General features: G+C 27.3%; 21 protein-coding genes across 21 annotated transcripts; 14 read left to right on the forward strand and 7 right to left on the reverse strand.

Moving 5' to 3' along the window:
- Nucleotides 1–3,521: 3,521 nt before the first annotated feature.
- Nucleotides 3,522–11,046, forward strand: OCT59_018929 (uncharacterized protein; the record flags this gene model as incomplete). The annotated part of the gene is made up of 14 exons (XM_066135695.1): nucleotides 3,522–4,292; nucleotides 4,382–5,068; nucleotides 5,137–5,248; nucleotides 5,319–5,944; nucleotides 6,041–6,201; nucleotides 6,270–6,469; nucleotides 6,537–7,000; nucleotides 7,073–7,381; nucleotides 7,449–7,637; nucleotides 7,709–7,908; nucleotides 7,984–10,500; nucleotides 10,570–10,802; nucleotides 10,857–10,934; nucleotides 11,015–11,046. The coding sequence occupies 14 exons, from the start codon at nucleotides 3,522–3,524 to the stop codon at nucleotides 11,044–11,046; spliced, it is 6,579 nt and encodes a 2,192-aa protein (XP_066004960.1).
- A 663-nt stretch (nucleotides 11,047–11,709) lies between these two features.
- OCT59_018930 (uncharacterized protein) lies at nucleotides 11,710–14,889 on the reverse strand (the record flags this gene model as incomplete). Its single annotated transcript, XM_066135696.1, has 5 exons — nucleotides 11,710–12,022; nucleotides 12,099–12,390; nucleotides 12,455–12,564; nucleotides 12,651–12,751; nucleotides 12,819–14,889. 5 exons carry the CDS (start codon nucleotides 14,887–14,889, stop codon nucleotides 11,834–11,836), a joined length of 2,763 nt encoding a protein of 920 aa, XP_066004961.1. The 3' UTR covers nucleotides 11,710–11,833.
- Nucleotides 14,890–17,612: 2,723 nt separating this feature from the next.
- OCT59_018931 (uncharacterized protein) lies at nucleotides 17,613–21,787 on the reverse strand (the record flags this gene model as incomplete). Its single annotated transcript, XM_025308564.2, has 5 exons — nucleotides 17,613–18,464; nucleotides 18,556–18,968; nucleotides 19,065–19,965; nucleotides 20,044–21,213; nucleotides 21,305–21,787. 5 exons carry the CDS (start codon nucleotides 21,785–21,787, stop codon nucleotides 17,613–17,615), a joined length of 3,819 nt encoding a protein of 1,272 aa, XP_025175979.2.
- Nucleotides 21,788–22,366: 579 nt separating this feature from the next.
- Nucleotides 22,367–24,349, forward strand: OCT59_018932 (uncharacterized protein; the record flags this gene model as incomplete). Its single annotated transcript, XM_025318474.2, has 5 exons — nucleotides 22,367–22,588; nucleotides 22,725–22,969; nucleotides 23,044–23,503; nucleotides 23,588–23,848; nucleotides 23,932–24,349. The coding sequence occupies 5 exons, from the start codon at nucleotides 22,367–22,369 to the stop codon at nucleotides 24,142–24,144; spliced, it is 1,401 nt and encodes a 466-aa protein (XP_025175980.1). The 3' UTR covers nucleotides 24,145–24,349.
- A 2,110-nt stretch (nucleotides 24,350–26,459) lies between these two features.
- OCT59_018933 (uncharacterized protein) lies at nucleotides 26,460–29,631 on the forward strand. The gene is made up of 10 exons (XM_066135697.1): nucleotides 26,460–26,934; nucleotides 27,029–27,105; nucleotides 27,178–27,228; nucleotides 27,317–27,449; nucleotides 27,527–27,675; nucleotides 27,763–28,355; nucleotides 28,427–28,458; nucleotides 28,546–28,658; nucleotides 28,727–28,790; nucleotides 28,860–29,631. Exons 1-10 carry the CDS (start codon nucleotides 26,533–26,535, stop codon nucleotides 29,106–29,108), a joined length of 1,863 nt encoding a protein of 620 aa, XP_066004962.1. The 5' UTR covers nucleotides 26,460–26,532; the 3' UTR covers nucleotides 29,109–29,631.
- Nucleotides 29,632–32,469: 2,838 nt separating this feature from the next.
- Nucleotides 32,470–33,509, forward strand: OCT59_018934 (uncharacterized protein; the record flags this gene model as incomplete). The annotated part of the gene is made up of 3 exons (XM_025326457.2): nucleotides 32,470–32,560; nucleotides 32,693–33,276; nucleotides 33,349–33,509. The coding sequence occupies exons 2-3, from the start codon at nucleotides 33,171–33,173 to the stop codon at nucleotides 33,507–33,509; spliced, it is 267 nt and encodes an 88-aa protein (XP_025175981.1). The 5' UTR covers nucleotides 32,470–32,560; nucleotides 32,693–33,170.
- Nucleotides 33,510–35,690: 2,181 nt separating this feature from the next.
- On the forward strand, nucleotides 35,691–38,747 carry OCT59_018935 (uncharacterized protein; the record flags this gene model as incomplete). Its single annotated transcript, XM_066135698.1, has 10 exons — nucleotides 35,691–36,101; nucleotides 36,196–36,272; nucleotides 36,346–36,396; nucleotides 36,484–36,616; nucleotides 36,695–36,843; nucleotides 36,931–37,523; nucleotides 37,595–37,626; nucleotides 37,717–37,829; nucleotides 37,897–37,960; nucleotides 38,030–38,747. The coding sequence occupies 10 exons, from the start codon at nucleotides 35,691–35,693 to the stop codon at nucleotides 38,282–38,284; spliced, it is 1,878 nt and encodes a 625-aa protein (XP_066004963.1). The 3' UTR covers nucleotides 38,285–38,747.
- Nucleotides 38,748–40,356: 1,609 nt separating this feature from the next.
- On the forward strand, nucleotides 40,357–42,220 carry OCT59_018936 (uncharacterized protein; the record flags this gene model as incomplete). Its single annotated transcript, XM_066135699.1, has 5 exons — nucleotides 40,357–40,381; nucleotides 40,465–40,496; nucleotides 40,653–40,687; nucleotides 41,102–41,178; nucleotides 41,256–42,220. The coding sequence occupies 5 exons, from the start codon at nucleotides 40,357–40,359 to the stop codon at nucleotides 41,384–41,386; spliced, it is 300 nt and encodes a 99-aa protein (XP_066004964.1). The 3' UTR covers nucleotides 41,387–42,220.
- A 388-nt stretch (nucleotides 42,221–42,608) lies between these two features.
- OCT59_018937 (uncharacterized protein) lies at nucleotides 42,609–47,264 on the reverse strand (the record flags this gene model as incomplete). The annotated part of the gene is made up of 3 exons (XM_025318477.2): nucleotides 42,609–46,549; nucleotides 46,631–46,858; nucleotides 47,000–47,264. 3 exons carry the CDS (start codon nucleotides 47,262–47,264, stop codon nucleotides 42,609–42,611), a joined length of 4,434 nt encoding a protein of 1,477 aa, XP_025175984.2.
- A 4,909-nt stretch (nucleotides 47,265–52,173) lies between these two features.
- On the reverse strand, nucleotides 52,174–52,458 carry OCT59_018938 (uncharacterized protein; the record flags this gene model as incomplete). The annotated part of the gene is made up of 1 exon (XM_066135700.1): nucleotides 52,174–52,458. One exon carries the CDS (start codon nucleotides 52,456–52,458, stop codon nucleotides 52,174–52,176), a length of 285 nt encoding a protein of 94 aa, XP_066004965.1.
- Nucleotides 52,459–52,582: 124 nt separating this feature from the next.
- OCT59_018939 (uncharacterized protein) lies at nucleotides 52,583–53,782 on the forward strand (the record flags this gene model as incomplete). Its single annotated transcript, XM_066135701.1, has 6 exons — nucleotides 52,583–52,613; nucleotides 52,784–52,907; nucleotides 52,990–53,016; nucleotides 53,277–53,402; nucleotides 53,487–53,670; nucleotides 53,744–53,782. The coding sequence occupies 6 exons, from the start codon at nucleotides 52,583–52,585 to the stop codon at nucleotides 53,780–53,782; spliced, it is 531 nt and encodes a 176-aa protein (XP_066004966.1).
- Nucleotides 53,783–54,233: 451 nt separating this feature from the next.
- On the reverse strand, nucleotides 54,234–56,604 carry OCT59_018940 (uncharacterized protein). The gene has a single exon (XM_066135702.1). It carries the CDS (start codon nucleotides 54,954–54,956, stop codon nucleotides 54,699–54,701), a length of 258 nt encoding a protein of 85 aa, XP_066004967.1. The 5' UTR covers nucleotides 54,957–56,604; the 3' UTR covers nucleotides 54,234–54,698.
- A 776-nt stretch (nucleotides 56,605–57,380) lies between these two features.
- OCT59_018941 (uncharacterized protein) lies at nucleotides 57,381–57,797 on the forward strand (the record flags this gene model as incomplete). Its single annotated transcript, XM_066135703.1, has 2 exons — nucleotides 57,381–57,440; nucleotides 57,573–57,797. The coding sequence occupies 2 exons, from the start codon at nucleotides 57,381–57,383 to the stop codon at nucleotides 57,795–57,797; spliced, it is 285 nt and encodes a 94-aa protein (XP_066004968.1).
- A 1,893-nt stretch (nucleotides 57,798–59,690) lies between these two features.
- Nucleotides 59,691–61,299, forward strand: OCT59_018942 (uncharacterized protein; the record flags this gene model as incomplete). Its single annotated transcript, XM_066135704.1, has 6 exons — nucleotides 59,691–59,710; nucleotides 59,893–60,038; nucleotides 60,224–60,498; nucleotides 60,576–60,720; nucleotides 60,778–60,916; nucleotides 60,972–61,299. The coding sequence occupies 6 exons, from the start codon at nucleotides 59,691–59,693 to the stop codon at nucleotides 61,297–61,299; spliced, it is 1,053 nt and encodes a 350-aa protein (XP_066004969.1).
- Nucleotides 61,300–63,201: 1,902 nt separating this feature from the next.
- OCT59_018943 (uncharacterized protein) lies at nucleotides 63,202–66,582 on the forward strand (the record flags this gene model as incomplete). The annotated part of the gene is made up of 7 exons (XM_025318480.2): nucleotides 63,202–63,605; nucleotides 63,688–64,360; nucleotides 64,438–64,965; nucleotides 65,036–65,110; nucleotides 65,191–65,664; nucleotides 65,734–65,976; nucleotides 66,049–66,582. The coding sequence occupies 7 exons, from the start codon at nucleotides 63,202–63,204 to the stop codon at nucleotides 66,580–66,582; spliced, it is 2,931 nt and encodes a 976-aa protein (XP_025175989.1).
- A 3,681-nt stretch (nucleotides 66,583–70,263) lies between these two features.
- On the forward strand, nucleotides 70,264–75,647 carry OCT59_018944 (uncharacterized protein; the record flags this gene model as incomplete). Its single annotated transcript, XM_066135705.1, has 5 exons — nucleotides 70,264–70,983; nucleotides 71,212–71,391; nucleotides 71,470–72,128; nucleotides 72,209–75,527; nucleotides 75,609–75,647. 5 exons carry the CDS (start codon nucleotides 70,264–70,266, stop codon nucleotides 75,645–75,647), a joined length of 4,917 nt encoding a protein of 1,638 aa, XP_066004970.1.
- A 359-nt stretch (nucleotides 75,648–76,006) lies between these two features.
- On the forward strand, nucleotides 76,007–77,656 carry OCT59_018945 (uncharacterized protein; the record flags this gene model as incomplete). The annotated part of the gene is made up of 1 exon (XM_025332178.2): nucleotides 76,007–77,656. The coding sequence occupies exon 1, from the start codon at nucleotides 76,040–76,042 to the stop codon at nucleotides 77,654–77,656; it is 1,617 nt and encodes a 538-aa protein (XP_025175992.1). The 5' UTR covers nucleotides 76,007–76,039.
- Nucleotides 77,657–83,326: 5,670 nt separating this feature from the next.
- On the forward strand, nucleotides 83,327–84,406 carry OCT59_018946 (uncharacterized protein; the record flags this gene model as incomplete). The annotated part of the gene is made up of 3 exons (XM_066135706.1): nucleotides 83,327–83,331; nucleotides 83,466–83,881; nucleotides 84,066–84,406. 3 exons carry the CDS (start codon nucleotides 83,327–83,329, stop codon nucleotides 84,404–84,406), a joined length of 762 nt encoding a protein of 253 aa, XP_066004971.1.
- Nucleotides 84,407–87,269: 2,863 nt separating this feature from the next.
- OCT59_018947 (uncharacterized protein) lies at nucleotides 87,270–89,114 on the reverse strand (the record flags this gene model as incomplete). Its single annotated transcript, XM_066135707.1, has 4 exons — nucleotides 88,445–89,114; nucleotides 87,485–88,352; nucleotides 87,360–87,398; nucleotides 87,270–87,283 (listed from the first exon to the last, which is right to left on the reverse strand). Exons 1-4 carry the CDS (start codon nucleotides 88,961–88,963, stop codon nucleotides 87,270–87,272), a joined length of 1,440 nt encoding a protein of 479 aa, XP_066004972.1. The 5' UTR covers nucleotides 88,964–89,114.
- Nucleotides 89,115–94,359: 5,245 nt separating this feature from the next.
- OCT59_018948 (uncharacterized protein) lies at nucleotides 94,360–95,955 on the forward strand (the record flags this gene model as incomplete). The annotated part of the gene is made up of 1 exon (XM_025332179.2): nucleotides 94,360–95,955. One exon carries the CDS (start codon nucleotides 94,360–94,362, stop codon nucleotides 95,953–95,955), a length of 1,596 nt encoding a protein of 531 aa, XP_025175994.2.
- Nucleotides 95,956–97,296: 1,341 nt separating this feature from the next.
- OCT59_018949 (uncharacterized protein) lies at nucleotides 97,297–102,337 on the reverse strand (the record flags this gene model as incomplete). The annotated part of the gene is made up of 12 exons (XM_025329216.2): nucleotides 97,297–97,328; nucleotides 97,409–97,456; nucleotides 97,543–98,407; nucleotides 98,508–98,881; nucleotides 98,963–99,062; nucleotides 99,132–99,523; nucleotides 99,601–100,486; nucleotides 100,558–100,742; nucleotides 100,819–100,917; nucleotides 100,995–101,320; nucleotides 101,726–101,826; nucleotides 101,927–102,337. The coding sequence occupies 12 exons, from the start codon at nucleotides 102,335–102,337 to the stop codon at nucleotides 97,297–97,299; spliced, it is 3,819 nt and encodes a 1,272-aa protein (XP_025175995.2).
- Between the last annotated feature and the right edge of the window lie 360 nt (nucleotides 102,338–102,697).

Here is a 102,697-nt window from a genome sequence, read left to right on the forward strand (position 1 = left end):
TGTTAGAACGTGAAATGAAACTAAGAAATAATAATTATATTGAAATGTAGTATATAAAATGTATATTTTATAACTATTAAAATATAATAATAAACTTTATTAAAAATAATATTAACTTCGCATAATGTACTATTTCATCTATCGTTACCTAATGAATCACATCTTTTTCAAACGTAATTCATCGTCTTTCTTACTTATTTTTTATTTCCGATGAATATGGTTTCGTCCATGAAAACTGTCAATGTGTTGATATTTAATATAATAAATCATTGACTTTTCCAGTTGGTTGTCCTCCCAGAACATGATCTCGGATCAGGACTTAGGTTCCGCGGCCCACTCTCTCAGTCCTCACCATCTTCTACTCCTGTCTCTTTTTCTTGAATGTCATCTTTGACGCAGCATCTCCAATTGCTATCCGCTGAAAAGGAATGGATGCATAGAGCTTCGATTCAAGGTCCCGTTGGGACTTCTTATTTCTCGGATTTTCTGTGACGTCGAACGGTTCCTTTAAATATAGATTTATGTAAGGGCATTTTCCGGGTAGTTGAGCTTAGGTTTTCTCTATAGGGGTTTAGGGATATGCGGGAAATTTCATATGATCTATTAAAAATTAAGTTTGTTTTTTTGCTTAGCTTTTTTGTTATACTGTACTGTATATTAGGGATTTTCGTGCGACTAATTTATTTTATTAATTCTTTTTGAAGTTATGTGAATTAATAAAATATAAAGTATTACTGTTAAAAGCAAAATTACAATTTATAAAATTTTTATAATATCAAATATTTGTTAAACTTTTATATTTTATGGATAACAGATATTGTACGGTGTTAGTTAACGTCACTTCGCGACGTTAACCTGGTAAACCTGCTCGATATTTTACACAAACATATCAATATTTTACGATAATGAAAATATCGGTCGCGATAAATTTAGAAATTTTAAATGGCTACGTCAGCTTTAGTATTATTATTTTGGCCTAGAATTATGATACTTTGTAATTTCAACAAAAGTTTTTGTGACAACTCATTATTATATTATTAAATTTATGTATATTTTCTTGTATATTGTCGTGCATAAAATGTTTAAATGTTAAAAATATACTTTATTTATTTTATAATAAAACGTCTATATACATACTAATATAAAAAAAAAATATTGTTAAATTATGTAATTATGTAATTTGTTAATAAAATTTAACATTCAAAAACAAAATCTTACCGTCAGGAAGTTCCAATTCATCTTATTCTTCTGAATGAACGAAGATTTGGATTGTTATACATCTCACCTTTGATCATACAAATATTAATTTTTTTCTAAAAATTGCAAAAGGATAAATTATAAATAATAAATTCATGCGTTACTTGACTTTAAAAAAAAAATATATTGTAAGGAAATAGTTTATGTTATTTGTACAAAGTTAGCTTGGAAATTATTCCCAAAATATATGATATAACAAAAAAAACCGCATACATGTATGCCGCTGATTTTTTTTTTTTTTTTTTGAATGTTAGCAGGTGATACTTCATAGTATATCTCAATGTATAATTACATTTGAAATCAATAGAAAATTGTTTCATCTAATGCATATATTTATTTACCTTATACATAAATTTTAATTACATAAATTCTAATTACTATGTATATTCATCTTTATCAAATTTAAAATCTCAGACTTCAAAGATGTAGAAAAGGAAAGTAAATCAAAAAATTAGAACGGATCATCCGAACGAATGAAAATTCCATCCGACTAGATTTAATTGTTTCATTAACGTACAAGCGGTTATATTGTAAGATCCATGATATGAATAATTTATTGTTTTATTTCAAGTTTCACGCATAAACTAAATATCATTTCTATTACAATTTTAATAAAGAATTTGTACGTTTTGACACAGCGTTGTAGTGCCCTTGTTATATAAATGTATTATCACCATAATACGTGAGTTGTGATCTGTTCGCTCTAATCCATCACGGTTAAAGATTGGATCCGAACCAGTTATGTTATAAATCTGTTAATTAACCAGTTAAATTAACTTAAATCATATTTTCCTATAGTAATTTTTCTTTAGTATGGGAATTTTAATTGGTCAGTACATGTAACTTATTTTATGTATTTGTGTATTGTCAGCTTGACGAAACTTTCTTTCCTTTAGTTTTACGCAATTTTCCTAAAAAATGACAACAAAAATAAGTAGGAAAAACTGAACGTGAATTAGGATGTATTATAAAAATAGCAAACCAATAAAAAATAAATTGTACTTTGCGGCGGATTTTGAAATTTAACTGGAAAAATTGGTTAGGTAATGGGAAAATTGGTTAGACGCAAGATTTGGGGTACAAAAAAATTTTTAGAGCTCATCACTAATAAATTTGAGAAATTTGGTGACTAAAAACACTGTCAAATATTTATTTAATTTGACATGAGGACAAATTTTGGGGTATTTCATAAATCTGCCATGATGAACTATTCAATTAAACTAAAATCACTAGATGCCCAAATTCAAAGGAACTAGCTAATAAATAAAAGATTGATTTAGGTATAAGAATTGGACAATTTACTTATATAAATAATATTCATGAAAATATGTATTTATGCGAAGGTGAATTTATTCTACAACATGAATATGAAAGGCGGAATATTCGAATTATTAATTTTTTTTTACATACGAAGTTAAATTTTAGAAATGAAAGAATTATAATATCGTGCTTAGTACTGGTTTAGTGCTATAGAAAAAAACGATAATCTAATTCGGACTGTCCCCGATCAAAAAAACGAACTAGCCCGACGGACCGTCATGCGAGTTAATGCAAGTCACGAGTCATTATTTTCACTAAATACCGCCTCGATTAAAAACTCGATCGACCCCGCCTTACGGAGCACTATTTACCTAACACTTTCTTAATTTAAAAACGTCTCTAGGTTATAATAGCATGACTTTATATATACAATCCTGACATTCACAATCCTGGCAAATCATAATCCTGAAGATTCCTGATACTGAAACTCATTATTCTTTTTTTTTATTTATTTTTTTTTAGACGCAATAATTTTACATTACTTTATTCATATATGATGAAAATTTTAAATGAAAATGGCAATTAGCATATGTTTGTCATAATAATAATATCAATTAATCCTTTTTGTTTTTAGGATTCAATTTTTTATTATAATTACTTTTTTTTTTTTGAAGATGTGACTTAAGATTCTTTATGAATGTTATTATACGAATCATACGATTTGCATCTTGCGCCGGAAAAACTTAAAATTACTGATCTTTTCTTTTTTAGTAACTCCAGTACCTATTTCAGGTTTTTGTTATCCAGAACATGTGAAATATGTATTGGAGAACATTACTTTTCCCACAAGAAACTCTATTTTCTCGGTTTAGAGAAAATAGAAAGCGGTTATCGTAAATTATTGGTTTTTTTTTCTTTCCTAAACCATTATAAGCCATACTAAGCATTAAAAGAAAACTTATTACATCAAATTGTTATTTATTTATTTACAATAACTGGTTCTGATGGTTATTCTGGATGATGACGACACAAATAATTATGAACAGAAATGGGAGAAACAGTGTCTCTATGCGTCAGATTCGGACTTGGATGAGTTTCTTGTCAAACTATCAGTTTCTTTTAATATTTATATACCGAAACTTCAAACCTTTACTTCCTACCTCTGTGATAAATATTTACAGGTCGCTCCAAACATCAAGAATATCTTACTTGCTAGATTCATCTCACGTTTAATTACCGATGTAATCCAGGAAAACCTGCAAAAATCCGATACTTTTGGCTTTAGTGAACTCCTTCATAATTCCATTGAGCTTCTCTGGTGGGCTGGGGGTAAAGAAAATAAAAAAACAAACCCATACTTTAGAATAATTATAAGCATCTTCAGTACAATTATGAAAGTTAATATCCTAGAGGTTTTGATATCGGAAATATATGGTTTTCGTTGTCTTAAGCGTATATTATTCGACTTTAATCTGATTAATCAGATTGAGCAGTTAGAGTTGTTACTCAAGGCGGTAGACACAGTTGCTGCTCTTGCGGAAAAATGTCCTGAGCATATAAATGACTTATCATTGTCGGAGGGATACAAGGCTTGCACTGCGCTATTGGAAACTCTAAGAAATTGCAGGGCTGACAGTAAAAACAACTTGATTCCATTATTATCCATTAGAGATCAACAGCATCTCGCATTATTAAGGATGAAGATGCCTCAAAAGCTATCAGATTTACCTCACTTTTTAACAGCTCTTGAACAACGGAAAATAGAGTCATTCCGGGTAATAATTGTTTATTTGTTTTAATTAAATTAGCCCTTTTTATCACACAAATTCTTTACAAATTGCAAAACTTATTTAACTTTACTTAGGATTTAATAAGAGGCTTTCCGTGTATAGGTTGTCACAAACAAGCACTTAATCATACTTTTCCTAATAAATTCTTTACGGAATATGAATCAGCGCCATCAGAGTGCTTTCGTCTTCCATTTGAATTCAATGAAGACGATAAGCTTGGACCATGGGATATCTTGCTGAGCGAGGACACAATCAAAGACCTGCAACAATTGGAATCAACACCTGAAATAATTAGGATAATTATGAAGAAACTTGGTCATATATCATCTGGAGAATGGGACAAACATGAATTGAGATGTATAGCAGTGCAAACTAGTGATAAAGTGCATGTACATAGTACTATTCCTGTTTATGAGGTAGTACTTCCCAATGATGATCTGAAAATTCTTTGGCAGGTTGATTATGGATTCACTATTCGTAGCAATTCACTTACACAACTTGTTAAGATTTGGGCTGTCACTGATAATCAGGAACAACTTAACAAAATATTGAAAAATCTTTCAATAGTTCATCAAGTATATACTCCGAATCAGAGATATTGGTGTACGAAAAAAAACATTGAAGATAATAAAATTTTACCAATAAGTCTTGAAGTAGATGCAGAAACTTTTAAAGATAGAATGTATAGTTTAAGAACAGATGATGAGTTGTTAATGATTCATGAGATGATTGTTACAAATAAGTTTGTTCCATTATCAACGGTAAAGTATATACGGACGACATATAAATATTTAATTAGAATGTATTTTAATAGATGATATTCTTGTAGAATTTGTATAAGTCACTCGTCTTGGGTGGTCTTAATTTTACTTTCCAGGTATCCAAGAATGAGTATGAAATTATTAACTGTCCTACGTCAGCGATTGTTGTTGGTCGATCAGGTAAGTAGAAAATAACACTTACTCTTTAATATATTTTGCAATATTTACCATAATATTCTATAACATTTAGGGACTGGCAAGACTACATGCATTGTGTATAGACAGCTCGCTTCATACCTAAACAGCCAACTCTACAAAACCCCATCTTTATATGATAATAACAGAAATTTTTATAAAAGGCAAATCTTTATTACAGTAAGCCCAACTTTTCGTTATCGGGTGAAGAAACATTTTTACACATTGCGAGACTCCGCTATGCTTTCTAGGAAAGAGATAACTAAGAGGAAATTTCGCGAATATAGAAAAAAGATAGAGGAAGAAGGCGCTTCCGCTCCAATAATGCACGAAGAGAAAGACGAGGAGAAAGAATTAAATAGTATTCCAGACACATTCAATCATCTGCAGCTGACAGAGGACAAATTTCCTTTGTTTATTACTTTCGATAAGTTTGTTAAAATGCTTCAGGGAACTTATGGCATTAATAATCAGGACCTGATCATAAAAAAGAAGTTGAATTCGAATAATAATGATTCATATATTAAAAAAAATAACCGAAAACCCTCTTTCATCAATATGGAAGACAAGAATTTTGTAAATTACAAGGCCTTTCAGAAAAGGTATTGGCCTTCACTTAGTGATTATTGTAATCAAAAATTTGAATGCGAGTTGGTTTACTCTGAATTTTCTATCATTAAGGTACGAAATCAATAGTTTATATATATATTTTTATTATACTGTAATTCTTATCTAAATAAATAATTTCACTTTATTTTTTGTTAAAAAAAAATTAAGGGTACAAATCCTGAAGTAGATTTCTTATCAAGAGAGGATTACAGAGACGTCAGTACCAAAAAGTATCCAGTATTTCTCTATAATCGGGAACAGATTTATGATTTATTTGAACATTATGAAAAGATGAAGGCGCGAAATAATGAATATGATTCGATGGATCGGTAAGATCAAATTGCGTAATTCTTCAGTTTTTAAGAAATTTTTTAATATTATTTGAACCTTTTTGCAGAACGTTAGCAATCCTTCGTTATGCCGAAAAAAAAGCATTGGGTAGCCTACATATTCATGAAGTATATATTGATGAATGTCAAGACAATCACATTGTGGACTTAGCACTTATCCTAAAAGTTTTTGATCGTGCTAGTAGCATTTTTTTAGCCGGAGATATAGCTCAATGTATTGCTAAAGGGTCTTCTTTCCGATTTCAAGGTATTCATTTGAAATTTTTTTTTTATTTTCTTGATAATTTATAGGTTTTTTTTTTTTGAAAATATAGATTTAAAAGACTTGATGTATAAATGGGAACATACTCGGGTACCAACCAAAAATCATAACGTTATAAAACCGAAACAATTTCATCTGGATATTAATTATCGATCTCACGATGGAATTCTTCAACTTGCTGCTTCAGTAGTTGATCTAATTCATCACTTTTTCCCTAATTCTATTGATAAACTGCCACGTGAACGTGCTGAAATCGGTGGTCCGCTGCCTATTATCTTTGATGGATTTCAAAAGGAATATTTTAAAATCTTCTCCACGACTGATAAAGATCAAAATTCATTTATTGAATTTGGTGCTTATCAGGTGATTATTGTACGTGATGATGATGCCAAATCACGTTTGAAGAAATTAATCGGTAGAGGTGCAATGGTGATGACCGTGTATGATGCAAAGGGTATGGAATTTAACGATGTGCTTCTATATAATTTCTTTACTGATTCACCTGCGCTTCGAAAGGTATTATTATATCACATACTAATTATCTTAAGCCGTGTGAAATCATTTTTTAATTATTATTTTTTATTTTAGTGGCGAGTAATTCTTTCTATTTGTAAGGACAATTCTGAGGGTGTTCCGACCTTTTCGCCCGAGAAACATTACATTCTTTCTTCAGAGCTCAAACATCTATATGTCGCAGTAACCAGAGCTAAGCAGCATCTCTGGATATGTGATGAAAATACTGAGTGTAGTATGCCAATTCGAAAGTATTGGGGCGGGCTAGTCAAGGAAGGTCAAAGTATGAATGAAATTATTCTTTCTACTTTGGCCAAGAAAAGTGATTCGCGTGAATGGAATAAACAAGGAATAGAATTTTTCGAAAATCGACAATATGAACAGGTAAAAATAAAATTGAGATATTGAGTACCTTAGTTAACTAATAAATAAATTGAATTGTTACTTTTAGGCTATTTTTTGCTTTGAAAAGAGTGGAAATGAAGAGAGCCGTAAACTAGCCAATGCATATTACCTTCGAGAGATTGCTAAGGATTCTATAAGTGATTCAAATGATGATGATATAAAATCTAAATTTACTAGTGCTGCTATGGCCTTTAATGAGTGTTCTCGTCCAACCCAGGCGGCGTTATGCTATCGGGTAATATATTTGTTTATAATAACATTTTTATTGACTTTAAGCTGATATTTAAATTTGCAAAAAATTTCTAGGACGTTAGTATGTATAAAGAAGCTGGTGATGTTTATGCCAAACATGGTATGTTCGAATTTGCTGCGCGCAATTATGTTAAGGCTAACAACATGTGGTACGAAGCGGGTGAATGTTTTGAAAAGGCAAAAAAGTATGATGATGCCGCTATTGCCTTTAAGGATGGTCGCTTTTATGAAATTGCAGCCGATTTTATATTGAAGTGAGCCCAATTTCATTTCACTATTGAATGAATTTATAAATAATGATGCAATCTAACATTAATTATTGTAAATAGGTACAAACAAGAAATTAAAAACAAGACATTTCGCCATGTTGCTCGTCAAATTAAAGACCATTATCATTCTAGGGCCATTTCATATGGTGAATATGATGAGGCTGTTGATATGTATAAAAGATTAATTGATGATAATAATGAAGACGATATTAGCGAAACATTAGAATTGATCTTATATATATGCAGAATTGATTTACTGAAAGAAACAATGACATATATTACGAGTTCCAGTACTCTTCGAAAATATTTTTCCAAGGCGAATGAGTTTATCATGGAATTTGAATCACGATTGATAAGTAAATCTAAGAAATGGAATAATTTAATAGCGGAGTTTAATCTATATTCAGCTTACTTAGTTAAGGATTTCAATAAGATTAACGATTATATACAATTTTTCAAGAGTCGTAAAGAACTTGCTATCGAGTTTCATGCAGTAAACATATGGTTGCAGATCCTTACACAATTATCTGATATTCAGGACAAACACCATCATGAACGACTGAAAAATCTGCAATGGATGTGTGAATTGGTCTTTTCTTTTATAAAGACTATCAATAACAAAAAGAACAATCAAACCAAAAAGAATTTTGAAGAAATTTTCTGTATAAAAGAGATTAACCCACAAATACGGCAAATTCCGTTTGGCAATCCACTTCTACATATTGTTAATGAAATGAATCAAAGCAAGATAGCGGACAGAGAAGAAACCATGAACGATCAGCATTTTTATGATGCGAGTAAAGTACACCAAAGAATTTTAAAATGTCTTATCCCACACATTTTTGAGCATGTCCAAAATGCCGACCAAAAGGGTAGAGTTATTCCAGATATAAGTTATCAAATTTGTTGTTGTGAAGGTTCGGGTTGCCGGCGACATCATGTGAAATCAACACCATCAATTCTGTATCAACGTTTGACATTAGTCTGTCTCCAATACACTGTAATGATAGAGTTTAACGTAAATGTATTAAAAGATCATCGCTTTCTTAGTGACAAACAAATTAAAAAAATTCGTAACTTACAAGAGTGGTGGGCTGAAAGATTAGTTAAAATTCATATTCGCTATCAATCACCACAGATAAGTTGTCCGGAGATCACTTACATGGTATTTGCTAAATTGCCCGAACATATAAGTAAAATATTTATTGATTATGTTCGCAATACATGGTTAATTGATTCTAAGAATATTAATAACTTTGAAGTTATATTGAAATGTATGGTTATTTTTCAGCAACTACAAGACAGATATAGTATTAATAAGCTCAATTTGGAGATGATAAGAACAAAAATTATTTCACATTCTAACGATTTACCTATTGGTTTTGAGTATTACAAGGGGTATAACAAAGCAATACCAGTTGGAAATCGACTTTCATCATTCTTTTTCCATCTTTATTTCAATAATGTGATCGGTGCTATTTCGAATATAAAAGTATTTATCCAATATGCTATTGATAACGCTCAGCTGATTAATCTTGTTACATCCGATGCTTTCAACGATCTTCTATTTCTTATAGAATTTACTACATCTCTAGTTTTTACAATTAAACCTGGTTATTGTGATTTTTGTATTCCTCGAGCATATCTGATTAATTATTTTGAGGCGTTCACTGCAGAACCGCTTATTTCAAATAATCAACATAATTATGAAAGAGAGAATTATCTAGACGTGATCAAGAATTCGTTTGATCAAGCCCAACAACTTCTTAATCTACTAATTCGTGAAGAACAGATTTATTTACCAATTATTCTTCGACTAGTACGTCTTTTGGTACTCATTGGTCTAAATGAACCAAATTTTGCAACAAAAGTCATTATTTTCTTCAAATACTTGAATCGCAGAGTTATTTCTACAAAAATAAAAAAATATTTAGAAAAGAAATCTATGGAACAACTTACAAATATTCTATATAATGATCTTAAGGAAACAGGTTTTGATTCTCTAGTTATCGTTCACTATTATGTGGGACATACGAAAGTATTGTCGAAATTTTCTAATTTAGAAGAAAATGGTATTAAGAAGCTTAGATATAAATCTATTAAAGAATTTCATTCTGCTCTCCAGCAAATTAAATCATCAGTAAATAATCAGGAAAAAGTTACAACTGTGAATAATGTGAATAATCTTCAAGTTTGGTATAATAAGATTAGTGATCTTAAATCTCAAAAAGCAATCATAAAAATACAAGACTGGTTTCGCAGAATTAGATTATTTAAAGCTGCCAAAAAAATCCAAGTCTGGATTCGACGAGTTCATAAACGAGTTAAATCACGTCAACCTAATTATGACCCAGTTCCGAATAAGATTTACAATGATGTGATGGTTTTCAGTAAAGTTATTGCAAAAGAAATAAATAAAGAATCAGTGTCTAAGTATAATATTTTATTGAGAGGCCAGACAGTAGATGTGGTTGTGGAGCTGATTAGTTTATATAAGCGTGTAAAAACATTTATTACTAATTGCTCTCAAGATACAAACAAAAGTAGCCACCGTTTAAAATTAGAAGATGAACTAAGGTTTGTTAACATTTAGAACTTTATAATGACTTTTTCCTTATCTAATTTCAATGAAAATTTTAAATTTAGGAATTACCATTATGGGAAAGTTATACAGGCGTTGAGATCATTATCAATAACTGAAAACTCAGCAAAACATAAAGAAGTAGATATTGAATGGTTGAAAAATGAATTGCAGCAAGCAAAGGATATCATCAATCAGATCCAGAAATGGGTAGGAAAATACAAGGCTGAAGTTAATCCTTCTTACAAGAGTAATACTTCCCATCAAGTGGCAAGCACATCTGGCTCTGCATCAGTCAGTAAGTCAGAACGTGAAGATGATTGGATAGTCCTTTGAGAGATATCAATTTCAGAGCTTAACTGGAGCGAAAAGAAATTGAATGTGATTAGTTTAACCAAACGTCATAATATTTATCCTTTTATAATTTATGGTTCGTTTTAATTACTCTGTTTTTCTTTAATGAGATTGTTTTCGTTTTCCAGGTACTTATAATAATTTTTATTATTCAAGTTTTTTGGTCATTAGGAAAAAAATTAAGTTAATCGAGACGTACAATTTCTTTCAAAAATCGATAACTTTAGTTAGTAAATTTATCTGTTGTATCAAAATTTGTTTTTTAGTAACGTAAATGTAAAATAGAAACGAAGAAAATTTTATTTTCTTTAATTAAATATTAAATTATTAAGTGAAATTTTGATCATTGTTAATTATTCTTTGAATTGACTGGAGAATTTCGATAATATTTAAAACTTGTATTATTTTTGACCGATTACTATTCGTTCGTGTTTACATTGTATCTGATGTTAAAACTTGGTAACTTACAATTGAAAATGTATTAAATGTATTTTAACAAAAAAAAAACTCGGTCTGTTAATTTAAAATTATTCCGTCATCAATAATTTAATATATTATTAGAATATTCAGTATTGCAAAAGTTTTAACAAGTTATTTACGAAAAGAAATGGTAACCAATAATAAATATCGATGGTTAATTAAAAACTTTGCTGGAAGTCAATTAACAGGGTAACTAGCGAATTTTTATTTCTTATTAATTCTTGTATGCGCAAAAAATTATTATAATAACCGGATCATTATAAACCATACAATTTCAAAGGGACAAGCGAAAATAGGACAAGTAATTGACAAAGAAATATTTGATTTAATTATAAAATTTAAAGCATTTGTTTTTGATATTCAATGAAGTTGATTTGAAAATTTTAATTCTAAATTTATTCGCGTTTAGCATATCTCACGTGACTAATAATAATACTATATTTCCAGGAATTATTATTTTCTCTATTCAATACGTTAAGATATTAACGTAACATTTTATTTTGTATCTTTTATCAACTCATCATCACGTTCAATAATGGATAGAGGTTGTAATCTTCTCTTCCGAACATATATTATAGCTTGATATAAGCGTCCTACGATATTAATTATAAGATTTATTGATGATGATGTTAAACTTAAAATTGGAATAATATCATATGTTATAACGGAAATCCTATAACAAATCTTGAAATATAAAGTGAAAATTAGCATGCAATTATAAAAAAAAAAAAAAATTCATAAATCTTTAAATTTATAATACCTGAATAATTAATTGAGGAATATCTTCAATAAAAAGGTTTGAAAAAGCACCCCAAAATATTTTTTTTCTAACAGAATCAGAAAGTGGAGCTTGAAAAACTTTAAACCCAGCTATATTTGACTCCAAAATACCTAATATTTCAACATCAACTCCTGCCAATATTGTAAATATGCTTGCAAATTTACTATTTTCCATAAACCAGTGAGAAAATTCTGATTTCTTATTTTCTTTTATTATTATTAAAAATGCAAATATTGTATTGAATACTATAGGAATTGTAAAGAATATTATACTATAAAAAAATCTTTATTAATAATTAGTTCATTTAAACCTTTATAATAATGTATGTATCATACCTTGGAATATATAATTCACGCACATCATCAGCATTATTTGTTAGAAAAAGAATATCCGCAATAAAATCAAAAATAAATAAGGCGAATTTAAAGATAGCAATATTTTGACCCTATATATTACATATATATATTTAAAAAATAAATATGTTAAAGATGTAAAAAAATTAAAAAATTATATTCAAAAATTTAACAATACCTTTTTTTCTCTTATACTAGCAAGAATGAAAAGGACGATTAATGCTATCAAGATTAAAAGTATGCCTAATAATTTGAATTTATATTCTTGCCAATAATCCGCTAATTTTATAATACGATTTTTAGTATTATTATAATATTACAAGTTAAAAAAATTGATTATACTTACGAGCAGGGTTAAAACCATAATTAGAGTCTAAATAAGCAAGTTGATAATTTCCAATAGGAGTTTGATTATTATTTGACATCATATAACTGATATCCTTTATTACAGTATCAACATCTTTTTCATATTCATTCTTGGTTTCTTCAATTTTTATAGAAATCAAAAATTTCTTTTGTTTCGATTTATTCGAATTGGGATCAATTTGATAATTTTTATATTTACTAAGACGATTTCGTAATATTTGAACTGCATCAGCTAATTCATCCAATAACTCATCAAAAAACTTATTTTGTTTATCATCTGATAAACCTTCACAATATTCTGTTCCTTTTTCAGTTAATCGAAATAAACCAGTTGTTGAACTAGTGAATGTATATGTCATTTTTTTATCTTCAATTGTAAAACTCCAAACATTTTCTTTTACACCTAATAAAGGTTCCCTATAATTTCTATCTTTAACAAAATTATTCTCAATTTTGACAAAATAAATTCCTCCTGATTTACTAAAAGTACTATTAAGTATATCTATAATGACTCTTGTATCATCATTATCTAATTTACATTGTGTTGCAAAAGTTTTTTGTCGTAAAATAATCTTTTGTCCTATCTTTTGATATATTAATATTTTACCATCTACATCCGATGATAATGTTACTGGTTTATAAAAATCAATTGAAATATTTGTAATATCCGAATTTATTGAGGAATGAATTTCGGGGTATGTTGATTTTATATTTGTGTTAAAATAACCATTACCTCTTTCTGTTTGTTTAGGTAAATCTATTACATGTAATCTCCAAGTATTATTATATTCTATTTGAGCGATCAAAAGAGTATTATTTGGTAATACTGTATATGCATAGTTTGAATTTATCTTTACAGGTTGTTCTAATCCCGAAGGACAAGTTATATTGCCGCTTTCAGGATAAACACAAAAATACATTCCATCAATTACCCCATCACGTTTCGTTATTAAATAACCACCAAACAATAAACTCTCAAATATCCAAGTTGAAGTTAAACCAGTATTATTAGGAGGCATGAGGTTTGTAACATTAAATGAAACAATTGATCCGGATGATAAAAATCTAATCTTGTTATGTGTAATATTAGAAGTAGTAATACGAGTTACTTCACGTCCTGATACGGAACAAGTATGGCCAACTCCATCATATTCAATATTACAAGATATTGGTACAGGTTCTATATCTGCTAAATTTGATTGATACAATATAAAATTTGCTGAACCTTTTTGATTATAACTTATAAATGTAGCGTATAATTGACCTCTTGACAAATCATTTGTTATCACTTTATATACAAAAGAGTAACCTTCATCAACTGTTGGAATCAACGTATAAGTTTCATCACTTATACCAGTGGTTAATTTAATTGTTCCATGAGTTAACTTATTAAATTTTCCATCAAATTCAATTTTATATTGTTGCCATGTAACATTTGTACTTTCGGGATCAGGACCATTATAACATACTATAAATCCTTTCTCTTTATTAATATTAAATACTAATTTCTTAAGTGTTGTTTGAAGTTTATTATACTCCTTACGAATGCCCCAAAATCCCATAGATGTTCTGTCATATAATTTTCCATCAAAATCAATTATCATTCCCCATCCTTCATATGTGCTAACATCATTAAAATTTGTCGTATTAAAATAACGGATTAAAATTTGATTCGGTCTTATTAAATCATATTCTAAAAGATCGTCAAAACCAGTATTATAAATAGCACAATAATTGAACTTTTCAACACCTTCTAAATCAATATCTTTTTCGATAACTGTTCCATTAGGATAAATAAATCTTAAAGAAAATATTTCATGATTACAATGTTTAATTGATGTAGATTTATCCACATTAGTTTTAACTATTCTTGCTACTACCGTACCATCATCATATGAACTTATACGTAACACATGAGGTATTTCTTTTGGCCCAAAATTCTTTTCTTCATAAGAAAATGTTTTCACTTCTTCTAATGCATGTAAAGGATATATATAAAAGATAATTATTACGAACAATGTAATGTAAAGATTCTGTAAATTTGATCGCATTTTATATATACATACATACTAATTCCCCCAAAAAAGAAATTTCTCATTATATATATATAGGTGAGCCATTCGGCTTACGGATAGATAGGTATAATAAAAACTTGACACTGACCGGATCGACTAAATTAAAAAATACTCAACTTTAACAGTTATTTAATTAAAGCCTCAAAATACCCACAGCCAGGATCAACAGCCGGGGCTTAATTTTCCGTTATGTTAGTACTAAATCGGTAATCCGATAAAATTATACATAAAAACACTTTTTCGAGATCATGTGTTGTGACGTGCTTAATTGATTAAAATCACGTGGAGGATTTTATTTTCCAATTACACATGCCGGTTACATGTGATTCCTGTTACATGTGATTTCTGACAATCACCTTTCAGTAGAAATGTAGAATTAAACCGATTTATTGAACTTTAGAAAGTTATAGAACTTTATTATTCTTTAATAAAATTTCAAGGAATTATAGTTTCGAATCAATATTCTGTGATTTGCAATATTTTAACCTTACGTTCTTTATGTTTCTAATACAGTTATTCTCAATACATTGTATTTTTATTAAGATCTCTTGACGATTTTTTTAGCACTATAATGTCTTTATTCATTTTCTCTAATGAATTAAAATTTGAACGAATATTTTTTTAATCATAAATGTCGTTTTGGCTCATTAAATGACTCTTCTTTTAAAAATGTGAGTTTATAAAAAAAGGTATAGTGAAGGGAGGAAAAAAAAAAAATATTTGATTTGGATAATCGATAATCTAACGTCAAAATGAACCATTTTTCTGTGGCGATGTTAAGGGTCGTTATCAAATTTACTTATAGAAACGGAAAATGGCTAAGCAAATCAAGCAGACGGATATTTGAATATCATGTATAACAAACCCGTGTGTTACGACTGTTACGTGTGTAAATTTTTTCGTATTAGTAATTATGTTTAACCTTCAACATCTTAACAATTATAATTCCAACATTACGCTATTGGTTACAAGCATTAAATTTATTCTACATTTTAAATCAATAATTAATATTTAATAATTAGAGTATAAACAAAAAAAATCATTGTCCTACATAAAAAGAATTATACAAGACCAATAGTGTACTAGTACTTCAAAATTATTTATTGTCTTTAATTTGATAAATTCAGAAAATAAAATATTATAAACATATTCATAATTCATTAACTCGAAGTATAATAAAATTTGAACTTGCATGATCATATCCGTTGATCTATATAATCGGCCTAAATTAAGGCTTTATAAAATTTAGTACTCCTTTTCCACGTGATCATTTTGTGCTGACCGATAAAAAAAATGCGTTGTTTTCATATAAATATTAATAATAAGTAAAAATTTATTTTTATTTTCCAAGTATATTAACACACAGTGAAGTAGGCTAAACTTGGTACTATTTTTTAAAGGATTTTAAATAATAACAAATTGTTGGCTTTTAAAGTTAGACAAATTTTATTATTCAAAAACCTGAGAGATGAGGAGATTTTATAATTTATGTGACCTCAATTTCTCAGAATTACCTTCAGTTGTATTATTTCATCTGATCTGATTTTAATTATTTACTGTCGCTTGATCAGTTGATCTTATATAATATGTGAAATATAATTTCAAATACTCTGCAATCTAACTATTAAGAAAAATTAATATTTCATGCTGCCTGAAATAGAAACCTAATAGATAAGGAAAGAATATCCTCCGAAAATTCGAGAAGCAACCTTATTAGTAATTTTTTATAAACGTAATTTTTATTATTAATCGTACATAAATATTGAAGCTTGCGCCACAGAGCAATTAAAGCGATTAAAAATAGCAACGAATGATGATTTTTAGTTTACATAATTAATAAAAACATAAACGCCTATTTTTGATTTTGGAAAGTCTTTTACCTAAATCTGGTTAATTAAAAAATTGATACTTACTACTTTTAGCTTAGAAAATTTGATTGCCGCAGCCAATCGGAATAAATGATTACTAATTACTATTTTTGTTAGTGCTTTAATAACAGAAAAGTAATAATCAACTAACCACAGCTGAACATATGACGTCAACTAACTAGGGGATGGCGTACCATTTTTATTAAATATTAATGAATAAGCAACAACATAATAAAAATCAATAAATTTTACGATTATATTATATTATCCCTATTATCAGTTATGAACTAAATCTGATGCAGCAAGGTACGAAAGTCGAGTAAATACTGTATATTAGTAATATTCATATACTTATTAATTATAGCCAATTATTTATTGGGGCGCAGTCATCGATTTCGCTATATTTCTTTTTAGATTCTTTTCATACAAAAAATTAATGCCGTATACGGCAACTAAATTCTTCAAAAATATTGAAATAATAATAATTTTTTATTTAAAAAATAGTTACATATTCTATAAAATAACTAAATCAATATGAATGCAATAGCTATAAATAAAATGTCCTATAGAATATACACATATTTAATTGAATAAACTAGTATACCATAGTTTAATTAATTTGCCACACGGCCGGTCGTGTCATATCCTCATTTTACCACTTATACTAGGAACAAAGAAACGAACTTTATCGATTTTCTTAACTTGTTCGTAAACATCTGAATTAAATACAAAAATTTAGTAATATCTTATCTGCTATTACTATTAGTCTATTACCTTTTGTAATCTAAGTTAGCTAATGTAGAGTCATGGAGATCTATTAAAATTTAGTAATTATATCAACCTATATAAGCCTTCACTATTAAGATATGAAGTAATAATAGGTGAATTAATAGGTTTTGGTAAATTGTCAAACGAAAGTGCTCTACTAACATATTTAGTATCTTTTTCATATGAGATTGAAACATTTGGTATTTTTTTATCAGCTTCTTTAAAGATAGCTCTAATTTTTTCTTCATTATCACCCATTATGTTTTGATTAGTGGAAATATACCAAAATTTTAATATCTCATTTAACTCAATAACTGTTGGTCTTTGGATTGAATTAGCATTCATACATCTATAAGCTAGTTTCTTATAAATTTCTGGAGTATCTTTGCCAAATTCTGGTCTAGTTCCGTTACATATATCTAATGCTAAGCTAAGGTCATGTTCTCTACTATGGAATGGCGGTTTTCCAGATGATAATTCAGTCATAATTATACCAAAACTGTAAATATCAGAAGAAAATGTATATGGCTCTCTATTCAAAACTTCTGGTGCAATATATGGTAAAACTCCATATAATTTATCCTGAGATTCTTGTTTGCCTGCTGGCCCAGATAATCCAAAATCTGAAATATAAGAAGCCTCACCATTTTGTAAGATATTTCCACTGTGAAGGTCCATATGAAGATATCCCAGTTCATGTAAGTTCTTAAGGTCTATCGTTACGAAATATAACAATTTTATTTTATCTTTCCATAAAAGATTGCTAAAATTTTTTGAAAGAATATTACTCAAACTTCCCTTATTCGCAAATTCTATAATCATCATAAATTCTTTAGTTTTTGGATCCATAGTCATTCCATAAAATTTTAATGTTGAATCATATGATTTAGCATTTAATTTCCAGTGCGTTTTAAGCTATTGTTTAAATAAAATTCAAAAATTTTTACTGTGTAAAATAATTTTCTTAAGAAAAAAAAAATACTAGTAAAATGTTATATAAATATACCTCATTTAAAAATTTAGCTGATATATCTTGTGATTCATTTAATTTCTTCAAAACAACTTTTTTAGGTACAAAATTTAATTTTATCCAATTTTCATCGTTTTGTTTTTCATATTTTGATTTACCATCTATCCATGTTGCGGAATATACTTGAGCAAATCCACCTTCACCAATCAGTTCTTTATTCGCAAATCTATCAAAAGGTACCCATTCAATAAATGTAGAATTAGATTCCGACCCTGCTTTATAAATTGTATTACTAATGAATTCATCAACTTCTAAACTTCCACTGGTCCATCCATTTATCATACAATAAGGATCACATGTTTTACACCATGATTCTTCAATAAATGGTTTATTGCAACGAGAACAATTATTGGAAATTTTTTTATAATCAATCAGTTCTCTTGGTAAATCTTTATAATTTTACAATAATTAAAATGACAAATTAGTAATTATTTAATACATATAATTAATTATTTAAATTATTTACTAAAATTAAGTTACTATACCTTTAAGATATGAAGCAATGATAGATGAATTAACGGGTTTTGGCATATTACTAAATGTAAATTTCCTACTAGTACATATAGCACCAGAATTCTTACTGTATAAAGATGAAATATTTGGTATTTCTTTATCAGCTTCTTCAAACATAAGTTTAGTTATTTTCCTTTTATAACCAACAATTTCGTAATTATGCCAATCATTTAAAATACTGTATAATTCGTTAGCTGTTGGTCTGTGATCTAAATTAACACTCATACATCTATAGGCTAGTTTCTTGTATATTTCAGGAGTTCCTTTCCCGAATTCTGGCCTAAGTCCTTTGCATATATCTAATGCTAAATCTGAATCATGTTTTCTATCATAAAAAGGTGGTTTCCCAGATGATAATTCGACCATAATTATTCCAAAACTATAAATATCAGATAATGATGTGTATGATTCTCCATTTAAAACTTCTGGTGCAATATAAGGTAAAACTCCATATATTATATTATCTTTTTGTTCACATGCCAATCCAGTTAATCCAAAATCTAAAATATAATATGCATTATCCAGTAATCTCTGCTGTAATCTCTTTACATTATAATAAACCTTTTTACGGAAAGTTCCTGAGTTATATGAATCTCGTAATGTATATCCATTGTGAATCTGTAATATATTTCCACTATGAAGATTTTTATGAAAATATTTCCGTTCATGTAAGTTTTTAAGGTCTATTGCTAAATTATATAACAATTTGATTTTATCATTCCAAAAAATATTGTTAAAATTACTTGAAAGAATATTTCTTAAGTTTCCATTATTTGCAAATTCCGTAATCAACAAAAACTCTTCAGTTTTTGGATTCTTACTCATTCCATAAAAGTTTAAACCCGATTTATTTAACTCGTAATATTTTTTAAGCTATTTTATATACAAAAAAAAACTTTAGTAATCATTATTAAAATATATTTTAGCAAATAAATAAAATTTTAACAATACCTCATTTAAATATTTGATTGATATATTCTGTGAGCTATTCAATTTTTTCAAAACGACTCTCGTATGTCCAGAACCTGATTTCCTCCAATTTCCATCAAGCTTATAATAATGTGACCTGCCATCTATCCACGTTGCAGAATACACTTCAGTATACTCGCCTTTACCAATTAGTTCTATATCTATAAATCTATCAAATGGTATCCATTCGAGAAATTTATTTTGAGATTTTTGACTCGCATTATACATTGTATCTTTTATAAACTTATCGACATTCGGATCTCCACTATTCCATCCTTCCATTATATTGTATGGGTCACATTCTTCACACCAAAATTCCTCGATAAATGATTTCCCGCAATAAGAACAACTTTTATGATAAAAATAATATGAATTAATAGGTTCCGACAGTTCGCTAAATGTAAATATTCTGCTAGTATATACAGCATCAGGATTCTTTTCAATTGAGATGTCTCGAATTTCTATATCGGCATTTTCGAATGCAGTTTTAATTTTTTCTTCTTTATAACCATATGTTTTACCATCAATAGAATTTTTCCAAAACTCTAACATCTTATTTAATTGAATAGCGGTTGGTCTTTGATTTGAATTAGCATTCATACATCTACTAGCTAATTTTTTATATATTTCTGGAGTATCTTCTCCGAATTCTGGCCTAAGTCCTTTACATATGTCTAATCCTAAACCTGCATTATGTTCCTTATCATAAAAAGGTGGTTTCCCAGACGATAGTTCAGTCATAATTATCCCAAAACTATAAACGTCAGAAGATAATGTATGTGGTTTTCCATTTAAAACTTCTGGCGCAATATATGGTAATACTCCATAAATTTTATTATTTGAATTTTGTTCGCTCGCCGACCCGTATATTCCATAGTCTGCAATGTAATATCTTTTACAAGAGCTGTTATAAAAAACATTTCCGCTATGGAAATTTTTATGGATATATCCCATTTCATGAGAATTTTTAAGATATGTTGATAAATTACACAACAAATTAATTTTTTCTTTCCAAAACATATTGTTAAAATTATTCGAAAGAATATCTCTCAAATTTCCTCGTTCTGCAAATCTTAAAATTGTCATAAATTCATTAGTTATTGGATCCTTAGTTATTCCATAAAATTTTAATAAATCGTAATCCATTTTAAGCTATTAATTACAATAGAAATTTTGAACAAAATTAATATAATTAATATTAAAATATCTTATAATTAAAATAAAAAAAAATATGAAACTATACCCCGTTTAAATAATCGGTTGAAATGTTCTGTGATCCATTTAATCGTTTCAAAGCAACTTTTATAGGTTTAGAGTCCAACTTTTTCCAATCACAATATTTTTCATAATTTAATCTACCATCATTCCACATTGCGGAATAAACTTTAGCAAATCCACCTTCACCTATTTTTTTTATATTTGTGAATCTACCGAACGGTACCCATTCGAGACATTTAAATTGACAATAAATACGATGTCTTGCCTTTTCAATCTCATTATACATTGTATCTTTTATAAATTTATCGATATCCGAATTTTCACTACTCCATCCCTCCATTATGTTATATAGCCCACAATTTTTACAACATAATTCTTCTGCTGTAAATGGATTATTGCAATAAGAACAATTTTTATTATTGACGCTTCCTAAATTGGAGGTGCTTAATTCGTTAAATTCAGACTTCATTTTCTGAGTTTCATTTTCTTGGTCATTATTTGAATTCATATTTCTATTTAGTTCTGATAAAAATTCACGCGGCAAGCTGTTACACGATAACACGAATATTCGACACCAAAATTTAAGGTTTTATCGTTGTGTCGATCATGGCCACATGACCAGATGCGATAAGTGTATCACTAAACAAAAATAATAGATAACAAGATAAGAAATATTAAATGAAAATAATTTGTAACGCCTATAACTATAATTAGTTAATCTTTCATTCAAACGATATCTAAATACAGCATTTCATTACTTTATAAGCAAAAGCTCTATGACAAAAAGACGCCATCAAGCATAAATAACCCTTTTCATTATTAGGGTTCTGCACCTACTGCGCCTAGACTCATTATACGCATAATATCTAGACATATTTAGTTTGATTAATTTCTGATTCGTTACCTGTCATTGAAACATTCCAATTTTTACTAATTTTTCTTCTAGAAAACCGAAAACTCCGGAAATATGAAGAATATATATATCACGTGACATTACGTTCTCCTTATATAAATAATATAAATATACACACTATTCCTTATTTTTATTTCTCAGTTTTTTTCCAAAAAAAAAAAATTATTTTTTTTAATGTCCGTAAAATCACAGATGGCAACATATCTTCAAGGACGAAGACAAGTCGAACCTAATGATGGAGATAATAGTCGAAGGGAATATGGAAATAATGTTACACTACCCGCTACGGGTATTACTGACGATGCAAGTGAAAGAACTCCTTTGATTTCCCATCCTGTTACTATTGTAGAAGATTTTGGAAAATCTACTGTCAAACAAACTGTTTTTAATTCTGTGGTATGCCAAATTTTTCCAAAAATATTATTATATAAAAATATATATATTTTTGATAATATTGAACTGATGTGGAAAAAGCACGGGAATATTTATGATCACGGTAAAACTTATTCTCTTACTTTTTTTCGTTCATCAGAATGCATTGATGGGAATTGCTATCTTGTCACTTCCGTTTGCGTTCAAATATGCAGGATGGCTTTTTGGAGTTTCAATATTTTTATTTTGCTTAATTCAAACGAATTATACAGCAAAACTTATTAAAAAGTGTCTGGATACCGATTCTGGGTGTCTTACCTACGCAGATCTTGCATATTTGGCTTTCGGCAAAAAAGGAAGATTGATCATGGGAGGCCTTTTCTTGTTGGATTTGTTTAACGCAACGTGAGTAATGTTATGTAATCTTTGATATATTATTCTTGTGAATTTATAATAAAGACATTTATATTTTTAAATAGTGTCGCTTTAATGATTCTTACTGGAGATTCACTCCAAACTCTATTTCCAAATGTCGATCTTGTGCGATTGAAACTCATTGCGTTTTTTATAATAACACCTACCACGTGGATGCCTATCCATTTTTTGTCACACGTCTCAATATTCGGAATAGCTGCTACAATATCATTGGCAGTTGTTATTCTGATTGATGGTTTTACTAAATTTGACCCTCCAGGAAGTCTTCTTAATCCAATGGAAACACATTTTCTTCCACCAAATTGGATGGTCTTGCCTTTAGCTTTTGGTCTTATCAATGCTGGGTTCACAGGCCACGCCGTTTTTCCTTCACTCTATCGTGATATGGCAAAACCTGAATCATATAATTCTATGGTCAACTACAGTTATTTAATTGCAAGCACTATTTACATTACTGTTGCAGCGAGCGGTTATCTTATGTTTGGATCGGGAACAATGGAAGAGGTAAGCAAATTTCTTACTAAAGCTTATTAAAGGTTGGTTTATTTTATTTTTATTCTTATTTTAAACAATTATAAATTATTATAGATCACAATAAATATAATGTCGACTCGTGGATTTAACGTTCTTTTAAATTCTATTGTAATTTGGATGATTGTTATAAATCCATTATCTAAATATCCTCTCATGTTAACGCCCATCAACATTAGTATTGAAGTCGTATTTTTCAAGATGGTTTCGATTGGATCAAAATTTTCAAGAAATGTTTATACTATAATTTCCAGGACATTTGTGAGTTTCTTAATTTTATATACTTCAATAATATTTCCAGAGTTTGATCGTGCGATGGTAAGTCTTGATTTTTTATTAAAAAAATTTTCGTTTGCATTTTTATAATTTATAAATTCTGATTTTTTTTATACAAATTTCAGTCACTACTTGGAGCATTCTTTTCTTTTCTAATATCAGCAATATTCCCAATATTATGTTATCTAAAATTATTTGGGCATCAATTATCAAATAAGACACTTGCATTAAATATAATGTTTTTAGTGATAAGTACAATAATGGCAATAATTGGAACTATTTGGACATTTTTCCCTCGCGAATGGCTGGATGATAAAGTTGAGTCCCACATGATTTAGAATATTAATTTTTATTTGAACATTTTTCTTGAGCAAATGGCTGGGCAAGTTTTTATATCTACTTATGTGAAAAAAAATTCCAAAAAATCATGACTGGGCAAGTTTTTTATATGTAAAAAATTTTCAAAAAATGTATATAATTATAGAATTTGAAAATTTTTGATCAAAAAGCTAAATAAAGCAAGGACATTAATTTGAGTTACCACTTGTGATTGATCGTATTATAAAAAATCATTACTTGGAATTACCGAATTAGTAGGGTTCAGAATGGTTTCTCTATAAAATTGTCACTGTCATACCTAGCAAACGTTGCATTTTTTTTTTCAAATTGCGCAATAATCATCTGATATAGAATCACATTTTGTATTTGGATCATGTGATATTAATGTTAGTCAAATTATTTGTTAAGGTAATTCTGGCCAGGCACGACATTTGATCATTAAACGTCATTGTGCTTAAGAATTTTTCTTGATTATTATAGACTAAACAACTTTAGAATCCAATTCCATAAATTAAAATATTTTGAAATTTTTTTTAGCTGTACGAAGGGACTTTAATAAGTTATTAAGACGTAAAATCTTATTGTTATTACGAACTTAATGTTAAGAGTTGCATTTAAGAAGATGAAATAATCTTAATAACAAACGCTTAGAGTTGCAGAATGCAGAAGGAAAACTTGACTTATCATAGAAATATCCCAACCGAATTATTCTTTTGGAACACGAAATAGGTCAAGGTATTAACTGCATCGCCGTACGCGATTTTCTTTCGAGCCAGAAAAACATAATTCCAGCTGAAATTATAGGATAAGATCATCTATCTAAAATAAAATTTTTGATCAAAACCTGTTCGACGTTTCATTTGTTTATTTATCAAACAAGTCAACTAATATTATCTTGTGAAAGTGCATATATATTATATACATATATATCGAGAATTAAACAGGTTTAACAGAGATCGATCGATCAAAAATTACAATCATGTGATTAATTAAATATTATTATTTACTTAAAAGATTAAAAAAAAAAATCTAAAATACGATCGAGCTGCTGAACTAACAAGAGTGGCTGTGTCAATGTGTCATGTCCGTGTGTGTATATATTTATATAATATATATTTATATACATATTAAAGTAATCATTTATAAAATATTATTTTGTCACGGAATTTTACTTTTTAATGATTTTTCCGTCTCAGGAATAGTCTTTTTTTGTTAACAATGATCTTGATTTGAATGCTTGATTTGAATGAAAGCCTCTTCTTTGGTAAGATAAAAAATCACGTGAAATTTCGATTTCTAAAATCAGGAAACATGTGGCTTAATCGATCTGTGGCTTTGATATTTGTGGCTTAGTCAACCCTTCAAATGGCTAAGTTTAAAAAATCTTTGGGTGGGAAATTCCATTTTTGAATAATTTTTTATTTATTCACAATTCACACCGATATTTAAAAATATCTTTCATACGATAAAGATATAAATAAATATTTAAATTAGACTATTTACTAATTACAGACGAGATTCTTTTTTGATCCCGAGTGGCTTAAATCATAAGGCTTTGCGGAAAGTAAGATTTTTGTTTTATAAAGTTATGGCTTTGCGAATTTTTTTCATAACTGAAAAAAAAAAGGAAACCCGAAACCCTGAAAAAGTGATTACCGTGATTGCCGTTAATTCGATCTTTTTTAAGGCTTTTTTTTTTTGAATGAGCGATTGTTAATTCGATGACTTCCTTATTTAAGATTAATTTGATTAATTTGAATCAAAATATTTTTTTTTTTTGGCTCAGGTCAAAATGTGATCGGAAAAAAAACTAAAAAAAAAAATCGGATTGCAAAGATCGACTTATGCAAAAAAAATTTCCTTTTTATTATATAATTTGGCATGGCTTAGTATTATACAATTCATTTAAAAAAAAATGATTGTCATAATATAAAATAATATAAAATAAGATATATTTTAAAATTACGAGAATTAAAATATGTTTTAAAAATAAAGCACGGGGCGCATTTAAAAGAAAGATCGGATTTGTTATAATAAAAAAAAAGGATAGCGTTTGATTAATTGTTTTCAAATTTGACAAATTTAATTTAAAATAATAAAAATTGCGCTGTTTTTGCTTTGATCGGCTTGATTATCAAAAAAAAAAAAATTTCTTTGCCACCAAAATTTCACAATATATATATAAAGTAATTACGGAAAATAAATAGTAATCGGGAATGAATTAATTTGAACACGGCGCGAACTCATTTTAAAAAAAAATTCAATCTGAATAAAAAGAAATTATAAATAGCATTTATCAAATTGTTTTTTTTTTGCATTTCAATTTTGTCCAATTCTCAGAATTGTTTCAAAAAAAAAAAAAAAAGATTTTTTTTTTAATAACAAAAATGAGAATAACTTCGATTTTTTACGCAATAGTATTATTCTCATTATACTCAACAATAATAAATGCAGCACCCGCAGCACCCACACTTGAAAAGCGTCAAGAAGCTGCACAAGATCCAGACTTTAATACTAATATTTTCACATCCTTCAAACCACTAGAAGTTACCGCATCACCTATAACAAGAGAATATACTCTAACATTAGCTAAAACAGAATTAGCTCCAGATGGGTTCTCGAGACAAGTTTGGACTTCAAATGGTCAATATCCCGGTCCCATGATACGTGCTAATAAAGGAGATCAAATAGTTATTCGTGTACAAAATAATTTGGGTGATTTTACTACGATTCATTGGCATGGTATATTTCAAAGAGGCACTACATTTTACGATGGTGTTGCTGGACAGGTGAGCTCGAGTTTTAGTTATAACTCCATAAAAGTATTTTGTCAAATATAATCATTTTGTTCGTTAATAATAAATAATTGATACATGACATAAGACACAATGTCTTATTGCAACTGGTACAACGTTCACTTATAATTTCACAGCAGGTGAACAATATGGGACTTATTGGTGGTAAGCACATAATTTACAATATTTTTTTCTTTTAGTCGTATTATGATTTTTCTTTACGAGTTTCTATTATAGGCACTCCCATTTCAGATCCCAATATGTGGACGGGCTTAGAGGTGCATTAATGTATGTTATAGTGTCTACGTCATTGTGTATGTGTAATTGTGTATACGCACGTAATTGTATAGTTAAATATTTTAAACATTTTTAATAGTATTCATGATCCGAAAGACCCTTACTTAAATGACTACGATGAAGAGTTTGTAATGACTTTATCGGATTGGCACCATGAAGAATCGGAGTCATTGGTAAAAAAGAGAATGACGCCAGGTTATGATGGATTCAATGTAAATTAATTTATTTTTTCCTAAAGAAAAAAAATTGCTCTTATATTTTATTGAAATGCTCTTTATATATGTAATAGCCTGTCCCCGACTCGGGGCTTATTAGTGGTCGTGGAAGATGCGATTGTTCTAAAGCACCTCAAGGTTCCAAATGTGTACCAGATAACCCATTGGCTGTTTATGTTATTGAAAAAGGAAAACGCTATCGTTTCCGTGTCATCAACACAAGGTAAATTCTAACGTATTCAATTAAAATTTTATCTCATAGTTTATCATATTAAAAAGTGATTTAAAATATTTCTTTAAAAATAATTAGCGCGGAAGCACCTTTTACTTTCTCGATTGATCAACATCCACTAAGAATCATTGAAGTAGAGGGTGAAAATGTCAAGCCCATAACTATGAACAAGATAAATATAGCTGTTGGTCAACGCTATTCTGTAATAGTTAATGCCGATAAAGAAGTCGATAATTTCTGGATTCGAGCTACAATCGTCAAACAATGCATACATGTTACACCAGAAACCATTAATGTAAATTCATCATTAAATTATAAAGTAACTGGTATATTAAGATATAACGGAGCTCCTGAAACCTACCCAACTACACAAGAATGGGATGAAAAAATTCTTAATTGTAGAGATGTAGATCACAATCTATTAAAATTAAATCCACCCAGATCTCCACCAGTTACTCCAACAGATAATTTCACCCTTCGAATTACATTTGATAATATTGATGGTGTTGGTCACGCTCTGGTAAATGGTTCGCCCTTCAAACCGGAAGTAAATGATCCAACCGCAAATAAACTTATGTATGGTGGGGATGAAACACCTAGTATGTTAGATCCGGATCAAAATGCTTTTGTTTATGATACTCAAAACGGTTCTGTTGAAATTAATTTAATAAGTAAGTTTGATTTTTTTTTTCACGAAACTGTTTCTTTTTTTTAATATTTACTAAAATAATTGATGTTTTAGACGAAAATATGGCGACACATCCTTTCCATTTGGTAACGTATATCATTACTATTATCAATCACTCATCACCAATATTATGATATCATACTAAATTTTTTTTTTTCTTTTCTTGGTATAAGCACGGACATAATTTCTACATCATGGCTCATGGTCCTGGCAAAGTACCTGATCCATCAATATTTAATTTGGTAGACCCTGCTGTACGTGATACTATAACGGTTGCTGGTGATTCGTAAGTATCTTAAAAAATGAAAAGGTATAATACTTATAATTCACATAATTTATTTTTCTATTATTTAGATGGGCTGTAATTAGATATAATATTGATAATCCTGGTGTATGGGCTTTCCATTGTCATATTGAGGTAAATTTATAAATATACTTTTTTAAAAAACTTTAAATTCATGCTGAAAGGTATTTTCCTCAAATACAGTGGCACGTTGAAATGGGAATGGTAGGACAACTCATAGAAAGGCCCAGTGAATTAAAAGGCGACCCGATACCGCCACAAGTAAGGAGTATATGTCCCCCAGATGATGATGATGATGACGATAAAAATGATAATAATAATACCGCTAAGAAAAGATCATTAAAAGCATATAAAAATTATTACAAACGCTCTAATGTTCCTAACCATTCCCATCATGTCAAATATCAATTTATACGTGGAAGTGCTTATTAGAGGGTGACGTAAAGGATTTGGATTGAATTTGAAGAAGAGAATAGAGAAGAGGTTTATTTTGCGGAAATTTTATTATAATGTAATATTTTTTATTTCGTTCGGGAATTTAAATTTTTGTTTTATTTATTATTTATTATATTATTTATTTATTTTTGTAAAAACTTTCGTTTGTATATAGAAGAGATGATTTTTTTTTTGTAAAATAAGGAGGGAAAACAAACAAGGGGAAAGAGTTTATCATTATTTATTTTTCTTATTAGACACATACGATACGCGCTATTTTTTTTTATAGAGTCGAATCGATGAATTTTTTTCTTTCGATTTTAATATATATATACATATATTTTTTAACATTTGTTTCGATAAATGTTTTTTTTAATGAAAACTCGATCAAAAAAGAAAGGGTTTGTCCTTTCATATGACGGAATAAAAATTCTTTCCTTTTAAATTAAAATTCATAAAATCAATAGGATGAGTTTTATTGCAAGAGTTACTAGTCGTTTTCAATAAATAATGATCTATCTAATAATGCACATAAAGGAAATTACATAATAAGAAACGAATTATTAAAATTATCAAAATTATCATAAAAAAAATTTATTTAATGGAAATAATATAAATATTTTTAGGTATAAATAATCACTTAAATTATCTAAATATCACATAAGATAAATAAAATTATTCTGGTTTATCGGTCAAAATTTTGTATGTGGCTAAGCATTCTTAAATGTAACCTCGATAATAATTATTTATATGATAAGGTTGATAAGGTCGCTTCGACGCTTCCTTGCGGATTCTCTGCTAGCGGATCGTTTCCAATAATGTTTCTAAAATTAAGTTATTAAATATTCACATAATTATTAATTACAAAGTTCCTTGCTAATTATATTATTATTTTTCATTACGGAATCTACATGTACGTTTCTCGCTACTTTGTAGACTGACGCTAAGTCGCTACTAACTACAGCAAGAATAAAAATTATATAGACTGCGAAAGGTAAACGGCAAACTGATTGGATAATTTGAAAATGAGAAGATATGAGTGCAGCTATAGAAACCCAGGCTAGGTTTGGTCCGAGTTGTCTTTGGTGTCGTCTCCAGTAAAAAGAGACGCGTTAGGATTCTGCGCGATCTCCGGGATGGTTGTCACGAAGAAATGATAACCCGCGATCGCAACCACGGAAATTTTAGCAAAGCTGCAGAAGTTGCTGTAGTTAAGTTTTTAGTACTTCGCAAATGTTCATTCGTAGATTAGTTTTTCCTACTCAGGTTATTTTATTTTACTACAATCGCTACGGTGCGAAGTGTTGAACTGCTGGTAGGCTTGGACTAGTCTTAGACTTCGGATTGGTCTGGTGTCGTACCTGTTGGTTGATTTGCGGGTTTATGGCTGGTGTGGTGCATACCGCTCACTTCTGAGTTCTTACCCTTACTACTGTCATGGAATCAACTTGGAAGGTATATCATTTCTTTTTTTGTTATTATTTATTTTTTATTTTGAAATGATTTATTAGTATATATTTTATTTTTCCCAACAGCTTTATAGATTTGTAGAGATATAACTGAAATACGAATTTTGTATATTATTAAAAAAAAAAAGGTTATTTCAACATAATTACATAACAACAAATTTTATAAAATCGTGAGAAATATTCTAAAAAATTTTCCTTGCCCTTTTTTATAACACTGCAAGAGTTTTAAGATGAAAAAATTTTTTCTCAGAGATAAATAAACATTATAATGTACAGTATGTACAAAATATGATTTATCAAAATTTAATCATATAATAGGTTTACAACAAATGATTTATTAAATTATCAAAAAATCTCAATTCAAAATTCATAATTCAAAACCGTAACTATTTCTGGAGGTATAATGTTGAGGCCTTTGGTTCTTATGATGTGAAGTGCATTTTTTTTCTTGATGCCTATTCGTCCGTTTTGTTAACGAACAAAGAATTCTGAAAAAATAATTTCTACCAATATGTTTTTTGTAATAAGTTCGTAAACAGTTCGATAACGATGTCTTTATTTAAGATACTAATAATGTACAAAAACTGCTTATATATATATAATAACGAAAACTAAATTGCTTAAATAGATGAAAGATGATAAAATTTTACAATAAGAACTTGATATAATTTGACATTTGACAAGATGTAGTTTCAAAACAGCGATAATAATAAATTGCTCATTAATAATAAATAATGTTATAAAATATAATATTATTAAATGTTTAAATCAATTTTTTTAAAATTGCTAAATTTGGTTGGCATTACGGCAATTCGACATTATTGTGGTATAATTCATTTCGACATAATAATTACGCCGGAAAAGAGCCAAAGACTAAGTTCAGTTAATTCCGGCTGGAATTAGGGTGGTATAATTTATCGAATGAATAAATATGACTGGTTTATGATCAAACTTCGTTAGCGAAAATTATAATAAAGTAGGTATGTAGTGATAAAGTTGGTTTTGATTTGTTATGTGCCAAAATTGGTATATCCCGAATATCTAGTTATGACTGTACATTATGAAAATACATGAAATAAAAAATATGTGAAATAATAATGAATGAATCAAAACCCGATTTTATATTAAAAATTGGATATATTCATATTAAAATGATTTGATCAATTTAATGATGCTAGATATATCTTAATTGGTCATAGAAAGTAGTTAGAGACACAAAGATGGCCCAAATTTGATTAGGTTGTATCAAATAATATTATATTATATTGTAATTTTTAATAATATTGTAAATAAAGTCAAATTTGATAATTATATTTACTACTTTAGCCTTAATGTTTAAATAATTCTAATCATATTACCTAATATCATTTGTAAAAAAAATAAATTTTTAAAAAATCACAAATAATTAATTTAATTTGCAAAATTACTTTTATTGTATGATGATTACATTACCTAATGTCACTAACTATACAATCATTTTTTAGAATTTCATTCAATTTCTTACTAGTAAAAGTATATATAATTATATATCTCTTAAACTGTAGGGGCTAAAATTAATTTTAAAAATTTTTGAATTTTTACAATATCTTAAGATCTAGTGATCATAGAAAGATGAAATTATATTTGTTAGATTCCTCTTATTAAGGCGCATTTAATGGTAATAAAATTATAACTCTAAAGTTGATAAATAAAAAGTTATATTAATTCATAAATTTTTAGATTTTATAAGTTATCCTGTCACATAATATTTGTTGAAGGACAATTTTATTTCTATCAGATTCTTCTCATTAAGATGCATTAAATGGTGGTAATTTTATATTTCTAAGATTAATGGATAAAAAGATACTATTTGTTATAATTTGTCGATCATTTACTTTTAAAAAATCATCAATCAAATTGAACTTTTTTTTCGATTTTTACTTAGAAAATACTATAGAATTTATTATAAAAATATTGGTTTATGTAACAAAATATTTTAAGGTATTTAAAAGTGGCTTTAATTAAAAAATAAAATTGCAGGCAAATTTGGCTGCAAAACAGTTTAAGGGATAGTATATATATATATATATGTTAGATGTGAAATTAAATAACAATTTTACTTTTAATTTACAGTTATATATAAAGTGAACAACGTTGCTATTTGTTGCTGACTTAGCTAAGCATCTTCATGAACGTTGAGGTGCGGCAACATTGATTAGGAAGGAGAAAGTGAAAGGGAAAGGGAAAAGAGTGAGGGAAAAGGAAGGAAAAGCGAGAAAGGGAAAAGGGAGAAGAATAAGGGAAAGGGAGAACCGAAAGGGGGAAGGGAAAGAGTGAGCCCTATAAGAAATTTTCTGAGAAAATTCTAATAAATGATCATTTTTCTAGTTCTCATTCCAAAAAAATTCCATAGGAGAGGGAATAGGGGAAAGAGAAGAAAAAGCAAGAAAGGAAAAAGGGAAAGGAAAGGGAAAAAGAAAGGGAAAGAGAGAAAGCGAGAGAAGAGCGAGGGAATACACAAAAATACATACACCACCCACTCAAATACAACCCACAAACCGAAGAGAAGACCTATCAGGCGAAGATATTTTCGGTTTATTAGTTTTATCTAATGAGTGAGTTACTTATCGAAGAATTATTCAATCATGTTCAAAATTGTTTAGTCGAAAACAAAAAGACCCAAAGAAAAAGAGAAGAGAAGAGAAGACAGAGAGAAGGTGAGTTATTTGAGTTATTTATTGAAGAATTACTCAACCATTTCAAGATTATTTAATCGAGAAACAAAAAAGAAGACCTAAAGGAAAGAGACGACTTATCAAGTGAAGATATTCTTGGTTTATTAGTTTCATTTGATGAGTTGCTTATCGAAGAAAAATTCAACCATACTCAAGATTATTTAATCAAAAACAAAAGACGACCTAAAGAAAATAGAAGAGAACCTAAAAACTAAAGGTATTTTATATTATTTATGTAATCCTAAGTGTCACTCATGATAGCTTTCATATCATATAGATAGCCGGAAATGTTAAATTTAATTTATTTCCAGCCCATGAAATAAATAATATCATGACAATTGACAAACCCTACATTAAGATTATGTGTTACCTGTCATAAATAATTATCATATATTAAAACAAATTATCCGAGAAAATTTTTGTACCGAATTGAACGATCATATCCTGAAAATGCACTAAATTTTTGACAGTCATACCTATGAACAGAAAAATTGGACGTATTTTAGCATTCAGTTTTATAGATAACCAATTTGGAAGAAAAAACTCGCAAATAATTTATATAATGTTAGTTATTATGGATGAAGCTAACGTTTTTAATTTTTTTTCATCAGAAATGGAAGTCATTTTCCATTTTTGATCTAAAATTTTTCTCTTTTCGTAATGGTCTTTTTTTGAAAAATTCAAAACCATTTTCAAAATGAAAATGGAAATCACTTTCCATTTATAATCTGAATTTTTTTTCTCTTTTTCGTAAATCAAAGCTGTTGGTTTTCATCAAAAATTCGGTTCTTTTTTTTTTATCTAACAACACAGTTACTAATTGTGATAGATAATTCTCATTTTGAAAAAAAGAATAAAAGAAAATTTCAATTGAAAATATGATTATTCCTAAAAAAAATTTTTATCTCATTTTAACTCAGTAAAAGTTTTAACTAGTCTAAAAATGAAGACTAATGATAATATAGCTCCCTTTTATCCCCCTGTAAAAAAAGTCGATCCGTTTTTTATATTCCGTCTTTTTTCCGTAAAAGGCTCGTATTTCCGGAATTAATAACCTTATATCACGGAATTTATCGAGTCATTTACATTTTCCGTGAATGGATCCGTGAAAGGCTCATTTTTACGGAGTTTTTAGGATAAAATTTTTTATAGGGTCCGGTATCACGTGATATCAAATATTCGATTTTAATGCCTCTTGAGCAATTTTTAATTTTATAGATTTATATTACTCAGCTAAGTCATCATATCTGATTCAGATTTGCCATCAATTGTTTTTTAACAAAAAAACACATTACTCATGAAAAAAGTGTTTACTAATAAGATTACATTATCAATTTGATATACGATTTGAATTACTCATACTACGAAAACCACTTTTTCTTGTGATCCTTTGATAGTGAATTTTGTAAAAGAAGATTAGGTAAAAACAATCAAAATATGAAATTATTGAAAAATATACCAAATAAAATAAATATTTAAATTAGTCTTATTCTTTTTTGACCCCGAGTGGCTTAAATCATAAGGCTTTGCGGAAAATAAGATTTTTGTTTTAAAAAGTTATGGCTTTGTGAATTTTTTTATAACCATATGGGCGCATTTTTGGAACCCTTCTATATAGGACAATTGGTTAGACTTAATAATTTAATATATTATTGACACACCTCTTACCTGAATCAATTGGTTAGATTTATTATAACCAAATCAACATATGTCTCAAATTAGCATGATTAATTATATAAGAAAAGTATCAATTATACAGTTTTAAGATATTATTAATATAAACTGATAATTTAGACCATATACTAATTTTAAAAAAAATGTCAATTTGATCTACAACAGACTAATAAGCCTATTCCAAAAATGCGCCCATATGCTGAGAAAAAAAGGAAACCCGAAAACCTGAAAAGTGATAATCGTTTTTTTTTTTTTGAATGAGCGATTATCGATTTAATTTGATTAATTTGAATCAAAATATTTTTTTTTTTGCTCAGATCAAAATATGATCGGCAAAAAAAAAATCGGATTGCAGAGATCGACTTATGCAAAAAAAGCTTAAATTTCCGTGGCTAATTACGGAAAAAGGCATGGCTTAGTATTATACAATTCATTCATTTTATTTTAAATATCATAATATAAAATAATATAGTTTGATTAATTGCTTTCAAATTTGACAATTAATTCAATATAAATAATAGAAATTGCGCTGTTTTTGTAAAAAAAAAAAAAAATTTTTTTGCTACTAAAACTTCACAATATATATATCTGATATAGTAAAAAAAAATTCAATCTGAATAAAAAGGAATTATTATAAATAGCATTGCAAATTGTTCTTTTTTTGCATCTCAATTTTCAAAATTGTTACAAAAAAATATATATATTTTTTTTTTTATAACAAAATGAGAATAACTTCGATTTTTTACGTAATAGTATTACTCTCATTATACTCAACAATAATAAATGCAGCACCTGCAACATCCGCGGTACCCACACTTGAAAAGCGTCAAGAAACTGAACAAGATCCAGACTTTAATACTAATATTTTCAAATCCTTCAAACCACTAGATATCACTGCATCACCTATAACAAGAGAATATACTCTAACATTAGCTAAAACAGAATTAGCTCCAGATGGGTTCTCGAGACAAGTTTGGACTTCAAATGGTCAATATCCCGGACCTATGATACGTGCTAATAAAGGAGATCAAATAGTTATTCATATACAAAATAATTTGGGTGATTTTACTACGATTCATTGGCATGGTATATTTCAAAGAGGCACTACATTTTACGATGGTGTTGCTGGACAGGTGAGCTCGAGTTTTAGTTATAACTCCATAAAAGAATTTTGTCAAATATAATCATTTTGTTCGTTAATAATAAATAATTGATACATGACATAAGACACAATGTCTTATTGCAACTGGTACAACGTTCACTTATAATTTCACAGGAGGTGAACAATATGGGACTTATTGGTGGTAAGCATATAATTTTACAATATTTTTTTCTTTTAGTCGTATTATGGTTTTTCTTTACGAGTTTCTATTATAGGCACTCCCATTTCAGATCCCAATATGTGGACGGGCTTAGAGGTGCATTAATGTATGTTATAGTATATACGTCATTGTGTATGTGTAATTGTGTATACGCACGTAATTGTATAGTTAAACATTTTAAACATTTTAATAGTATTCATGATCCGAAAGACCCTTACTTAAATGACTACGATGAAGAGTTCGTAATGACTTTATCGGATTGGCACCATGAAGAATCGGAGTCATTGGTAAAAAAGAGAATGGCGAAAGGTTATGATGGATACAATGTAAATTAATTTATTTTTTCCTAAAGAAAAAAAAATTGCTCTTATATTTTATTGAAATGCTCTTTATATATGTAATAGCCTATCCCTGACTCAGGGCTTATTAGTGGTCGTGGAAGATACGATTGTTCTAAAGCACCTCAAGGTTCCAAATGTGTACCAGATAACCCATTGGCTGTTTATGTTATTGAAAAAGGAAAACGCTATCGTTTCCGTGTCATCAACACAAGGTAAATTCTAACGTATTCAATTAAAATTTTATCTCATAGTTTATCATATTAAAAAGTGATTTAAAATATTTCTTTAAAAATAATTAGCGCGGAAGCACCTTTTACTTTCTCGATTGATCAACATCCACTAAGAATCATTGAAGTAGAGGGTGAAAATGTCAAGCCCATAACTATGAACAAGATAAATATAGCTGTTGGTCAACGCTATTCTGTAATAGTTAATGCCGATAAAGAAGTTAATAATTTCTGGATTCGAGCTACAATCGTCAAACAATGCATACATGTTACACCAGAAACCATTAATGTAAATTCATCATTAAATTATAAAGTAACTGGTATATTAAGATATAACGGAGCTCCTGAAACCTACCCAACTACACAAGAATGGGATGAAAAAATTCTTAATTGTAGAGATGTAGATCACAATCTATTAAAATTAAATCCACCCAGATCTCCACCAGTTACTCCAACAGATAATTTCACTCTTAAAATTACATTTGATCATATTAATGATGTTGTTCACGCTCTGGTAAATGGTTCGCCCTTCAACCCGGAAATATATGATCCAACCGCAAATAAACTTATGTATGGTGGGGATGAAACACCTAGCATGTTAGATAAGGATCAAAATGCTTTTGTTTATGATACTCAAAACGGTTCTGTTGAAATTTCTTTAATCAGTAAGTTGATTTTTTTTTTCACGAAACTGTTTCTTTTTTTTTAATATTTACTAAAATAATTGATTTTGTAGACGATAATATAGCGACACATCCTTTCCATTTGGTAACGTATATCATTACTATTATCAATCACTCATCACCAATATTATGATATTATACTAAATTTTTCTTTTCTTTTCTTGGTATAAATAAGCACGGACATAATTTCTACATCATGGCTCATGGTCCTGGTAAAGTACCTGATCCATCAATATTTAATTTGGTAGACCCTGCTGTACGTGATACTATAACGGTTGCTGGTAAATCGTAAGTATCTTAAAAAATGAAAAGGTATAATACTTATAATTCACATAATTCATTTTCTATTATTTAGATGGGCTGTAATTAGATATAATATTGATAATCCTGGTGTATGGGCTTTCCATTGTCATATTGAGGTAAATTTATAAATATACTTTTTTAAAAAACTTTAAATTCATGCTGAAAGGTATTTTCCTCAAATACAGTGGCACGTTGAAATGGGAATGGTAGGACAACTCATAGAAAGGTTCAGTGAATTAAAAGGCGACCCGATACCGCCACAAGTAAGGAGTATATGTACCCTAGATGATGATGATGATGATGATGATGATAAAAAAGATAATAATAATACCGCTAAGAAAAGATCATTAAAAGCATATAAAAATTATTACAAACGCTCTGATGTTCCTAACCATTCCCGTCATGTCAAATATCAATTTATACGTGGAAGTGCTTATTAGAGGTGACGTAAAGGATTTGGATTGAATTTGAAGAATAGAATAGAGAAGAGGTTTATTTTGCGGAAATTTTATTATAATGTAATATTTTTATTTCGTTCGGGAATTTAAATTTTTGTTTTATTTATTATTTATTATTTATTATATTATTTATTTATTTATTTTTGTAAAAACTTTCGTTTGTATATAGAAGAGATGATTTTTTTTTTGTAAAATAAGGAGGGAAAACAAACAAGGGGAAAGAGTTTATCATTATTTATTTTTCTTATTAGACACATACGATACGCGCTATTTTTTTTTATAGAGTCGAATCGATGAGTTCTTTTCTTTCGAATTTAATATATATATATTTATTTATATCAACATTTGTTCCGATAAATTTTTTTTTTATTAAAACTCGATCAAAAAAGAAAGGTTTGTCCTTTCATCTGATAGAATAAACATTCTTTCCTTTAAATTAAAATTCATAAAATCAATAGGATGAGTTTTATTACAAGAGTTATTAGTCGTTCGCAATAAATACTGTATGATCTATAAAGGAAATTACGTAATAAGAATCGAATTATTAAAATTATCATAAATTTTATTGAACGGTAGTCAAAATTTTGTGTCGATAATAATTATTTACATGATAAGGTCGCTTCGACGCTTCCTTGCGGATTCTCTGCAAATGAACGTTTCCAATAATGTTTTTAAAATTAAATTATTAAAAAATTTACGTAATTATTAATTACAAATTCCTTGCTAATTATATTATTATTTTGTTCATTATAGAATCTACGTTTCTCGCTACCCTATAGAGTATAGACAGACGCTAACTACAGCAAGAATAAAAATTATACAGATAGACTGCGAAAGACAAACTGCAAACTGATGGGATAATTTGAAAACGAGAGATATGTGTACAGCTATAGAAAACTCTCAGTTCCAAGTTGTCTTGGTGTCGCCTCCAGTAAAAAGAGACGCCAGTTATCATTTTTGGCTTGTTTGATAACTTTTTTTCGCTAAATCGGCAAGGACGAAAAAATTAGTTTTATATACTAAGGTTTAAAATCTCCTTGCAAACCTAAAGTAAGTTTTTATAGCAGTTAAAGATGCATCTAGAATAGGATTTTAAAACTTTATTTAGAGAAAGTTTTAATTTTTTTTTGTTTGAAATACTATTCCCTAAAGGCGACCATATTTTAGTATAAAGTTGTCGAAATAAACAACACTAAATACAGTACATATAGGACTGTAATCTGTTGTAATGTATTGCTGTGTGCTTTTTCAAATAAGAGTATATATATATCACATGTCGATATTTCAATCCTATTAAATGATGCTACCAAAAAATATTCATATACTAAATAGTACTCATGTGAAATATTAATATGCCATCAGCAACCAATTATGGCTATATATGTTCACGATTGATTTATCTACAAAAATATCCTAATCACAATCTATATAATAAATTGCGTCTACACGTTTTTTGCCTTAAACTTTTGAAGTTATAGCTATAACTTTTACCATGCTCATTCCAAAATCTACTCTTCGCCCAATTGCTCCTAAACCACAAACGCCTGTACAGAACCTGATGTTATAGCTGTAGTAACATTTACCCGTCAATAAGTAACGGCACCTACTACTGATACTTCAACAACTGTAATCACTACAAAAATTTCTAAAAAGAATAATGGCCAGTTCTGTTGAAGAAGAAACAGGAGGGATGATACAAATATCGGACTATTGTTAAGTTATCTTGAAGATAATTTTGATATTTACAAAAAAAATAAGTCAAATTTTGCCAAAACAGCTGCTACTAACGTCTTGTGACTACGTATAATGAAATTAAAAGAAAAGGAGAACCAAACAGGAAGAGAGGCGCAAGTAATTATTTGGGACCCGTGAAAATCACAATCTAGTAGATGGATTTCAGTGTTACATAATTATGTAACAATTGTTCTTATATATATATCATACACGGCGCGGCCGGCGCGCCCAAAAAATCATGAGAAAATGTCCAAATTACAAGACTGCCTTATTTTGTAAGCAATGTTGCGTGGGAGTTGGTTGATTTTCTTCAATGGAGTATGGTATACGCCAAAGATTTTGGAAGTAAAGGATAAAGAGCACCGTGCTTATAGGTCACATTTAGAAGCAATTAATAATAATCCTAATCTACTGGAAAACCGCGACAGAGTTAGCAAAACGGGCATTAAATTATTTTAAGGTTTGTATTATTTTAATAACGGAAACTTCACGAAGGCTAAAAATACTAGGATATGTCTGAAAGCTCAACGGATACGTCTGGCGGGCTGCACTTCGATATGTTATGTTGGATACGTCTAACAATATCAGGGTTCTTTCTCCCTATTAATTCATTTAGAAGGAAGCGAATTCGGATAAAGCCACCAGCCTTTGGTAAAGGTAGGATTTCAGACTTCAAATCAAGATGACACGATTTTACTGCTTGAAGTGTAAGAAGGAAACTGAGACTACGAAGTCCAAGATATGACCGAGACAGGACGCTACCGGTTGCATGGTGAGAACGCGGTTTGCGGCAAACATAAGAATACTTTTACCGGAAAGAACTGGGTGATTAAAAAGAAGAGTAAGAAGGAGAGACACAATAGTTCGTCTTTCTAAACATGCTGTAGATCTTAATACCAACAAGATTCTTAATCGAGTGTCTGATTTACATGACGATGTCAGCCAAACAATCTTAAAGATAAATTACGATTTGGTAACACACTCAAGTTTCATTATATCTTGTATTCATATTATCCTTCTCTCCAACTTGGAATAATAATAAGTATTGGTAATCTTGGGAGAAAGTAAGCGAGCTCGTTTTTATGAAGAAAAGTCGCAAGAATCACCACCAAAAAAAAGAAGAAAATATCAGGAAAAAAAAGGTCGGTATATAACTTAAATTTTTGACCATAAACATACATCTTTTACAGAAGGTAACTAAGTTAATTTGAAAATTAAGAAACACAGGGAAGGAGAAAGGGAAGAAGGATAAGGAAAGTAAAGGGACGAAGGGAAGGGAAAGAGGAAGAAAGGGAAAGGGGAAGGGAGGGGAAGGAAAAAGGGAAGGAAGGGAAAGGGAGATCCTCTTGACCTGATGATGATGGTCCATGATAATTCCTCCGAACAGCATGATGTTGAGGATAACGAACGAGATGAAGAAGGGGTCCCAGCTCCTGAGGAAACTATCGATTCTGTACTTACAATAGTAATAAAAAAAATGTGATCTTGCCATCTGAGGAAAATGTTGGTGACATTATTGCAAGAAACGTATCCGCGAATGCAAAGCCAATTCAAAAGAAAAAGAAAATATCAGCAATTGAAAAAACCACGGATCATCACGAACAATTGATTTATCAAATTGGTTCTCTGCTGATGACAAGAAATCCATAATTAAAATCACAGTGCTATACAAGTTCCTCGCATGACAGATGATGAAAGTTCATTTGTAGCTACGGTAGAGAATGTATGTCGAATTAACTTGTTCTGTATGTACATACATATTGACTCATTATTCTTGTACAGATAGTATTTGAAGGAAAAAGCAAATGAGGCGTACAAGTTTTGTATTAAGACACATTTAAATTCTAAGGAGAACAGCTACTTGTACAAACTTAGCAAAATATATTGTGATTTATGAGTATTTTGTTATACCACATATTTTTTCTACCTTTTATTCTTACTTTTCATGATTAACTCTGTGTTCAGTATTTATAAATGCAAAGATAAGAATGATATTTTGGATTGTAGACACACAGAAATCGATGTGATTCTGAAGGTCTGTTCGTATATCATCGAAGGATTGAACAAAAATCTCGTAATATAAGATGATAAAATTTTTATAATATAAACATTTTTTTATTTAATTTTTTTGTTGTTTATTAGAATAATGAAAGAATTTTCTTTAAATAAAATACAAAAATAAATATAAATATAATTGAAAAAATAATAATACAATGAAGTTATAATAAATAAAATCTGAATGAAATATAAGAAATATAAACCCCAACCAAATAAGAAGTAAATTAAAATACATTTTTTAAATAATACAACAAAATTAAAATATTTTAAAATCATCTAGATTTTAAAATAAGATTTTTTTCTTTACAAATAAATTTTAAATAAAAGTTTTTATGATGTGACGAAAAAAAACCATAAGAAAATTGATGGATGTTGGTGTGTTTGGTAATGACGATGTAAAAGCTTAAGTAAAAGGTTGTTGATAAAATTAATCTTAAGAATTTTGAGTTTAATCACAACTCTCCCGAATATTTTTATATAATAATAACTTTTTTTAAAAAAAATCAATTATTTTTTAATTTCCAATTCTAAATTTCTTTGAAATTTTGGCTATCCCTTTTCCTTTTTTATCGGTTTCATCAGAAGGTACATAACCGGGAGGGAAATAAGGTTGTTGATGAATAGGAGTTGAACTACTAGAATTATTTGTATTAGGATATTTTAAATATAATTGTTGAGCAGGAACGTCCAAGGGTATTGACATGGGAATTTGAGAAGGCAAATTATTATATAAATTAGGTAATGGTTGCTGTTGATTAAAGAATTCGGGAGATATATTATTATAATATAAATTGGGTAATGGTTGTTGATCATTAATATACTCAATTGAACGAGGTTGTTCGAAACTTCCTCTTGTAGCGGCTACATAACCAGGATTAGGAGAAGGAGGAGTTGGATTATATGAAGGTGGGAATGGTCCATAAGTACCGGGAGGATTATATGATGAAACTTGATTTTGTTCTGGTTGAGAATATGGAACAGAATAACCTTCAATAATTTCAGACTCGGTAGGACTACGAGTACCAACAGTATTATTATCCCTCTCATGTTGCTGCATTCTTACAGCAGATTTAGTACTAACAGTAACATTCTCATATTTGACAACAGTTTCTTCAATTTCAGTAGTCGTATTATTTGCATTTGGAACTTGTATTTTTCTCGATGTCTCTATTTTATTTGTAGTTGTTTGAGTATACACTGGTCCTCCATTGATGTTATTCATTGGAGCCTGTTGTGGCGGTGGCATTTGTCTATTAACTGCAACTTCCATACCATTATTATTATAAGATTGTTGTGGATACTGTTGTGGATATTGTTGAGGATATTGTTGAGGATACTGTTGAGGATACTGTTGAGGTAACTGTTGGGGATACTGTCGAGGAGATTGTTGAGAATACTGTTGAGGTAGCTGTTGAGGATATTGTTGAGGAGAATATGGTTGAGGTGGTGATTGTGAATATTGATTTTGAGGGGGATATTGCTGTGGAGGAGGTTGTGAATATTGTTGTGGTGGATATTTCTGTGGATAACCCATTTGTTGTTGCTGATATTGTTGAGGATATTTAGGTTGTTGTGAAGGCAATTGTGAATTTTGTACTGGTGGGGTACGAACTCCCATAGGATTTTGACGTGGTGACAATGGAGTTTGACGACCAGGAATTTGAGCGTTCATTGGTATAGGACTTTGTGGCCTTCCATTTGGTAATTTTGCATTCATTCTAACAGGACTTAGTGGTCTTCCTGGTAATTGAGCGTTATTTACAATTGGACTTTGACGAGGGCTATGAACTCCCATTGGAACTTGTCTTCCATCAGAAAATTGTGGTCTTGGCGTTTGACGACCTGGTAATTGTCCATTTGTCATGATTGGACTTTGACGAGGTGAAGGTCCACCACGAACACCATTTGGCTGTCGACCCATTTGTGGATTTACGGAAAATGGTACTTCTCTGCCACGTGAACCATTGTATGGACTCTGTCTTCCAAGATTTGGAGATCTACTTTGCTGCATTGGTGATTGACGTGGATATTGAGGTTGATTATAATATTCATCTTCACGATCATAATAATTGTCTTGACGTTGTTCATTTTCATAATTTTGATTCTCATAATAATCATTCTCCGCTTGACGTGGTCGAAGTTGTTGAGAATTCTGTGGACGAAGTTGTTGTTGAGAATTTTGTTTTTGTAATGGAGATCTGAATTGTTGAGAATTCTCTTTTTGAACTTGAGGGAAATTTTCTTGTTGACGGTTCGATCGATCAACTTCTTCATTATAATCTTGTTGAGCATCAGATAATCGTTCATCATCATGATATTGATCATATACATCATCATTTTGATAATATTGATCAGGCTCAGATTCTTTATCTACTTCTTCAGCTTGTCTTTGTAATTCACGTTCTTTCCTCTCACGTTCTTTTTGTTCCATGACAAGTTTTTGTTGATCTTGTTGATATCTTTGTATTTGATAAAGTTTAGTTTCTTCCTCCTCTTGTTGTTGTTGAAGATATCTATCACGAAATTCTTGACCTCTATCAGCTGGTTGATCAAGTAATTTTTCAATTTGTTCAGTAGGAGTTGCAGCACGTTGTATATAAGGTGCTTGTTGTTGTTGTTTACTTAAACCACTAGTATTTGAACGATTTGAATGATTAAATGGTTGCCTTGTATAACTATTATTTGAATGAACAGATCTTTGAGAAGGAGGAGCCAATATACTTGAAGCGGAAGATTTACTTGAACTACCTTTCTTAGAATTTTTAACCCAAGGTAAATTAATACTTAAATTACTTAAAGCACTAATTTTACTAATGCGAGAAGAATTATGATTAGTTGAAGAAATATTATTTATATTATTTAAATTTTGTTCCCAATCTAACATATATTGACTTCTTTCTTCAATCATAATCCATTCACATTCATGTATTAAACCACGACGAGGTTCAATAAAAATCCATTCACCCCATTGTTCATCTTCACCACCAATATTTGCTTCTATCCAAACATAAGGAAATAATGCGTCAATGGTTTCAACCGTTAAATAATCTGATAAATCAACTGTTTGTTCTATTATATGCCAATCTTCCCAATCTTCATAAGCATGACCATGCATATAAGCACCATTTTCTGAATCATAAGAATGTGGACGACGTTTTATACATAAGAAAGAAATAGTTTTAGTTTTCTTTGATGAATTATTACTTCGACCTCTAACCTCTTGAGATTCTTCACGTAAAGTGTTACCTAAAGTTGTTGAATCATTATAATTTGTTGATTCGTTATAATTTGTTGAATCATTATTAAAATTATAATAATTATTATTACCACTTCCAATAAAACCATTACCAACATTATCACCATCAGATGAAGGATTAAGAGTTGATGAAAGACTAAATACATTTGAACTACTATCAACTGATTCACGAAGTCCTTTATTTCCTAATCTTGTTTGATCATCATAACTACTTTTATCATCAGGATATTCACTACTACTACTAGTAGAATCATTCATAAAATTATCAGGTGTTAAATTGAGTGAACCACCAATTAATGAATCATCAACAAATTCCATTTTTGGTAAAGGTAGTAAAGTAGTTAATTTTTCATTTTTTTGTAAACTACCATTTTTTTTCTTTCCGCTCTTCTTTCTTCCAACACTAATAGGATTAGGATTTACATCTCTATCATCATAAGCAAAGAATAATTTTAATGCTTCTTCAGACATGATACCAAAACCTTTATTTTGTAATTCATCCCATTTAGCTTCAACAGTTCTAGGATCATCTAAAAGAACTATATTTGGAGAAGATTTAAAACTTGCTTTACGTTTTAATGTTTGTAAAGTTTCAAATAATTCAGGAAACATATCTGATAAAGAATTTCTATTGTTAAGAGTTTTGGTGGATTTTCTAAGAAGACTTGATTTTCTACTATTTGAATTAGAATCATTTGAATTATTATTATTATTACTATTATTATTATTATAATTAATTCTTGATCTAATGACTTCATCTAAATCAGCGATAGTTATATCAGGTAAAATATGTTCACTTATAATAATATCCTTACCATTACCACTAACACTACTATTCATTAAACATTTTTTTCTACAATCAACATAATCCCTTAATAATAAATGTAATCTTTCAGGTAATTGAGTTGAACAAGCTCTTTCTCTTAAATAAGCTAAAAATAAATGAATTAAAGCGTTCGAAAATTTTAACCATTCTTGATAAGCAGATTGAAAATTTTCATGAGTTTTCGTTTGTGATTCATTAAAAACTTGAAGAGCCATTGATTTTAAAATACGAGTTGGATGCATTTGATTAATATGAGATTGTTCCATAGTCATGGCGAATAAATCGAATAATTCTATTAATATTCCTTTATTTTGTCTGTCAAGTTTTGAAAGGAATAAATTAAAAGAACCTTTTCTTGGATCATATTGCCATTCTATAAAAAAAATTTTTTTTTTTTTTAGTAAAGTTTTTCTTCGAGAAAAAAAAATTATTTATAATTAATTATTTAATTTACCTTGTTCATATCTAACAAATTGTTCATAATAATCATAAGGAATAATTATAGTGGTACAATTTCTTAATGCCCATCGTATACCAGCTACGATATTATGTATATCTTGAAATTTTAATTCATCTTCAAATTCCGCTCGATTATCTCTTAATAAACAATTGATAAGGTACCGGACCTCATTTGCGCCATCACGAATTCTTACAGGCTTAAATATTTCAGGTTCCGTCAAACCTATTATGGTAATTAAATGTAAAGTATTACAATTAATATTACACAACATATTAAACAACAACCCCTGATCATCCCATAAATTTCTACAATCACACGTGATATCTATGCCACGGTCCGAAAAAAAAAACCAAAAAAACATACCTCTTACTACGACTTCACCAGCGCATAAGTGAATGATTAAGTAAGCTTCACCTAAAGTTACCATCTGTTCAATATCTCTTTTTTGTTTCTTTTTAGTGCTCATTTTCCTTCTCATGGCCCTCATACTACCACCATTCCCTCTCTTTAATGAATTACTACCATTGCTTATTGTTCTTCTTAATCCATTATTCTTTTGTAAATATTGTAAATTTGGATTAGCTGTATAATTTGGTTGTGTTGTTGACATTGGTTTTCCTCGAAACATTTTTGATTTTTTTTTTAGTTTTCGAGAATATATATAAAAAAAAATTCTATAATCCTTTTATGATTAAAATTATGTACACTCTAATAGATGAATGTAAAACGGAAATTCTATTAAAAAAAAAAAAAAGAAAAATCTTTTTTTTTATTTTAACACAATAAAAAAAAACTTATATTTAGAAAAAAGAAAAATATTTTTTCTGGATTCTATCCAAAAAAAACTTATATAATGTATATATATAAATTGAAGGAGAAGGGGGAGGGAAGAGAAGTTGAAGTGGGGGGAAAAAAAGATTCTTTTTATATTTAATGTATATATATATATATTTATATAAATATATATATTATATAATAATGTAATGAATAATATAATAGAATAATATATATATATATATATATTATTTGAAGAAAATAGGAATTTTAAAAATTTTAAATTTTTTTTTTTCAAAAAAAAAAAATACGTGAAAAAAAAATTGATGTGTAAAAAAAATTTGATGTGTGTATATGGAAATTAAAAAAAATTTTTTTTTTAATTTTATTTTTATTTTTTATTATTTTTTTATAAAAATATATTCAAAAAAAAGAAAAAAAAAGAAAAAAGAAATTCCAAATTATCTTTTTTATTTTTTTCCTTTTTTTTTTTTTAGAAGAAAAAAAAAAAAAAAATTTTAAAATCGAAAACGATCTTTGAATATATTTAAAGTTTTTTTTTTCTTTTTTAATAATAGGGACAAGTTAATAAAATATGGTTAAAGTTATATATATATATATATATATACATATATATATATACATACATTATATATATATACTTACATACATACTTACATTTATATATATTAATATATATATTATATATATAATATATAAAGTAATAATAATATAATAATAATAATAATAATTAAAAATCGGTCAATACAACTTTTTTCTATTTTTATTGATTTTTAACAAAATCGAAACGTTTTTGTACAATTTTTCACAAAAAAAAAAATTATATTATAGTAATATATTGATATTGTCGGTAGAATAATGATTTAAATGTAGTAAATTATATAATTTATAATAAACCACTAATAGGAAAAAGCAAAAAAAAAAAAAAATCTATATTTTTATGTCTTACAAAAAAAAAAAAATTTATGCAAGATGTAAAATAAATTTCTTTGTTTATTTATTTTATTTTATTTATTTATTTCGTTTTAAGAAAAAAGAAAATTTTTTTTTTGAACGCAAAGAGTAAATTAATTCTATCGGAGCAGAAAAGTGCAAAGAAAAAATTTATTTATTTTATTTATTTATTTATACACAAACACAAAAAAAAAATACGGATGAAAGATTCAAAAAAAATAAGATTTATATTTTTTATTGACGAAAAAAAAAATATGCACTGCATACGGCACATTCTAGTTGGTGATACGGTTTTAAATATTGCATAATAATTGTTTTTATAAAAAAGAATATTTATGATTATATTTTACGCAATTGGTAAATGAAATATTATAAAAATTGTTTTAAGTTATTCTTGGTATGAATGAATGAAAAGAAAGGACTTATAAAATGTTGTGCTTTGTGCGGTTCGACGGATGGTGAAACAATTTGGCAAAAAAGAAGAAAATTAAATTCGAAACTTAAAAAAAAAAAAAATAAATATAAATTCAATTCTATGAAACTAATGACGTGAAAGGGATCATCAACATACTATTATTATTTTGCTGCTTTGCCATTAAATATGTAAATGTTATTTAGCGATCGTTTAAATATGGGAATTGACATTTAAATTTACATGGCAACAATTGACTTAATGTATTAATTCAAGTTAGTATTCGGCTATCGTTTTAATATTATTTGGGTTTAGTTGTACAATAGAGTAATTGTTTTTTTTTTGTTGGCTTAGAAAATTTTTTTTTTTGGGGGTCAGCCGGTTTAACAGTTTATCACTTATTATTCATCCAAACATCTATAACTTATTCCGATTCACTGAACAATATGCAAATGTATTGGAACGATCACTGCATTAATCATCATCCACTCATCGTCACTCCTTTATCACTTTATAAACACTTATTAATATGCATTTTGGTGTGAGTGTGTGACAAATAGAACTTCTTTAAATTCTATTTACATATTAATTCATTCATTATTGAAGTATAACAGAGATAATAATTTTGACACAAGATAAAGACAATCAAGGAGAAAGGGGGTCCGGAAGAAGGTTATCTAACTCAGCCTTCTTTTCTTTTTTTTTCTCTTTTTTTCAATTTTACGAAATAATCTTGGGAGGAAACAAGATTACCATTAATATGTTTATTGCTGTAAAATGATGTACACGTTACATTGTATTCTGAACTTTATAAATATAAATTAAAATAATTTTTATAGTAAATCAATGATAAAACTTAAAATCAAATGCAGGAACATAAAAGAAAAAAAAAACTCAGACAATCCAAATATACAATCCATTAAAATTAACGTATTAAATGTCATATAAAACCTTAAAAATCCGCAATTATTGAAAATTTAAAAAAAAAAATATAACGGGATAATAAAGAGAATAAAGACCATCTGTAATCTCTGTAATCTTTCCATTATTTTATAAATTATGGTAAAGAAAAGCCAAAAGGAGTGAGAAAATGATGATATCTTGCATTTTGTGTGCATTACATGCACATATTAATTTATTAGAAAAAAAAATAAAAAATATTTTTTTTTTTTTCTCCGATAAGAATGATTTTTTTAGATCATAAAGTTAGTTTATAACGCATTATTATCATTCGCTCAACATCCCATGTGGGATTTTGTAGATCTAGAGGAGAACGTGCCAACTAAATATTGTTTACTTAATATCTCATAGTCCGGATTAAGATAATATAAATATTATAAGATCGGTATTAAACGATAAAAAAATTTTAGCCAAAATTCCAAAGTATTTTCTTGTTGTATATACAAAGTTAATCATGATTGGTTCTTAATATGAATAATAATATGAATGATGATCCTTGATTGGTTCTTTAACATTGTTTTGTTTCAGACTCGATGAAATACTTGCTTTTATTAGTCTTTTATGGAATTTATCCTAATTTTTTTTTATTTTAACTTTATTATTTTGTTTTATTTGATTTTATTTTTATTAGGTTAAATTTTTTTTTTGATTATATTAATATATATCATCCCTTTTTAAGAAGTTTTGCAATTTAAAGTGTGAACGAATCAAAACATATCAATCTACGATCTTTAATCTAATACATGAGATTTTGATTATGAGTATTGTAAAAATTAATTACGAAATTATTAAGTAAAATGTATAAAGTAAAACAATTTTGATTGCAAAGTGTTCTTACATAATTAAAAATTAATTTTAATTAAAATTCGGTAGATCACTTTAATTCTTTATTCAACTATCTATTTATTATACAACATTTTCGTTTTTGTATCGACATGATTACAAAACCTTTTTTTTTTACCTTCATCTTTAATTTTCCGTTCAATTAAACTTTAAAAAAAAAAATTAGAGTTTTGTTAGAGGTACAGCTTCAATGTATTATTTTAAACGAAAATAAAAGTACAGCATCAAATCAAAGAATGATCGTCAAGCAGTCTCGTGATAACGGTGATACATAGTATCTGTCATAATTATGGAAATTTGGCGGCAAAATTTGATAAAAATTCCAACTACGCCTCGAATAATCCGGATATATCCGGTCAACACATATTTCGTAAAAAAAATCAGCCTATGCAATAATATGTAATATATTATTGTACTGTACATGTACATTCATTTTTACTTTCTTTGTATTCTACTAAGTTAATTAAAAAATAAAATTAAGTAATTATTTTTTCATAATGATAATAAGGATTTAATATTATTAATAATACTTTTATTAATAGAATTAAATAGATCAAAAGAGAAAAAGTTAACATATCGTATGATGTCATGTTGATCTTTCATATTTCATGTTATTACATATTCTGCCATGTGATTTTTTTATGACTAATATCCCTCCAATATGGTATATCCACCGAAGCGCCATTTCGCTAAAATGTTATTTTACCGAATTTTCATTTCTCTAAACGGCCATTTTACCGAATGACCATTTTACCGAAGGATAGGTATTTCTCCGAAGAAGGGACATTCATTTTCAGATCTATGATCATCTGTTTTTTGTGTTACTCTTTTTTTATAAATTATTTGCACATTACAAGTCACGTTTGTTTATTTTATTTAATTTAGAGGAAAATTAATTTTTATTAAACAATTTCATCGTACTCATCAATTTCTTTGTATTGATTAAGGAGTTAATCACTATCATTTTCCGCGAAATGTCCTTCGAGACGAAATGAACGATTCGGGGAGAAGGATTCGGCGAAATGTTTATTCAAAAAAACGCCATTTGACGAAATATTCCTTCGGTGAAACGTACCGTAACCTTCCAAATCATATCATCCGTTTCAAGATCACTCATAATTTTTAGTAAATTTTTTTTTACCAGAATTAATTATAATTTCTAATAAACATTTTTAGAATTTGGAGTGTAAGTAGTATAAGATCACAATTTTAATTTTTCCGCCCAGAATTATTCATAATTTTTTAGTAAATTTTATTTTTTACCAGAATTAATGATAATTTCTAATAAACATTTTTAGTTAAAAACCTAATTTGGAGTGTAAGCAGTACAAGATCACCAGAATTATTGATAAATTCTATTAAACATTTTTAGTTAAAACCTAATTTAGAATGTAAGTAGTACAAGATTACATTTTTATTTTTACCGATCGATGCCTTCTCGAGTTCTCGTAATATATATTGTTTATATTGCCAGATGTGAAATTCCCTTAAAGCAATAGACTTCTCTTTTTGCACATTTATTTGAAATGGTATCTCTAGTAATTCTCTTTTCAAGTGATTTTCTACTGTATTTTCAGGGATGAATACTACAGCGCAATATATTAATATATTTGGTAATTATTCCGCTATGGTCATAAATCGTAATACTTCGCAATTTCGCATGCATTAGAATACATTCATTCTTAGAAAAGATATCTGGATACTCTTCAAACATTTTCCTAAACGGACCACGAATACGAGAGCACCACATCTTTGGTGTTTCATCATCATGTTGGATTCCTAATAAGGAATATGCTCTTGACACTTTTTCATGGTATTCATCACGATCGGGTGCATAAAGCTTATATAGCTTTACCATCTTTGCAAGTGTTTATCAATGAATTTATAATGATTTTAGCAATTTATAGTTAATTAAACAATTTATAGCTATTTCAGTGATTCATTATCATGATATTTTAGGATTCAAATTGATACGCATATCAATGCGTATCACACTGCATGAATCACGAGATGGTTAGCCAATCAAATAATTTCATCATAAAATCAGTATATAGAAATCTACATTCAGTATTTCAGTACTAGCTAAGCCACCGTTATTATTCGATAAATTCGATACTAAATTGATCAAATTAATTAACTTCGCAATGATCTATCATATCACTCGATATTTCTTAATAAAACAGACGTTTTCTTTCTCACTGCCTCTCTTCTTTCTTTTCTTTCACCCTATTTTCTCACCATTCCTGTAACAGCTCAAACTCCATTCTTTACATGTGAAAGTTATTGGTTCCGAAATGTCCGTGAAAGGTATTATTTTTCACGTTTGTTTTCTCTGATTTTTTTTTTAGATATATTAGATATATTGATATTTTATGTGAAAACCCAACAGACCAGGCAAACTCCAGAAGCTCATAAGGTATTTATGTGATGTCTACTGTAAGAACAATGGAAAGTGAAATAATAACTAACGACCATATCAGATTCTTGCACGAATTATATTTGAAGTTTGAATTGAAATAAGTTGGAATAACTTTAATAACTTTTTTCTGCTAAAGCATACCAACCTAAAAAAATAATTCGCAAAAATTTGTTTCTAGTTATAGTATGAAAAAAGAGAAACATTTAATATTTTATATAATACAATAGCAATAACGAACGTTTATTTTTATATAATAGTTTAGTACTTAGAAGAGGCGGAGAGGTTGTCGAGGTCTACTTTCCAGATGGTGAACTTAAGAACCTTAAAGTTCACAAGATGATATATTTATATTATGATGCTGAAATTATCAACTATGATCGAAAGTAAGTTCATTCTAATTTAATACGTTGCATATAATATTTATTATTCCTACTAATTTTTTACATTAATATTACGGGGGAATAAAGAGCGAATTCGTCGCAAACTAGCAACTTAATTGAAGCGCACAATCCACATTGGTTTCTAGAATCAAACGTAATATTTATGGGAATCGGAAGACTTGATGTTGGTGTTTGGTTCAATGGCCATCATTTGAAAAACGGTCCAAGCCCATTAAGAATTTTTGCATATCTCCTGATCTTATGGATCGAGGTTGTTATTTTATTTTTTGCTTGAAAAAAAAAACACATAACGGTTTGGGTTTAACATACTTGAATTTCTGCAGGTATTTTACAATAGGGATCCAGACCGTAAAAAAGCATAGAAAAAATCGATTCAGTTTAACAAGACTTGATGGCATTCTTATTATCAAATTTGTCGGAATCGCTCTACCAGATGCAAGGGGCAGTTTCGGTTCTTGAGAAATTAATACCCGAGTTACAACGAATGATGATGGGTAGCTTCAACCCTTCGGTTACCCAATTATCTAATTGGTTCCGTTCGATTCATAAGCACAAAAGAAATCGATTATGAAAGAGAGAATTGGGAACATTAGATAAAGACGATAGTAGATTACATATAAATTCGCGTTTAGCCGAAAGATTTTGGAAAATGATATAAAATTAAATTTGGTCGGAACTTTCTTCACAATGAAATGACGCATAATTAATTAATAATATAAGTAAAAATGGGTTTGCGTTAATCCATTAGCAAAAAGAAAATAATTGTATATCTATTGCAGAATAGCAAAAAATCAATAAAATATTATGTTTTTTATATGATTATTCATATTTTTATTATTTCGATGCACATTACACCACCCACATTCATGCATAAATATGTTAAAAACGTGTGGGCAAACGAATTTTTTATTATACTAAAAAATTTCAGAATACGAATACACGTGTTCAGAGCCGGAACTGTATCACGTGACTATTCCTCAAAATTTTTTATGATTATGACCTCACTTCTAAAAAACTATATGCAGTAAAAAGACTTGATACGAAGAATCTTATTTTCCTCTATCGCGTTAAGATGGCATGAAATTTTCTGGCTGCATCTGTTCTCTTGCGCACCATACTCTTGTTTACATTTTTCGGAAGTTTTCTTTATTCAACTTCGTATGCGCTGTTTGTGGTGAATGGCTTTGCAAAAGTATAAAGAGTCGCTCTATCGCTCTGATAGAGCCTTCCCAAATCGAAAATAAAAATGAACTAAATCTCTATTAGCTTGATCCCCACTTATTCCGCATTATCAATGTCATAATAAAATTTATGGAATTGATTCGAAACTTCTCTCATGTCAGAATCTTCGGAAGGTGCATCAATTGATATTCCACTCGGTGGGCGGATAGACAGCTCACGAATTATGGTTTGAGTGGTAGATTTACGCGAACCACCTTGCCTCTTTCTTTTCTTGGACGCTTCATTAGAGGTAGGTGAAATGTAATATCCTTCTTTTTCAAGATCATCAATTGACGGGCATTTGGGGCACAACATATGTTTTTTATCGATGCAATCGAAATGAGCCCTATGTTTGCATGGTAGGAAACTAGGAATACAAGTGACGTTCGCACCGTTGCACCAACCCTCAATAAAGGTTTCGTAGAGACTATTTCAAAGCACTTTGGCGCACGTTTCTTCCATCAAGTCACCATCATCATTAAAATCTTGAGGAGGCAACTATCATCGTCCACGCCACATGAGTAATATCTCTTATCAGTTTCTTTCGCACAAGTCCGATGGGCAATATCACCACAAACGTTCAGGATGAGCGATCTAGGTGGATCTTCTGTTAAAAAGGGAAGATCACGTTCTCCACATGGCCCATAACCTGTGATAGTTTCGTTTGATTTAATCGACGAAAAATCTGGCTCTTCATGAAGGATATCTTCTGGAAGGTGTCCCAATATATTTAATGCAAGTGTTTTTAGGATCTGTTGCGCCTTGGTTGTACTTCGCAAATATCAGTGCTTTAAGTAGAGGTGATTTGATTATGATATCCTCCATATTGATATCATCAACAGTAATCGGGTTTTCGACTTCCGTATTAGCTGAGCTCTCTTAACGATAGATAAAAAAATCACACAAGGGACTGAAAAGCTCTACCCGTGGCCACAATCCCATAGAGGTAGTCAAACTCATCTTCGAATGCCACGGATGCTTTCCTTTTTCTCGTGTTTGTATGGGGTATGAAAAATTTTTATATGATGCACGAAAGTTAAAGCGAGGGTATGATGCAAGCATAAGAGGATTAATGAATCAATTTGGAATTATGACCGAAATTGAAGTAACAAGTGGGTATATCATGATTACTATTACGAAAGCTGATAAAAAGAAACCTCGCGATGTAACAAAATCTGTGATGGAACTTTAATTCCGATTAAACGATATTATAGAAAATTATTTGAGGATCTAGTGTTATTTTACCTGAGGTTCGTAGTAGAATGGAGTCTAAAGCTTATGCTTGATATTATGTATCATATCATCATTCGGAATTAGATGATGGTTCTGAAAATATGATATCATTCCCTGTGCGAGCTTTCGAGTTGCATTATGTTCTGCATGAATCCCGCCACCAAATCCTTTTGTTTTCCCTCGGTTATGGCTACCAATTCTTCATTGACGACGTCTATTACTTTTATGATTACGTAATGACTCGGCCTGATGCTTCTTCGCCTACAACTTCGAACTGGGGGTCCATGGTAATTCTTTTCTTAGTGATTCTTTTGGCGATGTAGATGGCCACGTATAATATTGGGGAAATATACTCGCAGCTGCCTGTTGCCGAACCTATAATTCCCATATTTATCTCTGTTATACATTGCTTCAGCTCCTCGTTTTCATAATCAATTTCCATAGGCTCTGGTTCAAAGGGTGGAATTTTTTTTATATCATTGCTATCTATTCTGTACCTCACTCAACTCTTCTTAGTATTGTACGACGAGAATGACCTCAAAATTTTATCTCTACACTCCTTAGCGAACTTTACAAGTCTCTTAGCTGGTCCCAATTTCATTCCATGACGTTCAAGCTCTTCCTGGATCAAGTCAAAGTAACCTCTTCATTTTCTAAGATTTTGATAGCCGGTTCGTTAAGTCCTAAGTCCTCCCGACCCTTCAAAGCTCGATAAGTTTGGACGTGTCATATTTTTTAATTTTGTCCACCAGCGAGACAGTCTCATTTCCAGTAACAGAGGTAGAGGTGAAAGCTGCAGTATAAGGTGTCTCGGACGTTACGGGATAAAAAAATGTTTTTATGTCGCACAGGTATTGCATCAAAGCACGTGACTCGCTTCACAACTGTCAGCATATAGAATTTTATATGATCTAATATTAAAATGTAACGATACCCATACTTTAACGTGATAGAATAACCGATAATCAATATTACTCGTAAAGAAAAATTAAAATGGCGTAATAATCAAACGCGAAATTATATGAATATATAGTTTTTTTTTTGAAATATCGTTTAAAAAAACGGATCGGCTATTTTAATATCCCAAAACTATAGGAAATTTCGTCACATACTTAAAATATGGTGGATTGCAAAAGAAAAAAGACATGGTTTTGATAAAATTTAATAGCTTTTTTTATTAGAAGTCTAAAAAAAAAACATGCACAGGAGAATAAGAGTAATACGGAAACCAGTGGTGTAGGGTCAACCTCACGTGTGGTGTATTACATAAAATTTCATGTGTATGATTTGTAAGGACCGATGTGTATTGCTATTTGCTAGTAACTTTGTATGGTATGAAATAATAATGTGATAATCATGACATCACAAAATAATAAAAAAAATCTTTTTCTTTTTTTCTTTACGCGTTACGCATTTCACGTTAAAACCTTTAAACATCTCAATAGTATTGTAATAAAATCAAGCTCTTTCATACTTTTTTATATAAACTTTTATTATAACTTAAAAATGTCATCTATAGATATTAATGAAGTGGATATTATATATGAAGAAGATTTAACTATGGAGGTCCAACAAGTGAAAATGGAGTTGCAATAATCTATTACTTTTAATTTAAATAACCAACTTATTTACATAAAATTATTTACATCTTTAGCAAATGTGCAAGTCAAAAAATCTTTGAAATCAGTTCCTATCAAGCGTAAACAAAATGCACAGTCGAGTAGTAGTAAGAAACGGTCCAAGAAAGCTATTGTGATTAATTCTTATACTGAAGATCATGATGATAATGATGATAAAATAGATAAGGAAAATAAATCATTCTCCAAACTTAATGAACTCGAATATCAAGAGCGAGTTCTTGCTCTTAAAGAACGCAAAATTGCTTTAAGAGAACGGGAAGCTGATATTCGTATCATGGAGTAATAAATAAATATTTCGCGACTCCATTAGTTATAAATATTATTATATATTTTTACTGACAAAAATTTTAGTTAGTTTAATTAGTTTCGTTCAAACATAATACTATTATTTTTATTTACTTATCAAAATAAATGATATTAGCAACATTTTGAAATGTTATAAACGCCATGAAATTGTTTTTTTTAAATAAATAACTGAAGGAGCGAAGGTTTTTTAAAAAAAAGCTTAAAAAAGCAGTTGTGTATAAAATATTATACACCACATACTTTAAACGCTAATATATATATATAATATTAACAAAGATAAGCTGTGGTGTATTTTATACACGGGTCATTTTTTCGTCATACACCACACAAGTGGTTGATCCTACACCACTGGTTTTCGTCTTACCTGGAGAATAATGCTGATTTACCACCACCAAAGTGACAAAAAAGGGTAGAATCATTACAAGAACTTGTACATGTTAGCTCTGACCTCAAGGGAAAATCAGTATATTTTTCCCCAGCATTGGACAAATATTACGAAGGAGTAATTATGTATGATGCAAAAGTAAAGAAAGCCTATGTGTATTGTGCTAAAGGTGATCGCAAATTTGATACATTTTCCAAATGGATAAGTTATCTGCAAGATCGAGGATACTTAAAGGACATAGATCAGCTGTTGTAACTATATTTTTGCAAGCAAATCCCAGTTATCCCACCACTCCATCAATTGCATCTATTTATCTACTTCAAAATATAAGCCATATTGGAAAGTAACGTCATTTGTAAACGCTGAAGATATTCTTTTATCAATTCAAGAAAAAGTTTTGCCAGGAGGAGAGTTTTCTGGAACTGCAATACAAAAAATTAGCGAAGGGCTTGAATTTCATTTTTTCAAAGAAGGACAACTAAGAAAAAAAACTACTACACTTGATTACATTTTGCACATTATTTTGTTAAATTATTTAAGTATATCAATTCTGGCCGAAGTTATAATCCGGTGAAAATCACCACCGGTGAGCTCAAGTACTCAACATTTTTAGTTAAAAACTATATAATGTTATAAATTCGACATGATATGAAAATCTGGTATAACTCGGGAAAATTTCGTGAATTGTATAATACTTGTATTATGGATAACGCAAGTCACACAAAATATCTTCGTTATATTAAATAAAAATTTGTTATGAACAAAAATTCGTTATAATAAGAGTTATTATATATATATATTATATACACTGGTTATAGGCTTACTTCTTTAAACGGTATACAGCATTTTCTAGTAATCTTCGGTATAACAAGAATTTTTTTATATGATAAAATTGGTACAATACTGAAGGTTCGCTAAGAAATTCGTAAAGCGAGTGGACTGTAGTAACGCGGTATAATGGCGTAATACAATAAACAATGGATCAGTTCCATCATATTCTTCTTATATTTATAATAAGATGAATAATTACAAATACTAAATACTAATTTCTATCATTTTAAAGGGACTCAGGTAAAATCCACCATTTAGTATAGATCATGATCATTTTACCTATATATATATAAAAAACCCCTTGTAGTAATAGAAAATTACCTGTTACATGTAACGAAACAATAAAACAATAGAACAATTTAATTTATTACTAAATTTAATTGGTTAGTTGCGTTATTGCGTAATTGATCAACGATCGTCGCACAGATTGATCTGACATTTTAAGGGGCACAAGATAACGATAAAGAGTGTAAAAATCCATCATTTAGTATAAAAATGTCACAATTATCTCAAAATGATTATCAAGATCATGATTATTTTAATATATATATATAACCTCTTTGTAATAATAGAAGAATTACATGTAACGAAACAATAAAACAAGTAGAACAATTAAGTTTATTACTGAATTTAAATAATTGCAATATTTATACGATGATTTGGTGTGATAGTTAGTTGCGTAATTGATCAACGCAGATTGATCTCTCTATAAATCTCGGTTTTTTTTTTCAGTTTTCGCAAATCTTTTCTTATCATTTTTTTCTTAACTTTTCTTACTTATCATCTTTTCTTACTTATCCGAACTGAAAAAATGTTTCACTAGTGCGATTTAAACTCTCAGCACACTATTTGACAGTCTTGGTTTCACTGAAAAGGAAAAAAATGATTTAAGAAAATATTTTATTGGAAATAAAAAACGTCAAAATGATGTGCAGACTCTCCTTCTTGGCTGCACAACAAATGAAGAGAAGCTTGCATTTGTTAAATCACTAATCACTCCCGGTATGTTCTCACAGACATTATATATAGGTATAAGAATAATGTGGCTTAGATTCTCGTCTCTCCGTCATGTTCGCCAATAATACCGAATACTTACTTATTCTTGTGCTTTTCTTTTCTGCTTCTTATCGTTATTGTCAAACCCTTTCCTTTATTAAACTACTTGTTAAATTAAATAATATATGCAGATTTGAAGAGTACATTAGAGAGTAATTTTGATCTAATAAGATCTGAATTGAGATGCATTAGATCTGAATTGGGAAACATTTATGAAGTATCTGCACGTTTAGAAGTAGCAAAATTCAGCGATTCCCATTACGCTTCCAATTTTGAAATTTTTGGTTTAAATGGTTTTATATGGCTTTCCTTGCTACGAAAAAAATTCTTGAATGAAAAACCAAGGTACGACTCTCCAATATATATTCAAGCATATCGTGCTGAAAAACTTTCAAAATATATAAATGTAAGTGAATATAAATTATTATGAGATGGGTTTTTGCACATGGTTCTTATTTACCATAATTTTTTGCACTTCTTGAGCAGAATAAAGATATGAAAAATAAACTTGAAGAATCAATAGCTGTTATTCGTTCATTACCCCAAGATAAAAATTTTATTAAAATTCTCAATACCCTCGCTGACAGAGCGGAAAAAGATCTCAATGCCTGGGAAGCTCATGAAAAGAGTAAGTTTATTTAGACTAAAGTTTGATAGTAAATCAAACCTTAATTTTGTCAATTAGATTCTGCCAGTATGTCAGAAAACCATCTATATCTCGCAAATACAAAATTCTTGGGTGTTATGCTGATAACCTCATATATCTTGGATCCAAAAATAGCTATAGAGAACAATCATGTATTTATATTCACACATTTGAGAGTGTAATTTGAAATTATTATAATATACTGACTCTTGTCTGTTAAAATAATTTTTTAGGCTCCATTTAACAAGTTATCTTGATATGAAAAATGTTTCAATCGAGATAGGTGAGATAAAATTAATGACCAAGAACATATCTCATGGTTATCGACAGCTATTGATTAGACTGGCATCACTTAGATTCGTTATCAAAGCGTTGAACAGTAAAGGTGATGAAGTAGCAAATTATAAGTGCGATTTAGTCGGAGTGTTATACGTCCCGAAAGTCCCTACTATTAACATTCCGAGCAGCTGGGAACACGGAATTACATTTCCCAAAGGTACCAACCATACCATAAGAATTGTTGTAGTAGCGGTCAAAAATATTGCATCACTTTTGACTTAAATTTACGACATAAATTACAAATGCTAATATAATAAATTTATATTCATTTTAAAGCAAAGTTATTGTAAAAACATAGATTTTTGACTTTTTATTGAGAATATGATTAAATAAACGCCAGAATTCGATTCCTTAAGCGATATAGAGCACGTACTCCAAAAATTGTAACAATTGAATCACTTGTTGTAGCGTTTTAATTTTTTAACAGCCGATTTCTCCACCACTAGCCATTCGATTGTTACAATTTTTGGAATACAAGCTCTATGTCGTTTATTTTGTCGAACAGATAAAATTACTTCAGAATTCAAAATAAAGGACAATTTAAATCAACTTTCAGACAAAGCAAAAGATATTATTGAGAATAGATCAAACTTCTTCTTTATTGGAATCCAATCCTCACATATGTATTTCTCTACAAAGGTATCCATTGATTTCTTTACCAAAGGAATTGACTTTTGTATTCGATCTACTTTTCTTGTTTGTATAAGTTGAAAATCCATGTTTTTACAAATTTAGCAATTTATACAAGATTTTACTATGAATTGGGCAAATAAATAATTCTAAAATATTCTTGGAGATTCAAGCTTTAAACAAATATAAATTTATTATATTGTCATTTGTAAGTTATGTTGTAAATTTAAGTCAAAAGTGATGCAATACTTTTGACCGCCACTGTAGTTATTATTTATTTGTTTTCTATTAAGCTATTTATCAACTATTGTATTCCATGCTATAGACACCGGGGGGACAACTCAGGATTACACATATTTATGATCACAAGAAGTAACATAAAATTGGTTATACAAAAAGAATCCATATTAAATTTCGCAAAATTTTTAGTTTCTCAATACAATAAGTAGTACAAGATCACATTTTTAATTTACTGGCCAAAATTAATCATAATTTCTGGGTAAATTTTCTACCAGAATTAATGATAATTTCTAATCAACTTTTTCAATTTGAAATGTAAGTAGTACAAAATCACATTTTTAATTTTACTGGCCAAAATTGATTATAATTTTCAGTAAATTTTTTTTACCAGAATTAATGATAATTTTTAATTAACTTTTTTAGTTAAAAACCTAATTTGGAATGTAAGTAGTACAAAATTACATTTTTAATTTTACTGGCCAAAATTAATTATAATTTTCAGTAAATTTTTTTTACCAGAATTAATGATAATTTTTAATAAAAATTTTTAGTTAAAAACCTAATTTGTAGTACAAGATCATATTTTTAATTTTACTGGCCAAAGTAAGTTAATTAATGATAATTTTCAATAAACATTTTTGGTTAAAACCTATAATTTTAGAAATTTGGAATATAAGTAGTACAAGATTACGTTTTAATTTTTCCGGCCAAAATTGATCATAATTTTTAGTAAATTTATGAGCATTTCGCGTAATGCTATATGATATGATTGATGAAACGTTGAAACGTTGTAGATTGACTTTTTAGTATTTATGAAAAATTTATACTGTACAGCAGCATTTCGTGCATAAATTTATCAAAATTTGAATAAATAAATATAAATATTTTTCTTTTTAACATATAAATGTAACATTTAGTTTCCATATATGAAATACGTAATAGTATATCATATTTATAGAAGATTTGCCCCTGTGATCGTTGTTCCATTTTAACTAAAAAAATTAAGAAGTTCGTACAACACATGCGTGACACGGATGACATATCTTGATCAACCGAAAATCACAAAAAGGGGATAATTAATAAAAAGGTATGCGTTCATTACGTTCATTTACATCACTCTTTAATCATGAAAGTTGCGCGCTAAATGTTCGAAAATATTTAAATTTCTAATCCTTTGTATTTTATTTGATATTTTTGTGTTATTATTAAATTTTTTAAAGAATTCGGAATATCACAAAAAATAAATAAAATAAAATGGAATCTTCTACTTCTTCAACCACACTCAACCTATCAAGCTCTTCTTCACAAACTTTACGTTCACCACATAAAAACTCACTTTCATCCGAATTATTTATTAACGCAGAAATATCAAATAAATTACATTTACATTCCACAACTCGAAGAATATTTATAGGTCCAAAACCAATAAATTGGTCGTATAAAAAAAAGTCATTCTTTTTTCCAAAAAGTATTTACGCTGAACCTCTTAAAATTGTTAAAAAAAAACCTGCTCAAAGTGATAGGAATTGCTTACCTTCATCGAATGTAATTATTAGTAAACGTGAAAAGCGAGTAACTTTTATTGCTTCAAGAGATTCTATTGGACCCACAAATTTGTCTTCTTTAGATTATTATGAAATCATTTCGAAAAGTCGAAGGTAATTAATTTTACAAAATTCATATCATAATTTTTTTTTTTTTGAAGAAATATTTAACATAAAATATGCATACGTTTTTTAGAAGCTCCGTTGAAATAGTAACTGATTCGAAATTTTTAGTTTCCGAACCACAGGATTTAGAATCTGGTCCTAGCGGTGAAAATAAAACTTCTGAGATATATTATACTCCGACTGAAAATTTGAATACAAACCCAATTTCACCACCAAATACAAAACACGTTCAAACTTATTTTCCATCACCACTTAAACTCGAAGGAAATGAACCTGGGACGTCACGTGTTCCATTTTCAGATGTGAATAATGACGTAAATTCAAAAGCTTCTGAGAGATTTTATACGCCAACTGATAATAATGTAACCACGTCTGAAGAATTTTATACTCCAACTGATATTGTAACCACGAATCCGACTACAGAATCTCGTAACGTTTTTGATGAACAAATTGATCAGGAAAGTGATAATATAAATCATGAAACTATTCCGTCAACTGATGAGAATTCAGAAATAAATAATGGTGATAAGCCAAAATATGTCAGATTTTCTGAATCGACTGCTACAACAAAACCATCAAGTACAGTTATAAAACAAGGTCCAATGTTGGTAAGAATTAATTTTGAAGAAGAATCTAAAGAACATTTAGTTGATTATTTAAGTAATCACTTTACTGAATCATCCAATTGGAAAGAATTAATGGTGAAATTAAAACCGGGTGGAATTGAATTATGTGGAAGCAAGGTAAAGAAATTAATTTCGTAAGATCCACCTTTTCAAGAGAAAATATATTAATTAAATACAAATACATTGTTTTTTAGAATAAAATAATTGAAAGTATTAGGTTCACTTCCACAACAAAATTATCGCTGTTTTCATCATCAGATTATACCATATCAATATCACAGCCAACTAAAGATTATATAAAAAATTTTATTCTAAATCCAAAAACAATTTCATTAAGCATTCAATGGTATCAAGCAATATACAAATTATTTCCCGAATCTGTAAATAAACCAATACCTTGTACACTTGATGTCATTATACCAGATTTAGATGTGAAATTACGAATTCCTCTTTGCGATAATAATAATGAGGAAGGGAGTGGATGTAATCATGAAGATAATGAAGGATCTACATTGTTGAATATTAGCGCAGAGAAAGTAATGAATGTTGTTTTAAATGAATTAAGTGAAATTACTGAATGGGATGATGTATTAAGTAAATGGGTAAAATCTAATCATTTGAGGTTATGTTGGAAGAGATATGGGAAATTAGAATGGATTGATTTAAAGGAGAATGGAGACGTTTGGAACGATATATTAAATTGTCCTCAATTTATTGAACAGGTACGAAATATGTATTATTGGCTTAACATTTTTACATTCATATAATAATGATTTGATTATTATTTTATAGACTCATCAGTTACAACTAAGGCCAATTGAACATTATCCTACAACCATTAAGTTACGTGATGGAACAAAATTAACTGTAAGAAAATAACTTTGTTTTTATTCTTTCTTTTTTGTGATATTTTTTTTTTTTAATTTTAAAAAAATTAATAAATTAAGGAACCACCACCGATCGAAGGATATCTAATTAAAATAACGAACAATAAAAGTCAAAATAAAAAATCAAAAAAGTTATACTTTACTTCACAGAATAATTATTTATTCTTCCTAAATCCACTAAAAGCAAGTCCACCTCCACCCCCAAACGTATCCACTGTTACAACTGATGGAGATGGAATTCAGTTTTGTGATAATACTCAACAACATCCGTTAATTTATGCAGTTTCTCCTTATATCCAAGATAAAATTGTTGGTGATAATGATACTTTTATGAAGTCTGATATGAAAAGAAAAGTTAAACAAATTTTACATGCCAATGGATTTATTGATTTAACTGAAATTGCTGAAATCAAATGTTTAAAAAATGATGGAAAAACCGAAGAAGACTTGGAAGAAAATTTAAACGAAGAAGTGGAGGGAGAAGGATGCCTCTTTAAACTATTTCTGAAAAATGGTGGAATTGTTTCTTTGAAGGTAGTAATGATTATAATTGTGATAATAATGCAAAATTTTTGTTATTAATTGTTTTTTTAATAACCTTAGGCATATTCAAAGCAAACACGAAAAGAATGGGTTAATCATTTAAATGATCTCGCTAACTATTGGAAAGATAGATTAAAACAAGATGTGAGAATAAAAGTTGATAATATTAAAATAAATCAATCAATTTATCTAGAAAACAAGAATAATGATGAACTACATAATCATAATTGGGAAAATTTTAAATCTTACGCTGATCCATTTATATGGAATTGGTGTATATTAGATGGTTGTCGTGGAATAACTGTAAGCGTTAAATGATTTGTGTTCTTTTTTTTTAAAAAATAAATTGTATTAATTAAAATTTTATCTATTTAGAAATCCGGATTGTTATATCATAAAAGACATAAGCGGCAACCGTTTCAAATTTATCATCACGTTCTAACACGTGGACACTTTGTTTATTTTAATCAACACATGCGTTCCACATTGACAGGATGCGTATTAAGCAGAAGTTATTACAAGCGTAAAGGTTGTATTAATTTAAGAGATTGTTACGTTTATTCAGGTAGTAGTATAACAGAACATGAATATTATAAATCAAACTTACCACAGGAACAAAGTATAGCTAAATCATATAGTCAAGGTCCGTTGGCGAAACTTTACGGTGATGGTATGATATCTTATGATGATTATAAAGAAACTAGTTTCGTTATTTGGAAAGGTAGAAGAAAATATTATTTTAATAATGATGGGATGAAAATTAGTATGGAAAAAATAATTAAATATGATATCCCGGGAGATTTTTGGATTTTTAGGGCTAAGAATAGAATTGAACGTGAAGAATGGGTTTGGGCACTTAATGTTGAAATTGAACGTCTTTATGAGGAAGAAAATGATGAGATTAAATGAGCATCATTATATATTTATTTTTATTTATTAACTTAATTTAATTAATAATTATTATCTTATTAATTATTAAAAATTTGTTTAATTTCACACTATTCTTACTACTGTCTTTACTATTATTATATTCTGTAATCTCTAAACGTTATAATGATAATTAAATTTTGATTTGTATATTAATTGAGTTCAAATTTTATCATCGTGACTAATAAGATCAAATAATGTTTCCAAGTCCGCCCTTCAAAAGATCACTTTAATCAACAAATAACATTTGTATTTTCTTTTATGAAATTGTTAAAAAATTGTTTCGAGAATTTGCTCGTTTAAAAATTGGTACCTATTCGAAAATCATAAATAACAAGTTTTTTCGATCCATCATCCGAAAAACAACTTTTTTCATGAATTTATTCTCTAATATAATCGCTATTATAAAATTATACAGTAACGAATCGATTATCGAATTCATTATCTGGAATGTTATATCCCAAACTTAACATTCGATAATTAACCTATTTTAGTTTGGAACATGGTTAGGTTTGTGTTTTTCAATTCTTGGAGATAGGAAGCATTTTATCACGTATATTTTATCTAATAATCTTTAAATCATAAATATGCAATTTAGTTATTAGGAGCATATTAAGAAAAAAGCTAAATAAATTTCTTTGCTTTTTTATCTATTAAAATAACCTACCTGTAACTACATCTTCTATAGATTTAAAAGTTGGAACTATAAAATAATTCTGCAAGGATTTTTCATCATTCTTACAAATCAATAATATAGTCTAATTCTTTTTTGACATTTCTCAAAGTATGGCAATATTTTAAATAATTTCATATAATTACCTTTCAACACTGATTAAGGGCTAAGGGGAGGTCCTTTAATATTTATCTGTTTTAAATAAACAAATAAATTTTTCTATTCAAAATTTCCATACTAGTATTTCTTGGCTATTCTTTGAATAACTTTTTAACAATTCTACACTAATCAATTATGAGATGAAGTGTGTTATTAACACTACAGTAATTTAGTTACATGTATAATACTGTTATTTACTTTATAATTAATGAAAATTATTATAATCAATGTAAAGTTATTTTTTTTTTTGCCCTTTATTAGTATTATAAAAATTTATATAATATAAAGTCGTTGAAACGTGGCCGGAGCGTTGCATAAACCGACTGCATTACAGTAAATTCGTAAGTGCCAAACCTGATGATAAATGTGGATTTTTCTCTATCTTCTGGCGATAACTCGACCTGCCAGAATCCACTCACTAGATCAACCATTATGATTATAACATAGACGCGAAAGTATCATATCAATAAAGTATCTATATAATACAAAATTTGAATCTATACTAAAAAACCTAACTAATTTGCAATACAGTTATTATAGCGTTAAAAATACTCTATTATGTTTACTCGCTATCTTCCCTGGCACCCTGAGTTTGCGCAATACGTTTCTTATTTGTGTTCAAATTATCCTTATCTATATCTTTTTGACCATCTAGATCTTTACCTTTAATAATTCTATCACTAAAAAATCTTCGATCTTATCTTTATATAGAACCCGCTAGACTATCCGTTGCCTCGTAAAATTGTTCATCTTCCGATAGATGTTAAATGATGTTTGGCATTCTTATTTGGCATCGTCGTTTGAATTCTCCGTGGTAAAGTTATTTAATTATGGAACTCGGAGATAAATACTGTATGTAAATGTATGTACTTGTGTTTTTGTATATATCTGAAGCTACAATCCACACCAATCAGATTTACCAATTTTTTCTAGCCGCGCATCATCTAGTCGAAATACAAAATTTTGTATTATTACATGGTGGCTACGTGAATATCTTGTATATAATAACGAGATAATGTAATTTTAATTGGAAAATAAATATATGCAAAGAATGTTTCAATATCTGATATTTAAGATTTCATAAAAGTGACTTTGTGCTATAAAATATATAGACCTGGCATAATAAAAATCGCCAGATTAATATGAGCAACAATTATTTTGTTATTTATAATAAAAAATAATAAAAAAGTTCATAATTTTTTTTTAAAAAGATACCTCTGAAAATTTTATAGGGGATGACTTCGTAAAAGAGATTTTAAGTAGCTTACTAAGTAATAATTAGGATAATCCAAAGATGGATTCGTTAATAGTTAATAAATTAATAAATAATAGTATTTCTTTGAAATAAAAATAAAAAAAAGTAGTTTAATTATATAAAAATATATATAACAAGAGTATTTTGAATAGAGAAAATTTTTCTAATACTGATTATAATGAAACCAATTTTTTTGTAGAGTGCCGCTTTCAGTAATTGGCCAATCAGATCTTCATTATAAGGAAATATAAATTACTCGAGAATTATTCAATATTCATTATATAATACTTATTATTTCTTACGAACTATATCAACATTTACATGCATCCTCACATTTTTTAACGGATGAATTTTAAATGCGCAATTCATTTTTAAAGGCTATCAATCATTTGCTGTCTATCCCCAAAGATATCTGGACGAAAGAAATAAAAATAAGTTTTACCGGCATAATTATTTGTATTTATGATTTTTTTATTAATGATTTTTGAACAAAACCAGCTTATACTTTTATTTCTTTTTTCTTTTAAAAAAAAAATCATTAAAAATGATGAATATATAAATTTTTTTAAAAGAAAAAAATCGCAAACCAATTTTTTTCTTTTTTGTTTGTTAATACTTAAATATCTATAATTAATATCTATCTATAAATGAAAAATTTTTTTATGATGATACATCTATTACAATAGAAGTATGTAAAATATTATTTACAGAACTTGATTAATGATAGTTATTAAAAAGTGATATCAATGATTTATTATTTTAATTTTTCCTAATGACAATAAATATTCTTGCAAAAAAAAATATTATACTAAAAAATCATTTATAAAAAAAGCTAATACAGTATTTTTATGGATTGACAATGGATATTTAATAAAAAAAAAAATTTTCTAAAAAAATAGATTTTTACTATGTATACCAATTTTATCTGCTGTCTGTGATGAGCATAAATTATAAAGCATTTTTTTTAACATAAATCATATAAATCTATAAATCATAAAGCATAAGACTGTGCATATGCGTAAGCATATATATACCATATTTAGGCAACAAAACAAAACCATAAGCTGAATTCAACATTTCACAAGATTTTTTGGGATTATGCTAACAAATTTACAAACTCACTTGAATTTATTATTAGAATCATTAGATTAAAAAAATAATTGTTTGTTTGAATATTCTAATTTTTTAGTAACTTTGGTTATTATGTTTTAAAGTATATTAAAATTTTGTATCAAATTATATATATATCTCTAGAATAATGGCATATTTTATAAATTTATCGGCCCACTGTAATACCACATGTTAAATTGCGATCGACAATTTGTTATTTAAGGATCGTCCAAAAAAGAGATAACAATGATAATGTTTGCAGTAGCTAACACCAATAGTTAAATATCGTATAACATTTTGATTGGTTATTTGTCAAGCCACTTTTATTTTCTGGTTTTTGAACAAGAATTGAACAAAACTTATTATGATCGACATCATAGAGCACTTTATACAACAAAACACCCGAATAAATATTTAGTAATAATATTTTTTCTTAAATAATATAAAAATTATTTGTAAGCCAGAAATGACAGAAATCACAGACGAAGAATTTGAATCATTTTTAGAAACGTTTATTCCTGAACCTGATAGCGAAAGCGATAATAAAGAAAATAATATCAATTTCCTGAATAAAAATGGGCACAATGTCCTTCCGTCTTCAAGTAATAACTATAATAATATGCAAAATAAGGATTTTGAATGGTTAAATTCTCAAAAAGAAAATGGTATCAAAGAAATCAATGAAATAAATGTTATTTTCCATGTTCATTTGCCAGAGAATATTGAAAAACATGGATATCCTGTAGTCCTTGGTAATGTAAAAGAATTAGGATTGTGGGAAAAACCTATTGTGCAACTTCATCAACCATATCCTCAACATCCAACATATTGGCAATCTGATCCAGTCACAATTTCTGTATTAAATACAAGTGACATACAGTATAAATATGTTATTCATGTAACTAGAAGCCTCTTACAAAGTGGAAAAAATGTGTTTGAAGGAAATGATGATCAAGAAAGTCGCATTTTGAATATTCTGAGGATTGATCAGTTTGATATATGGAAAAATATTAATTTATCTGAAAGATATTGTATTCATCACAATAATATAGACGACTTTGCTTTTGTAGATTATATTTATAATACTATCAAGGAAAATAATCTTAGAAATAAAGTTGAAGAATATCAACATTTGTTAACTCATTATACAGAACTTACGGTCTGGGCTTTACGTCTTAAATTCATTGTAAATCGTATGGAAGATAAACTTAAAGAAAAAAGACTATTCTTATGTCTTCTCCTGGGATATTATGTTCAAAGATATGGACATTATGAATTATCAGCTTCTTTTATATCTGAGCGTTTGCTTAAAGCACTTGAAAACTACAAACAAGAAACTTTACCTTTAGACATTAGAGAGAAAATGAACACTGGTATTACAACTTTAGTTCAACATAATGCTTTTCATATGAAGTTTGATTGGCTCATTATTTTTACAATCGCGGCTGAAGTTGATCCCAATTATACCTTCATTGAACATTTAAAAACTTTGAAATATCCTAATGATTTATTGGCAAAGTTTATTAAAGAGGTTAAAATAATTATACCTTATATCAAGGGTATTGAATTTAAAAATTATGTTAAAATTGGCAAGGTAAATTTAAAAATTTAAAATATAAATAGAGAATTACTGTATATTGACTTTATGAAATTTTTTTGAATATTTTTTTAGTGGTTAATTCAATTATGTCATAATATGGACTCCCTCTTTAAACTCTGGAATGATATTCTTTTGCATTATATTGCATTTGATAAAAGTGTTTCTAAGTGTTTTATTGATCGAATTCGAGCGAATATTTCTCACGGCAAATCTATTGCTAATGATAGTCTCGGAGAGGAAATTATTCAATCATTAGAGTTGATATCTCAGTCTCACACTTTGGAATTATTAAATATATTTCCAGAAATTTTAGATAATTGTTTTCGTAATGAATTCTCTGAGAAAATACCAAAAATCTGTATAACTTGGTTTAAAAATCTTTTATTAAAACTTAATATAAGTAAAATCAATAAATTATCATATGAAAGCGACTTTATTTTTTCGGTATTTCAACAGTTAGATCGTATATATCCTTTACTTAATCAAAGAAATAATATTTGGCGAGATTTAACAAGTATTGCCATAGAAAGAGTAAAGAAATTTTCAGATGCTCAAATTTTTGCTGCAACAAAACTGATAGTACAAATAAAAGTAAATTATGTCAAACATTTATTTTTAGAAATAGTAAAAGAAATATTAAACAAAACTGTCCGACAAATCAATGATTGGTTACTAAGTAAAATATTTATAATTTGCGATTGTAAAGGCAAGACATTAGTAGTTCCAAATTCGTAAGTTTTTTTTTTATTAATATTATATCGTCTTTTTTTTAACATTAATTCTTTATTATTAATAAATTAATTTATACTAGGATGAGCGAAGATATTTTATATTATATAATGACAAAATTGCAAATACAATCAGACATGTTGGAACATTTTGATATCTTAAAAGATAATAAATTTTGGAACATTATATTACACGCTACTGGAAGTGTTAAAAAGCTTAATTCAAATCCATTTGTCAAACGCGCTAAAATATCTGCCAATAAACTTGGTGGATTATTCCCTGAAAATACGGTCGATTTGTATTCATTACAACAAACTCTAGAACATTCTGATGAAAATTTATTTCAACAATTTGATGTAACCAAGAATGAATCTTTAGATGATGTTGATGATACGAGTAATGATGGTATTAATAATTCATTTGAACCAAAATCTTCAATATATTTTATTTCTAACTCAATTGCTATTAAAGATTTTAAATTTCCTTTTTCATATTATTTTATGAATCAAATTGATAATTATAAAAATCTTTATTATAAAGAATTAGATATAATAAGATATAATAATTCAGAAAATATTAATTATTATAGCGAGTTACATGAAGATTTTGTTGAAGATTTTAAGAATAACTTAATTTCTATTAATAGGAATTTTGAAAATTTACAAAAATATTCAGAATTATATTATAATGATTTTATTAAAATCATCTTATCAACTTTTACTACTAAGAAATCGATCAGCGAAGAAATTTTAAATTTTGTTTTTAAGAATTTAATTGGAGATAAAATTATTAATGACCTATTTTTACTTCACATTTATTGGTGGGAATATATAGATAATATTTTAATCCAATTGAAATTAATTGAAAAATTTCCAGACATCATCACAAAATCTCAAAATGATTTCATCGTTTATGGAAATCTTGATTATTATCTTTTTAGAAGAGTAATAAACTCGATTCTACAAAATATATGTGATGATAAACCATGGGAACAAGATACGGATGATATCCTATTCATAATCAATGATACAAAAAAATCTTTAAATTTTTTTAATTTTGATCTATTATTAATATGTGATGATCTATTAAAGATTAATTTGATTCCAATAGAAAAAATCAAAGAAATTGTTTATTTGGGAAAATCTATCAAAAATCAAGAATTTATTACAATCGATATAATAAATTTAGTATTTATTAGCCTAGATAAAAATTATGATATAATTCCTATTAGATCTTTTATTACAAGAGTTCTTGAATTTATTCCTTTAAATTCTGAAGTACGATTAATTCTTTATAAAAATTTATTTTCAAGAGATCCTTTTGAATTTATTGACATTATAATTAAGAAAGTATTTATAACTGAATATCAACAGAATAGAAGAATATTTTTTAAATTGATTAAGAATTCCAATAAAGTTTTAAAACTTTCGAAAAGATTGAGTATTATTAATGATAATATCAAAAATCTTGATTCAGATATGGCGGAACTTTGTTGTGAAATAATTCAATCCATTTTCAACGAATTTAAATTATCTGAATTATCACCTTACTTCAAATATTCAATTAAATCATTTACAGATCAAGATTTATCCTCACAGCAAATGTCCGTGTTACAGCAACTAACATCAATAGCTTTTCTAAAAGAATTTATTAGTAAATATTGGAAAAATTATATACAAAAAGACAATTATTTATCTAAATCATTAATTGAAGAAATTAACAATTGTATGAATATTAATCATTCATTTATTCAATTTTTACATTCTTATTTTGTACCTAATTTGTATCAAAAAAAATTTTTTAATGGAGATAAACGACTTCAAATGATAAAAAAGGAATTTCCGTGGATTAAAAATATCAGAGCCAAAAATATTCCTAAAATTTGGCAATCGATTAGAATAGCAAATTTTGAAGATTTATGTACTTTTTATTATAGTAACCTTACGCAAAATTTAGAAAAGTATCCTTTCCTTTCATTATATTTTAAAAATTATGAAAAATTGGAACTCATAAAATATCTTCATCCAATCGTTAAATTTATAAAAGTTTTAAATTTTAAACTTGAATATCATTTAACAAGAAAAGCAGCACAAGTTATGAAATTTCATGAATTTATTGAAAAAGAATCTGAAAATGATGAAGAAAAAATCAATTTAAAATTATTATTTGAAGAATTTGCTTTTGCTTGGAATTTTATTATGGATTATTTTGTTCAACATCAAATATCAATTTATAATAAATCTAATAATCAAGTTATGAATCTTGAAATTCCTATTATTTATGGTTTAATTGAACAAAAAGGTGCTGGAATTCATTTATGTGCAATATTGGATTTTTTAATTAAATTACATAATGAATTTTTGGATAATGTCATATCAATCCCATTTGAAAAGTGTAAATGTCTAAAGTTTTTAGAAAATATTACTTGGAATACTTTGGAGAGTAAAACTTATTTTATTAAATCAATTAAGATGACTCAAGCTCAAGATATCAATTTTATTAATTATCATTGGAATGATAAGATTTTAAAATATAGTCAAAAAAAATTAAAGATAAAAGAAATAAATTTTATATTTGATTTACAAAAAATTGAGATGAAACTTGCTAAAAAATTAGTTCTTAACAAAGTTTATTTTGAAATGGAAGAAGATCAGGTTTATTTGAAGAATTTTTTATTTAAGAATGAGCTATTTCATAATTCTTTCAGAATTTTGTCTGATATTAAAAAGTTATTACCACAAGAACCAATCCCAATAGAGAAGCTATCATTAATTTCAACAATAATTCAACCACAAAATTCTTCTTCAATGTCTAATATATCATTAAATTCATTAAATTCAAATAATTTACCTGAATTACTCTTTCTTTTTGAAGCAATTTTTTATTCTATTAAAGAATTATCAGTTAAAAATAACAAGTTAATTATTTTAGATTTTGTTAATCGATGGTTAAAATCAGCAAGATATAATGTAGAATTCATAAGCATACTTGGTGAATTTTCTTTAAAATATATTGTAGAACTTTATGAATTAATTGAAGAACAAGTCGCAGATTCAACAATTAATAATATTGACAATAAATTTAAAACTCCATTGATACAACAAACGAAGGATTTAATTAACAATATTATAGATTATTATCCAAAAAGTCAACAAGACATACAACTTATTCCTGCTAAAGCATTTTCTCTTGCTTTAAAAAGATTTATTTATAGATTCTTGTTAAATGATTCTATTATGAAAATATTAAATTCAAATAATTTAAGTATATATTTTTTGGATTTTACCTTAGATTTATGGCCAAGTGATGTTAATGAAGAATTGATTAAAAAATTGTTTCCTACTTGTTTATTGGTATCTCATGCTTATGACACTTATAACTTTATCATTAATGAAATTGAGGTATGTATTTATTATGATTATGCTTGATTATGTTTGATTTATGTCTAGTTAAAATTAATATAACTATTAAATTACAACCAGGCTATTAGGAAATGCGATATTATTGACGTTGATCAATAATATATTATTAAAATGTTTTTGTTAAGTAGGAGATATCGGCGCGTTGGTCTAATCGCTAATGACATAATATTATTATTAGAATGAAATTGTATAAAAAAAATTTATGTATATTGTTTTCTCTTTTTTATTTTCTTAAATGAATGAATAATTTGTAAATTTTATGTGTAAATGATCTGCAAAATAAATGATCTGCAAAAATATCTATCTAGATCCAAATGCAGTAATTTTAAATGAGTGCGCTTAATTACTAAATCATGTTGTTACACAAAATTAATTGACATGAATTGTGCGACAATATCGGAAATTCGCTCCCGAAAATTGATATAATTTACCCAGTTTGGCGTTAATAAAATTCGTTACCTTATCTCCCCTTTCAACTTTCAAATTACAATATGTCATGTTCAAAGATATTTTCAGGTGATTTACCTGAATTAACATATGAAATTATAAAATATTTTCAGAATGATATTTCAACTTTACATTCATGCATTTTAGTTAATAGATTATGGTGTCGTTTAGCGATTCCATTATTATGGAAAGATCCATTTTCATTTCGTACCGGAAATTGTAATTTTATTGAAATTTACTTTGATAATTTAAATGATGATTTAAAATCAAAATTAAGTGAATACAAAATTAATGATAATTCATTAATACCTTCGAATACACTATTTAATTATGCTAAATTTTTAAAATATTTGAATATATTTGATATTATTTCTTGTGTTGAGATGTGGTTTGAAGTTGCTGTTAGAACATCAAAACCAGGAAATAGATATTTTTTGAAAGATTTAAGTAGTTATTCAGTATCTAATTTTAAAAAATTGATTAATATATCATTATTTAAAATATTTATTGAAAATGAAATAAATTTACATACTCTTGAAATTGAAATTTCAAGTACTTATTATTATACATATTTTAATAATATTCTTGAAATAATTTTACAAAATACAAATTTCATTCATAATATTAAAAATTTAAATCTTTATATTAATAGTCCTTTTAATTTTTCATATGCCAATAGTAATAGTGAATATAAATTAATTAAAAATCGTATATCACAAATAATTAATTTACATCAAAATATCAAAAAAATTTTATTATATTATGATAATTTTCCTTTATATCAATCATTATTATTATCAAAAGATTCTAATTGTTCAAATACTTTAAATACAATTATATTTTATTGTATTGATTTTAAAGGTATAACCAATTTAGATAAAATATTTAAACAATTAAATGTTTTAGAATCTATTCATATAATTTATTGTTATTCTTTAAAATCTGGTTTTGATCAATTTATTAATTTGACTAAACCATTTAAATTAAAATCTTTAATTATAAATGAATTATCACACGTTGATAAATCATTACAATTATTATTACAAAAATCTGGTAATTATTTAGAAAATTTTGGGTATATACTTGGAGATTTATCACAACAACGTCAATTATTAGAATTAATTACAAAATATTGTAAAAATATCAAATATCTTGATTTTTATGAATTTGAAAGTCAAATTATTTATCAAATATTCAATTTATCAAATTTAATTGAACATATTAAACAAAATCTTAATTATCTTTCAATTAATATATGGGAAGATTATTATTTATCAAATGGTAATATTGAACGTAGTTCAATATTATTACAAAATTTAGGTCAAACTCTTCCTTCTAAACTTGAATATTTAAGTTTGATTCTTAGTATTAAAGAAAATGATTTTAGAATATTCTTAGAAAATTCTCAAAATACTTTTATTAATAAATTAAAAATAATGCAAAATAATAGTGATGATATTGTACAATGTATAAAGGGATTTATTATTAATAAGAAAAGAGTTAACTATTTGGCTATTAGAAATTTTAAGGGTGGTGATTTGTCTTGTTTGAAAGATGAGGTGAAGGAATTTAATTTACATAATATTAGAGTTTTAAATTTTAATGATTTATCTTTAGCTTTTGATGTTTATAATTTAGTAAGGAAAATTGATTATTTATAAAAATGAATATTATATGTATTATTTTATATATTATTACAATTAAAGTTATTTACTTATTATAAAGTATATTTATATTATTCACTGGTCAAAGTGGTATAGTTCCCACTATGAAAAACCTTTGTGTACATGATGCCAGTTTGTATAACATTTCCATAAATTTTCCACATCAAACGTCTTAGATTAGACGATGATACAAAGTTATAAATTCGTTTTTCATATTCCGGCCGGGTCGGTAAATCACAAATTAAAAAATTTTTTTTTTATATTAATATAATTGGCCAATAAAAATAGTTTATATAAATTGTGGTATGAAACCCGAATTTATAACTTTGCGTCGCCTTATTCTTTAACTATATTAGAATGTATTTCAGTAAGGTTGGTAATGTACTTTATACCTGAAGAAATGTATTGAAAATCTTAACATGTTTAATAATTAAACCACTTCATCTTGATATAACGTGCTAAAGTCTGGCAATATAATAGTACAAATGCGTCTAAATATGGATACATACTTGTTATTCCATGGGTATCAATGAATAACTTGGGGCACCCGATCAAAGGGAGGGGAGCATTGATGTATTAGAATATTTATTAGATATCCAGGGAATAACAGGCTTGTCTCATTGTGTATGACGTATACATCGATGGATTTTATACTTTTTTATACTTTTTTTATACCGGTGGAGTAATTTACAAAAAAAATCCATTGGTGTATACATAATACCGATGGGATAAAATGTAAATATTAATCCTTTTGTATGGTAATTACTAATTCAGGTATATTTTTGGTTGTGTATATTGTATATTATAGTTTCGGGCGAAACTATTTTTCAAAATCCGAACGTTTCGGCGTTTCGCCCCTATACAAGCTGAAACTATCCAAAATTTCCGAAACCTAAATTTGGAATTTTTTTGTAGGTCATTTAGGCGAAACCAGTTTCGTCCGAAACACTAGTGTATATAATAAAAAACTGCAATTATTCCAGAACCAACCCTATAAAAAATTTATTCCATGTTTGCCCATTTAGATTAATATATTTGTAACTCCATAAATATTATATACATATTTATGGAATTATTTATTCCATTTTTTTGTAAATAACAAATGTTTTATTAAAGTTATTTTAATCATTAAATATTAATAAAATGGATAAATCCTTTAATAGTAACGGAAATATCATCGATTAAATAAATTTAATAAAACTGGTGAATTTTTAATAAAACGAAAATTTATCAGGCGCTTTTAAAAATATCGAATAGAAATGAAAATTTTACTGAAATTTAAGATAATAAGATTGATAAATTTATGAATAAAAATGGAAATTTTATTAAATGCTTTTAATAATTATACTGACAATTTTCAGTAAAATAGAATTTTTACATGCTTAATAAAAATTGAATAAATTAGGAATTTTCACTGTATTTCTAATAAACAAATATAATTAAACGAAAAAACAAAAAATTCATTAATAAAATAGGTATATTAATGGAAATATACTGGAATTACTTAATTATAAATGAACTTTTTTTTTAAAAATAATCTAAATAATTAAAAAAAAATACAATAGAACAAATTCTTTTTATTAATAAATATGCCAATTTTTTTTTAAATAATATATAATTATCTGTCACATAACTAAAAGCATAGTTGTTCAAGAACCAAGATTTTTTTTTCTATCAGTCCCACACGTCATGATCTCATGTATGGAAGTGATGCCGTTTTACCTGTGGATTTTTGGTAAAAACTATGCAAGCTGAATTACACGAGGGATGATCTATTAGTCAGAATGCGCATGCTTACTGGAAGAGTCACGGAAGACCTATTGCTCCTTTGCTTCTTTGATAACTCTACTTCTCTTGCTAGATCTTATTAATTCTCTCCTTCCTTTTTTTCTACCTATATTTGCATGAAATCATACTATAAGTTTAATGAATATTCAAAAGGTAAATTTATATATAATTTATACATTTAAAAGTTCTTGTTTCAACAACATCTTTGACTATAGCTATAGTTACTTCGTTCACTTCATTTACAGATGTTACATCAGGAAATTTTTTCCACTAAAAATCCACATGGAAATACACATCAAAATATGTGAAAATCCGAATAGTTCTAATATCCAAATACCCATGACAAAACACGTGGTATTTTCAGCCACTACATTCCATCGTATGTTCCCGTTCATATGTTGCAGATATTGCTGTTTCATTTCTACTATTTTCCATTATGTATCCCTATTTAGATATTGCAGATATTGCTATTTCTTCTGTCCAATCCTTTTTGTATTGTATAATTAACAGCTATTTAAAAAAATAATAATACTCTAGAATATACCAGTATGGCTTTAAATTTGTATAGAGCCTTTGATAATTTGTATTGTAAATTCGGATATATGGGAATGTATTGAATTGAACTAATCCATGTGGAATTATATGGGTTGATCTACCTAAAAATTTCATGATGTAATTACTTCACTTTTAGCTGGATCTACTTTATTTACAGCCAAATAATAATTAGAATTAGTAAAAAAATGGAATTATAATGAAAATGAAAAGGTATAAGAATATAAATAAAAAGGACATGAATTATTCTCAGAAGGTTGTAAAGGCTGTGTAAATTACCTGCATTATATTTTTGTTTAGAGGCTAAACATTCTTTTTTGGTGGTGGTAGTGGAAGTCTTCCTTTGCACTGGCTATATTTTGTCTTTTTTGCTTGATCAACTGCAAAGGAAATAGAAAACTTTTAAATAAAATAATCTTAAATTTAAATTATAAATGTATGAACTGCATTACCTGTGCTACTATAGTATAAAGTAAGAAGTATAAATCAGCCTCAGAAATAGGAAATGTTGGCTTCTTAATACAAGTAAATGTGATGATCTTTGAGATGTTTAAGTAATACAAGTATCTTAGAGATGTTTAAGTTTTAATATGAGTTACATAGAGAGTTTTTAAGTTGATGATCTAATCAGATGATTAGAACTTATAATAACTAGAATGAACTCAATTAATTCTTTTATTAATATAAAAGAATTCATTCCACATGTTTAAACTAGCAGCAGTAAATAAAACAGTAAATCTTAAGTCATATATTTTTTTCATAAGTATAGATGTTAGAAACTTATATCTCTAATAACTTTTTCTACTTTGCTTTTTGTTAGAATTACCACAAGTAAACTGAGAAGATGGATGATTTTGAAGATCATTCTATAAATAGTAAATAATTTAATAATTATGTAAAAGACTTGTTAATTTGTAAGATATATACTCTAAAATTTAAGTATTGGTTTTTATCAAGATTTAAAAACTTGTGCCATTAAAATATTTTGTTAGATTGTTTTTGGTTTATCTTATAAATTTCATGTAACTTAATTGGATTGACAGTAGATCCTTTTGGAAACTTCCATACAATTGTATTTATTCAAGTAACTGCTGGTAAGTAATAAGAGACGGTTTGCAATTCTTTCGAATTGCTGATGCAAATTTCTTCGTTCTGCGATTAATTGCCTAGCAGAGAAAATATCTTAAATTTTACTTATTCATTAGCAAATCCATGTATGGCACTTTGTGCATCTAATAAACCTGTGAGAAAAGGCAGTTGCTCAGAATTTAATGTCTAAGTAAATTTGGATCAGCATCAAATAAAGTGAGAAAAAGTTGTTGACATTATCAGTAGTAAGTGCATAAATATCAACTGCTAAAGTATTGCTCCTAAATCATATGATATTATCCAATGTCCAAAACGAAATCGGGCTTCACGTACAGTGGCCATGCTTAAAAAAGTTATAGTATGTGGGTGAAAATTGGACTAGAAATTCAAATAAAGAAGTTGTTTTAAAATGTTTATATAATTCACAAGAATCCATTGGTTCTTTAATAAGTGAGGTATAAATTGTTTAATAATATTTTATTTCAAATTTTACTTTATAAAATAATTAAAGAATAATTAAAAGGAAGAGTAAAAGTACGAAATTATTTATTGATTAAAATACATTTATAATATATCTGGTTACACATGATGAACTTATTTGTAATACTATTAAAATAATTTTAAAGCATAGTTCATTATTAATAGTAAATAATAGAGGATATACGTATCCCGTATCCTATGCAGAGACCCGGAAAAATTCCATTTTTATAATAAATGAATAAATCGGAATTTTTGCTGTATTATGGAATAAAACGGAATTTTTATGATTTTTTACAGTTTTATTCAGACACGTGACAACTAGCCAATAATTAAGCTTCCCAGTAACACCAACAAAATTTCCACCCAATATTCATCACCGGCATCACACCCAGCGCGTTTTCACTGTTTATATTTATTTGAGGGACTTTGGTTTTTTTTTGCCTCACAAAATTATTTTTTTCACACCCTTTAAATGTCACCTGTCACGTGGGGGTGGAAGTTTAATTATAAAATTGTTGGTGTTATAACGGTAAATCCAATAATTATTGCATATTTTATTGACTATATCGTTATAGAAGTCTCATTAAAAAATGTGATTTTGCAATTTTTGCAATATCTATACAGTTTTTGGCTAAAATTATTGTCGTGTCACTAGCGCAACCTAAGTTGGCCTGCATTAATATGTAAGCCGGCTAGAATTATCAAATGTTTCTTACTATAATTGGTAATTTTTTATCGGAATAAAATCGGAATTTTTTCCGTTATCGTGATAAAAATTTGCGATTTAATATCGGAATAAATCCGGGTCTCTGATCATATGTCATATGTTTTGTAAATTGTCATGTGATATTCTGATTAATGAGAGCTTTTATCATTACCTTAGTCCCGATCTCATCAACTGGCCAAATTCCGTCCTGACTCTTACCAATAATCAACATGAAACCTATGACCCACCAACATCTAACCGAAAATCCTAGCCGATCAAACAGAGCGGACATCTTCATTTTATCACTTCGATTTTGCCGAGCATTTGTTGATCATTCTCAATTTTATCACTAGTGCCGTTATATATATTTTTTATTGAAAAGTTTCAAGGAGATTACCTGAATTAACATATGAAATTATAAAATATTTTCAGAATGATATTTCAACTTTACATTCATGCATTTTAGTTAACAGATTATGGTGTCGTTTAGCAATTCCATTATTATGGAAAGATCCATTTTCATTTCGTACCAGAAATTGTAATTTTATTGAAATTTACTTACACAATTTAAATAATGATTTAAAATCAAGATTAAATGAATACAAAATTAATGATAATTCATTACCTTTGAATACACTGTTCAATTATCCTAGGTTGTTAAAATATTTGAATACTTTTAATATTGATTCTTGTGTTGAGATATGGTTTGAACTTTGAAGTTGCTGTTAGGACATCAAAACCAGGAAATACCGTATAGCACTGCATAAGAGACCCCCCTATCCGCGTACCCCCACTATAATATACCCGGGTATAATATGTGGTTAAAAAATCTTAATTCTGGTAAGAATTCGGCTAATTCTGGCCAATTTTTCCATATTCCATACAAGATACCCCGAGTATAATTCAATTTTTAAGTTGGTGAAATTGATATATACCCTGGGTATTTTAGGCAGTGCTATACGGTAGATATTTTTTGAAAGATTTAAGTAGTTATTCAGTATCTGATTTTAAAAGATTGATTAATATATCATTATTTAAAATATTTATTGGAAATGAAGTAAATTTACATACACTTGAAATTGAAATCCCAAATACTTATAATGGTAAATATTTTAATTATATTCTTGAATTAATTTTACAAAATAAAAATTTCATTCATAATATTAAAAATTTAAATCTTTATATTACTAGTCCATCTGATCTTTCATATCTTAATAGTAGTAATAATGTATTTAAGTTATTTAAAAATCGTATATCTCAAATAATTAATTTACATCAATTATATTATGATAATTTTCCTTTATTTCAATCATTATTATTATCAAAAGATTCTAATTGTTCAAATACTTTAAATACAATCATTATATTTTATCGTATCGATTTTAAACGTATAATCAATTTAGATAAAATATTTAAACAATTAAATGTTTTGGAATCTGTTCATATAATGAATTGTTCTAATTTAATTTCTGGATTTAATCAATTTATTAATTTGACTAAACCATTTAAATTAAAATCTTTAATTATAAATAAGTTATATCATATTGATAAATCATTACAATTATTATTACAAAAATCTGGTGACTATTTAGAAAATTTTAGAGTTGGTATTTGGTATCGGCCATTGAAACAACAATTATTAAGATTACTTATAAAATATTGTAAAAATATCAAATTTCTTGATTTACATGGATTTGAATTTCAGGCTCTTTATCTAATTAAAATTACCAAAATCTTAATTATCTTTCAATCAGTACGACATATGGTGTTTCAATCTTTTTACAAATTTAGGACAAGTTCTCCCTTCTAAACTTGAATACTTAAGTTTGACTCTTAGTATTAATACAAGCGATTTTAGAATATTCTTGGAAAATTCTCAAAATACTTTTATTAATAAATTGAAAATAATGCAAGACAATAGTGATGATATCTTACATTGTATAAAGGAATATATTATGAAGGTGAAAAGAGTCAACTATTTGGCTATTAGTAATTTTAAATGGGATTGTTTGTCTTACTTGAAAGATGAAGTGAAGGAATTTAATTTAGATAATATTAAAGTTCTAAATCTTAATGATTTACCTTTGGCTTTTGATGTTTATAATTTAATAAGGAAAATTGATTATTTATAAAAATGAATATCATATACATGTATACTATTGTTTATATATTATTGTTTGTATATTATTACAACTAAATAATTAAAGACTTATTTATTTTTTATTGAAATTGTTTTTTTTATACAGTATGTGAAAATTTTATAAATAAAATCCGTTTTTTTAGGTACAGCAAAGTGTCTAATGAGCATACTATGCAAAGTCAAAATTTTATATAAACCTTATAACTAGTAATATTTGGTTACAATATGGTTATGATAAGTATAAGTACATCGTATAAATAAAAGTTGATACATATTAAGGAAATCGTCATTAGAGAATGAATCATCAGTAAGTTATAAATGACAAATAATGAAAGCAATTTTTAGAAATAATTCATATGTAAGGAATATATATCCATTCAGTGTCATTTAGACTAAACTTAATAATTTAATAAAGTAAATATTTTTAACAATGTCAATACCTATTTTTGTACGACCCAGATAAATCATGATAATGAAACTCTTTATGGAAGGATCCATCCAAAGCCCCTACAAAATTAAAAGACAGAAACATTCAGTTAATATAATTTTTCTTTCTTAAAAAAAAGGAACAAAAAAAAAAGGTTTGTAATACATACAAAAACTTAGTATTTTCATTTGCCAAAAACTCCATCTGAAATCTCTATAAAATAAAGATAAAAATGTTAAAACAAGATATTTCTAATTTCTTTAAAAAAGTAATAATTTGTTTCGATAAATTCAAACTTAACACTATCACCATCCAAAAATTGCACGCTGAATTTCTACAAAAAATAAAAAAGTTAATAAATCTTTTTTTTAAAATAATAATGTGATGAAAACTTTCCAGATTTTAAAGTTCAGAACCAGTTTTCTACAGATAGAAAAAAATGTTCATATAATGATCTTTAATAAAGTTTCAAAAGGGTTTGAAAACTTATCCGGGATCCACGTTCTGAAATCAGGGCCAGATCCTACAAAAAAAAAAAGTCTAAAAAAAAATGAAATTTAGAATTATTTCGTTAAAATAATAAATTCAAAGAAAAACTTACCCACCAAATTTGTCGTATGACCAAAAGACCTGAAGAATTTCCTAAAAAAGAAAATGTTAGTCAATGGTTCATTAATTGAAACAAATTAAAAACAAAAAACTACTATCACACCAAGTTCCACTAGTCCAAGAAACCTCAAGAACTGCCATTAATTATCATCTTGTTAAGATAAAAATTTAAAAAAAGCTACACATTCTCAAGAAAAATCCCAAAAAAGAAAATCGACTATCAAAAATAGGAAGGAGTTGAACACCAATTAAGAATAGAAGCATGTGAAACGTAAATCTTGTGAAAAGAAAGTAACCGATATTCCGATTGAATCTAATAATCAGGACAATACCATCATCTGACTCATCTGTACCAATCTCTTTTTCACAATATTCACAATATTCTTAAGTGGTGTTCTAGTGAAAATGTTATGGAGAATTTAAGTGATTTTTGAATAGTTAGAAAATGAAGAAGTTTTTCAAATATCAGTCAGTAAGAGTGGAGATTGTGTTAAAAGAAAAATATAAAGAGAAGTTTGAACGAAGAAATTTTGGCGTTAGATTAGGAGGTAGATACTTTAAGTAGTATAAAGAAATGTGATGATAACACAATAAGTGGAAAGAGATCAATGCAATTGATAAAAATAAAGAGAACGAAAGATTGTTGTTAGACTATATAGATAAAGTAGGAGTGATAGAAGAATATTTAGAAGAATATGGAGCGAATCATATAATTATGTGATGGTTTATATTTTTTAAAAGAAGACCTAAAAAGTGCACAGACATATGATCAAAATACACAAATACATAAATTTAAAAATCACAGAAAATATTTGAAATAAATTCATTATATGATTCTGCAGTGGAAGAAAGTAGTGAAGAAAAAAGATAGGAAGAAGGTACAATTTCAGAATTGTCTGAAGTTGCAGAAGATGATGTTGAATTAAATAAAAATAGATGAAGAATTTAGAAATGTAGAAAGAGATGGTTAATCATATGATCTGGATGATTATTTTCGGTAATTATATTTTGATCGCGAAATACCAATAAAAGAACTGTGGCAATTATCACAAGTCTGCTTTTTTCGGCTGATGGTTCGTGATTTTGATGATCAAAAATCTTGAAAGCAAATAATTCCAAAAATTAAAATCCTGAGTTCCTGTCAATAAAATATTAGTTTACGTATTATTTATGCTTTTTTTTATATGTACTGTATTTCAATGTTAAAAAACTAATTACAGTCTAGAAATGAAGTAATATAAATTTTATCAGTTATTTTATATTTATATCCAACATTATATTAGATTTGTAAAAGGATGTTAAGATTATACGCCAACGACTTTAAAAACTGCGGTTTTCCACTAGTTAGATTTATAAGTTATTCAGCTTATCACAAACTTTGGAAAAATGAATATAAAATTATCAGTGATGAGAGGTTTAAATTTATTGATAATACTGTATGTATGTAATATATAAAAAAAATTATTTAAATTACAAACTAAGAAACGCGTAAAATATTTTACTACTCTAGTCTTAGTGTTTAAATAATCCCAACCCGAACTTAAAAATCTGGACCGGGTCATAATAAGGTTTTTGACCTCCCCTTGAGTTGGATAACTTTACAATATTTAAAATATTTAAACATAAATACAATGTAATTTTTTACTTTGTTGCAATTTTTATAACATATTACATACAATTCATCTATTTATTTTTCATATAATTTTATAAATAATAACACTTTATTTAATCATAAACAATAAAATATTCATATCTGTAGTAATGTTAAAGAAAATAAATAGTAAATAATAAAGAAATTTATACCCTTCCTTTCTTTTATTCAGCTGCTTTTATCTATAAGTGAAAAATAAATTATTAAATAATATTATTAATAAAATAAATCATATAAAAGGTTAATGTATATAAGTACCTAGGTCTAGTTTAGTAAAGTCTATTGCTTCTATTGATTCTATAATATAAAATAAAAATAATTATTTACATCAAATAAAATATTTAAAGAATGCTTTTGTAAAGTAAATTAGGAAATTTAATTACCTGAATATTCTCCAAATGAATTATCATCATCCTTGTTATCAATAGCATTTTTTGGTTCTGGAAGATTTTTAAAATCTAAAAGTCTACTTGTGTAAACTGCTTGAGGATTTGTAGTATATGAAAGAGTAGGACCAGTATATAATGATGATGATGATATTAACTTCTCATTAATTTTATCTGCTTCTTCAATTTGCTTTTTGATTTCAGTTGTCTGTGATTCATAGCATAAATTGTATAATAACTCTTGTAATTCATCTGCTTTAGGTCGTTTTAAAGGATCAGCATCCCAACATTGTTTAATTATGTTTAGAATTAATTGAGGAATTTTATAATTTGATTTTGGCCTAAGTCCTTGACAAATGCTAATAGTTAAGAATTTATCATGAGCAATATCATGATAAGGAGGAAGCCCTGTACAGACTTCATATGCAATAATTCCAAATCCATATATATCACTTTCTTGAGTATATCCTTTTCCTCTTAAAACTTCTGGTGCTACATAGGGTAATACTCCATATAATTCTTTACATTCATTTTGAGATGATTTTACATTCGCTGGTCGACATAATCCTAAATCAGTAATAAAAGTAAAATCACAATCTTTTAATATATTACCACAATGAAAATCACGATGAATTAACCCCATTTGATGGATATTATTGAGGCCTTGTGCAATAATATGTAAAATCACCAACTTTTCATTCCATTTTGTTGAATTAAAACTATTATTTAAATGTTGTCTTAAACTACCATCTTTTGCATATCCCATTACTATCATAAAATTTCTAGATTCTGGATCTTTAGTAATGCCATAACACCGTGATATACTAATAAACGTATGTTTTATTAGAAACATATGTGTTCCAATCTAAAAAAATCCATAATAATAATAATTAATAGATAGCTTAACATTTATAATAGGACAATATCTTGAAATTATATACAAAATAAGTAACTTACTTCTCTTAAAAAATCGGATGTAATATCTTGAGAATTATGTAAACATTTTAAAACAACTGGAAAATTCTCATAAGCCCTACAATAAAATTTACTTCTTGTCCATTTATTATTCTTATAATCCCAACTTTTTATCCATCCATCTTTCCAAATTGCTTTATAAATAGTTCCAAATCCTCCTTTTGTCAAGTATTCAATATTTTCAAATCTATCATATTCAATCCATTCTAAAATTTCCCTATGATTTTCAGACTTAAGTTGTGTTTGTTGAATAAACTTATCAATTTTATGATTTCCACTAGTCCAATTTTTAAAATTTTGTTGAAATTTACATTGACACCAATAACTAGAAGCTCTAGGTTGCTTACATTCTTTGCATAAACCATTTGTTTTATAACGTTCTTTTAATTCTTCATTTAATATTAACTTATCAATTAACAAACTTTCTTCTTCATATAGGCCCCAACGGTCAAAATCTTTTATTTGCTCAAATACATCATCAGTAAGCATAAATTCTTCCATATTGTTATGTCTAAACAGAATAAAAAAGATTTTTTTATTATTTTTTTTTTAAAAAAAAAGGGGGCCTTTTAAAACGTACAACAGCGATTGACAAAATTTTATTTTTATTTGGGTCAAACCAATAGTGTTCAAGAAGTCGGCTGATGATCACAAAAATCACAGATTATTATGAAATTTCCTTTTTTATAAATCCCAAACCTAAAATACTTGTTTCACAAAAAAAAAAATCTTTGTCGATCATCCAACACCAAAATATTATTTGTTAGTAAAATTATACTACAGTATATAGGTACTTTATTGAAAAATATAGTACAGTCAATCAATATCATTATAAGTAACAACGTGTATTAAAATTTAAAAATTATGATAAATCAAAAAGATGTATTATCCAATTAGTTTAGTTTGTTTTAAATTCTATACAAAACTAAAAGAAATATTTTATCATTATTATATAAAGGAAATTCGTATTAACAAATGGAATTCAGTTATAATATAATTCATTATTAATAATTAATAATTATAAAAATTTCAATCTGCTTGTAAATAAAAAAAAAATAATTATTATGACAAAACAATAAATTATTAAAAATTCATCTATTTTAACATTAATAACATAAAATTTTATTTTTAAAACAATTTTGGTATTTAATGACATACTAAATATTTTCTTAAAATCAAAAATATAATAATTTAAAATAACGTCAAAAGTAGTTACGCTCAAAGATACTGTAAAATATGACAGTAAGCTTTAACAACTAGATTTAATGTTCTGAAAAAATAAAATTTAAAGTATTAATTGAAAGATAAACTGATTAGTAATCAATTATTGCTAAAAAAAAGAAGGTAAAAATTCTGAGTTACTTCTGTATCATATGCAGATCCCTGACCGAACCTAAAGAAAAAAAAAATGAAGAAAACGAATAATTATTTATTAAGCTCACTGCTCTAGTTATTATTTGCGCTATATTATCATGACATAAAAAAATATATATGTACTTACATAAATATTTTCTTTATACTAGTAACAGTAGTATTACGTTTTGGAAAACAAATAATATATTAATTTTCTAACAATAGAAAAAAAAATACATCGAATAAAAGCTATATTCTAACCAATTACTGTGATCACAAACAAAATTTATTGGCCACAAATTTTAGTGTAACCGACAAAATATCCCGTTCAACACATTGCGATGTTATTTCAAATATTCATATAGTATTCATATAAGCTATTAAATAGGATATATATTAAATATACTATATACTACTTCAAATATTAGTTGGAGTAAATAGTCAATTAAATGATTCCCTTAAGTCAAGTGTATTAGGCCGTCATAATGCCACTCCCATTGATAATAAATTGTATATTTTGAGTGGTAGTAATTTAGGTGGAAAGGCTTTTATCTTGATGTTTCTGATTCATTTAATACTCATAGAAACCCAAATTAGACTTTCTGAAAAATTACATAAAAAGAAAAAGAGTCACTAAACAAATCGATTAATCAAAATTTGAATGACCTTAATTATACAGTCTCGTAAGTATTTACAATACAATACTTTGTTATTAAATTTCTAATTTCACCTAACAATTTCCTATTTATCTATAGAAAGTAAGATTTAGTACTAATACCAATTAATACATGTTTTTCTTCAGTTTACCAACAGGAAACCGGCGATAAAGAGTTTCTGAGCACATTGTAAGACTAGCTAATTACCGAGAGAACTAGCAATTATAAGAATAGAATCCTTATTATTTAATAAAAAGGATGTACGGGTCAAATGATCAATATCCACAGAACTATACTGAGGTCGTTCTAACTCAATTGAAATTTAATTTATAGTCCGAGATTGATTTTGTGAATCAAATGATTTATCATTCCATTGAATAAATTATGGAAGCCAAACCAAAAAAAAATTATTATTTTCGGTAACTGAAAATAAAATACTGATTAAAAAAAATTATTTTTTCGGTATAAACTGAAAAAAAAAAATAGCTTAAAAAAATAATTTTCAATATTGAAAAAAACAAAAATAAAAAAAATAATTAAAAATTTATTTTCGGTTTGGAAAGAAAATAAAAGTAAATCAAAAAATTTGAAAAATAAAATACTTTTTTCATTAGTAGTATTATAAAAAAAATTCCTCATAGATTGACAGCGGACAACCAACAAAATTATTCTAACCATAATAAAACAGAATAGATCAGGCGTGGGTTTTCATATTACACAATTCTAGTGTTCCTATTTTATATAAAAAATCCATAAAACTATTGAATTAATGATGTAAATTATTACCGTATTCAGGATCAATCTCAATAAAATATAAAAATTATTAAATACACTAACTTCACATACGATATATAAAAATTTATTTACTATATGTTTCGTAAATTTTATTAAAGAACCATTCAAAAAATGTTTTTTGACAAATGTAAAGCAAATCATGATTCGCGTAGAACACTATTCAAAAATATTTTTATTGAATTAAACGAAAAATTATTTGATTTTTAAATTATAGGTCTAGTCGTAGAATATCGCCTTTTTTCATCCCTATTTTGAATATCTTGAGACTGTTATTGAATGCCATTTTGAAGTAACGATATCCATTTTGAACTTTGTATATAAAACAATTTTTTTCACCCTATAAAAAATTTTAAGTTATTTCTGTAAAAACTCTGTAAAAATAGCCTTTCACGGATTCATTCACATAAAATGAGATATAAGGTTATTAATTATAAGCCTTTTACGAAAAAAAAATGGAATATAAAAAATGGATCAACTTTTTTTAGGGGTCATTTTTATAAATAATATAATAATTTGAAAGACATTGTCAAATTTAGGTAATTACATAATAGGGTTTTTTAAAAAAATAATTAAATCATTTATTAGTATATTAATTAACAGACACTATTACGCAAGCAGTTAATTAATCGAATCAGAATTGATTTTATTGGTTATCAAATACTATATAATTAATATGTTTAAAATATGAATCATAATTAGTATTTACCCAGCAATAAAATTTTTATTGTAATCGGGTTTAGACATGAGTCAATTGAGTCATCAATATAATAAGTCATCTTTTGTGGATGACGATGTATTACATGTATAATATTTTTATTTGTACATACTACATCGTACATTATGATTATGATACTTATTTACTTATTTTTTCATTCTATTTCTGCAATGTGAGCCATATTTATTCATTCTTACGTGGATCACATCGTATGTTAAATACATCATGATACTTATTTTTTCACTAGTTTGTTCTAGATTAATATAAAAAAATATTATATTACCATGCAATATAATACAGTAATAGGTAAATATGTCATGTTGAGTCATAAAAGCGTTTTATGTTCGCATGAGAATTCTCAAATATTCTGGTAAAAATGGTGTGTTCATACCGAGTCATAAAAGATCTTTGTTTATGATTGATGGTTCAACATGAGTAAAATCTCATAGAAAATATATTCCATAAAACTATAAAATCACCTTTTTCGCACTCAAAAAAATCCACTTTTTATATACAAAAAATAATCATACAAAAAATAACCATACATACAAAAATACAAATACAACCGACTGACAGTAGTTTATAATTGTGATATATTTGTTTTTAACACGAAATTCAACACGAAATTCAACTGCGGATCACTAACATCGAAAAATATAAGGATTTAAGGCAAGTATTTCCGTTGTATGGTTCTACTTGCTTTATGGGCGTGCGTCATTTTTAAGTGTTATGACATAGGGGTTTATGTGTTCGTAGTACGTACCATATGCTACAGGCTAGTAGTCATCTGCTTTGTGCACAAAGTCGTAACTACAATGATGCCATATAGGTGGTCCCACAAGCTGACTCATATGGGAGGGCAGGCCGTGGTGCCCGTGGAAGTGACACATATTTCTATGTTATGTGCATACTTGATTATTGATATATGCTAACATAATATTTTATATTTTATCTTTAGTAATTAGGGAATTATTACTGCACTTTTAATTTTGAAATCATCTTTTGAGAACATTTAACAGAGCGTTTCTTTTCCTATCATCATCAAAATGTAAATAAACAACAATCATTAATATTATAAATTTGTTCATTATTAAAAAATATACATTCTTTATTTTAAGATTTGCTAATACTGTATATTCAATATATTCAATATAATTAATTACGTTACTAGTAGTCAAATAAATTTTTTAAATCTATTTTAATGAATAAATAATTTTTTTTTACATTTATTGATTAGCTTTATTGATAATATATGAATCATTACAAATAATAAAATTAGGTTTTTATACTTAAATAGACTATAAATTAACTCGTGACTGATTTAATATCCCAATATTATTAAATAATTTTTTAAATGAAAAATTAAGTTAATTTAAATTATATGTAAATATTATAACAATAAGCATAATAATGACTTATAACTTATCAACTATACATGTGATTTCGGATAATTCACTTTCGGTATCATAAAAAGTTATTGAACTTTATTATTATTTTTTTTTTTTACAAATAAAATTTTGATAATATAGTTTTGAATCAATATTCTGTGATGTGCGATATTTTAACTTTATGTTCTTTGTGTTTCTAATATAATTATTCCATTACATTGTATTCTTATTAAAACTCTTCCAGGTTCTTGCTTATAGTTTTCGGATTTTTAGCACTATAATGTCTTTTCATTTTCTTTAATGATTTCCGTAAATGTCGTTTTTGTTCATTAAGTTAAATAAGAGTTTATAAATAGTGAAGAAAAAGAAAATCTTTGATGTCATTGATATACCATAATACATAATTTGATTTATATTATTATAGACAAATATTTATTACAACGATTTTTCATAATGATATTTTATTTATTAATAAATCAGAGGAAATTGGTAGCGTTATCGTCAAATAATATTTAATGCATCAAAAAAAACAACTTATATTACATTTTTTTTAGTGACATTGACATTTAACACTTGTTTGCCAACTAATTAAGAATATTTTTTTTTAATATTGAAAAATCATGTTATCAATAGTTTTTAGTTTTACAACATTATTTACCGTTGTAACACCAACAATTTTATAATTAAAATTATACCCACGTGACTGGTGGCATTTGGGTGTGATGCCAGTGATGAATATTTTTAGGTCACGTGGGTAGAAAATTCAGTTTGTTGGTGTTACTATTTGATGTCGATCATTTGGCTGGGTATAAAATATGCCCAAATACCCAAATGCAGTAATTTGCGCCTAATTATTGAAACATGTTACACACAATTAATTGACATTAATTGTGCGACAATATCGGTAATTTACTCCGAAAATTGATATAATTTACCCAGTTCGGCGTTAATAATAAATTTCCCCTTTTCACTTTTACTTTCAATTACAATATGTCATATTCAAAAGTATTTTCAGGGGATTTACCTGAATTAACATATGAAATTATAAAATATTTTCAGAATGATATTTCAACTTTACATTCATGCATTTTAGTTAACAGATTATGGTGTCGTTTAGCAATTCCATTATTATGGGAAAATCCATTTTCATTTCGTACCGGAAATTATAATTTTATTGAAATTTACTTACACAATTTGAATAATGATTTAAAATCAAGATTAAATGAATACAAAATTAATGATAATTCATTACCTTTGAATACACTGTTCAATTATCCTAGGTTGTTAAAATATTTGAATACTTTTAATATTGATTCTTGTGTTGAGATATGGTTTGAAGTTGCTGTCAGGACATCAAAACCAGGAAATAGATATTTTTTGAAAGATTTAAGTAGTTATTCAGTATCTGATTTTAAAAGATTGATTAATATATCATTATTTAAAATATTTATTGAAAATGAAGTAAATTTACGTACTCTTGAAATTGAGATCCCAAATATTTATAGTAGTAAATATCTTAATTATATTCTTGAAATAATTTTACAAAATACAAATTTCATTCACAATATTAGAAATTTAAATCTTTATATTATCAAGTCATCTAACGTTTCAGATGACAATATTAATAATGAATATGAGTTAATTGAGAATCGTGTATCACAAATTATTAATTTACATCAAAATACCAAAAAAATTTTATTAAGTAATGATAATATTCCTTTATTTCAATCATTATTATTATCAAAACATTCTAATTGTTCAAATACCTTAAATACAATTATATTTTATTATGCCAATCTTAATGGTATGATCAATCTAGATAAAATATTTAAACAATTAAATGTTTTGGAATCTGTTCATATAATTTATTGTTATTCTTTAAATACTCGTTTTATTCAACAAATTATTAATTTAACTAAACCGATTAAATTAAAATCTTTATTTATAAATGATTTATCCCAGGTTGATAAATCATTACCATTATTAATACAGAAATATGGTGATTATTTAGAAAATTTTGGGTTTGTACTTGGAGATCTATCACAAAAGCAACAATTAGGGGAATTAATTATAAAATATTGTAAAAATATAAAATTTATTGATTTCTATGAATTTGAAAGTAATCATCAAATAATAACCAATTATATTGAAAATATTAGACAAAATCTTAATTATCTTTCAATCAAGATAGTATATGAAGATCCAAATGGTAATGGTGAACGTAGTTCAACCTTATTACAAAATTTAGGACAAACTCTCCCTTCTAAACTTGAATACTTAAGTTTGACTCTCAGAATTAAAGAAAATGATTTTAGAGTATTCTTGGAAAATTCTCAAAATATTTTTATTAATAAATTGAAAATAATGCAAGATGATAGTTATAGTAATATCTTACATTGTATAAAGGAATATATTATGAAGGAGAAAAGAGTCAACTATTTGGCTATTAGTAATCATAGAGGGGATGATTTGTATTTCTTTAAAGATGAAGTGAAGGAATTTAATTTATATAATATTAAAGTTCTAAATTTTTATGATTTAGCTTTAGCTTATAATGCTTATAACTTAGTAAGAAAAATTGATTGATTATTTATATAAAATGAATATTATATATTATTTGTATGTTATTACAATTAAACAATTATTAGAGTTGTTTTTTAAACTTATTTATTCTAAAATTATTTCTTTATTATGAGATTTATTGAGAAAATTTTTTTTTATTCATGAAAATTTTTATCATTATTATTATGAGCCTGTTTGGTATATGATTGGTATAAAAATAAAATGCTACTACAAAGTTGTATGAATTTAATAAAATAAAAAAAAGTGCATTTATTATTTAAAATATTATATGTACAATATCTTTAAAATGATCTCGCGGGTTTTATTCAACTAGTACATTGATTTCATTAATTTATTTCGAGTTCACTGATTTATCCCATTGTTCCGTTCCAGATTAATAGAAAAAATAGGAAGTGGTTGGAGGCGTGATGCAATGTGCTAAATAACCTACCTAAGCACCTTAACCTAAACCTTATATATTATTGAGAGGAAATCACGGCATCCGATCATAATGGGATAAATTAATAAATCGGTTTATCTCGATTTATGATACGATGATTAAGCGATATGCATAAAATCATAGTATAGTCGGATCCATAATAACGCATCCAATAAAATTTGTTTATTTTAAAATAAAATAATTGTTTTTTTGGTATGTATATTTAGTAAAATCTTAACATAATTTGGTATTTATTAACCTAAATTATAAAATGACGTTGAGATTATTTCAATTGAATATCTAGATCAAAAGTTATTAGCTTCCAAAGTTCAAGTACTTTATTAATATAAGGAAGGATTTGAAACATATAATTCTGGCCAGAATTTCTAAAATTCTATAATGTGGGCCAGATTAAAGATATGTATCATTACACAAATAACTTGTATTTAAGTTACAAAAAATTTTTTATACATTGTTAATCTTAATTTTTTTACTTTTATATCTTAAGTGCAAGCTGATTATACATTAAAAAATATAAATCACATCGGGCTGTTTCAAATTTTATTTTTGAAAATATTGAAGAATTAATAAATAAATATTTTGCCTGCATTAATAAGTATATTTATATTAACTTTACGTATTTGAATTTTAACCAATCACAAATCATTATTGTTGTGATCACGTGATTTTTTTAAAAACTTCAATTTGAAACATTTATAAATTAGTTGATGTCTTATTGTGGGTTCAACCGTACATACGACTGATCTAAGCTAGTTCAATAATGTAGAATAAAAAAAATTAAGTATAACCCTATAAAAATACATAATGAACTAAATATGACTATGGTGATTTATTCCTAGAATTAAACTTATAAAAAAATTATACATATACTAACAAAAAAAAATAAGTTTACAAAAAAAAAACTGTTATTCCAAGTCGTTATTATTTACCAAAACATCTAATTATAGTATTGGAAATATTAGTATTATTACTACAAATAAATCATTACTTTATTAATAATAGAAAAAAATACTATACCATTAGATAGTGATGAACTTGCAACTCCTAATTCACATAATTGAGAATCTATAATATTATTTAATAATTAATAATTTTTTTAGAAAAAAAAAAAATAAACGAAAATGGTAATATTTAAGTTAATTATTACTAACCTCCATTTTCTTCTTCATCAAGATATGAAGTAATTACAGATGAATTGACAGGTTTTGGTAAGTTACTAAATGAAAACGCTCTACTGGCATATATAGCATCAGGATTAGCTTTATATGAAGTTACAATATTTGCTATTTCTTTATCAGCTTCTTCAAATATAGCTTTTATATCTTTTCCTCCATATTCCCTTTTTTCTACTTTATACCCTCTAATTGCACCATACCAAAGCTTTAATGTATCATGTAGTTCATTAGATGTTGGTCTTTCACCTGGGTTAGCATTCATGCATTTATAAGATAATTTCTTGTAAATATCAGGGGTTCCCTTTCCAAATTCAGGTCTATGACCATTACATATTTCTAATGCCAAATTAAAATCATGTTTTCTATTATGAAAAGGTGGTTTCCCAGACGACAACTCAGCCATAATTACACCAAAACTATAAATATCAGATGATGAAGTATATGGCTTTTCATCCAAGACTTCTGGAGCAATATATGGCAATACTCCATATATTTTATAATTTGATTTTTGTTCACTCGCTGGTCCGGATAATCCAAAATCTGTGATATAAGAATCTGTTATTCCAAATTTTGTATTTTGTAATAAATTTCCACTATGAAAGTCTTTATGAAAATAGCCTAGCTTATGTGCATTTTGGAGATTATATATTAAATCATATAAACATTTAATTTTGTCTTTCCATAAAATATTTTTAAAATTTTTTGAAAGAACATTTCCCAAAGCTCCCTTATTTGCAAACTGTAAAATCATCATAAAATCATTGGTTTCTGGATCCTTAGTCATCCCATAAAAATTTAAAGTATAAGGACTTTTTAAGTAAAGTTCCCAATGTATTTTGAGCTATTGATATAAAAAATTTAATTAGATTAATAATATATATATATACTGTATATATGTATAAATGATAAAATATTTATATAATTACAAAAATATACAGTACCTCATTAAGATATTTAGCCGACATATTCTGTGATTCATTTAGCTTTTTCAAAGCGACTTTTATAGGTTCAGATTCTAATTTTTCCCAACTTCCATCATCCTGTTTTTTATAAGATGGCTTACCATCTGTCCATATTGCAGAATATACTTTAGCAAATCCACCTTCACCAATTTGTTTCATGTTTGTAAATCTATCAAAAGATACCCATTCGAGAAATGTAGGATTTTTATTTTTATTTCTTGCATTATAAATTGTATCTTTTATAAACCTATCAATATCATGGTTACCACTGGTCCATCCTTCTAGTATGCAAAAAGGATCACATTTTTTACACCATAATTCTTTATTAAGTGATTTATTACAATAAGAACACCCTTTGTAATTAATATTATAAAATTTAGTATCTATTTTCGTTACAGAAAAATATAAATAAATAAAAATAAATAAATACATACTCTTATATGCCATAATCAACATTAATTCATTAGTTTTTAGATCTCTAGTTATCCCATAAAATCTTAAGGAGTCTGGCTTATGATTCCAATCTACCTTTATCTATTATATTATAATTTAATCAATAAATAAAACAACGTAATTTAAAGATAATATATTAAAAAAATATACCTTCTTTAAATAGTCCGCTATCATATTTTGTGATCCTTTTAACTTTGTCAATGCAACTTCTATGGATTCAGGTTCTAATTTTTCACAATTTCCATCATGATATTTTTTATAAGACGAATGACCATCAATCCATGTAGCAATATATTCATCGTTAGATGAGTCAATTTGTTTTATATCTGTTAATCTATTAAATGGTACCCATTCAAGAAATAAAGAATTTTCATTTTTATTTATTGCGTTATAAATTGCATCTATTATGAGCTTATCAATATCACGATTTCCGCTGGTCCAACCTTCTAGCATGGGATAAAGATCACATTTTTCACACCATAATTCTTCATTAATATAAGGTTCATTGCAATAAATACACACTCCATAATTAGTATTGTAATCTTTTTTTAAATGAAGTATTGATTAGTAGAAATATAGTATTATAGAAGAAATCAAAATAAATATAAAAAATAATTACCCATATCGTTTATATTTTCTTTAAGATAATGTGAAATAATAGTAGGTGAATTAACAGGATTTGGTAAATTATTGAATGTAAATTCCCTACTGATATATGTAGCATCAGGATTCTTTTCATGAGTAGTTGAAATATTCGGAATTTTTTTATTAAACATATTTTGAATCTTTTCTTCTTTGCAACTTAAAATTATATCATTATGAAGAACATCATTCCAAAGATTTAAATACCGATATAATTCTTCAGCTGTTGGTCTTTCATTTGAATTAGCATTCATACACTTATGAGCTAATTTCTTATAAATATAAGGGGTTCCTTTTCCAAATTCTGGTCTAAGACCATCACATATATTTGATGCTAAATCTAAATCATGATTCCTGTCATGAAAAGGTGGATTACCAGATGATAATTCAGCCATAATAACGCCAAAACTATAAATGTCAGATGATGATGTGTATGATTTTCCATTTAAAACTTCTGGTGCAATATATGGTAATACTCCATATATTTTGTCATCCGATTTTTGTTCATTTGCTGGTCCGATTAATCCAAAATCTGCAATGTAAGTATCATAAATATCGGTTATTCCAACTGAAGTGTTAGTATCACAAGTATCAGTTGTTCCAAGTAATATATTTCCACTATGAAAGTTTTTATGAAAATGACCTTTTTTATGTGCATTTTGAAGGTTATGTATTAAATTATGTAAGTATTTGATTTTATATTTCCATAAAATATTATCAAAATTATTTGAGAGAGTATTTCTCAAATTTCCCTTATCTGCAAATTGTAAAATCATCATAAATTCTTTAGTTTCTGGATCCCTAGTCATTCCATAAAATTTTAAGAAGTTAGGATCACTTGAAAGTTTCCAATATGTTTTAATCTACATATTATTTTAATAAAAATAATTAATAAATAAAATAATACAATGCTAATATAATAAAAATACACTACCTTATTAAAGTAATTAGTTGACATATTTTCTGATCCATTTAATTTCTTTAAAGCAACTTTATAATTTGGTCTTTTAACAGCCGATTTGTACCATATTGCATTATACACTACCGAAAATCCACCGGTATCGATTTGCGTTTTATCTATTAATTTACCAAATGGTACCCATTCAAGAAGTATAGGATCTTTCATTTTCATTTCTTGCATTATAAATTGTATCTTTTATGAAATTGTCCAAATCATGATTTCCGCTGGTCCAACCTTCTATCAATTTATAAGGATCACACTCTTCGCACCATAATTCTTTATCAATAAATGGCTTATTGCAGTAAGAGCACTCTCCATAATCAGTATAGGAATCTTTTCAAAATGAAGTATTAATTAGTTATTTAGTATTTTAAGGGAAGTCTAAATAAATAAAAAAAAAACACAATTACTTTCATCATTTATATTCTCTTCAAGATAATATGAAATAATAATAGGAGAATTAATAGGTTCTGGTAGAAACTTGTTAAATATAAATTTTCTACTAATATATATAGCATCAGGATTCTTTTTATAAAAGGTTGAAATATTTGGGATTTTTTTATTAAACATATTTTGAATTTTTTTTTCTTGAATTTTTTCTTTATAAAGAATATTATTCCAAAAATTCAAAACACAATATAATTCTTCAGCTTTTGGTCTTTCATTTGAATTAGCATTCATACATTTATGAGCTAATTTCTTATAAATATAAGGGGTTTCACTTCCAAAATTTGGTCTAAGTCCATTACATATTTTTAACGCTAAACTATAATCATGTTTTCTGTTATGAAAAGGTGGATAACCAGATGATAACTCGACCATAATAACGCCAAAACTATATATATCAGAAGATGATGTGTATGGTTTCCCAATTAAAACTTCTGGAGCAATATATGGTAATACTCCACATATTTTATTATCTGATTCATTTGCTGATCCGAATAATCCAAAATCTGAAATGTGATATAAATAATTATTTCGTAAGATATTTCCACTATGAAAATTTTGATGAACCTGTCCTGATCTATGTGCATCTTGAAGGTCAGATATTAAATCAAGTAATAATTGGATTTTATCTTTCCATAAAATATAATTAAATTTATTTAAAAGAACATTTCTCAAATTTCCCTTATTTACGAACTGTAAAATCATCATAAATTCTCCAGTTTCCGGATCTTTAGTCATTCCATAAAATTTTAAAACACTAGGATTGTCTGAATAAAGATTCCAGTGTACTTTAATCTATTATTAAATAAGGTAATTAATAAATGATAAAAATATAAAACCGTAAATTCATGATAACTGAACTTCTGAACGTGCTAGTAATGAAAATATACTCTACCTTATTTAAATAATCAGTTGTCATATTTTGGGATCCATTTAGTTTTTTCAAAGCAACTTTAATAGGTTCAGATTCTAACTTTATCCAACTTTCATCATTTCGTTTTTTATAAGATGATTTACCATCCATCCATATTGCAGAGTACACTTTGGAAAATCCACCTTCACCAATTTGATTAATATTTGTAAATTTATCAAAAGATACCCATTCAAGAAATGGACTAGAATCAACATGTCGTACATTATAAATTGTAGCTTTTATAAACATGTCAATATCGGGATTTCCGCTAGACCATCCCTCAATAATACAACGAGGGTCACATTCTTTACACCAGAATTCATTAGTAAATGGTTTATTACAATAAGAACAAATTTTATCTATAATTTTATTGTTAGATATTGACAAGTACATTTTCTTGAATAATATTTAATAATATATTGATAAGAATAAATAAATAAATAAGTATAATTTTGTGATCGTTAAGAAAAAATAAAATATTTAAATAATAAACGTTTCACGTTACGTAAAAATAATAAAATATGAATATAAGATATTTAAGAAAAAAACAGTAATCTTGTATAATATTTTAATATTCGTATATTTTGTTTTTTTTACACGCCTAATTATTAATATATATATACTGTATATTACCATTCTTTCTATTCAGAATTGTGTCGATCAAAATTCATCATTATGATTCACTGTAAGAATTTACTTTGACACATGTGAAAGTCTGTGAAACAATGTGTATAATATACTCCATTTTTGAGA

Source organism: Rhizophagus irregularis, chromosome 28, assembly GCF_026210795.1.
Source record: "Rhizophagus irregularis chromosome 28, complete sequence".
NCBI classification, from domain to species: domain Eukaryota; kingdom Fungi; phylum Glomeromycota; class Glomeromycetes; order Glomerales; family Glomeraceae; genus Rhizophagus; species Rhizophagus irregularis.

Coding starts and splice junctions, on each gene's coding strand:
- OCT59_018933 (XM_066135697.1), top strand. CDS start 26,533: ATGAGAATAACTTCGATTTTTTACGCAATAGTATTATTCTCATTATAC. Junction 26,935..27,028: donor ACGATGGTGTTGCTGGACAG/GTGAGCTCGAGT, acceptor ACATGACATAAG/ACACAATGTCTTATTGCAAC. Junction 27,106..27,177: donor CAATATGGGACTTATTGGTG/GTAAGCACATAA, acceptor TTTCTATTATAG/GCACTCCCATTTCAGATCCC.
- OCT59_018940 (XM_066135702.1), bottom strand. CDS start 54,956: ATGTTGTGCCCCAAATGCCCGTCAATTGATGATCTTGAAAAAGAAGGA.